The 109,528-nt window shown below is 37.7% G+C and overlaps 4 protein-coding genes and 2 non-coding genes across 15 annotated transcripts; 5 read left to right on the top strand and 1 right to left on the bottom strand.

Moving 5' to 3' along the window:
• Positions 1-4,850: 4,850 nt before the first annotated feature.
• On the top strand, positions 4,851-7,073 carry LOC115415255 (SH3 domain-binding glutamic acid-rich-like protein 3). The gene is made up of 3 exons (XM_030128768.1): positions 4,851-5,024; positions 5,301-5,468; positions 6,818-7,073. The coding sequence occupies exons 1-3, from the start codon at positions 4,980-4,982 to the stop codon at positions 6,878-6,880; spliced, it is 276 nt and encodes a 91-aa protein (XP_029984628.1). The 5' UTR covers positions 4,851-4,979; the 3' UTR covers positions 6,881-7,073.
• Positions 7,074-8,246: 1,173 nt separating this feature from the next.
• rps12 (ribosomal protein S12) lies at positions 8,247-11,783 on the top strand. The gene is made up of 6 exons (XM_030128968.1): positions 8,247-8,324; positions 8,449-8,495; positions 10,222-10,338; positions 10,526-10,628; positions 11,007-11,108; positions 11,695-11,783. Exons 2-6 carry the CDS (start codon positions 8,482-8,484, stop codon positions 11,755-11,757), a joined length of 399 nt encoding a protein of 132 aa, XP_029984828.1. The 5' UTR covers positions 8,247-8,324; positions 8,449-8,481; the 3' UTR covers positions 11,758-11,783.
• LOC115415682 (small nucleolar RNA SNORD100) lies at positions 10,381-10,463 on the top strand. The gene has a single exon (XR_003934858.1). It is a non-coding gene; the product is annotated as a small nucleolar RNA SNORD100 (small nucleolar RNA).
• Positions 10,760-10,843, top strand: LOC115415681 (small nucleolar RNA SNORD100). The gene has a single exon (XR_003934857.1). It is a non-coding gene; the product is annotated as a small nucleolar RNA SNORD100 (small nucleolar RNA).
• Positions 11,784-12,363: 580 nt separating the features above from the next.
• On the bottom strand, positions 12,364-71,594 carry eya4 (EYA transcriptional coactivator and phosphatase 4). 10 transcript variants are annotated; one of them, XM_030128967.1, is made up of 20 exons: positions 71,229-71,594; positions 67,411-67,471; positions 42,938-42,987; positions 39,675-39,796; positions 37,683-37,766; positions 37,017-37,094; positions 35,633-35,699; positions 35,332-35,474; positions 32,963-33,106; positions 32,756-32,838; positions 31,842-32,016; positions 30,532-30,668; positions 30,224-30,307; positions 23,988-24,077; positions 23,596-23,654; positions 22,297-22,457; positions 20,615-20,729; positions 18,281-18,402; positions 13,853-13,953; positions 12,364-12,978 (listed from the first exon to the last, which is right to left on the bottom strand). In XM_030128967.1, the coding sequence occupies exons 2-20, from the start codon at positions 67,441-67,443 to the stop codon at positions 12,898-12,900; spliced, it is 1,929 nt and encodes a 642-aa protein (XP_029984827.1). In that variant the 5' UTR covers positions 67,444-67,471; positions 71,229-71,594; the 3' UTR covers positions 12,364-12,897. The 10 variants fall into 10 exon arrangements, with proteins under 10 accessions (XP_029984827.1, XP_029984818.1, XP_029984819.1 ...); XM_030128958.1 differs by lacking the exon at positions 37,683-37,766 and having other exon boundaries at positions 32,750-32,838; XM_030128959.1 differs by lacking the exons at positions 13,853-13,953; positions 37,683-37,766 and adding an exon at positions 13,679-13,779 and having other exon boundaries at positions 32,750-32,838.
• Positions 71,595-90,853: 19,259 nt separating this feature from the next.
• LOC115414660 (zinc-binding protein A33-like) lies at positions 90,854-97,986 on the top strand. The gene is made up of 7 exons (XM_030127895.1): positions 90,854-90,946; positions 91,091-91,527; positions 91,684-91,779; positions 91,850-92,080; positions 93,158-93,180; positions 96,421-96,539; positions 96,661-97,986. Exons 2-7 carry the CDS (start codon positions 91,126-91,128, stop codon positions 97,164-97,166), a joined length of 1,377 nt encoding a protein of 458 aa, XP_029983755.1. The 5' UTR covers positions 90,854-90,946; positions 91,091-91,125; the 3' UTR covers positions 97,167-97,986.
• Positions 97,987-109,528: the final 11,542 nt, after the last annotated feature.

Raw genomic sequence — 109,528 nt, 5'->3', positions numbered from 1 at the left:
AAGACCAAAAAGGAGATTTATGGATGTGGTGAAGGAGGACATTCAGGTAGAAGATGCAGGGGAGGGGGTCAGATGGAAGTAGATGATGTGCTGTGGCGACCCCTAAGGGGAGCAGCCGAAACTGTATATATGTATATGTATAAAATCCTATAATTTGCTCATGCGAATGTTTTCTTGTGCTTATTGTCCTCCTTTACATTGGACTAATTCACTGAGACAGTTATCCTATGGTGATGTCCATCATAATACCAGGCTGCTCATTTTTTACTCCAGACCTTGTGCTCAAAAAGTGCAGACTGAGAACAGCAATGGTCAAGTAAGCCAAACAGTCAATGAAGAAAGGAATCAGCATTAGTGAGAACAAAACATTACAGTTATTGTTACTTCTGATCATTTAGCTACTTTCTGAATCACAAATACACTCACATTTTCACACAAAAAATGGACTAGAAAATAGACTGTAAGAAGGCCAGGATGGCTTAAGACAGGGGTGTCAAACTCATTTTAGTTCAGGGGCCACATTCAGCCCAATTGGATCTCAAGTGGGCCGGACCAGTAAAATGATAACTGTGAAAAAAGTAAAATTATATTATGATCAGGTTTACATCTACAAAGTTTCCTTAAAAATCTGGATAACATGAACAATTTCAGTTGTCTTAAGAAAAATAAGTGCAATTTTAACAATATTATGCCTCGGTTTATCAGTTTATCATTTACACATGTGCATTACAATCGCACAGAACATTTAGTAACAGGCAGAATGTTGGTAAAATTGCATTTATTTTTCTTAAGACATTTCCGTTTGTTCATATTTGTTCAGGTTATTCACATTTTTTGTGAAAGCATAGTTTGGTAATGTAAACATTGTCATGTAATTTTACTTTTCTCCACCAAAAAAATAAAGAGAAAATTTTGGGTTGTCATTATTTATAGGTAATTATGATAACATTTTACTGGTCTGACCCACTTGAAATCTAATTGGACTGTTTGTGTCTGTATGTGGAACCTGAATTAAAATGATTTTGACACCATTGATAGTTAATATCTTCAGTGTCATTTTTGCATTTCACAAAATCATCCCGTGGGCCGGATTGGACCCTTTGGCGGGCCGGATTTGGCCCCTGGGCCGCATGTTTGACACCTGTGGCTTAGACTAGGGCTGCATAATATTGGAAAAAACTGACATTGTGATTTTTTTAACCCTGCGATATATATTTTGGTATGAAAAAATATATGAATAAGATTTAATAGCTGAACGTAAATGATCAAACAAATTAGTTGTGTTTCCTCTCATTGTGGCGACAGGAGCAAGGCACTATCATCACAGAACACGTGTTTTAATATCATACTTCCTGTAGCTGAAATAATTCCAGATAACTGATGTTCCTTTTCTTTTTAGCACCATGTCTTCTTTTTCAGTGATTTCCTCTTGTTCGTTGCTCATTTTTCAATCTTGTTACCAGTGACTCACTCCATGTGCAGGGGTGTGGTCTGCTTTGGCAAACTGATTATATAAGAACACTTGTGATTGGTGGATCACTGTGCGCAGTGTGTGTCAGGTACTCAGGTTGAAATTAGATGAGAGCACATTGAGTTCATTTGCCTCCTACATTGCGGGACAATGTGATGTGACTATTGCGTACACATACATTGCGATGACGATGCTCAAATGATGTATTGTCCGGCTCTACTTAAGACTCTTCAATATAAAACAGAAGAAAGTGAACACCTTTGACCCTACACCACACAGGAAAATGCAAATGTCCCTGTTCAAAATGTATTATTTGGATTGTCATATTATTAGTTGTCAAAGGTATAACTTCTGCTTTTCTTCAGGTACCATGGTTAAGTTCAGTAGCAGGTTTGCAGGAGCGATACAGGAAGATACGGGAGACAGAGGAAACGGAGTACTTGATGACAGGTAGGCTAAAAAATAAAAAAGAGACGAGAAAAGACAAATAGTATACAGGCCAGGTCTAAAAAAAGAAAAGGCTCCAGAATAAGAAATATAGCAACATGTATATTTTTCTCCATAAATAAACTGGATCTTTCAGTTCTGGTAAGTGATACCCTAATTACTATTTTCAATTTCTCCTAAAATTGACAGTACTTTTTTTGATAAAAAGCAACAGACACTGATTAACGAGTGTAGACAGGAACACTATTCCATCCAAAACATCCATTCATTCATTCATTCTTGAAAATGAAAAAAATCTTCCTTTGATTTGAGACACCCTGTATGGATACTTTCATTATTATATATATATGAATTTATTTATTTATTATGATTGCCACCATCTCTTTTTTTATCCCCATCAGAAGCCGCAATACTCAAGTCATACAGCAACACAGAGTCAGTCATGACCTAGAGGACAAGGATGATGGTCTTGACTCTGATAACCCTGTTGAGAGTGTCCCTGAAGACTTAGCTGGGAAAGTGTGCTACGAGCTTGAGCCACTTGTCTTATCTTAATCCGAAAAGGACTCAAGGAAATTCCACTCTTCACCATCACAAGTAACTTAACAATACTTCTCTGGTGAAAGGGTTCCTGCTACTGACCAGCTCCGAATATACATTTTCAACACCTCCTTATACTAAAACAGTAAATCAGAAATGTTATGAAGTTATATTTGCCTGAACAGATGTTGTGTGGTTGAAAATATTCAGACAATCAGCTTTAAAGCAAAAGTGTAATTTGAAATAACGCGCTAATGTGAACTACATTTTGTTCTCAATTTTGCATTTGCAGGGGTTTTTCTCAAAGATCTTGTCAATCAGCATTTTCTGACATGTATGAGAATACTGATCTTGAATGGCAGATTTACTTTGCTATTTACATTTTCTTTGTAGTATGCAATAATTAGACATTTTTGTTATGAGTACTGACCAATAAATGTTTTTTTCTTACATCATTTGCAACTATTTTAACTGTTTTACATGTTTCTTCCTTTCAACATCTTCTGATAGCAAAACTAAAGTATATATGTGTTAATTTTACTGTTGCAGGTCTGGAGTTGGTCCCTGAGCACCTTCAGTGGCAGCTAAGTGCTAGTGCTAATTGCTAATGTTAAGGCTAGACATTATTTGTGTATTAGGATGGGTAAAATGCAGAGACCAAATTACACTATGGGGACAATAAAGTGAGTTTACCTTTAACCTTTTTGATTAGTTGTATTAGTCTGTTCTATTACAGGGGTGTCAAACTCACTTTAGTTCAGGGGCCACATACAGCACATATGATCTAATGTGGGCCATAACAGTAAAATAATAACATAATAACCTATAAATAAGATCAACTGTAAACTTTTCTCTACATTTTAGAGTGAAAAAAGTAAAATTATATTATGAATATATTTACATTTCCAAACTGTCCTTTAAAAAAATGTGACTGACATGAACAACCATGAACCATCTGAAAATTCTTAAGTAAAATAAGTGCAATTTTAACAATATTATGCCTCAGTTTATTATTTACACATGTGTATTACAACTTAAAGATGAGAGTGGATCAACAAAGACACAAAACATTTAGTAACAGACAGAATATTGCTAAAGTTGCATTTCTCTTAAGACATTTCAGGTTATTCACATTTTTTGTGAAAGGATAGTTTGGAAATTTACCCAGAAGACCCACTGTCCATATTTGTGGACAAGAGTTTCACAATTTTATACAAAAAAAAAAAAGAAAGAAAAGAAAACTGTCCACCACAAAGGACATTCCATAAAAATTTTAAAAACTGCATCTGAAAAAACTGTTGCATCATGTTTCCAATATAGGCACTTATTTAATAAAAAACAAAAAAGCTTGTACTTTGCTGACATGTCCTGGGTCTTAGGAGGTTAAACATTTTCATGTAATTTGACTTTTTTACACTAAAACAATGAGAAAAGTTTGGAGTTATTATTTGTATGTTACTATACTGTTGTTTTACTGGTCTGACCCACTTGAGAATGAACTGGGCTATATGTGATCCCTGAACTCATAATTTTGACACACTTCACAAATTCATCCCACGGGTCAGACTGGAACCTTTAGTGGGCCGGTGAATACTTTACCAGCATAAATATCCCATGATGCAGTGCAGTTGTGACGAGGAGATGAACAGTGGCACTGAGCAGAGGGCCTGAAAAGATACACTGAGCTGTATATTTGTACAAAAGTACTAAATATTGTGTCTGTAGTACATAGTGTGAGATTTCAGATGGACTCATATCATGAAATATAGGAGTGACTCTTCATTCTGCCCAAAGAGTCCGTTCGACAACTTGATTTCATCCTTCATTTCCTGCAGCTTGTCCAACTGCTCATTCCCCAGTTAATGATGCAAATGTCTATGTAACGCAGAGGACCCTTCAACTCTACTGTATCAGACTCTACAACACCTCAGTCTGATGACTACTTGTTTATTGATTCTGTTTTTTTTTTTTTTTTAGTTGATTAAAAAGTGGATCTGTATCTGTATTTTTATACAGTCAGGTCCAAGTATTTGGACAGTGACACACATGTCTCCACCAACACAGTTGAAATAAAACAGTCCACATGTGATTAAAGTGTGAACTTTCAGCTTTAATTCAAGGAGTTTAACAAAAAATATTGCAAGAATTAGAACCATTTGAATCAGAAGTATAAAACAAATACATATGGACATGACTGTATGTTCTGATGTGTAAAACAATTTAAAAATGATGTACTGTTCTCTTCATATAATTATACCCATTTACTTTAACTCTGATTACATACCTTGTATGTTGTGTGTGTGTGGTTTAACTGGAATGTTCCTGGTAGTCAGGTAAGAGGGTGTGTCCATGCAGGCAGGCAGGTAAACCATGTCCAAACCTGCTTACCTTGTCTGCTGTTGCAGCACAATCCACATACCTCTCTGTTGGAATATTGTCCGTTCCTTCACATTTGTCAACACTCCTCTCGCGCTTTCTGGGATAAGTCTGTCATTTAACTTCTTGTTTAGAAAAAGGAAACATGTCAGTCAAAGTGTTTTACACCAGTGTGAGCGGCTCAGTAGAGGTAAAGTGTGTTTTTTTATTTTTCATAATTTTTTTTACAGATAGATGTAATGCTAATAAACACTGACCAAACTATTAAACGTTCAATGAAATAGTTAGATTGACGTCACTCTGTAAACAGTATTTACTTTTGTTTCTGTACACAAACTGGAGTTGTTGATTGTAGACATTGTACTTGGTGTATTTGGAAGCAGTTGAACTTTCCATACATTACAAAAGCTTCACATACATTTTGTATTTTACTCCTGCTTAACTGGTGTCGTACTATCCTGTCTAGATGAAGAAGAGGCAGGAAAGAATCCTCAGTGTCCTGAGCAGCACAGGTGTCACATTTGACTTGATCGACATTTCCCAGGATTCTGCAAACAAAGAAAAAATGAGGAGAATAGCAGGAAATCCGACTGCTCTCGCCCCTCAGATAGCCAATGGAGACACCTACTGTGGGGTAAGTGTCACATAATAAACTGCAAAAATAACAGCAGAGTTTCTTGAAAATCATGTCAAAATGAGTGGAGTTATGATTGAGTGTTAATCATTTACACTCAAACTGGGGTTGTCACCGGCTAACAAAACGTTCAATAGTGTAGAGCGTAGACAGAGGGATTAAATAAATATTTAGAGTATGCTGTGTCAGCCACAGGTTTGCACACACACACGCACACACTGATATGCTTGCACACACCCTAATTCCTCCTCTGACTTAACACTAAATACTCATTTACTCCAACAGGAAGGCTACATGCTTATGTTCCATACCCTGAGCACATTTTCATTTTATGCCATAAAGAGACCAAAGGCATAGATGATCAGCTGGTCGGTCATCTTCAATTAAAATACGTTGACAAGTGTGGCATAAACAGACATTCATGGACCCAGCTGGAGGAGCTTCAACAATCAGCAGAAAAGTTCAACTTGTCTCCCATTTTTGGGAAAATATCTGCATCAAAATCTTACACTAGCTGGAATCTGATAAGTGAATGTATTCTAATGTGCAGAAAATGTTTTGAAGTAGACCTGGTAGCTCTGAGACAAACATTCCTTTTGATTAGAACCCACTATCTCTAGACTTCATAGAATTTCACATTTTGACCCAATACTTTATATATAAAACTGGCACTTTTGACTGGAAACTCAAACATTTACTCTGGAATAATTTTACTCATAGACCACTGCAGTTTTACACTTGAAATATGGACAACAATAGTTGAAAAGTATTTATATAATTACTTTGTAGAAAGAGAGAATGTTCAAGAGACAGAAATCTTGTATAAACTATGAACTTTACCAGCCTTTATCAGCCATGAATATGATTTACAGACTTCAACCAATGTTTTTTCTCCAAAGTCATCCTAGTAAATATTGGACCTTTTTTTCACCAACCACATATCACCTGAACATTCTGACATTATTTCTTAGACACAAATCAGCAGAAAATTGACATGTCTGTCTCAGTCTTCGTAACTTTGCCTCATCTTGATCTTGCCTCATTAATCCCATCTGGAGGAATTAAAAAGATGAAACTAAAATGAGTGATAATTCAGATAAAATAATAACTATCTGAACAAAAAAGTGATCTACATTTATTCTTCCACTCAGTGTTCACAACCCTTCTGACCACACCCACTTAGGAGACAGGAAGTGAACCAATTCATGTCTTTGAAGAAGTATACCATTATGTATTGAGGTTCTTTGCAATAACTCATTCTGTATATTCACAGCACCCATTTTCTATGTATATGTAGAAACTGTATCTCATTTCTCCCTTTTGTGTGTGTGTCTTTGCATGCCCTCCAGGACTTTGAGGCCTTTGAGAATGCGATTGAGAATGGAGAATTACAGAAATTTCTCAAACTCTAACAGAAACCAACTGTGGAAAAACAAATCTACATCACCAAGGATATACATTTTTATAAAGGAAATTGGTCATAATTTATGAAAACAGTTTGTTTGGTTTATATCTAATGTACTCATTTTGGAAGTGCACATCTGAAAAGCTTTATTTTAATAATTTCACATCAGAGCATATGTGTATGAGACATCACTACAAATGTGAAGATTATTTGTTATTAAAAAAATGTGCTCTGCCCTGTTTTCCCCAATGAGACAGAAATAAAAATTGTTGGAATAAAATAAACGAGCCTGTTGTGTTATTACAAAATTAATGTTGTTGATATAGTCCTGTTGAGTTTTAAACATTTCAGATTTTACTGATTTTCTTACAGTGTTTGGCTGTTTTATTCATTTAATTACCTGTATAACATGTAGCCTTCATATACTTAATACATTTTTTTTAATCTCTATTAAACACCAGTAGGTCTATAAGTGCTCTATTATTTTTTCTTTTTTTTTTTTTCTTTAGTCGTCATGTAAAATGTACATTAAAAGACGTTAAATTCAAAGGTCACAGTATTGCTTTCCCGAGAAAACAACATGAGAAAGATTGACAGGAAAAGAGCAGTTTTTTTTTTTTTTTTTTAATATTTATTGACAAAATATACAAAAATAACAGTATAACAGTGCCTTATAACAAACATGGCATTGTGAATGATAATCAGCAACAAATGGGAACAATTACATTTCAAGAAAGAGAGAAACAGGGAAAAAAGAAACAAAATCAGTCTGCAAGGGGAGGTTAGTTCATTGTTCATTTGAGTCCAGGGGAATGTCACATAAATAAGAGTGAAGTTTTACAGCATTGGGTCTTTTCATACATTTTAAGGATTTCATGTACAGTTTGAGTTCATTTTTGAAAACACAAAAGTTGGGTGGGCATTTTTGACATTTGCTTTTGTGAATACAGAATTTAGCAATACATAAAATCACATTAATACAGAGTTCTTTTTTGTTATTTACCGGAACACCAAATGTTATGTCATCTCTTGTAAAATAATACGTAGATGATGGAAATATTTCTTTTAACCAATTTTGTAATTCTGTCCAAAACACTTGCACCGTACGACAAAAGAAAAATAAATGGTCTGTTGTTCCAATATCGGTATTGCAGAATGTACAACAGTTATCCTGTACATTGAAACTAAGTCTAAGTAACTCTTTTGATGGGTAGATATCGTTCATTATTTTTGAAGTGTGTTTCTTTGGCTTTGGGAGCTATAGGAAAGGATAAATACATTGTTCTTAGCTTTGAAATTGTACTTTTGTCAAGAAAAGAGCAGTTATCACATGTGAAAATACAACAGGCAAAAAAGAGGACGTCACATGAAGCGCGTGGGTCCTACCACCATTAAAGCCACGTCGCGTCCTTATGACGTCCTCTTTACCCGCTGACCGAGAGGAGGAAAGGGTACGTTCCACTACCCACCGGCCTAATCTTGTAGATTAATCAAACATCTTTACTCCTAAGTGAAATATATTGAGCTATTTATGATGAATAATAACCCTCCATTCATATCTTTTGTGTATTGCAGAACTTTAAGTCCAGCATCCATCCCTAATCTACAATGGCCGAGGAAGGGTGAGCATCATGCTAGTTCACATAGTCTTAGCCGGGATAAATGCTCCGACGATAACTGACTTTTGTATAAATAAACGTAACTTTTAAATACGTTTAGCTCAGCAAAGACTGCAGTAGCTCATGATGTTTTATTCTTCGGGTTGTCATCCTGTTAGAACTCAAAAAAAAAAAAAAAAATATATATATATATATATATATTTTAGCAGTTGCAGCATCAGAGCTACTGTACACCAAACTAGTGAAGTAGTCTACCCACTATGTGCTCTAAACCTGACTGTTCAGGATTTGTTTTAGGAGTTTGAAATGAATTATTTAACTCAACTTCAGTGTTGTAAATTATTATATATTGTGTGTCATTCAATGGTCACTCTTCCATGAACGTGATTTAAGTTAAAGTTGATAATTGCTGTACGTTACGATATGTTTATTTTTTGATTAGGCCGCTTCTATTTTTTTTTTTTTTTTTTTTTTTTTTTTTTTTAAACCAGGAAAATCCTATTGAGGGTAAGATTCTCTTTTAACAGGAGTCCTGTTCAAGATAGGCAGCAGCAAACGGTTACAAAATTAGAGTTAAAACACAAGCGTAAGATATAACACAAAATTTACTGGCAGATTATGAAGAAAAAGTGCATGTGGTAAAGTTGGCCTCCAGAACTGTTAGGATTTAAAAGCGTTCAATGAAATTAACTTATTTTTCAGACTTTGTGCAACATATTCCTTGAATAAGGTGCAGAATGAACAAAAGTCCTTTGACCCAAATCAGTGCAGGCATATGGAATGGAAGCAAGAAGTGATCTTGTAAAAGCAAAGCTGAACTTGTCATAGTTGTTACTTGGACTGGCTTTGACCTTTTCATGCATACTGGTCACTACAGTGGACAGCTGTTCAAAGGTGTTTTCTTGTATATTCATGGATTTTATTGTTTTAGTTCCGTATCAACTGACACAGTGGACACTCGTGCATCATCTCATACACTGCAATTCATACCATTACTGTAACTTTTTGTTCTTGATAAACCTGACCTGCACTAACATGTTTGAGTGTAAATTAATTGCTAATTGTTATTAGACTGTAATTAACTGTTTTCTTAATCAAAAAGTTTTTTTTTTTTTTTGCGTATTATCTCCATGAAGTGAGTAATAACTAGCATTAGAGTATGTTAAAATGTGACAAAACATTTGTTTTGTTGTTAAGCTGAGATTAGCTGCATGAAAATTTTTTTATTTCATAGTTTTCACACACTATATTACTTTCTGATATTGTTTCTTTGCTTCAAAAATTAAATGCATGGTGTCCAGCTGAGTGGACATTTTTGTAACTCCATTAAAAAAATAGGTTCATTAAAATGATTTCAACCACATTGTTTTTTTCATGCCTAAAGATGAATAAAAACACTCGGGGGGGGGGGGGGGGGGGGGGGGGATCTTAACTAAGATTCTCATAAGTCATGGTTAATATGAAATGAAGCATAGATGCTTTTATAGTTTGTAGGTCTGCTGTCCTGGAGCATAAAACCCACGCTTATAAATCTAGAGCTTTCTGGCGTTGAAATGATGATTTTTATTCTTTTGTCGGATACCCCTTCACTCTACAATGAGTGAGATCCTTCTTCTGACATGCTGGAAGCCTACTGGAATTACATTAATAATGAATAGTAAAACAATACTCTGCTGACAATTTGAGTGAAACAAGTTTGGTTTTTCCCTCTTTCAACCACTTCCAATAGCATTGCTGCCGGAGGTGTGATGGATGTCAACACTGCCCTCCCTGAAGTGCTCAAGACCGCACTCATCCACGATGGCCTTGCCCGTGGTATCCGTGAGGCTGCCAAAGCCCTGGATAAGTATGTATAAAACTCACTTTGACTGATTGTGTCAAATGTAGTTGTATCACTGATGATAATTTGGCTCCCTCTACTGAAATCTGTGAGGAGATTGCCACTGTTACCCAATATTTGTCTGAGATATGCTATTACCATTTTTTAAAATGTGTAAAGCTTTATTATGGGCTAATTAACTGTTTTTCTGTAGACGTCAAGCCCATCTCTGTGTCCTTGCGGCCAACTGCGATGAGCCCATGTACGTCAAGCTGGTTGAAGCCCTCTGCGCCGAGCATCAAATCAACTTGATCAAGGTAAAGAGTGATGTTAAAGAAAATATCACCAGTTCAAGAGAGGTTAAGTCATGGAGCACTTGTACATCCTGTGCTGTTTAACATATTCCAGATGCATGTTCTGTGTTAAAGGTAACATGTAGATGTACTGCTGTATCACTGATGATAATTTGGCTCCCTCTACTGAATACTGTGAGGAGATTGCCACTGTTACCCAATTTTTTGTCTGAGATACAGCTAGAGTATCAACACTGCTACTGTTTATTATTCCATTACACCCCAGAACCAGAACCCTGTTTATGATGAGCATGACACTTTTTTTAATTGTACTTCTCTTCATTGGCTTCTAAGAACTGGTTTAAATGCTTATGGTTGGAACATTTTCCACTTTTTTTTCAGGTTGATGACAATAAGAAACTTGGTGAATGGGTTGGTCTATGCAAGATCGATCGTGAGGGCAAACCCCGCAAGGTGGTGGGCTGCAGTTGTGTCGTAGTCAAGGTAAATGCACGCTTGGACTAAAAACTTACCAGAGTGTTGTCATGTTTGCAGGAAAACTGTCTATGCCTGATAAGTTGTCATAGAAGTTTTGACAGGGAACAAACTTTGCCAGTCAAGTGCAGCTGCTGTGCCTTGTGCCATTAAGCTGTTGGTGAAAACCCCTGGCTAAATGACAGCCAGTGTACGAACCCTGTCGTCTGTCTGTGGCGTCTGGGGTCCCTAAGAATGGCAACATACAGAAGTGCCTAAACTTAGCTTTAGTAGTAATGAACATGAATGTTTTGGAATTTTAAAAGGAAAAAATTGCACAGTTCTCATGGCAGCCATAAACTATGTGGAAATGCTTGTATTGTATATCAGAACAGGATGCATGAAACCTGAATATGCATATTTAAAAATACAAGTTTGAGGTTAATTATTCATACAGAATGCCTTCATGTCAGAAGTGTTCCTTTCTGTTGCCACTAAACTTCAGTGCAGTTATCAGAGGTGACACTTCGGTCAAGTTTAATATTGACGGTTGTCTCATTCATTCAGCACTAAAGTAAAAAACCTGCTCCTCAACTTGATTGGTTTTCTCCTACAGGATTATGGCAAGGAGTCTCAAGCCAAGGACGTGATTGAGGAATACTTCAAAGCCAAAAAATGAGACGTGAATAAAATGTGGAAATGAAACTCTTTCTAGTGTTTTCATTAATAGGAGTGAATCAAATCAAAACCAAACATGGTGGTGCAGAGGTTGGCACAGTCGCCCCAGGGCAAGAAAGTCCTGGGTTTGAGTCCAACTCCAGCTGGACCTTTCTGTGTGGATTCCCTCCAGGTACTCCGGCTTCCTCCCACCATCCAAAGACATGCACCAATAGGTTAATTTAGGTCAGTCTGAATTGTCTCTAGGTGTTAATGTGACAGTGAGATCAACTGCACACACAGTAGCCAAACTTTAAAGCTGAGACTCAGACAAGTGAATGGATAGATGATTGAAAACTGAACGCCTAAATTAGAAACAAAACACACAGTCTGTTGGATAAGTTTTCTCCTTTATATCTACATACATAGACATTTCTGAATAAAAGAAGACATTCAAATACATTAAGGCACAACACATCATGACGCACATTCTCAACTTTCAAAAAAAAAATTACAAAAATCTGGAGAAAATAAAAGACCCCAAAAAAATTAAAACTCTTTCACTGACAAACACCCAATGCTGCCCTTAAGTTTATTGTAAATAATTTACAAGTTGTTTTTTTTTTTGCCTTACTGCATTATTGTGATTATCATATGACCAGGAAGAAAACACTTCAAAATAAAAGCAGCTGTTGTCCCCGTGCACATAAATGCTGCCTGTACAGAGGCTCTCAAATTAAAAGTTTAGAGGTGGTTCATCCCAAGTGAACCCCTGCAGTCCTGACTGTTATAACCCGGGAGCTCCCACCACAAACCACATTAGCTGGGAGTCGGCCAAAGAAGCATCCTTGCAGTTCAAAGTTGTTCCGCCTTGATAGGGTTCCAGTCTTCATCTGCGTGGATGGACAGTAGATCAGGCCTCTATTGCCAAGGGGTGGGTTGGGTAGTTCTCTCTTAACGCCACTGACTGTTCCATTATCTCCATTCACTTCTCCACTTGCATCTTAAGACCGTTCAGAGTTTGTAAATCCAGACGTTCCAAAAAAAAAATCACAAAACATTTGCAGTGTATTGTTTGTTCTTAAATAGTTATACAAAAGAAGGGGCTGCCTGGCTGACCATGTCCGTGGTATCATTGCATGAGTCCGTATTGCTATAATAGTTACAGGTACTCAAACTCCAGTGCTTGGTGTAATGCCAGCAGGTCAGAGTGACTGGATATCCTCCAGAAAGGCATGTTGTGCTGTGGAATGCACAAACACACATGCACATTAAAACCAGAGGTACAGTTGGAAACATGCACACCACCACCTTAAATCATGCCAGCTACACTACTGTGGCTTGTAGCTGCTTGCTCTGCAAAAGCACGGCAAACAAAATCCATGCATTCTTGATCCCAGCACCCAGCACTATGAATGAAACCCAAAGTGGAGAAGAGACAGGACATAAATATTCACATTAAAGAAAGTACATCACTTATTCCCAGGTTTGTTGTGGCATAGGTCTTCAGTAATGCAACGTGCTAACCATAGAGGACTTCACACTCATCGCTATTGACAACCAACATCACTGCTCTGAACAAATAATATTCAAAGTTTGATTCGTAGTCTGGACAGCCAATCATGTTATTGTCAAAAGCACCAATTTTTGAATAAAAATGCCCAATTTTTGTAATAGGCTGCTCAGTAAACAAATATGGCATATTTGACAATATGTGCAGCATTAGCCAAACCAAACCCAAATCTCAGATTTGCACTCAAAGTTGCATTCAAATGTCTTCTGTTAACACAGGAAGAAAAAAAAAACACGCAAATAGCAAGTAGAACAGAAAGAAGTAAATGACCAACACAAAACCTCTACAGCACAGAAAGGCAGGCTTCGTCCAATCAGAGCTCACACTGTTTGGAGTAGGCGGGGTCACGGTGAGGTTGCGGGTCCATTACCTTTTTGGCCGCCTGCTCCTCTTCCACACCGTCCCCAATTACAACATACACTACTTTCCTGCCAAACCTTTGCATTATGCGTTCAAAGCAACTCTCTTTTCCTGCAAAATAAATAAACAAGGGGAGGAAGGAGGGTCATGAGGTCAGAGGGGTCAAAGTTCAAGAGTTGTTTACCTGGCTGGCAGCATGCTCTTCATCCTTCCCATCGCCAATCACAACATATGTAATGTTAGTGCCAAAGCGGGAGACTATACGTTCAAAACAGCTCTCTTTGCCTGGAGACAAACAAACGGCTTTCACAGGTTTTTCATTTGTTGTTTAGATGGAAATCACACACACACACAAACACACGCGCCATTTTCCGCTAACAGAACGCTTACTTTTATTAATCCTGACAACCCAGTGGTGCATTCGGAAAAGCGCTTCAATTCAGACAAACATTACCAATCTGGTTACCATGACAACCTAAAGAGACGGAGTGCATGTGAGGTCAGAAGTCGCACCCCTGTATTCACCATTTGGTGTACGGCATCCAATCCTCAAACACCTAAGCGGTCGCAGTATGTTGTAAACTCATGAGGGGTTGTCATGGTTACCACATTGCTACATCACTTTACATCAACGCGCCGCAAGGGTTGAACTAGGTGTAACATAAGATCACAATCACACATGCTTGGCTTGACTTTTCTTTCCTGAGTGTTTTGGCTCTGGAATGTTGACTTGTTTGGTTTCCTCTGTTCAAACTGATGCAGGGTTGAATATAATTTAATGTTGGCCACAGTCTGCGGTGCGCTGTAACCTGCTGACGCTCACACTAATGCACTCCACTCAGAATGTGGGCGTCCGGCCTTGAATATCCCACAAGTGTCACTGTTGATCAAAACTACAGTATAGGGCGGATAATGTAGGGTGAGAGCGGATGTCATTTAGAACAACGTTGGAATTAAAGACAGCAGACTGGGTGTGAATTAAAAAAACTGAACCTGTCACTAATTGAACACAAACATAATAGAAACGGTCCATTTTAGGATTAGTACTGTCATACAGCAAATGTGCAAATTAATGGGTGTGAGTAGTGTACATAATTCTTTATGTCTTGCTTTTATTTGACTTATTCTAGTGCAGGGGTGTCAAACTCATTTTAGTTCAGGGGCCACATTAAGCCAAATTTGATCTGAAGTGGACCGGACCAGTGAAATAATAACATAATAATATATAAATAATGTCAACTCCAAACTTTCCTTTATATTTTAGTGCGAAAAATTTTAATTATGCGATGAAAATGTCTATATCTACCAACTATCCTTTATAACAATGTAAATACCATGAACTGAAATTTCTTAAGAAAACTAAGTGTAATTTTAACAATATTATGTTTCCGTTGATCATTTACACATGTAAATTACAACTTAGAGATCACAGTGGATCTACAAATACACAAAACATTTAATAACAGGCAGAATATTGATAAACTTACATTTCAGACATTTCAAAATGTTCAGATTTGTGCAGGTTATTTGTGTTTTTGTGAAATATTAGTTTGTTTTAGTGTAAATACAGTAAAATGACATGAAAATGTTTCCATTTACAAAGAGAAGAATATGGAGTTGTGAGTGTTTATAGGTTATTATGATAGTAGTTTACTGATCTGACCCACTTAAGATTAAATTGGTCTGTATGTGGAACGTGAACTAAAATGACTGTAATTTCAGTGGAATTTTTGCATTTCACAAATTCATCCCACGGGCCAGACCGGACCCTTTGGTGGTCTGGATTTAGCCCCTGGGCCACATGTTTGACACCTTTGTTGTAGTGTTTTCTATTTTTTCAATCTGTCTGTCTGTCTGTAGTCACGGAAACAATTATTCAACCATCGAAAGTCATTAAAAACATGTATCGTGTATCATGTGACTAAAACAAACAGAAAAGAAAACATGGAATGTCTAAAAGCACTGTTTTTGTCAGTACAATGCCATAGCTATTGATGTAAGAACTGAAGTGATTTTGGTTATTATCAAGAAAACATGGAAAATGGATAGATATCAGCTCTGAAATTAAACTTGTTATTTTTGTTGTTATCATTATATTTGTCCAAATAAATGTACCTTTAGTTTTACCAGGCATTAAAATGAACAAGAAATTGAAGAAAACAAGGGGTGGTCTAATAATTTTTTCCGCGACTGTATCTGTCTATCGAATTTGCAGGGTCATGCATTTGCTTTATTTGAAGTTGACAGTGCTCATGAATTAACAGAAATATAAACTGTAAATCAGTTAGAGATAGCCAACAGAGCTAAAGCAATCTAAATACAATCTTAAAAAGAAAGAACTCATTAATAATCCAAAACACCAATAAAACTGGGGGAAAAATGTGTCAAATTCCAATTTAATGTAACAGGCACCATTGCATACTATATATAACAGCTGTAGTCAAGGCCGCCTTAATGCACGGGCTAACCGGGGCTGTAGCCCAGGGGCCTACTGACTTAAAGGGCCTATCATTTTTACATACTCCATAAGCATAAAAACTAACATCGATTTGTAATTTGTCAGTTTTCCTGTCTATCTTTTTATACGTACTGTACGCACGTCTGAAGCTGCATATTGATCCCAATTGGTAAGCCCCAGCCCGTGCAGGTGGAGTTAACAGCCACAGAGGGGGAGAAGGAGGGGGAGACACAGATGAACCTTTCAGCAGTGACCCGGGTCGTTGGGGAAACAACTTTGACCAGCAACAGGTACGCGCATACTGGGTGAAAATGGGACCAGAGACCAGCCAAAATCCAGACACTGTGTGCATCAGAGCGTGTATACAAGCATCAGAGACGGGATTGTTCTAGAACTCATTTCAGCCGCAAACTAAATAACGGAGAGTGTGTTAGTAGAGAATGGCTGTTATTCACCATCAGCAGGCAGTGTGTTTTGTTTTGCATGCAAGATATTTGGTGAGAAAAATGAAAAGTCGGTATTTGCTAATGGGGGATATTCAGATTGGAAACATGCAGGTGATCGCACAGCAGAACACGAAACTGGTGACACCCACAGAAAGGCCATGATCACTTATATCAATCAAGCAGCTGGCCGTGGGACAGTGGACTCAGAACTAAAATAAACAGTTTGATGAGTGTGAATATTGGACACAGGTTCTACAGAGGGTTGTTGCTGTTGTGAAGTATTTAGCTGAGCATGGGCTAACTTTCAAGAGTGATAGCCACAGGTTTGGAGACACCAACAATGGAAATGATTTGGGCAGTATGGAACTGATCAGCCAGTTTGATCCTTTTTTAAAGGTTCATTTTGAAAAATATGGAAACGCTAGCAGAGGAACTCCATCCAACCTTTCTCTAAATGTGTGTGAGGAATTCATACAGCTGATGGCACAGAAGGTGCTGGATGAAAATATCAGTCGAGTGAAAGTTGCAAAGTATTTTGCTTTCAGTGTGGACCCCACACCAGATATTCCACATCTGGACCCGCTGACTTTCATTCTGTGCTATGTATCGCCAGAGGGCTGTATAGAAGAGCGCCTTGTAAAGTTCCTCCCCATTGAAAGCCATACAGGAGAAGCACTTTATCTCCATGTCACTGTCCATGGTGCTGTGTGTGTTTGTGTGTGTTTGTGTGAGCTGGGGGGGGGGGGGGGGGTTGAGTTTATGCCTATGTGCAGGTGCATGGGTTCTCAGGCTTTATAGTTTGATCTGTTGCTGCTGTTAAATAATTGTTTTTCCTGACAGTTGATGGTTGGTGACAATAATTTTTATCATGAAGTCAAACTTCCATCCATCTTGGTTACAATCTACTCGCTGTTGTAGATTACCAAGATATTATATTTTATAATGAGGCTTGGTAATTTTGAAGGATGGGACAGGGGGGCCTACAACACCTCCCTCAGCCCCGGGGCCTACCATTAGGTTAAGGTGGCCCTGGCTGTAGTATTACATAAATGAATAAAAATACAGTAAAGCAGCAGGAGGCAGGTACTGCTCTGTTCAATGCTCATATAACTGACTGTTTATGAGCAACTACTTCAGCTGATGAGTAAAACAATGGTAGGTGTTTATTTCTGGTAGTAAATTCCATTCTTTGCCATGACTGAAAACACACACGGCTAAAAGCTCTTTTTCTTATGCTTAACATAGTTGGATCAAATTTTTTCACCTCAAACGTTTGTGTTTCTATAGGATTTTATACGTATGGAAGCTGTTTGATGTTTACGTACATGTGATTCTTTGAGTGTACCTACTGTTTTAAATGAATTAAAGTTTATGGGGTTCTGCTGTAGTCATACACACACACACACTGTAAAAAATACACATACTGTGACTCAGACACTCCCAGCCAGAGAACCTGAACCCTTACCCATAATAAACCGGGAAACATGATATCACCAAGACATCGGGTCGACGTAAAAACATCATAGTAACATATAACCATCAAAATACATGTAACTTAACATGTGAAAAGTCAAGGTTGAGTAAATTGTAATGTAGTCTAATCAATGTAATCACTTCCATGCAACTAACAGGCATGATATTTCTATCACTATCAGATTATTATTGTGCAGTATTTATGGGATACTGTGCATATGTGTGTGTGCCTTACCTATTTTTGTTGCACTGTAAATGTTCTCGATGGGGAAAACAGATCCAAGACTATATAAGAGAACTTTAGCCAGCGCTGGTATGAGCTGTGTCGTGGTCACCAACACATTTACACAGTTACTCCTGCAGGACACGGACAGAGGAAGAATAAAGCATAGAGAATTAATGAGGATGAATGTTTGGATACGCAAATAGATGAACAGGATTAACCCACGAAGACCCAAACATCCACCAGTGACCAAGTGCATCTACTGATCTAAACTGTTTAATACATGTTGATCCACTAATCCTATCAATACATGTAAATAATTGGTGTCGTCTTGTCATGGTCATCAGATATGAGCCATCTGGACATTCAGAGGCTCTGTAGTGAACGTGGAAACACCGTCATCTTCTACAACATTGACTCACCAGTAAAAACAATGTAATTTGATAAATGACAGTGGATGACACTTGGTTTGTGTTCAGTTAATGATATATTTTACTGAAAAAAATACTTTTTCTCAAGATTTCAATTTGAAAACCCTCAAATGTAATCTCAGCATGATGATTCAAGTATATGATCAGTAAATTAAATACAGGAAAATACCTGATTTTCACTGAAAAAATGCAAAATTTAGAAGGTAATGTTATGATAAATGGTGATAAATTTCTTAAGAAAGGTAAAATAGAGAGGAAAATTCATTTGGGAACTACCACAAAAATAGTGCTGGGTCTTTATGGGTTAATGAAGAGCAGGGCAGTGGTGTGTGTGGGGGTGTGGGGTGTGGGGGGCACCACCACTTCAGTGCAGCGAACCATGTAAACCCTAAAAATATAACACTGTGCAGGCATGGCTTAATATTCTGATTACAATAGATTTTATGATTTTATGCAAGATTGATGATAAAGGTGCCAGCCAGTACATTTTAATAATACTGTTTAATGATAACAGTATTAGATTATCCCCTCATTGATGTGTAAATACAAATAAAATATAGTTTTACTTTTCAAATGGAAGTATATTTACTAGTATCAACCAAGGGGACTCCTATTTTTCTGGGACACTTCGCCTGGGGGTGGGGTTACATCCTATGTCACTGATGTGTTTGATGCGAATTCTTGTGTCGGCACGGTGTCATAATCTGGTTATACCCTAACCCTAACCCAACCCCTAACCCAAACATGTAGAACAGGGGTGTCAAACTCATTTTGGTTCAGGGGCCATATTTAGCCCAATTTGATCTAAATCGAGCCAGACCAGTAAAATAATGACTTAATAACCTATAAATAATGACAAATCCAAGTTTTTGTTTTACTACTAAAAAACCCCCAATTAAATTATGAAAATATTTACATTTTACAAAAAAGATGTGAATAACCTGAAAAAAACTGAAATTTAATTTGAAAAATTAGTGCAATTTTAACAATATTATGCCTCGACTTATTATCTATACATGTACATTACACACAATGTTACATAAACATTTGGTAACAGGCAGAAGATTGTTAAAATTTTGGAGTTTGGAACTAAAATTTGAACAATTTCTACAATATTACATCTGTTATTATTAACACAACTACAGTTAACAGTGGATCTATAAATGCACCAAACATTTAGTAACAGGCGGAATATTGTTCAAATTGCACATTTCAGGTTGTTCATCTTTGTTTTTATTTATGTATTTATTTGCATTTTATTGTGAAAATACTTCTGTAAATGTTAATATTTTCACAGTGTAATGTTATTTTTTTCACTTCAATTTTTTTCCACATAATTTTTCACAACGAAAATTTGTAGTTGCCATTATTTATGGGTTATTGTGTTGTTATTTTTACTATAGATCCCATTGGTCTGTATGTGGAACCTGAACCAAAAGGATTTTGACAGCCTGGACTTTTCAGGTTAATTTTTGCACTTTGATCCCACGGGCCACATTGGAACCTTTGGCGGGCCAGATTTGGCCCTCGGGCTGCATGTTTGACTCCTGTGATGTAGAATGTAACCCATCAGCTAAGAGGTCCGACACCTGGACCAAACCATATCATGTAAAAAGGAGGGGGAGATGACTGGGTGTAATTCTTTTATGCCATAAACAAAACTAATGCAAAGAACAAATATGATTAATCGTGTCTTGTGAAGCAAACATTCTTTTATGGGGATAGGACTAAAGTTCTCCTGTTTTCTGTCAGTCAAGGGCCCATAGAACTGTCATTACTTTTTAATAAAGAGTGAATCCGTTGCTAAATGCATCCTCATGTGCTGAATATCCATTTGCTTCCCTGCTAACGAGCATGAGACTAAACGTGCCACAGTTTTGGTGAATGAAATGATGGAGACGTGGTAAAGCGGCACCTGGAGCTGATGATGGACAGGGACTTGAGGGCGTGGGTGAGCCAGGAGTCGGTCAGAGCTTCAACCTCTGCTCTGAGCTGCAGCCAGGCATCTCTTTTAGCAGGACCCAGCAGACCTGAAAACACAGTGTCACATGACTCAACCATCATAACATCAGGCGTCACCGGTTTTGGGGCAAACGTTTCAATAGATGTCTGAGATCAGGGCTATGATGACGGCATTTGATTCAGTAATTCATGCTTAATACTTTAGTAGAATTTTGTTGAGACTTTTACTGTCCTTATATGTTTCTTCTGAATACTTTGACTGGGCTGTGCATTAAAGCAATAATGATGTTTTATACGTCTTATGTTCATTTTCAGTCCCACATGGCTACAGTTATTAAATTTTCTGTCTAGATAGTCATCAAAATGCATTGGTCTTCAAATAAAATGCAAAATGTTTTAGTGTTTAGTCGTTTTTTCCCCTCACATCACGCATTTTGTTTTTAATAGTCTATCTCTAGCAAATTATAAAAAAATATTCTGACCATAGTAGACTACAAATAACCATAGGATTCCTTCAAAATCACTCAAAAATCAGCATGTAACCCCTAAAAACCCAAATATCCACTGTCGACCAAAAGCATCTACTGATCTAAACTGTTGATCCACTAATCCTATCAATACATGTAAATAATTGGTGTAAAATGCATTTTGTCGTCTTTTCATGGTCATCAGATATGACCCATTTGGACATTCAGAGGCTCCGTAGTTACCGTGGAAACACCGTCATCTTCTACAACATTCATTCACCAGTAAAACCAAGGGAGTTGGCTCAATGACAGTGGATGGACACACTACCTGGGTTTATGTTCAGTTAATGATATAGTCCTTTAAAGTCACTTTTTCTTCATTTTTTTCTATTTTGATATAATAAACTGACTTTAATCTGAGCTTTTATTAACATCTACATGATCTGTGACTTAAACATAGGAAAATAGATCATTTTCACTGGAAAAAATGCAAAATTCAGAGCACAATATTATAATATATGGTGATGAATTTCTTAGGAAAGGTTAAATAGAGAGAAAAATTCATTTGGGAACTGACACAAAAGTCATATTGGGTCCTTATGGGTTAAACAAGAAAGAAATAATAATTCCTATAACATGTGTTCTTAATTTTTATTATCATGAAATAATTTCTGGCTCCATTATTCAGTTCTAATTTGCAGTCTACTGTAGATAGAAGCACTAAATAGGAGCCTCATATATACTTAAGTTGGATTTTTAAACACTAAAGATGTAGGAAATGAGTAAATACAAGTAGCATAGGTTAAGACAGTTCTCATGTTAGTCAAATCCATGTCTTTATAATGTTGACTTTTAACGGAAACACTTAAAATTTAGCATCAAGTATCATCTTTTATGTGAAAATAGCTTTTTTTTTTACATTCTTCAGACAGGCCACTAACAGAGCTTTGAGAGTAATGAGTACCTGTCGCTCCTGTCTACATAATGTGGAAAACTTCTTCTTCTGCAGCCTAAACTTTTCAGCCTGAACTCTTACTCTCAAAGGTTTAATGTCATTCAACACTAGAATATTTACTGCACCCACCCCTCCACCTGTCGAACCAGAACTAGAACGTCTCCCCACAGATCGCTGTGCATGATGACCCTCTAACTGATCCGATTGGCTTACCCCCCACATTGTTTTTGTATGTGCTATACAACTCTTTGACGCGTCGGTAGCGGAAGGCCAGTTTCCTCATCCAGTCGACACCGCCGCGGACACCCGTAGCCAGGCACAGGTTGGCGCTGGTTGCAGCTGCATGGAAGCCATCAGTTGCAAAACTGTAAGTACTGTCAATAATAATGATATGTTTTATTTGAAAAATCTGCTCTGGTAGAACAAAAGCATTCATGGTTTGTTACTCAGCTTTGTAAAATATATGTATATTAACACTGCTAAAATTCATAGTATGATATCAGGGTTTCTGCAGGTCATTAAAAATCATTAAATAGATTTTGTGAAAATTAAGGCCTTAAATGGCATTAAAAAGCATTAAATTTTATGTCCAGAGGCATTAAAAAATTAAATACACTTGATTGAAAAAAGCATTGTTATTCACGATATATTTTGATAATATCAACATTTAATAATTTTGATTGGAAGTATAAGTAAGTAAGTAAGTAAAGTAAGTAAATTTTATTTATAGAGCACTTTTCACAGACAGAGTCACAAAGTGCTTTATCTATTATAGTGTGTGACAGGCGGAACCCTTTAATTACCTCCGTCAAGGAGGTTATGTTTTCACCAGCGTTTGTCTGTCTGTCTGTCTGTCAGTGTGCAAGATAACTCAAAAAGTTACAAATTTGGAAACAAACAAACAAATTTGGATGAAAATTTCACTAAATGTTGATACTGGCACAAGGAACAAATGATTAAATTTTGGTGGGGATTGGGGTGGGGGCACTGATCTGCCTTGAGGGTGGTCTGTGCTCTATGAGTGCTTTTCTAGTAGGCTATTGTTTATGGCCGGTACACGAAGTCATCGACACCGGATGCTTGGAATGCAACGTGCTGTGAGTGTGCTCATGCTGTAGCAAAAGAGCAGAGGGAATATTAGCAAATGTCGGAAAAATGGGAAAATGCAAGTTTCAGCAGAAGTGATTGGAGGAGGAACTATTCAGAACCTGGTAAAAGCCTGTCAACGTAAACCATCACATATAAAACTGTATGTAAAACTGTATCTGCAGTTAGACATGGGCCTTAAATTTTGCTTAAAGTGACATTAAAAAGCATTAAATTCCATTTACTGATGCCTGCAGAAACCCTGGATATAACATACAGAATAATGAATAAATTAATAAACCATTAAGGAACAATCACACTTTAAGAACAAAATTACTTTAAAAATCAACCAATGCTATACAAGAAATACCATCACCATTCACATTCTACTAACATGTAAAAAATTATTAAATATCCAATGCTCACCTTAAGTCCTGGCCGTTGTCATCTGATGATACATCATCAATATGTACCTGATCACACTCCTGAGCATGAAGAGACGCACAGAAAACACATTAGCAGTGTACAGATATTGAAAAAATGCAAATATAATGATAAACATTACCAATAAGTGAGTATATTCAGAGTTATTGCATCTGTGAATTAATACGAATGAGCACTACATTCAGCAACTTACTGTGTTACACCAATATACACCACTAGGGGGCAGTAAAAGTATTTGATATACTCACCGTTTATCTATAATCATAATCATAATAATAATAATAATAATAATAATAATAATAATAATAATAATAATAATAATGATGTAGTCTAATATAAATGTGTGTGTGTTATGTCTGATATCTGGGTCTCACCTCCAGGTCATTAAAGAATAAGTGTGTGTCAGCCAAGTTGAAGATCATCTCCTCCATCCTCAGTCCAAGCGTTACTGCCATGGGGGGGTCCTTATTGAGAAAGAGGCAGACATCATCCTTACTATCATCATCATCATAACCATCATCATCACATCACCAAAATGAGAAATTATTGGCCCGTCTGCTCGCTCCCATCATCATTTCCTTCCTCATGTTTGAAAAACTATTTCAGGTTTACACACACACACACACACACACACTTGTAGATGTGGTGTGTGCCACTCATCAGAGCAGATGCTGACAGACAGGTTGCACTTGTTCTGTCCCATCAACATTCCTCATGCTTGGTGGGGGGTGTTGGTGGCGTTACGCGTGCGTGTCTTTACATGCGTGTACTGCGGAAAAGTAGGTACCCTCAAAGGACAGCACTTGGAGTGTATGTGGTATGTGAATGGTGTGTATGTGTGTGTGAATGTGTGTGTGTGTTTGGGAGAACGCAGCCTGCCCTGCCAGCCGGGGCTCAGCTGCAAAAACCATCATCTGTGATAGGTCAGCGAGGGTCGACAGCTTGCTGCGCGATTCGCTGACACCGTCAGACGACCAGAATAGAAAGAAACTAACAGGAAGGACCAGCGAGAGTGAAAGTGAGTGGGACACAGACAGAGAAAGAGAGAGAGTGTGTGTGTGTGTGTGTGTGTGAGAAAGTGCAACGAACAGAGAGTGGGTGCTTGAAGAATCTGAAAGAAACTAAACAGCTTCTGACTGTGACAGCAGCAATTTAAGCTGTGTTCCTTTAACCGCTTTATTGTCAGTCACAGTGACAAGAGGCACTTCAGTTTGTCGTTCAGGTAATAATTACGCTGGCTGCCGGCCAAAGGAGCATTACAGACATCTACAGTTGTCAAAACACTGAAAGCTGAAAGTGATCATTCCTTTTGAGCGGTTGAATCTGGCAGTGCTTTGGGCTCCAGAGAGGCTGAGGTAGATTTTTTTGGGGGGGGATTTTAGTGCCAGAAAAATTCAATCAATCACAGAGCATTGCAAATATTACTGGCAAGAGTAGCCTGAAACAATTCATCTCTCTGTCTCTGCTGTTGTCATTCTTCTTCTGGAAACTCAACACTTTGGGATGACGTGAACATTATTTCTGGTTAAAATAACTTTTAGTGAGGAAATAAGAGGTACGTGCAAATGCTTCTCTGTACAAATGCATAAATGGACCTTACCTGCATTGTGTAGAAATACATATACAGTCGCGGAAAAAATTATTAGACCATCAAAAGTCATCAAAAACAATGGTTATGCAATCAAGTACTAACTCCTGTGTGTATCATGTGACTAAAACAGACAGAAAAGAAAACATGGAATGCCTAAAAGCACTGTTTTTGGCAGTACAATACCATAGATATTGATGTAAGAAGTGAAGTGATTTTGGTTATCACAAAAACCATGGAAAATGGATAGATATCAGCTCTGAAATTAAACACTTATGACCTTTTTTTGTTGTTATCATTATATTTGTCCAAACAAATGTACCTTTAGTTGTACCAGGCATTAAAATGAACAAGAAATTGAAGAAAACAAGGGTGGTCAAATAAATTTTTCCGCGACTGTATTTTTGCTATTTCAGTCATTGCTCCCCTGTATGAGAATGTTTTTGTATTTTGTTTTTTTTTTTCTTTGCACATATAGAAGTTATATACATGATGTAAAATGCTGATAAGATAAGGCTGCCTGAAAAAAATGAAAAAAATAATTACAACGTAACATAATATTTCATCTGATAAACCTCTGTACCACTATATTTTATTATAATACCTTTTTATGCATTTTTTACTTTTTCATGCCATGTTCATGTTCATGTTCATGTTCATGTTCATGTTCATGCATGTTTGGATGCCAAACTTCATTTTGTTGTCCTAGTACTTGCACAATGACAATTAAATTTAATCTAAATCTGACTCAGATCCTACGCAAATATGATAATAATGATAAAAAGATGCTGATTTTAGAGCCGATATATCCACTGAGCATGTATGAGATGGGTACTTAAGTCTGCTGGTTGCTATGTCAACAGTGTAAACACTATTTTGGGCGAGGTGTGAACAGACACAGCTGCCACTATATGTCTTGAGGTCAGCTGTAAATGAGGTGAAAAAAAGCTCTTACACATATTAAAGGCAAACTGTCTGGCACATATCATTTTCCTGATGCTTTGTCAGTTATCCCGGATCCTTTTGACTGAGGATGTTTGTATTTTGTCACAAAACATGACATTTTATCTCTGAGAAATGAGCTGTGGAAACCATCTGTCACATTAATCACTTGTAAGTGCCGGGAAATGCAACTTTTCCTACACCGTGCCAAGGCATGACTTGTGATATCATCCGTTGGACGTCTGAGTTTCGGTATGGTAAATACAACACAAACCAAGCTGAATCAACCACAAACCCGCATGTGTTGGTTCTCCCTGTGTCATACCCGTGCATACACACACACACACACACACACACACACACACAGCGATTTACAACTCACCAGGGCCTTTCATACATCTATTAAAACTCAATTGCTCAACATTAAATTCCACCACTACGCAGAAACAAGGAAGTGCATCAGTGCCCACAAACCCCTATCTGTAAAATGCCCTGGCTCCTATGGTTCTGCGCGAGCCTGGCTGAAAATGTCATGCGTGTCCCGTGCCAGCCTTTGTTTCACTGCCAAACAAGATGTCAGAATGGAGTTTGAGGGCTGCAGCAGGATGCAGAGCCCATACAGGCAGGCTGGTGGCTAATCCACAGCCGCAGGAAACGACATCACCCAATAAAAATCTGGCCACATAGGATGATACCAGATACCAGAGCCAAGAACTATTAAAATAAAGGGAACTATAAACAGGGTTGCTGTTATACGAGAAGGCTAGACCACCAAATAAGTTCACAGTGAAGATTGAAATAAACATCAGTCCAAATGAGAAATTAGCATGTTCAGTGACAATTACATTCATGTAAATACTGACACTTATGAATGACTTTTAAATGAACTCTGAATATGTTGTATGTTCAAAGACTCATTTATTTTATTATGCATGTGATCCTCATTATAAATTGACCATAACACTCTGTTAGTACTTCAAGTAATGTTAAAAATATCCTGAAGGAAATGAAGAAATTGAGTGCTCATTGTGGGTTGGCTGTTACAAGAGTGCTGACGTTTGCATTTCAATGATAGATGCGCAAAAAGTAGGACTGTGAAGAAGTGACGGGGACACGTCTTCCTCATACATCCTCATCTCTAAAGCGGTTTTTCCCTCTGAAGTTCATAGAAATATTCTAGTCTTCCCTTTAGATCAGTGGTTCCCAACCTTTTTTGGCCCGTGACCCCATTTTAACATCACAAATTTCTGGTGACCCCAGACATTCAAAATGGAGAAATCGTTTTGCAAAAATTAATTTGTTTTTGATCATGAAAGAGTTTGCTATGCTATGTTACAAATAAATGTTCATTTTAGATGACATTTAGTCTATATAATGTATATTATGGACGGAGGCAGAAAAGCCAAGTGTAGATTACTGCACAAATTGAGTATTTTATTTTCCTTGGACAGGATATGTACAGTCAGTCCAGCTCGTATTTATAAGGCTGACAATTAATACTTAAAAAACAATAACTCAAACTATGAATTATGAAAGAGCTGCAGCATCTGAAACCGACCACAATGAACATTTGAAAGATAAACAGTACCACAGTGCTTCAGTTTCAGCTTCAGAGTTTGATATGTATTTTATGTATTGTGATCGTCTCTCTTAACTCTCCATATATTTATTATTATTATTATTTTTATTATTTTTTTTAAATTTATCAATCACTAGAAATTTCAGGCAACTCCATTTGAATTCCAGGCGACACCACATGGGGTCATGACCTCAAGCTTGAAAAACACTGCTTTATGGCATTAGTTGTCTATAATTCTGCTGTGGCCTAACAGATCTGCACAGATTGGTCTGTTGGTGTGGAAAAAACAACAGCAGCTTTACACATCATGACCCTTCCTGAAATAACTGCAATTTTTTTTTTATTTAATTTTTTCAGATTATTAAAGAAAAACAAAAAACTTAACCAGAAATAGAGTATTTGATGATTTAGGCAAAAATCATCAATCAGTCAATCAATGAAATTAGGAAGGTGACGACATACTTTTCAAATACAAAATACATTTTCAAAATACAACAAACTATTGCCATGATTTTATCTCCACACTATGTTGGAAAACTAATGAACATCAATCACACTCATCTCATGTTAACGGGGTCATATTTTGCTAAACCCACTTTTATTAGTCTTTCGTACATTTATTTGTGTATTTGGACCCTAATAGTTCATAAAGTTTGAATTTGAACCCTCCAGGTGCTGCACAGCTATCTTTATATTCATTTTGGCAAAAATTTAGTGGATTTCTACAACCTGTTTTAATTCCTTCTTAATTTGTTATGTTTTATAACTAGCTGGGTAACAACATTTGCACATAAAAGGTCAAGACTTCTGACACACATTCTTCCAAGTACGCCATAATTGTTTGTCAGCAGCAGCGGTTGTAGTCCATACTGAAAATATGGCCAAACTTCAAACTGATTACCTAAAATGTTCAATTGTTGGTTGTATTAATGAACACAAGTGGCTGAACGGGACAGAAAGCACAGCCAACTACCTGGAGGGGGTGGGGTCTTGTTCATTTAAAGGGCCAGTGCTCAAAATGACCTTTCTGGTGTCAGTACTCAAAAATATGGTTGAAGATGGACCTGTGGAGTTGAATTAATGAAGAATTCAGACCCAAGTATAGCATTTACAGTTTATGTAGAACCACAGGGAAATGTTTTAAAATGCATAATTCCATTTAAAAAAGCAAAGCATCATGCCTTTAAGTGCAGGATGCAAGGACAGTGCTTTTATAAAATGGTGTCAAAGGATACAGGGTGGGGAAGCAAAATTTACAATGAACATTTAGTTGTTTTTTCTCAGCAGGCACTACGTCAATTGTTTTGAAACCAAACACATATTGATGTCATAATCATACCTAACACTATTATCCATACCTTTTCAGAAACTTTTGCCCATATGAGTAATCAGGAAAGCAAACGTCAAAGAGTGTGTGATTTGCTGAATGCACTCGTCACACCAAAGGAGATTTCAAAAATAGTTGGAGTGTCCATAAAGACTGTTTATAATGTAAAGAAGAGAATGACTATGAGCAAAACTATTACGAGAAAGTCTGGAAGATACTATTAAAGAAGAATGGGAGAAGTTGTCACCCGAATATTTGAGGAAGACTTGCGCAAGTTTCAGGAAGCGTGTGAAGGCAGTTATTGAGAAAGAAGGAGGACACATAGAATAAAAACATTTTCTATTATGTAAATTTTCTTGTGGCAAATAAATTCTCATGACTTTCAATAAACTAATTGGTCATACACTGTCTTTCAATCCCTGCCTCAAAATATTGTAAATTTTGCTTCCCCACCCTGTATATTGTTTTGAAGAGGGTAGATGGGGTATTAAAATGACTAAATCCTGTGAAAAATATGTAAAAAGGTGTGTGTTGTGTAAAAACTTGCCATGTTCAGTGTGCAACCTCAGCTGGTTGCTCTTACTTCATATTGCGAGTGAGGACAAAGCAGTAACACACACATACGGTACAAGACTGGAGGAGACAGTCGCTCAATAACAAGATTATTCCAGCGGCATATATCCCCTGAGCAAGACTATCACTGAACTACAGTAGACTTAATTTAAACCACAAACAGTTTTATTGATAACCTGAACACACCCAAGGCCTGGCCAATGTCGGTCAATCTCATACTTTCTTCCATTTCATAAATTGTCGCGCAACAAGAAAAAAAACATCTAGAGCTGCAGCTTTTTAATGTTGGCTGAAATAAAATGCTGCAGGTACTGACCAACCATAAATGTTCAGCACTTTATGCCCTGACTCTAAAACTCCTTAAGCAGGGACTTTTTTGGGGTAAAATAAAGGCCAACACAGTCTAAGACTCCCTTGGGACAGTCAGTAACAAGATGGGGGTTGGACAAGCTGACAAGCCACCTTTGGCCAATTGTGGTCATGGTGAAAATAATTACAAATAAAACAGGAGCAAAGTGCATGTATGGATATGGTGGTATAGTGAAGGATGGTGCAGAAATATAACGATAATGGCAGATAGTGAAGGCAGTGATGATCTTACCTTGCCATATTTCTGTGCGTAGGAGCCCGTGAGGAGAGAATGGAAGACAATGATTGTCTCATCCAAATCCCACACAAACACCCTCTGCAGGGGAAAAAAGAGGATGAGATGAGATGAAATGAAAGATAGCACATTAATTTAGGTGGTTTCAGCGCATGAGGACAGCAGACATGACATGGGTGGTCTTACTATTCCGACCTCAACTCTGTTAGGGTTTTGAAAAACAATAAAGATCAAAAAGAATACCAAATGCCCAGAGAGATTTCAATGGAATAATCGTAGTCAGTGGGTGTATTTTGGTCTCTTACCTCCAGGTCACTATCAGGGGGAGGGGAGGGGTTGTTCTTGCGGCCCCTGCCCCTTGACTTAGACCCCCCACTCCGGCAGGCTCGGTCGTCCAGTTCTTTGATGGGCGTGGAGGGGCTCTGCATTGTGTCAAAATCCCCTGAGATTGTACACAAACATTGAAGTTTACAAATGATCAAATATCGGTTTCGGACAGAACAAGCACTGACAAACTTTTGGTATATTCAGTGCATTAAAGCAACAGTAATGATGTGGTTTGAGCCGATCCCACAGGTGTTCTGGAGCTGTGTCCACTTCAGGAAGAGTAATAACTCAGATTTTGTACAGTAATAAGCCATCTTGTCAGGGTTAATAACTCAAGGTAATTGGCATGACAGATCAACTTAAAGACTACCTAAACCCTAAAGAAAAGCACCACTGGTATCCTGAGTGATTCATGATAACATGAACGTGAAGATTTAAAGCTCAAGGAAGTGACGGGGCTTTGCAATAAATAAGAAAAGTTAGGTAATCTGATGCGTCTAGCACAGAAATATACAATATTCAGCATGAGCATACATCAGACTGCAAACTAAAGCACATTCTTGTCTGCACACATACATACACACTCCTATTGCCATATGCTCCCACTGCTGTGTGGTAACTAGAACCAGACTGTGAGCTTCGACTCTCATATTGTTATGTCTCAATCAGGGAGAGAGGGAAAGACCAAGAGAGGGGGTGGATAAAGACAGAAAGACACACAGCAAGTGAGCAAAAAAAAAAAAAAAAAAAAAGTAGAAAGCGAGTGCAACTGAAAGAGAGAAGGAAAAAAAAAGTGAGAAAGGCAGCGAGAGGGAAAGTGCCAGTGACAGGAAGAATGATAAGCTCCTTTAATCAGGGTTCTTGACTTGCAGCCAAGATAAACCAGGGAAAAAGCGAAACAGAAAACAGAATACCAAGTCATATTTTTGTGCAAATGGGCACATTTTAGGTTGTTCTCCTTTCTGTCTTTCTCGTCTCTATTGTGCAACATTTAACATAAGCTCACGCTAAAGAAGGAGCTAATGCAAACACATGCTGATACTCCAATTAGCAAGTACGATGCCAGGTAACTATGGCTACGGTGTAAAGTTACTTCCTGTACTTCATCATGGCTGAAAGAGGGTTTTGAACTCAGTTACCCAAACTCTGGTATTTTCTACTGGAAACAAGATTATGGAGCCACAATCAAGAAAAAAAAAAAAAAACGATGACATCTGCTTGTTCATTAGGACTGTGGTGAAGTGTTAGAGTGTTTTTAGTTTTTGTTTTTTTTATCTCGCAGACAAACCTGGGTGGAGTTCAGCAGCCTGTCCAGTCATGGCAGGAGTGGGATCTTGCAGTTGGTAGGCTGCCGTGGAACCTGTACCATCCACACTGTTGGAGGTCATATAAGGTCCGTAAGGGGAGGCGGAATAATACTGGGCATACTGGTTTTGGCCAAAAGGTGTATATGAGGGATAATCCTGCAGAGAGTGACAAAACATGCAGTGTGGATATGTGTCCATAAAGTGGAAAAGCAAGAAAAAAGCAGCTTTTGAAGACAGATTTTACAAGTGTTCCCCCTCATTTCTATAATCTTTTATTCCATCCGTTCTGTATTTTACATCTTCAAAACAATTAAAGCCTTGTGTTGCTGGTTTTTACTGACCCAGCGGAGATGGACACTTTTATGAGTCAGCTCTCTAAACCTGTCATTATGTCCATCTCTACAAGTCCTTATAAAGTAGAGTGTGCCGCATGAAAGCAGACATACACACATATATGCATATGTACACAAATACACAAACTTTCTTTCTCTAGAACCTTTTCTCTTTTTCTCTCTTGTTTGCTTTTGCCTTTTCACACACACATACATATTTCCCTTAATCCACCCACATGGGCCAAACCTTGACTTTCTTTTATAAACAGCCACATCTATCATAGCAGGACATTAAAATCCCCCTTTAAGCGTTTGACTACCACACTGTAATTCATCACATAGACAGAAATTTTCCAAACAAAACACCATTTCACAGAGACTAATTGTCTGTTTCTCTCTTACATGTGTCCCTGTTGTAAGGTCACAGCCTAATTACCTTTTATTTCTTCAAATGAGGCAAGTTATGTGGAAGCTGTGTAGCTCAGCAGCCACAGCAGTACAGGTTTTAACAGACTCGAGTCTGCATATACACACACACACACACACATTAAACACACCTGTACCTGCTGTGTGGCAGTGTAGTTGGCGGGGTTCGACACTGAGTTGTTGGTTGTGTAGAGGCCTGAGGAGGGAGTGAAACTGGAACCTGGACAAAAAAAGACAACAACAATTACACAGAGCGAACTTGGACTGGATTCTGAGGTGATGCGGGATGTGACAAATGAGGTGAGGACTCCTGCTGTGTTTGATGGCATGTATGGCACTCTGACCTGGCATCTGATAGGGTGAGTAGGCAGTCTGTCCGGGCTGAGGTGTGGTGAAGCCAGGGCTGTAGCTGAGGCCCGTCTGGAGAGGGGACTGACTCTGGGCCAGGCCACTCTCTGTCTTAATGCTTGGCAGCATCACACCGAGGTCTACAACCAAGCAGAGCCATCCGATATGATATGGTATAAGCAGTAACAACACATGAACAGTTCCCTAAAGTAAAAGTCCCTATAGTAGCGCTCACTGGAGAAATACAGTCACGGAAAAAATTATTAGACCATCAAAAGTCATCAAAACAATAATTATACAATCAAGTACTAACTCCTGTGTGTATCATGTGACTAAAACAGACAGAAAAGAAAACATGGAAGGCCTAAAAGCACTGCTTTTGTCAGTACAATACCATAGATATTGATGTAAGAACCGAAGTGATTTTGGTTATTATCAAGAAAACATGGAAAATGGATAGATATCAGCTCTGAAATTAAACTCCTATGAACTATCCAAACAAATGTACCTTCAGTTGTACCAGGCATTAAAATGAACAAGAAATTGAAGGAAAAACGAGTGGTCCAATACTTTTTTTCTGCAACTGTAATGCTTTAACTCTGGCTTTCATTTGCAAGGAAGACATAAAATACAGTAAGAAACAACTGTCAAAGCAAAATCCTAATTTTTGTCGAAACAGGTTAAGAAAATTACAGGGGTTTGCATACATTGGAGCTACAACACAGAATTGGTACTAAAATTACCGTCCCTTGAATCTGGTATCATTTAGTTTACAGTAACGTCAGCCTTCCACAGACCAAAATGGGGTATTTTCTCCAAAAAATAACAGAGTTGGTGGGGAATCCTACTATAATGGACATTCTGTGTCCAACGCGTGTCTGCATGTCCCGGTGTCCCGATGTTGCAACACGGGAGGGTGTATGGGTGGAATGCTGCTGTTGCACCATGGGAGGGCACTATCGTACAATGGGACCACAGGTACAATGCTGCTAGTACTTTTAATTCGTATCTATGACAAACACGCAAAACTGCGTAAGCAGAATACACCAGTTCATACAGAATCATATGACTGGAAGTTATGAAGTCAATAGAAACAAACTGTGTGACAAAGTCATAAAAACTAAAATCAGGGCTGCACAGTGCAGTGAATGCATCACGCTGTGGTTACTGCATGTAGCACTGAGATTTGTGTTTTCAGTTTAAGTGTGCTTGCTTGGTTATGGGGCCAATTCATGTACTATTAATGTTGAAATGTAGATTTTCTACTCAAACCTAAAAATTTAATCTAACTTAAAAATATAGAAATGTGTTTAAAAAAAAAAAAAAAATAAATAAAAAAATAGCAACCTTCATTTTAGATGCTGTAGGTGGTATTTTTCTTTGCTTAATGACACTGAATCCAAATTATTACTATACAACAGAAATGGCATGTGTGTTTTGCTCTGTTTCTGATGGGCATGGTCAGGCGGTTACGTAGAGTAAAAAAATTGTTCAGATGATAATGAGTCGGCCTACATTTACCTGGCTCATAAGGGTATTTCTAGTACTTTGAGGCCATGCAAAGACATTTGTCAATTTCAGCCATTTTTACCAAAATCTTTATGAAAAACATCTCGGTTACGTAGGGGAAAAATGACGACATCAAAAACTGGCTAATTTTTCAGCATAACAAAAGTTGCCGTTTTCACTTGAAGTTGCCAAAATTAACATTACCATAGTGTCAGGTATATTGTCGACTGAAACTCCCGCAATTTTGGTGAAAAAAAATCTAGGATCTAGCATTGGGGGATATTAATATGAAGGGAAGTCTGGTTACGTAGGGTAAATTGTCAAGTCCTCGAGGCTGGTAATCAAAATTATCTGTCAAACACAAGTGATTTAACATCATCTCAAAATCATCCTTGGAGTGAATAATTAGAAGTATAAATGATGTTTAAAACCTATAATCATTAAGGTTGAGATATAAACCGGTACTCTCTTGGGCAAGTAAAATATGAGACAAAAATGTAAATATGACATCAAATATAGTCTTTGAAAACAATGAAAATCAATTGGCTCTCATTTTTTTTTGGAGACATCATTTAGAAACAGGAAAGTTGGTTTTAGGACTCCCAAACAGTTATGTATCAACTACAAATGACAATATAAGTCTATCTTTAAGGTTTTTTTTTTCATCCAACATGTCCATAGTCCCAGACTGTGTCCTGATATTAGATCACCATAAATACAAATAATGATAATTATAATAAATAATTGCACAAACTTGTGATCAGTGGTGCAGCCCTAATGGAAATGACAGAGACTGTGGGTACCCTGGTCTGCATGAAGTAATAACCTACAGGTGTAAGTGAGTGCTTGTTCATACCATAGGTGGACAGTCCGTATGACTGTCCGGTCTGAGAGTAAGTGGTGTATACAGTTGACTGCTGCATGTTGTTGAACTGGGGTTGGCCAGCGTATGTCGGCATGGGAGGGGCTGCGGGTGTGGACAGAATGTGAGGATAAGGCCTGAAAAAAAGAGATGCATCAGATAATGATGGATAAATAACCTGGCTTAAGGGTCTGCTGTTGAAAGACATGGAGAAGTAAAAGTCAAACCTAAATGAACGTATGTTAGTATGTATGCTGATAAGAACTGTTAGAAAGCAGATTCTGATGCAACTTACTTAGATGGATACAGGGGCGGAGAGTACTGGTGGGCAGAACGAGGGCTGTACCCACTGCTGGTGATGACTGAAAAGAAAGCATGACAATCAAAACCAACAAGGCAACAGGTCAACGGACAGTGTCAACTCAGATCTTCTGTTTTCTTTTACATTTAACACAACCACTCCTGAAAAGTACAATTCAAGGCCTCTAGCCTGTCTGAGCTGGTGCGCTGTTCCAGTAAACATAATTTGAAGCATTTAGAATGGAGAGGCGCCAAGTTCTTGTAGCCCGTTAAACCCCTTACTGTGGGCCTCAGAGTAAAACACAATGTCTGTTTGTGGTCATTGAGATGTCAGAGAGCGAAACTGACAAACACCCCGCTGGTTTAAACCCTCACTGCGAGTTGCTTAATGGTTTTGTGTAAGTGTTTGTTTTGCACTGGGATGAAGCACGGCTCATGTTGAGTCATAAAAAAAAAGACAAGCATAAAAATGTGTCTCGGTCTCTCTCATCCCTCTGCCACCTTTTGATGATGCAATCCAACAACAGGCAATGCTTCGCAGGATTTAAGTTTTCAGCCTACTGCCGAGCTGGAGTGGATAAAGGTGTTTGTGTGCATTTGTGTGACTTTTGTGAGTGTGAGCATTTGAATCTATACTGACAGTCAATAGAAACTTTGAGGTAGAAATGTATGCATATTTCTACTTGTAGGGGGGCTGTAATTATTCATTGTGGATTTATTGATGACTTAGTGCTGGGGTAGTTGAGATAATGATGAGTTGTCATGTTGTCACGGTTCATTGCACATGGGTTGGTCTCTTTGCAAAAGTGGGCTAAATACACATTGAGCAATACTCAGTGGGTATCTGCACAATTTGAGGATTGGTTTTGAAGGTCTAAAAGGCCACTATTGTTAGTCCAGTGAACTGCATCATGCCACGTCTATCACGTGAACGTCTCCGGGCACTGGGTATGGTGGAGGCCAGTTTGAGCTACAGTGATATAGCCAGGCGTATGGACTGTTCCCAACCCACAATCAGAAACCTGGTTGAACGCCACAACACGATAGGCTCTGCTGACGATAAACCGCGTCCAGGGCGAGAGAGAGTGACAACTTCCGACCAGGACCGCTACTGTTGTGACTTTGTGTTTGGCAGGTGCCATTTTCCTTTGTTAAGTTTTTTGTTTTGAAATTATTCTTGAAACTTTAGATTTTTGTTTCTGTATGCCAATATCCTAAACAAATGACTCATATGAAAAAATTCCAGTTTAGGGTTTCAAAATAAAAATTATGTCAAAAAATATGGTGTCAAAGTTTTCATTGATTGTGAGTGTAGAATACAGATTCATTTCTATCTGAATGTTGAAAAGACTGTTTCTGTGAGCAGATGTGTGCAATACCTGAGCCTGCGTATGTGTCCAGTGCTGTATCACCTGTTGTAGTGACTGTATCACTGTTGTTCATGGGCTCTGTTTTCACTAAAAAAAGGGAAAGGATCAGTTTTAGGAGAGGGCAGTATTGAAGTACCATAACTCAAAATGATAAACCCCTCACTGGATAAAGAGCAGAAAACTACCATGCAGTTCCAGCTTGCCAACAAATGCCATGTGCAGGATTCCCCTTGTTGTTAATATAAAATTTCTCAGTATAAAACATTTTCATAATCAACTCAGAACCTTAAGGTTTTTGTTTTCCCCTTAATATTTTAATGTCAGTGTTTGGCTCAGAGGAGAAAATTGTGAAAAAAAAACCAAAACAAAAAACTAAACCATGCAAGATGATACTACAGTAAAAAATCCCCTGATATTTGTTGCCTGCAAAGTCATCAATTCCTTGACTGGCAGGAACTCTGCAAGTATATGATAACCCCATACACACTGTGATAAATTAACGATAAGATCCATGAGCAGACGTCACCGCACAGCAAACAAAAAATAAAGCACTGCAATTCCAACACAAACAACAGCAGATCTACGGCGAGCCTAAATGATAGAAAACCCAGCCCTTTTGCATTTTTTGGTAAGATGACTTTTAGCCTTGAATTCACACACATGCACCTTCTGTACCATAGTCCTTGGAGCCCGAGGCGGGGGGCGGGCTGCTGCAGCCCAACAGCCAATCAGCCGTGTTTAACACTGTCATGTTTTCACCTAAAGGGGTGGGAAGATGATGAGGAAATGACTCACTGAGATCCACACGCCAATGGTGTCTATAATTTTTGAAAATAGACATTTGTATGGTACTATTTGGAAAGGAGTACTTTATGTTTTGCATAACAATACTTACAAATTAACAATATATTACTTGTAAACTTGCATGCTTTTCGTGGATTTTTTTCACGTTATCACAGTTACATGATGTCAGTGTTCGAAAAAGGAGCACACATGTTAAACACGTTAATATCTTACATGCTGTTTTTCAGTTGTTTCTCACAGAACATGATTAAAACTCATCATCACAGACCATATGAGAAGTCAATTTAATTCCGGACAACTTTATTAATCTCCTTCGGGAGCAATACAATACTTCGGACAAGCCCTAATGAAGACAAATGAGTTGCCATGGAGATGGCCTGCGGGCCGGACCGCTGGCTGATGTCAGGTGAGGGGAATGTTGGGTATGTAGTTTGTTTTGGCTGCGAGTATGTAGTCCCCAGGTCTGTCTGCATAAGCCATTAACTATGAGCTCATCAAAAATGATTTAATGTGCTCTAATATGGTCTGAATGCACACGTCCACTCGGAGCATGGTTATTTCTGTGTATGTGTGTCACATCAAGTTGACAAAAATGCTACATCTCACTTTTTCCGTTACATTTCTATTAAAAGCGGTTTCCATTTAGGTTAAATCACCATTAGATCAAAGAATCACTCTTCACTAAAGCACTTACATCAAGTGCTATTACATCAAGCGGTCTTGTCAAAAACGATTGCAGAGGATGAAAAAAGAGCGCGGGGGAGGTCAAGGGTGAACGCAGAAAAAGTAGAAGGAAAGGGGAACACAGACGGACAGAGGGAAAGAAAGGGAGAAAAGGGGGGGTGGGGGGAGGAGAGACGGAGTAGACTTGCTGGTGTTGACATCTAAGAGAGCAGTGATGCTTTAATGCTCTTGTAGAGGAAATAGTTTCCAGTGGGATTTTGGGCTTGCACTCAAACATATACACTCAAAAACACACACACTTTGCCAGGAGGTTAGCGGAGTAGAGCAAAAGTGCTTCACCGTGTGTTTACACACATTCTCCAGCGGTTTATTCAAGCACTGATGCCAGCACGGGTGTGTATGCATACGTTTGCATGTGCGTGTCTCATTCTGTCTCTATAAATTCCACAACAAGCACTTATCACAGCAGGACAAAGGCCTTTGACTGAAGGTTTTTCAACAGGTTTGATTACATTACACTAATCAGACCACTTGGCCAAAGAGAATTACAGTAAGCACATCTGGCCTGGGCTGAGGGGCAGTCTGAAAAAGTGAGACCGCAGTATTTTTTAGAATGTATTGACATCTGTCTGATGATTGAACTGACAATGATGTTCTTTACAAATTAACAAAAATTTGATTTTGCCAAAACAAATGCCCTAAACCTTGAATAAACTCCAAATCATCTAATGTTGACTTCAGTTACTATCGTCCAACTCTGATGTATCACTTTCTTTAAAGCAAACTAAAAACATATTATTTTTCCCAAGGATTTTGTTAAGTTCAAAGTGTGTGGTTTGCTTATAATAGTATATTTTAGAGTGAATATTATTGTTGTTAATGAATTCAATTAGAATCATCTAGCTTCAGTCATAATGTAGGATTATGTCAAGGCACTTCACAAATTAAGATGATTACATTAAATTGCAATATAGAAAAGAAATAGAGAAAACTCTTATCTTAATCACTATTTTACTTATTTTAATTGTTTCATCTTATGCGTTCTTACAGGTTTTTGTTAGGATATGTATGTGCTGTGTATGTACTTTTACAGTCGGCACAAATAAACTTACTAAACTAAAGTGACCCATCCCACTATGACACAAGTGCCCTTTTCCTCCTGCCGTTCTGCCCTCTCACCTCCGGTTCCATTGGTGGTGATGGAGGGGCTGCCCAGGTTGTTCTTGTCCAGTTTGGAGCCCGTCGAATCTCCACCTCCCACGCGGTTATGAGGACTGGCTAGGTCCTGCATTTCCATAGACCTGCGCCGGGGTAGGAGAGGGACAGAGAATTAGACTGACTGAGAATCTTGAATGAATAGCTCAAATCAACAGCTATCCAAACGCTCGTACAGCTGGGAATCTCCCGCCTGTATATGTTACGTTAGGATCTTCCTGAATGCTCTCAGTGACACACACATGACATATAGACACACAGTTGTAAACTTCATGCTTCTCAGTACCCGTTAGCTTACATGAGCATGTGTTCAGAGGTGCTAGACATTGTCTGCGGGCCTGCTGGCTCTTTTATAGTGTGTGTATTTATGTATGTGTGTGTGTGTGTGTGTGTGTGTGTGTGTGTGTGTGTGTGTCTGGGCTCCAATACAAACCCACAGGCTGCCAGCATGCTTCAGTTTTACAATGTGTTCCACATGCATGACTGGGATGAACCAGCACACAAGGTGGTAATGGTGGAGGGGAGGGTGTGAGGAAAGAGAGGTGGAAGTAAATGACAAAATGAAGATGACTGAATAATATATAGTGTCTATGGTCTGAATAAATACTGGGGTAGATTTCAGTCCGTTACATATCATTAGTGGCTTTTCCATTGGACATCTGCACAAAACTTTACCGATATTTACAAAATGTCAAAAAAACAGAAGCACATAATGTCAGTTCTTCCATTAAATCCCAAATGCGATGTGTTTATTTACTGTTGCGAGATGACACAAAAAGTCATTCCATAAACATGGCGACAAATGTAAATATCATGTTGATTTACAGATATATTCATTATTATTATTATATTTTACCCCTCTATCCCATACAAAATTTAAATTTTTTTTGTCATGTTTCTTTTAAAACTTTGCTTGTTGTAATATCCATCAACATCCATTTTTTTTTTGTTCTTTTTTTTGTTCATGTGACTCTAGTTGCGGAAAAAAAGGTCTTTCCATTGCAGTTTTTTGCGATATACCAATTTCGCTACGCCCAAAAAAACCACCTCTTGCCAGCGCAAAATATTTTCATCAAAAAATGAGAGTTTTGGTGAAATTGCTGTTTTTCCATAAGGTAAATTTTTATGCGCAAGTTATATTCGCGCAATTTGAGGGTCAATAGAAAAGCTACTAGTGTTTGTTTATGTGGACCTGCTTTCTTTGTTATAATAGCAACAACAGTCACTTGAATGAACAGTTAACTCTCCCTTTATATCCACAATGGCACAAAAAATGTCATCATAACTATGCATAAGTTGTGCTGTGTCTTTATAGACTTTCTTGTTTTCTTATTTTACTTTTCTTTTTATTACATCCTCTATTTACAATTTACTAAAGTGACAACCACTACTGGCAAAGAATTCCTTGCATGCATTTACATACTTGACGAATAAAAATAAGTCTGATTCTGAACAAATCTTCCATTTAAGTCCATAATCCCCAATATGAGAAAACACTTAACATGAACAGCCCACATACAGACAGTATTTGTAATATTTTATAACTATATTGTCCTGTTATTGTGTGAGGTTGTGTTTTTGCACAACTGATGACCTCTCTGGGGATAAATAAAGTTATACTTACTTAAAACAGATCAACTTTGTGAGACTAAACTACCATTTCACTGCAGTTTTTGAATGATACAAACAGCCTCGCACAAGACATAATATGGAGGATTTTTCTCATAATTCATTCCTGAGAAGGTCAACAAAAAGTCAACGGTATTCAACATTTTTAGGGAAATGTGATGATTCATCTACAGGCAAAAAGACACAGTTTGGAGTTGCAGAGCAGCTGTGGAAACATTATAAACACTCTCTATAGGTGGACTATCGAAATAATGTGTTAATAATTGGGGTTTTTTTGTATATTAATATGAAAAGCAACACAATACACTCATCTCAAACCCACATTCTGTCACGTCCACTGGTGGAAGACATAGTTTAATGTTATGTCAGTGTGTGTTCAAGTGTGTATGCGAACTTTGACTCACGCTGCCCGCAGGTTGGTCACACTTGTGATCTTGTGTGAGACATCAAAGCGAGAACCGACAGAGATGGAGGGAGAATTAAACCAATGCGGGCTGCCGTTCTTCTACCCTGTGTATGTGTGTGTTTAGTAAAAGAGAGAGTGTACATCTGCGTCGTGGTCTGGAAACAGGCCACGTCAATGCTACGGGCAGATAGCATCACCACGCATGACTACAACCCACAGTCGGACTGACAGGTATAAACATATAGCTTTCACCGGATGAGTAAGGCACCGCCGAGGGGTGCAAAAAAAGAGAACGAGTCAAAGATAAACACTCTGCATCAACTCCCTCTGTCTAAACTTTTCTCTGTTTACAGCTAAACATTCAATTCTGCTCTCGTGTGCATTTTCAACACTGATCACTGTTCTAACATTAACAGCTTTGACGTAAACATATCAAACCAAGCTCTCACACAATAACGTGTATGCAACATAAGTTAAGAACTTTAACAGAATATGGGTTTTTTTTTGTTCACTTATTGCTCTCTGGTGTGTTTTAACAGTCTTCATCCATCCTTTTCTTTTGTCTCTCAACACCAGGAAATTATTTTGTCCTTTTTTTTCCCACTTTCATCTGTTTCGCTCCTCTCGGGAGGCGATGGCAAGAGCTGGTGTTTCATAAACTCTTTTCTGCTTTTCACATTATGTCTGGTCTGGTCTGGTCAGACAATGCTGCATCTTATATACTGTAGTAATGTACAGTTTATTTATACAACACGGACTCCATACTGATATTCAATCCTTGGATTCAGTTTAACAAGTAAGATTAATTGTGCTTTTTGCATGTACAGTATAGTCCCTGTGATTGTCCTTCAACTGGATCTGTAACTTTATTTCCCGCTTGCAGTGTGTGTGTGTGTGTGTGTGTGTATGTGTGTGTGTGTGTGTGTGTGTGTGTGTGTGTGTGTGTGTGTGAGGCATTGAAGAAAGTGTTGATGACCTCATCATAGCTTGCAACTGCAGTGAAACCTCACCTCTCTTCGCCATAACAAGAAAACTGGAACACAACACACATAACAAGACAGCTACACACACACACACACACACACACACACACACACACACACACACACACACACACACACACACACACACAGAGCTTAAACCCTCATGTTGTTTGTCATATTATATGTAAATAGACACAATGCAAGCATACCTGGTACCGGAAGGGTCTGGAACATGTGAATCACTGTGTGATTTCTTCACCTGCAGAGGAAAGAGGAAATGTTACCAATCCTATACACACACACACACATACTCCAAATACACCATGGACATTAGATGATATACACATACATGACAACCACTGTTTATGGTGTCATAAAACAGTCGCATAAACAACTGTTTACATTTGTATCATCGACTGTTGTGAATATCAACAAAATAAACTCCCAAACTGACACATCCAAGAAACGGGGAAAAAAAAAAAAAAAATTATATATATAGATGTATACATGAATCAATGCACTTGCGAATTGCTCAAAGATCACTTGTAACACTATACACTGAATAAATGCTAAGTGGTGTATTTTTAACATCTTTAGGTAAGTAAAAGGACAGAATACACAACTACATGTAAAAGTTCAGTATTCAAAATCTGACAGATTAAGTTTTATCACTAAAATGTGCCCAAGTATGAAATATTAAAGAATTCATTCACAGTAAAATGAACTCTGACTGGCTTTATGAAGTTTTTTGGATTAATATTAATTATTCTATATTTCTACACATATGAGTATATTGCATTTTATAGCTGTAGATCTTAAAGGTTGAGATCATCTGAACTACTTTATATACTGATAAATAGTTGAATCTAAAGCATTCTATCACAGACTGTAAAATCATATTATCAAAAAAACCCCCAAAAAACAGCTTTTCATGAACTCAGAAAAATAGACCTGTCTTCATGTATGTCAAAATGCTATTTTCAGTAAGACTAAAATAAATTAAAATTTTATTTAGTTTAAAAAGTTGAATTTTCTCAGACCATATAGGAATACTTAATACCTCATGTTATAACAAGTGTTCTAAATCAGCATATTTGGAGATATGTGGTTTTATGAGGGAGAGCGATTGTAACACACTGTAATATGAAAAGTGAAAACAGTTAATATTTGTTTTTATTTTATAATATTCCTTATTTAAACAGGTAAAATCCTCATTTAGATTAAAAATCTCTTCTCCAAGACAGATGTGCTAAAGAGAGCAGCATAGAAAATGTCACTAAAATAAATAAAAACAAGTTCAGTACTAGAGCAACAGGACTAAAACACACTCGACCTCTGACAGATGTTTTAACATTTCAGACTGAAATAACAGTGAATTGAAGCTCTGCGTCCGTAGCTGTAGCCACTGCTGTGAGAGAAGTGCTACCTTCGTCTAAGTGACAGATATTAACTTTCTCTTGTTCACCCTTGACCCTGCTCCATCCTGAGCTCCAGCCCCTTCCGCAGCCCTCAAAGAGTTGAAAGGTCACAGCGAGGTCATGTTAGGTCACAGGGCTCACTCTTCACCCTTAAACGGGTCACTGTAGACACTAAATAGATCCTCGACTTTTGGGGGCAACCGAGACATTTGGTTGTGCCAATCACTGTGCACTGGAACTTTTCCTTCATCGCCGATATACAAACAAGAACTGAACAACACACACACACTAGTACCTTAGCAGCTTTCCATCGCAGCATACACTCACACATAGGCTAGTTTTCTGTGTGGCTATGCAGCGCTAGACTGCAGACCAGCGGTTCTCTATTAAAATTCCTCTCTCTTATTTGGAACAGGAACTAATTAGAACAGTAAATGCAGGGCGGAGCAAGAGCCAATGTGTACCAGCTGCCCTATAATCACTGTGTCAACACACTGTCGAGGTGTAGGGCACGCGCAAGGTGCCAAACACACACTTGAACATGGAAATGCACATACAGACACACAAAATGGACACACACGCCGTCAAATTCTTGAAGGCTGAAAAAATTTAAGTCATTTGCACATTATCGCAATCACAGGGAAGTTACAGAGAAAGTGCTTGGACAAGCAGATACACAACTCCAGGTATCTGGAAACTAGGGCATTTCAGTGTGTGTGTGTGTGCGTGTGTGCATGTGTGCGTGTGTGTGTGCGTGTGTGTACATATAGAGGACTGGTTTGTGGTGTTATGGTTCTGATTAGAGGATCCCGCTGAGAGCCAATAAGAGGCAGCACTTAGATGTTTAAGGCCGGGTTCTGAGGTTAGCCGGTGCCCTCGTATGGATCACTTTACACACAGACACACACACACACACACACACACACACACACACACACACACACACACACACACACACTCAAGTACGCACACACAAGCCACTTTCATGTCACGTTTCATGCTTTACTGAAATTTAACAAGGCTGTCAGTCACGACATCAACAACACGGCCGTGAGAAACTGCAATCCACATGTAGCGCACACACACAGGACTACATACAAGCAGCCCATATGTGCGCTCACACACACACACACACACACACACGGAAACACACATACACACATGGAAACACACAACCCTGGCTGTTTCTGTCTCAACATGATCTGTGAAAACACAAGCACACGCACACTTTGATCCTGAAAAGCTTTTATCATCTAGCTTCATCCGAGCTCACACTCTCACAGTCGACGTCTGTCTGAGACCATCGTGTTTTTCACCTCCGTCTTTCTCATACACGTTTAATAAAATTACAAAAAAAAGAATTAAAAATTGATTCTGTCTGTTTACTGCTCAAATTATTCTGCAGCATAAAATGTCCAGAAAGCATCTTGTATTATTTACATTTGCAAGTCAAATGATTTTTATTAATTGACATAAATTAAAATTATCCTATCAAAATAAGTAGAAGTAAAAAAAAAAAAAGCTACAAATATTCAAGCACCAACATTACGATATTTAGCATCATCATCTCCTCGTGTCTTGCATTAAAACACCCTTGATTTCAACTCCAATAACAAAACTAAGGGCCTCTGAGCATGCTCTTTGGTGGCGGTGATGCCTAAAAGGCCCATTTGTGTCATCTGAGCCACTTAAATAGGTGACCTTTAACCTGGTTGGACGGATGACCGGTCTGGAACACAACCTGTCGGGCCCAGCAACCCCCTGAGGGATAAATACAGATACCCCAGGTAATTAGCACTAATAACAATCAGTTATTTACGGGAACTGCACTCTGCTATGTTTGTGCTGTGACTTGCTAATAATATTTATCATTTAATGGATGTAATGACAGACTGAGGCCTGAACTGACCCTTAAAGGCATGTGATAACACACAACAGGTACGAGACAGTGGGAAAAAAAAAAAAAAATCTGAATTTTGCTCCTTAATTTGTTTTTTTAAATCAAAATAAAACATACGAATCAGTAAGACAGGAATAAAAAAAGAATAGTGCTTATGTGTTTCTCGTAATAACCCAACCCATCTGCAACGGGACATCTGATACTATGCAGAGTTGCACACAAACACACAGGAGGACACACACAAATGGCCTGTGACGGCTTAAAAAAATAAAAATAAAAATCTGCTATATAATATTATCCATCCTAATGAAATGGAGAAGTGCCGTTCAGAAGACCCACGTTAAAATGTGTGTTAATTCACACATTTAAAGAGAACATTTTATTAATTATGATAAAAGAAGCTGTAATGTTCAACCTCATTTATTGTATATCGGAATATTGTTTCATTAAAAATTCTGAGCTTCACTAATAAAAACACAATAAATACAGCAATGCAATTAACCTTATTTTAATATTCTATTAATATGCTACTAAATATTAAATATTACGGCCACCAAGATTAAGAACTTACACATAATATCTGACTAAATGATGCTGTCGGTCCAAGTGAAAAAGCATCGGTTTGTGCATGAAACACACACTCTTTCAGCGCGATTAGGAATCCGTTCTTACCTTAGGTTGCAATCAGGTCACTTAGTAGTCCTATACTTCCACAAAGCATTACAGAGCTGTACGATCCACCAGCCTCCGTCCAGATAGAGGACACAGCACACGTATGACACTCGCTCGCTCTCCCTCTCGCTCGCTCTCTCTCTTTCTCTCTCTCTCTCTCCCTCACACGCTCCTTGTCTCCATCTACCTGCCTCTTACTTCAGACTCCAGGTGTCACGTTCTTCTTGTTCAAGCTCTACCGGAGAAAAATGCGCTCTGTCTTTCTCTTTTTCTTTGTGTCCCTCGCTTTCACTTTGAGCAGGCATGTAAGGGCTGGAAAAAAGAAAAGCAGTGCATTTAAAGCACACTTCCCTCTCCCCTCTTTTTTCCCTCTCTGCCTCTCAGGTCAATCCATGCACGGCTCCTGTCTTCCTCGACTCCGGTAATGGGGAACGTTTCACTCCTCCTGCTTCCCTCCTCCTCTGTCTCTGCCTCCTCCCCCCTCTTTTTTCTCTATCCTCCTCCTCCTCTCCCTGCTGTCACTCACTACAGACCCACTCAAGCCTACATTTAAGACTACAAAACTGAAATTTAGTAGCTATATTATATTTTGCATCAGTAACACGTAGATTCCACATTGTAACTCACTTGTTTATTTATACTGTATATTTTTTTTTACATATGCTGAATAGTTAAACAAGCCTGAGCCCCTAAAATTAAAAACAACCCTGTGTATGATTTTAGATTAAATCCTGGCATGATTACCTCCAAGAAGCTTAAACGGTAAATGGAGATGGCAACATGGTGCAGATGTGATGTCAATGTCTTGCTGTGCAGCAGAATATACAGGCCAAACCATAAACTTCACACCATGTGTTTGACCTCCCCTTTACACATACACACACTTCACCATCACACACACACACCTGAGCACACACATCCAATCTGTTAACTGGAACCACACGGGCTCCACACGTGTCCAATGTGAGGTGGAGTTGAGCTGGTGGGATGGGATGGGATGGGTGGGTAGGTGGGTGTAGTAAACGGACCTCAGCACACACACACACACACACACACACACACACACACACACACACACACACACACACACACACACACACACACACACACACCCAGGAAACACACACTTGTTCTCATGGCTGCCTCCGTCTGAAGATGGCACTCTCTCACTGTGGTTATTAAGGTGTTTATCAGGGAGGAAAACGCTAAAGTTGGTTCACCTGAGTTTCTCACTTTCCTTTAAGTAGAAAAATCTGAAAATTAGACCCAGTTGTGTAGTTGTAAAGCTATTGCTGCATACACTGGCGGAAATATGTTTTTGGACACCCCACGTATTTGTGATATATTGCATAAAGAATAACTTTTAAGTCATTGAATTCCTTTCTAAAAAACCACATGCCTCTGCACAAGGTTAAAACTCAATATTTCTGCAAAATAATGAAACACATCCATGATATAACACGTTGAAACTGTCAAGAATTTAGTTTTGTTATTTTTTCTTGTTAATAATAAACAAAAGAAATAATTTGCCTTTGTTTGTGTCTGTCTGATGCAGCCACACCTATTGATACAAAAAAAAAAGATTTTTCCACAAATATTTCATAATATTTGAAATAAAATTTCAAGGGTGTCCATTACTGTATTACAGGGGCAATGTAAAAACCTGAACCTACAGTCGTGGAAAAAATTATTAGGCCATCAAAATTCATCAAAAACAATGGTTATGCAATCAAGTACTAACTCCTGTGTGTATCATGTGACTAAAACAGACAGAAAAGAAAACATGGAATGCCTAAAAACACTGTTTTTGTCAGTACAGTGCCATAGATATTGATGTAAGAACTGAAGTGATTTTGGTTATTATCAAGAAAACCATGGAAAATGACTAGATATCAGCTCTGAAATTAAACTCTTATGAGCTATTTTTGTTGTTATCATTCTATTTATCCAAATAAATGTACCTTTAGTTGTACCAGGCATTAAAATTAACAAGACACTGAAGAAAATAAGGGTGGTCTAATAATTTTTTCCGCAACTGTATATGGAAAACCAATATTATTCCAGGTTCAAGCCACATGATATCGGCCTGACTGAACCATTCCAGCACACTTAAGATGTAGGATCGTGTCTAGACAAATATCCTTAAGATGTGATGGTCATTATTTTGTCTCTTATTTTGTGTCATAATGGACGAAAACCAACCATGGATGGGATGCCAAACAATGTTGTAACAGACAAACTAGCATGGTTTAATTGTGTTGTTTTTTGGCCTTACATGATGTGTTCCACCACTTCTGAGATGTTGAACAATAGGAGTGTGGAGTACTCTGGAGTGTACAGCTATAGGGAAGGGACCCGGAAATTCAGGTAGGAATGACAACCCAAGAGTGAGGATTTTTCCCTTTTTGTAGGTTTTATGGAATACAAGACAGCCAGTATCATACACACCTCTTCAGACAGTATTGTGTAGGTTTTTACAGTCAGTAAGTAACCACAGGAAAGAAAAAAAATGATGGTTGGTCTGGGTGAAATTGGTAGTGTGTCATGTCTATCAGCTATGGCACAGCCAGATTTATAACCTAATAATACTCACCTAATCATGTATCATCACCCGATCAAGTAACATCATGATGAAAAGTTTTTCCTTTCCACTATCACCTTGGGCTTGCCCCTGTATTTGTTAGGTTTCTTGTCTATATAATCTCTTAAAAGAGTGATATTTTGCTTTTTTAAATGGAATTATGCATTTTAAAACATTTCCCTGTGGTCTACATAAACTGTAAATGTTATGCTTGGGTCTGAATTCTTCATTAATTCAACTCCACAGGTCCATCTTCAACCCTATTTCGGAGTAATGACACCAGAAAGGTCGTTTTGAGCGCTGGCCCTTTAAATGCACATGAGCCACTTCACACCCCGCCCCCTCCAGGTTGTTGACTGTGCTGCTCTGTCCCATTCAACCAACAACTGAACATTTTAGGTAATCGGCTCGAAGTTTGGACATATTTTCAGTATGAACTACAACCGCTGCTGCCGATAAACAATTATGTCGTACTCTGAGAAATGTTCGTCGGAAGTCTTGACCTTATATGTGCAAATGTTGTGATGTAACTAGTTATAAAACACAACAAATTAAGAAGTAATCAAAACAGGTTGCAGAAATCCACTCGAATGAATATAAAGATAGCTTTGCAAAACCTGCAGGGTTCAAATTCAAACTTTTTGAACTATTAGGGTCCAAACACACAAATAAATGTACCGAAGACTAATAAAAGTTACACTAATTACACTACATAATTAAAAGTGAACTGAATTATTATAGTCTGAATCCACCATGGTGTCTTTGTAATATAGTTTATTAATATACAGTATACACTTCCTGCAAGCCTCTGAACTGTACTGGACTGATGAACACCATACTTCCAAAAGATCATCCCTCATTTGATGTTTTGATGATTTTGGTGGATAGTGCTGTATGATGTGTCCTCATATCAGCCCAGGTCATCCTATAGGTGTTCCACAGGGGTGAGATCTAGTGACCATGTGATTCACATCATTTCCAGTCAACCGTTCTGTGACTTCTTAAACCACATGGATGTGATTGATGTGCACTCCTATCACTTTTTTCCTGTCTATAAACTGAAAATTGATTTCCACGTAAGCAGGAAGGAATATTGTATTGGCCTTAAGGAAATATTTGTGTGTTTACATAGAGATTCTTATAAAGAAGAAAAAAGGTATCCCGCACACTGTCCAATCAACTTGCAAAAAACTTCAATATAAGATAATTATGTTTCAGTCCTCTGGATTTTTTTTAAGCAGAGATTTAAATGTTTTTTAATTTAATGTTTTTTAAATCTCTGCTTGAAAAAGGTCCAGAGGACTGAAACGTTGTGTTCTTATATTAAAAGTTTTTTGCTAGTTGACTGGACAGTGTGCGGGATACCTGTTTTCTTCTTCACTTGTACAGGGTGGGGAAGCAAAATTTACAATATTTTGAGGCAGGGATTGAAAGACAGTGTATGACCAATTAGTTTATTGAAAGTCATGAGAATTTATTTGCCACAAGAAAATTGACATCATAGAAAATGTTTTTATTCTATGTGTCCTCCTTCTTTCTCAATAACTGCCTTCACACGCTTCCTGAAACTTGCGCAAGTGTTCCTCAAATATTCAGGTGACAACTTCTCCCATTCTTCTTTAATAGTATCTTCCAGACTTTCTCATAATAGTTTTGCTCATAGTCATTCTCTTCTTTACATTATAAACAGTCTTTATGGACACTCCAACTATTTTTGAAATCTCCTTTGGTGTGACGAGTGCATTCAGCAAATCACACACTCTTTGACGTTTGCTTTCCTGATTACTCATATGGGCAAAAGTTTCTGAAAAGGTATGGATAATAGTGTTAGGTATGATTATGACATCAATATATGTTTGGTTTCAAAACAATTGACGTAGTGCCTGCTGAGAAAAAACAACTAAATGTTCATTTTAAATTTTGCTTCCCCACCCTGTACCTTATGCCCCTACGTACCTGTCCTCTGAAGACTTTAGGTGTGCACCAGCCTCCATACCTTGTTTACATAGATATTCTTCACATGAAAAGGGGGAGATGTGAATAGTCTTAATATGGTTAATTTTTGTGACAAAAATCATGTCAAAATGTAAGTTTAGATTACTACTGCATTTAAAAACAAATGAAACATGACTTAGTAGGGTCCGATCTGGCCCGCGGGATGATTTTTTGAAATGCAAAAATTACACTTAAGTTATTAACAATCAGAGGTGTTAAAATCTTTTTAGTTCACATTCCACATACAGACCAATATAATCTAAAGTGGATCAGACCAGTAAAATACTGTTATAATAACCAGTAAATAATAACAACTCCCAATTTTTATGTTTTGTTTTAGTGTAAAAAGTAAAATTCCTTAAAAATGTTTCCATTTACAAACTATCCTTTCACACAAAATGTGAATAACCTGAACAAATATGAACAACTTGAAATATCTTAAGTGCAATTTTAACAATATTATGTCTGTTACTAAATGTTTTGCGTATTTGTAGATGCGCTGTGGTTTGTAAGTTGTAATGTACATGTAGAAATGATAAACTGAGGCAGAATATTGTTAAAATTTCACTTATTTTTCTTAAGAAATTTCAGATTGTTTACATTTTTGAAGAAACTTTATAGATGTAAACACATTCATAATGTAATTTTACTTTTTTCACTCTTATGTTACTGGTAAGGCCCACTTGAGATCATATTGGGCTGAATGTGGCCTCTGAACTAAAATGAGTTTGACACCCCTGTTGTGGACTATCATATGTTCTGTATAGAATTGCGTCAGTGTTTTACACCAGGACTGTTTCTTTAGTAGAAAGAAATTCCACCAAAAACACTGAGGTCTGTCATAGTATTGCCTGTCAAAAGGAATTCATCAGTGAAATGAATACTATCTGCATGGGAGGAATCAGGAGAATAAAACAGGCCTTTTTATTGTCATTGTGGCACACTGACCCTCTAAAACAGGCTTCAGTTTCAATGGTACTGTTTATGTATGAAGCCACAGAGAACTGGGTGTGTGATGTATACAGACCCAGGGACCTATTTGGACCAGGGCCACTGTCTCCAACTGTGCACTCGCCACCTTTAGCTCAGTCACCATGGTGACAGCATGTGGCCTTATCCCACAGCATTTATCCTCCAACCCCAATAAACACCTTGATTGATAGACTGTCTGTGAGCACATATCTGCAGACATACACACAGATGTCTGTAGTGGTGCACACGCACACGCACATGCATGTGTGTATGCTGCACATCTGAGAGTGTATGTGGAGGACTAGCTGTCAGAACAGATTAGGGTGTTGCTGGAGCGCTTGACAACTCAAGCACTTTATTATTAGCCAAGCAGGACCCCAATGGGAGGGGGTCGTCCAAAAACATCCCTGATGAAATATTTTCACAGCAAGGAGAGAAGGGAGTATGGGAAGGCGTCCCAAAACACACCTGATGATGTCCAAAAAAAAAAAGGAAAAGACAGAAAAAACAAAACAGTAGCATGGCACGGGTACATCAGAGCAGAGCAGAGCAAGAAGTGGGCAGTATATTAGACGGCTAAGTGACACGGCTTTGGTTTTTGTTGACATTAAGAGTGTTTTAAGTGTGAGGAGATGGAGGTGCCTCGCTCCCTTTTAAGAGGTTCTTGAAAACATCTTTGTTCTTCAAGTGGAACAACAGTAGTTTATCTTTTTCTTGACAGACAGAGGACGAGCCTGCTCCTCTTAATTATTCATTTTGTCTTATATTTTGGTCTTTCATGAGATACTCATTTCCTGGACATTAGAGTTGCGCAATACAACCAAAATCCCTTATCTCAGTACAGGTCATTTTATAATCCAATTACCAATACATAACACATACGGCATATTTTCTCTAAATTCAGTAAACACTTTATAAATTCAATCACCTGACCTATGCTTTCAATTGTGTTTTCTTACACTGAATTTTTTTTATTCCTTTCTAAAAACCTTCATACAAATTTTTCAACTAAGGATTTAATAAAATATGAATAAAACAAGCAAAAAATAATTTTCAACAATAGTGGCTAAGAGCAGGCCTAAAATGTAAATAAAGTCAGAAATATCAAAACCAAATACAAGCTTTTAAAGGATTTTTAAACAAACACAAGACTAAAACCAAAAGTACAGTTTTCTAGTGAGTCAAACTTTTTTATATCCAAAATATGTTCATGTGACAAGAGTAGCTATGAGTCTCCTTTAGGTTTCAGCTCCTTGTTTTATCTTGGCTGATCACAGTTACCCCATTCTGTGTCATGTTCACTTTCCTTCAGGTTTGTTTGCATTGGTCTCATGCATGAAGAACACAAAGAATCATCTAAATGAAGAAAAATAGTGCTATAAAGAGTGGTTTTACATAGCACAACAAAGTAAAGGGAACATACAGACCTATCCCTCAGTTAATTATTAAGTTATAAGTTAATTTTTCTGTATGTGCTATTTTTATGTCACTTTGGATCTCTTTTTAAAAATGTGCTACTTTGATGAATACTCACTTTTATAGTAAAATAGTAATGAATAAATAATTATATGGAAAAATAGGGAGAAACACTAATAATGCTGATCTAAAATTTTTTTTGAAATTATCTGCTTTTGAGAGTGTTAAATCTTATATATTTTAACCCTTTCGTACATACTGGTCACTACAGTGGACAGCTACTCTACAGCAGCTCTCATGTATTTTCATGGGTTTTGTTGATTTCGGTGAATATCAGCCAACACAGCGGACACTTATGCACCATCCCATACACTGCAATTCATACCATTACTGTAACTTTTCTGTTCTTGATAAACCTGATCTGCAGTAACATGTTTGAGTGTAAATCAATAGCTAATTATTACTGGACTGTAATTAACATTTTTCTTAATGAATTTTTTTTTTTTCATATTATCTCCACAACGTGAGTGACAACTAGTATAAGAGTATGCTCAAATGTAAGAAAACATCAGATTAGCTGCATGAAAAATGCTTTTATTTCATAGTTTTCACACAGTATATCACTTTCTGATGTTGGGTTTTAAATATTTCTTTGCTTCAAAAATTTAATGCATGGTGTCCAGCTGAGGGGACATTTTTGTAACTCCATGAAAAATAGGTTCATAAAAAAATTTCAATGCATTGTTTTTTTTCATGCCTAAAGAGGGATAAAAACACTCATACCTTGACTAAGGTTCTAATAATTCATGCATGAAAGGGTTAATAAGATGAATTAGAAAACAAGTGTTGTTTAGCTGATTTTTTCAATGTATACGATTAAGTGTTGCTTTACTTACTGGTTCATGTTCATTTATACAACAGTATTATAAATCTTCCACTAGAAAGAACCGGTAAAGTGAATGTATTGTAATGTTCAGACAGTGTTTTAAAGTAAATCTGGTAGCTCTGAGACAAACACACCTTTTAAGTAAAACCAATTCTCTTATTAATTCCCAGAATTTCACATTTTGACCCAAACCTGTCTTGGAAACGACAGCCAACCAGCATTTTTGACTTAAATTTTCTTTATTAGTGACTTAAACTTGGTAAAGTTTCACTAGGCCCACTTTTATTCTGGAGGCATTTTACTTGTAGACTTGTAATAGTTAGTAAAAGCATTTTCATCGTCATTATTGCACAAACATACACAGTCATGCACTAAGACTGGCATCAGCACACACCTGTGCAACCTGATCATCCAACCAACCTTGTCTCTGACATCGGCTGGTGTGTGTCGACCACAAAAGACACTCACGAAGGATGTTACTCACCACTAACACACAACCTCCATCTCTAGCTATCCTCCACATTCTCTCATACACACACAGTGTCACCCGTTTACCTGTCCCCTGCTCAAAGCTCTCTACTCTCCCCATTTGTATGAGTGGTTATCGGCGTGGTAACTCTATCCCCTTCCTTTCATGTAAAATACATTGTACTGAGCCTCCTCCCTCCCTCCCCTCTCCCACCACTCCTCCTACCCCCACAGTTCCCCCAGCCTGGGGAGGTGTAAAACTATCCCTCTCTTTATACCTCCAAAAATGCCCCTTTTTCAGGTGTACGAGGAAGCCATGAAAGAGGGGAAAAAAAAGAGGTGAGGGAGTGAAAGGGAAGAACAGGGTGAATTTGTGGACCAGGGACGAGGTAGAGGAGGAGGAGGAGGAGGAGGAGGAGTTTGGATGAATAGGTAGACTCCAAAAACATCTCCCTCTCTCTCCTTCTCTCTCTGTGGCGTACCTCTCTTTACCTGCTCCGCTAGCGTCGCTCACCGTTTGAGGCTCACAGAAATGAAAGTACACGCACACACAGTCGTGCACAGGCAGGTTTCTACGCCTCAAGTATCACTTGTATTTGAACCTTTGTCTTGCCCAGAGAGAGAAAAAAAAAGACAAAAACAGAGCTAAAATTAGACCCTGAGCTCACATTGAGCCCCAAAGTCAATAGCAGATCTGAAAAATGAGAAAACATCCATCTTACAGCTTTGTAGCACGGATAAGTTATGTTTCCCAGATACCAAACAGGGTACCGTGAAAGTGAAAATCTCAACTAAATGTATAAGATCATCAGCTTAATGCATTAAAACACTTACTTTTGAGTCTTTTTGCAAATACATAACAATCAAACAATGCTGATGGAATTCTATGATAATTCTCTAAACCTACACAACAATGTTTCTTAAGTTCTGAACCACTAATCGAATCAATACATTGAAATAATTCAGATAAATATAATTTCTATGCTTTTTAATAGCATCAGATATGGCCCATTTGGACATTAAGAGACTCCATAGTGAATGTGTAAACACTTATCTCTGGCCAATAATAACATTTACCAGTAAAGGCTAGAGTACAGGCTTGTATTGAGGTTTAGTTAATGACGCATTTTGTTGAAAAACTCACTTTTACTTCAGTTTCATCCGTTTTGATAAAATAACCTTCAAATTTACATCTACAGGAATGGTAAATTAAATACAGGGAAACACCTCATTTCCACTAAAAAATCCAAAATACTGAGGAGAATATTAATATAAACACTGATAAATCCCTTACGAAAGATTAGACATATAGAGGAAGTTAAATAATAAGACATATGAGACACATGAGTGAGTGATGGGTTTCTGCTTGTTCTATACCTGCTTTTTTTTAGGTGCTTTTATTTTTATGTTTTATATAAAATTTTATATATGATGTAAAGATTGGTCAGCACTTTTAAATCTTGTTTTACTGGTTACAGTGACAATAAAGATATTCTATTCTATTAGCGAATGGACCCATGGGGAACCACGGGTTTCTAGATACAGTTCATTCCTTTACTTTCTTGGTAAATTCCACTGGCATTTTCAGTTGAATAACCTCTCAGCTGGCATGTCTTGTTTCTGCACATGAAATTTGACACCATAGCAACGTGGCCCTATTGTTTATCTGTTGCTAGGTAACCCACTTCAATGATGATTCTATGATTCTGGGCATAGCAACATGATTGTAAGCCTATTATATTCCAAAATTACTAATATCTCCCCAAATATTGGTCCTATCAACTTGCTGTTTTCACTAGTCTCTTCCTTGACCAAATATACAAAAGTATACCAAACTGCAGCAGTCAGCTCTTTCCGGATTTTGTGTGGTGCCCAAGACATACAGACAGTCCACTTCCTTTTTATAAAATAGAAATATAGATTCTATTCTATATAACGCAGGATTTGCTCCATTTGTAGTCTAAAGCGGTTGCTTAAGCTTCTTTTCATCAAATGCATGTTTACAGGAAGATGCACAGTGATAATGGTGGATATCATTTCTTACCAGCAGCATAAACAGCACCTTTAAAGAGGTCATATTTTGCTAAACTCACTTTTATTAGTCTTTGGTACATTTATTTGTGTATTTGGGTACCCTAAAAGTTCAAAAAGTTTGAATTTGAACCCTCCAGGTGCTGCAAAGCTATCTGTATATTAATTCCAGAGTGGATTTCTACAACATGTTGCAATTCCTTCTTAATTTGTTACATCTATAACTAGTTATGTCATGACATTTGCACATATAAGGTCCAGACTTTCGATGAACATTTCTCAGAGTACGACATAATTGTTTGTCAGCAGCAGCAGTAGTTGTAGTCCATACTGAAAATATGTCCACACTTCGAGTCGATTACCTAAAATGTTCAGTTAGTGGCCGAACGGAACAGAGCAGCACAGCCAACAACCTGGAGGGGGTGGGGCCTGAAGTGGCTCATTTGTATTTAAAGGGCCAGCGCTGAAAACGACCTTTCTGGTGTCATTACTCAGAAATAGGGTTGAAGATGGACCTGTGGAGTTGAATTAATGAAGAATTCAGACCCAAGCATAGCATTTACAGTTTATGTAGACCACAGGGAAATGTTTCAAAATATGTAATTCCATTTAAAAAAAAAAAAAAAGCAAAATACCATTCCTTTAAGTTGAGGAGAAGCCACAAGAATCAGAGTATTTATCTTTTAATGACAACTAGTAACCGTCTTTTTGCCGAGTTGTTGTGTGATATGAGTGAAACCTCCACAACATGAACTGAGTGGACATCTATTATGCAGTTTCAGGTGTTTGACCACATCTAAAAACACAATCATCAAGGATTTCTGTCCAGTGAAATTAATCAAAAAAGATGTACTTGGCGTTTAATTTTAGAAAGTCAAAGATTATTTTTATTTAATCAACGTGTAACAAACCATGCAAATCAAACCATGTTTAGGGAGGAAGCGCAGCAGAGGAGAACAGTGCGTAGGGTGGTTCTCCACCCTGTTGGCCGTCCCGGTGGTCTTCATAACTGTCTGTTAAATTGGCTCCTCATTGTCTCAGAGAGTGAGGGGATCACAGACATGATTTAATGCAGCTTTACTCATTGGAGACAAATGAAAAGTCACTGATGGATGTGTGTGTATGTGTGTGTGTGTGCCGGTTCTGCACTGTTAATTGTGAAGCGTTTGGCCTCGACTGCCCCTGCTCAGCTAATCTGATGAGAGTGATTAAAAAAACAACTGGGAGAAACCTAAACCAGTCCATGGCTGACCAGCCAAACACACACACACACACACACACACACACACACACACACACACACACACACACACACACACACACTGACACACTAGTATATGCACTCCAGCCATTACTCTACTGTATCACTGGAACACACCTCACGAGATACAATATGAAACATCTAATCAGCACACAAGTGAAAACAGAGAGGCACAGACGACTGCAGAGTGAACTGGACAGATTGTGGAGCTGAAATGAGGAGCATTAGTGAAGTTAATAGAAGACATTTAGCAACATTACTGGTCACTTCACTAGCAGACAAGCAAAGCAAACATCTCCTAGGTGCAACTTCTTAACCCATAAAGACCCAGTGTTACTGTTCTGGTAGTTCCCAAATGGATTTTTCTTTCTATTTAATCTTTCTTAAGTGATTTATCACCATTTATCATAATATTATCCCCTGCATTTTGCATTTTTCACTGTAAATTATCTATTTTCCTATATTTCATTTGGATGTTCAAGAAAATTCAGTAAATTCAAACGTTATTATATTAAAACTTTGTATCAAAAATGGAAGAAAAAGGTATTTCATTGAAGCACCAAAGTTAAGCTGAGAGTTATTGTCTCAAAAACAGAAAAAAACTGCAGAAAAAGCGACTTTTTCAGCAAATATATTAATAACTGAACATAAAACAAGCGCGTCCATCCACTGTCATTGATCCAACTCCATGGGTTTTACTGGTGAATCAATGTTGTAGAAGATGACGGTGTTTCCACGGTAACCACCGAGCCTCTGAACGTCCAAATGGGTCATATCTGATGACCATGAAAAGATGACAAACTGCATTTTACACCAATAATGTTCATGTAATGATATGATTAGTGGATCAATAGGTATTAAACATTTTAGATCAGTAGATGGTTTTGGTCACAAGTTCGAGTCTTTATGAGTTAAATCTTTCTGCAACCCCCCCCCTTCTGGTACTTTAAAGGCAAAATGATGAGAAATTTGGACAAAAAAAAAGAAAACATTGCATCACTAAATAATTGAAATGAAAAATCATTACAATACACAACTACCTGTTAAACGGTGCAAAGGAGTCAACAGTCACAGCTAAGTCACCAAAGTATTACGTGTGACACTCTATATGATACAGCATTACATATTAAGCATGTCCTCACTTGTCCTTACAGCTCAGTGCGTTTAAAAGAAATATATTAACACAGAACTTAAGAGGTAAATGCTGATACTGTGGGGTTTTTTTTGTTTTATTTATTTATTTAATTTTTTTTTTTTACATGCCATTGGTATCTGCAGGACTCAGCTCAGACTAGAGGCTTCTCTTCTAGAATTATTGACTTTGATGGGAAGTAAAAGCTCAAATAACAAATAATAACTGTTCCCATCTGGATTTTTTTTAATGATTTTTCTATAGTTTGACATTCAGTGATCCAGAGTTATTTATTTATGCACATATTTATTACTTGGATGGATTATTTCTGATCTCACCTGATTAACTGGCTGTTGTTATGTATTGGCCAACCTAAACTACATTTAGAAAGAACTTTGTGCAACCATTTCCCTTAAAAGATGAGCTTGAGGTGTCTACATTTACAGAAACTAAAGCTGCTAAAGGTAGAAAACCTGCAATCCAAGACAATTTTTATAGCACTTTGTAGTTTTATTCTTTAGATGAAACTTCATGGAGAGCAGAGTAAGTGAACAGTAAGAGTTCCTCTCTGCTGCTGTGTTGAACCTAAAGAAACACAACACCATCCTGCTGCACCCCACTCCCCCCTCCTCACCCCAAACCCAACCGCAGCTACCGCACCCCCCGCCCGGTCCCCATACCGCAGCCTTCCCCCTGAATCCACCAACCGACCCAGAGCACCTCCACATCCTACCATGAGGCAAAATCAATGAGATGTGTTTCAGTTTCTGCGTGTGCGTGCATGTGTGTGTGTGTGTGTGTGAGGAAAGAGCAAAAAAAAAAAAAAAAAAAAATGGAAATCAAAAAGTGCACATGTAAGTGTTATTCAGTGCAAGTGCCTCTGTGCGATGTCTATCTGCATTAGGGGTGTCTGTGAGACGCTGGTGGTCATAAATGGAGTGTATGTGGGTGTGTGTTTTGTGTGTCTAAGTGTGTGTCTGTGGCAGCAGCAGCAGCATCAATAATTAAAGCTAATCTCATTAGGCCACAGATCTTTTTCAGACGCTTTTAATTAAATGATGAATGGCCTCCCAGCTGCCTGTTAAATAATGCTGCTCATGACATCACAGTGTGTGTGAGAGGTACAACATAAGGTAGATATCTAAAAAAAAAAGGCACATAGCCTTAATGTGTGTGCAGATACACACTGTACTGATGCTAACACACACACACACACACACACACACACACACACACACCATCTGCTCTCAGATTCAATGTGCAGCTGATTACTAGACGTTCCTGCTGCCCTTCGCACCAGGGAGAGTGAACAGGAGTTGAATGTCTCCGAAGTCACAAGCTGTTCCATCATACCAGGGTTTGAAACACTTCATATCATCTTCCTAATAAAATCACTCAAAATACCATATGTCTGCAAAAAAAAAAAAAAGAAGACAGGCATATTGAGTGAGAGGAGGATGACTTACAAGTGTGGAAAAAGAAAACAGGGAAGGGCAGCCAGTCCACGGGGACAGTCAAGGGCTGCAGGGTGTGAAAGAGAGAAAGACAGAAGAAGACAAAGGAGGGAAAGACACAGAGAGCATAGGCCCAATTAGAAAATGAGAGCAACAGGTAAAGCAGAGGACAGGTAGGGGTGCCAAAGTGCCCCGGGGCTCTAGACAGCACGGACCTGGCCATGAGAACACCCATAATCCCTCCTGTTTCTCACCCCTCCGCCCCCTTCGCCTCGCTCCACTCTCCCTATCCCTCCCTCCATCATCCACCACCACCATCAACCCCCCCCCCCCCCCCCCCCCCCCTTCCCCGCTCTCGGGCTGGCTCTGTATCGGATTGCTGCTTTGACAATAGGCCCTGAATCATCACTCTGCCCAGAAAGAGACAGGGAGAGACGGAGAGGCGGGCAGGCCGTCGGAGAAGGAGGTGGGACAGACAGACAGGCAGACAGACGGGACGAGAGACAGAGAGAATCAAGGACAGAGTGACTATAATACTTTTAAGGAAGTGGGACATCTGGACATCAACGTGGGTTTATAAGTTTAAACATGATCCCAGTAGGTTGATGCGCTTACTTCCAACATTAATCATTTCAAAACTTTTCCTGACCTGACACGTGCTTTAAATTCACAGTTGTGTTGCTTATACAACATTGTTTCTTAGTAATCAAAGAGAATAATAACATATTTAAGTTTCACAGTAAGCGTGACAAACGTCAATGCCAAATTTTAATGTAATTCCAACACAAAACATTGCTGAAATGCCTTCAAGCTAGGGCTGGGTGATGTGTCCCAAAGATCATATGACAGTCGTTTGAGGTAGTGTCACAACTCAGCATCTGAATCAAAATTTTCTTGCTTCGTACAAAAAGTAGGTGAGTTACAACCAAAGTATTGCACGATTTTCCCATTTTTCTTGAGGCTTAAGTTGTGTAAGACTGATTTTTATTCTCATAATCTGACTAAAAAAATACCTTTTTGTGTAATTTTTGACCATATCACAGCAGGATATTGACAGTAACTTTTCCTTAACTGTACATTTATGACGCTACAATGTGTTCCATTATTTCATAGACTGTAGTACTAATTTGGAGACAGATTTATCATGAAACAGATGTTTAAGCCCCTTCGTCAATCACACTCAAATCCAACTGCACATTAGAGTTCACACCAGAGTGTCACATTTACTGCAATTTGTCTTAAGTCCTAATTTCATCAGCACCAGCAAAATAATACATCACATGTCCTGCAAATGACTGCAGAATAAAACCAGATTTTAGTCTAAACAGATGCTCAAGTATTCCTATTTACACAGATTTGACAGCCCAGCAGTGTTAATGCAAACAGCTCATAGTGCGGCACTCTCTGTAAAACACTGTAATACAATACCAGCATATTTACATGTTTATAGTGAAATGGAATGTATAAATATGTTCATTAATGTGTACTGTCCCACCTAAATAAAGATACATACATACGATGGCGTTTGCACAGTTTAAAAAGAACGGAAACCGGAAATAGAACCATACCTGATGGAAATTAAAATAAATTAGGACCGATCACAATCTAAGATCATGGGTTCTCCTAGTCCTACTTGAAGATGACAGGAAAAAAAAATATTTCAGAAATATGTATCATTTCATTCTCACTATGATAGGGGGTATCGGTTGACAGTAGAACATTGTTTTCTCATTCCAATGCACAAACCAAAACATGAAGACCACTAAAAGACAGAGGTAACACATCAGAGCCAAACTATGGTAACTTCAAATGATTTTTTAAATCTTTTTTTTTTTTATTGACTATAACAGTAGTACCAAGTGTAATCATCTAGCCCAATAATAAATCCATTCCATACCATCTATGGTCCGTAAATAGCCAATAAATAACAATAAGCGATACTAGAAATAAAAAGCAGCACAGGCCTTTAAGAATAAGGCCAAACAGAGACCCAGTTCAGAGCCCGTCTAGCCTCGGCGACCCCTCCGCTACCCCTCTGATTCTACACTCGGAGAGAAATCCAATCTCCCAGCAGAGCAGCAGAGGAAGTTCTCGCTGCAGGCAGGGCAGGCAGGTTCCTCCGTAACCAAAGCACAATTGTTGCAATTTCATTTCCTTCCCAGCAAAATGAGGAAATATGCTTCTTTTTTGTAACCAATGGCAGATGAGTGCTTGGCCAGGGCCAGAGTTCTATTTATGGATGTTGCTGAGGACAGAGAATAAAATGTTTGATTTGATTGATTTTACTGGAGACTTCTGCTCATGCAATTTGCAAAGAATCTGGAAGTGCTGAGCTGAAATCTATGATGACTGGTAATTTCTTGAAGACCAAACTTCTTTCAAAACATTTAAATGTGCAGAACAGAGACATGTACCATCTGGCAATAATGTCATTATTCTCGAAAAGTCCTTAAGTAATCAATAAAAGCGGGACTTCTGGCATGAAAAGTTGCATCCTGACATCGACTTCTATTAAACAAGTTTGGGCTCGGTGTGAGCGCCTCCTCTCAGATGACCTCAGTCGTCCCACTCCTCAGAAAAGTCTATGTGTATAACAGAGAAAGAAACACCTACACACATACTCTCACACAGCAGACACTCCAGCGCTCATATTGTGCGGTTTCCTGTCTGGTGCGTTATTCTACAAAGCCCACGCCGGTTTCTCTGGGCTTCTAGATGGATTCTCCAGTGTGTTTGGGGGGATTTGACTCTGTCAGACTGCGATTGGCTCGCAAACCGTCTGTAACCTACTGACCTCACACCTAGCTGGCTTTCCCTGGCCAGCCAGAAGCACTTTCAATTGTTGTATACACTTGAGCTATAAGCTGGCCAAACCAATGGAGGGACTAAAAGGGTTTTAGTGAAATACAGACGCTCTGATTGATCCATGCTTTTTAAACAAAAGCAAGCTACAAATGAGAGTGTTAATTCAGATTTCATTACAAAAAGCATCAGTTGCAGATGACACTTCTACCACTACCACCTTAAATCATCCACTTTTTCATGCTATACAGGGTGTATCAAAAAAAAAACTATACATTTTGAAAAATTACACCCCGTTCCACATTTGATAATTTTTGGAATTTTCGTTTATGGACGTCAGTAGGTAGGGGATTGGTGGATATTTGTTCAAATGTACAGACCCAGGTTTTCATGCATGAGTGAGCAGAGGCAAATTAAAGACAGGCCAAATTAGGGTTAGGGTTAACCCTAACTTGGCCTGTCCTCAGTGACATTTTCAGGCCTAAACAAGTTAAATTAACTTTGAAAGGCAGGAACAGCTACCATAGGTAGAGATGAAAATGACATGGTGGCCAAAGTGTTAATGCTGTAACCTGGCAATTTTGTGAAAACAAGATGGATGCCCATTATCCCCTCCCATGACCTTTGATTGGATTTAAATCCCATCGCTACTTCACGCAAACCAGTTTTAACTTGGATTGCACAATTTGCCCCTGCTCACTCATGCATGAAAACCTGGGTCCGTAAATTTGGACAAATGTCCACCAATCCCCTACCTACCAACGTCCGTAAAAGAAAATTCCAAAAATTATCAAATGCGGAACTGGGGGTAATTTTTTCGAAATGTATAGTTTTTTTCATACATCCTGTATATCACCCAATATATCTGCTTCCACTGCTCCTACATCCCCATCTCTGTTGCTTCATCATAAAATACTAACTTATCTTATTAACTGTGTATAATACGTTGCTATCCCAGAGGAGTCTAGACTGCAGCGACTACAAGTCTGACAGACAAACTCTCTCAGCAGCACTCAGCTGTCAACTAAACATAAATCTAACAAGAATCACTGTACACTAAGCTGAAATTGAAGTGCGCCTCGGTGCCACAACTAGGATGCCAGCCTACTAGAGGGATGCCAGGGGTAGCTGTTACACTCCACACTCCTATGATCTGTCCACATGCCTTGTCGCCGGGCAGATTTTAAAAATGACGGTCTATGACGCCAATGCAATCTTGGCAATCAGGGTTGGGCCATGCTCGTATTTAGCTACTGCTGCTGCATGTAAGTTTGTGTGAATGTGTCTGTATGGGGTTGTAGGGGTGAAAGAGGGGTGCAACCCGACTCCTTTCCTTTTCTAACTTGGTCCATGCTCGCTCTCTCTCTCTCTCCATCTTTCTGTCTCACACACACATAGAGTGGGACAGCTGCCATAATCGGGGCCTCTCCCAGCGCACCAGAGGAAAAGGCTACAGCTAAAAGACCCTTTTTTCATCCGTTTTTCATCTGTCTTACTTTTTCTTGTGCTGGCCATACATTAAAAATCTTGCACGGCTCCCTAGGGTCAACAAACAGCGCCGTCCCCCCCCCCCCCTTTTTTCTCTCTGCTTCCTCAACTAGTCTGGAGACTTCAATCAGGGCTCTGTCAGATCAAGATGCATTGAGCGACTGTGTGTTTGTTACTTAAAGGCTTGTGTTGGCCAGTCTATAAAAGTCAGAGCTGAAAACGCGAGTCCTCATCGCTGTTGTCTCTTGAACGTCATGTCACAGGACGTAACAGAAAGTTTCTGTTATCACCTATTTCCTCTAAAGCTAAACAAGCATGTGACAACAGGTGGAGCGAGACACTTAAACAAGCTAAAAGTAGTATTAGTGGGCTAACCACGCTTGGCCCGGCCTCAGGCTCCTTCTAGAGCTCCCAGAGGACCCCAGACGGCAAGCTGGCCCTCGGCAGGCAGTCGGCCAGAGAGGACGCCTGACCATAACCCAGATGACGCGCTGTGGAAGTGGTGGGAAAAGGGTGGGGTTGGAGGAAGTGAGGGACGAGGCTTTAAAGGGTATAAGGGGGTGTTGGGGATATCAGGTATCAGCAGACAACTCCCCGAAACTTTGTGTGTGAGGTCTGCACTGTTTTGTTAGTCACCTGAGACATGCTTATTTCAATGAAGTGGTGAAGAAAAAGAATTAGACACTTTCAGTTTAAATATTCAATGAGAAAAAAGGAGGAAAACATTGTGAGGAAATGAATTTCAATTAGAGGATCCGTTTAGAGATTGAAGCCTTTGTGTTCACGTAAAATGAAATAACAATTAGTGAGTTGTTCCTAGACTACGCAGGTCAAAAGATTATTAAAAAAAAGGAAAAAGAAATCAAATAAAAGCTAGAAAATCAGGCAAAACTCATACAGTAAAGAACAGCAGAAAAACACAGCTTCTGTAAACGATACTGTCATTGTAACAGATTATTCTTGGCTTTAGTGTGAGCATCTCTACAGAACATCATCCTTCCATACAGCAACTGAGACAATACAATGTAACACCAAAACACACTCCGTTTTAATATCGTTGTGACCAGTTTTATAAATTTGACTCAAATGGATCTAACAAAGGTAAAGTCTTCAGAAACCGCCAGGCTCAGCTCTGAGCTTATAGCACTGTGCTATGATTAAAATCTCTGTTCTTTCTCTGAGGTCTCATTTCCAACCTGAACAATTAATCAATGTCTTTAGGCTGCAGCTCAAATTCACATTATAAATGATACCACTGCTCTATTTAAAGCAGGTGAAGTAATTGTGGAATATGGACATCAATATTTGATATTTGGATGGCATGACGAATGTTCTGGTTTTTCTTTCTTTCTTTCATTCTATGTTTTTGTTGTGTGCATGTACTGTGCTGTACGTACGAGTGACAGTACTCCACTGGGGTCAGACCGTAATCTAACCCTGGGCAAGTCTGACAGAGCAACAAAAAAAGTAGGGAAAAACAACATACTTCATGCGCGCTGTCCCACTTCGCACTATTATTACTGTTGAGGCTGGCAGGTCAGAGCGAGAGAGAGAGAGAGAGAGAGAGAGAGAGAGAGAGAGAGAGAGAGAGAGAGAGAGAGAGAGAGAGAGAGAGAGAGAGGGAGAGAGAGAGAGAGAACCAAGCTTGATGGAGGAGGAGGAGGAGATGAAATTACACCTGTTCTGGTGGCTGACTAACGACTTTGAAATGCGAGTGGACCTCGTTCGCCGCCAAAATCATTTTCCCAACAATACGGCCTGATCTTTAAACAAGCAGAACTGGGACGCTGCGCTGATGTGACGCAGACGGCCTCCTATGCTGAGACACTAACAAACCCTCAGGCTCAATATGTGTTTGTATGTGTGGACGCGTGTGATTGGAATCTAAAAGACATGGGAAAGATAAAAAAAAAAAAAAAAAGAATATAAGAATTTAATTTAAGCTTATATGCATTTACGGGCCACAAAATCCACATACCACTGTGCACACTCACATTTCCTAAATTGATGTCAGCGTCTAATAAAGTCTCTGGTAGTGTGTGACTGCTACCATATGGTTACTGTACGCTCACTGAACCACATCTGCTGTGTGTTAGCACACACATCAACTCCTGTGCATCCATACCTCACACTTGTGTGGCCAATACAAGGTATACTCAACCCACCCACCCACCCACCCACATGCATACAGTAGCCTTTAACTCACCATCTGTTCGTTGAGGTCCTGTGAGGCCTCCATGGCTTCTTAGGTTGTGATCTGCCACTCACTAGAAGAGTAAAAGTGAGAAAATAAAATGAGCAACAGTGGATTTACAATGAACTAGTCAGCCTTTTTTTCATTGCGTATGGATCAGTTCATGGAAAATGATCACCTGTACACAGCAGGTTGGCATTTTTGTTACCGTTAATGAAAACCATCAGAGTGGAATAGCATTACAGACACTGGGTTGGGTATTTGATAGTCAAATATAATCGCATTTTGGATGAACCCGCTATATTCATCACTATTTTCTCCAGCTGATGCGCATCTGTTGGTTAGACCTTCCGTCAGTGTGTTTATGTGTGAGCAACAGGAGACTGAAGAAGGGAAGCAGCAGCGTTAACTTCACCATATCATCTTCAGCCGAGGGTGAAGTGGAGAGATAATTGCAGAAGTAAATATCAACAATGAAAATGGAGAAGTGTAAATGATAGGGCCGCTTGGCTGGCCCGGGACCACAGACACAGAAGCTGGCTTGCATACGAAGACAGTGAGTGACCCTGTTAATACTAGACAGGAGACAGGTTGGCGCGGTCCGATGTGAAGAGACCTAGGTGATTGTGTAAAATTTAAGAGAGATAAGATAAGATGTCAAGATCAGGATTTTGCTTGTATTAAAAAAAAAAAAAAAAAGCAGAAATTTCACTCTGCCCTTGTGGGGTTTTTTTGTGTTTTTTTGCCGCTGTCACGCAAGAAGTGACGCTGCAACAAAAGCCCAAGCTGAAAGAATAGAAAACAATGCCATCGTCTCAACAGAGCGGCACAAAACGGCTCCTCTCTGCTGTATTGTGTAAGGGCCATCAGAAAAAAAAGTTTGACAGCTAAACAATAGAGTTTGGTGCAAAAACACGCACTCACATGAAAACACAACAGTCCCTCCTGGTCTTTAGTTCCCAAGGAGGTTGTTAAGGAGTGTCAAAGAATCATTTCCACTGATTTCTTTCATAACAAAACACAAACCTCTCTTCCAATTTAGGTCATATTTTCTCCATCTGACCTTTCTGTTGTGTTTTACTGTAAGTGAATTTGTGCTGTTTGTTCAACTTTACCTGAACATCACAACTGAACAACCAGTTCATGAGTGTATGTAAATATAGTTTAGCAAAAAAGACGACTTACACTTTCCTAAATGTACGAATGCAGTGGTGTATTATCACATCAGAGGCTTAACAACCAGGAAATGTTAAAACACGAAACACACAAAGTATCTGTTGGTTTCAGTATGCATTCAGTGTGTGTGTATGTGTGTGTGTGTGTGCGCGCTGAGTTTTTCTGGCTCAATCCTTTAAACTAACTGGCATCCTTTTAATTTTTCATAGCGCTCAGCTCCTCCTCGCCTGAAACCGAAGACAATAATGCGTCTCTTAGGTGAATTGATTTGTGCCCATGCCTCACCCTCGCTCCCTCCCTCCCTTCCCTCCCTCTTTTTTTTTTTTTTTTCCCCTGTCAGCCTCTCTCACCTTTGTGGAGGACAGAATCAGGAGGACGGGCCCCTATCTACCTACATTTTACTCTCTCCTTCAAGTTTATGCACTTATAAACTGATATTATAAAGCATCTTCTAACATTAACTCAAATTTGCATTGCATTTTATCTAAAGTTAATGTTTTTTATCTTTGTTTTTGGTGCATATATGAATAATTAAATGACATACTTATAGTGAGACTTGCAAATAACGATGCATTTAAAAAAAAAAAAATATATATATATATATTCACGTTGTTTACTGTGGCCCATGTTTGAGCTGAGTCTTTAAACGCATCATATTTAGTTACTGCAGCTCTGCATGACTTGTCCACCTTTTTGCATCCCCACTCCACACCACAGCCTTGCATATATGGCCCTTAAACCATCCAGTAGGCCTAGTTACCTGACACTGCACAGGGAATCAATAATGCCTGCCATTTCCTTCGGCGTCCCAGAAGAGAGAATTATATTTCTCACTATGGCTATTGACAGCGGCATAAGAAACACATATGGGACAGCGGAGGATTAGAAAGCGGACTGCGCTGCTTCACTGCGGTAATTTCACGCTATAAAAGCCGAAGAGAGGAGAATGTTGAACAAACCGCAGACTGCTGGCTGGAGAGGCTGAAGTGAAAAGTCACATATTAAATTCGACTCAAACCATTGACTCGGCAATCGTTTACGCATAAATCGATTTTTACATGACACTTCTCAAAAAGACAGTTTGAGGATTATGTTTCCAATAGGCTTTTTTTTTTTTCTTTTTTGCTTCACATATGAAGTCTTCAACCATGACCTTAATTAAGAAATTGTTTTGCAAATTTAATACAATGTTATATTGATGAGTTAATGCAAGAAATGATGTGTAATAAATATAAGTTATCGGTGCTGGATTGGCCTGTTTGTTTGTTTATTTATTTAATTATTAAGATGTTCAGTTTTTGAGCAGGTGATACCATTTCTTTCATTGTGGGGAATTTATTTAAATGTTAAATTGTTTCAAAAATAAAATAATGCGTAAAGGATAAAAACGCGCAATACTTGTTCTACATTTTACATGTATATGCAATATTTTACAGACCAGCCTATGAAATAATTTGCTTTGGAACACCATAGAGACAAAAAAAAAAAAAAATATTTGTGCATCCATGTGTTCCTTTCAAATTCCAAAACCTCTGAAGAATAATTGTGATCCTGTCAATGTGTAGGCCTATTATTATTATTATTATTATTATTATTATTATTATTATTATTATTATTGTTATTATTATTATTATTTACATTTTCCAGAAAATCTCTCCAAACTAAATGCAGTCGGTCTTTTGCGGATTAATGCGTGTTGGTTAAGTATGAGTCCTTAATGTGAAATCTAATCTGTATGGATTACGGTGGAGCAGGCCTATCAGATTTTGAGTCGGCGCGTAACTTGCTATGTTGTTAGGGGCAGGCCAATAGCCAGGGGCCATTCAAGCCCTTAGAGTCCAGTCGTGGTATAAGATTCCCATTTCCTACATATCAAATATAAACACAAACTCCACGTGGTATGAGAGGAGAGATGGAGAGGTACCACGGACGCGCGGAAGGATGCGGCACACAGACACACAGATGCGGACTAAAAATTCCTCCGTGTGTCCTGTGATGACATCTCAAATAAAAAAAAAACAAAAAACAACAAATAAAAGCTGAGGAAACCATACTGACCTGCAACGATGATCTGCAACTCACCAGACAACAGATACAAACAAAATACAGTTGTATTGTCGTTACACTTTTACGCGTAAAATGCCACGAATTAATTGGAAAACATTTTTTACCTGATTAATTAATACCAACTGACTTTCTACTTAAGTCAATTTTTTGTACGTTTTGTTAAAAGATCAAAACTTCATCTGCAGGTTAAATTAGTTGAGATGCGGGGCATGCGTGGGGATGAGGGGACGAAATCACGTGTGAAATGAGGCCCACTGATGAGGAGTCCATCATATATCTGAGCCAATAAATAACACACTTTACAACAACACTTAACACCACAACCAATATATTTTAACAGTAAAATTTACTTTAATAATGTGTTAACTGAGGATAAAACACTTTAAGTTTTTTTTTTCTATACAGACACTTTTATTAATTATTACTTCATTAAATAAAGTGGGATGAATCTGAAGTAAATTAGTTAATAATTTAACATCTTTATGCACTTTGGCTGCATATTTAGCACAGTCAAATCAGACATACAACGAGCGTTTTTTTTTTTATTATAAGAAAAGAATAAGTTAAGGAATGTAAAGAAAATGTACCTGCGCTTGGAATATTTTCGTCCCTGTTAGAAAAAATGAGCTCCCAGATTTCCTTCAGCGCTTGAACTGGTTCATAATCTGACTGCGGTGGTGTGTGCAGCTCTCCCTGCTGTTTGCAGTCTGTCACTGACTGGATCCAAACACCTCAGCCACTGCTGGCCATTACCAGCAAGTCCAAAAAAACAACAACAAAACAAAAAAAAACAAGCCCGAACACTTCTTCACGGTCGAAGCGAACACATTTACAAAGTCAAATTCAAGTCCCGTGGTTCACTTCTGGTGACCGGTTCGCCCACTTCGGCGAGAAACACCATTATTTTCAGTCCGCGTCCAAGTTTGCGCACCAGGCTGTTCAGCTGCATTAGACCCAACTTCATCATTGAACTCCGAGGCAATGCGCATGCGTCCAGCTGCCATGCGGACACTATTGGGCAAGTGTCCAAAGGAGTAATGGGGTTCAGAGGGGAGGCGGGTGGGGGGGTGAGGGGGATACCAAAATGACATTCTTATTAATAGTTTGGCCCAAATGACGTGCACACAGTTTTATTTATCCCATCAAAGTAAAAACAACATGCACCCAGTGACCAGATGACTCTAACTATCTATTACAAGGTTGAAACTTTGAGTATCATTATTGTGAAAAAAAAAAAAAAAAAAAAAAAGTGGAATAAATGTATACCAGGGGTGTCAAACTCATTGTAGCTCAGGGGCCACATTAAGCCTAAATTGATCTCCAGTGGGCCGGACCTGTAAAACAATAATGTAAGGCTCAGAAGTTATAATAATTTATAAAATGTTTGGGAAGGAATGCTTCTCGGACCAAAAAAGAGTTTGTTCGAGGTGCTCTTTGGAAAAAGGGATTCAAAAAGTATTTATCACACTGGAAGAAAAATTCAAGGCACTCTCTTTCAACATTAACCCTTTCATACATACTGGTCACTACAGTGGACAGCTATTCTACAGCTGTTCTCTTGTATATTCATGGATTTTGTTGTTTTAGTTCCATATCAGCCAACAGAGTGGACACTTATGCATCATGTAACTTTGCCGTTTTTGATAAACCTGATCTGCAGTAACATGCTTGAGTATAAATCAATTGTTATTAGACTGTAATTATCATTTTTTCTTTAACAAAATGTTTTTTTTTTGTATATTATCTCCATGAAGTGAGTAATAACTAGTCTTAGAGTATGTTTAAATATGAGAAAACATCAGATTAGCAGCATTAAAAGTGTTTTTATTTCATAGTTTTCACAGTACATCAGTAAATACACGTTTCTTGGCTTCAAAAATTAAACACATCGTATCCATTTGAGTGGACATTTTTGCAACTCCATGAAAAATAGGTTCATAAAAAGCTGTCAATCACATTGTTTTTTTTTTTTTTTCTTCATGCCTAAAGAGGAATAAAAACAGGGGGGAAAAAATCATGATTAAGTTTCTCATAATTCATGCATGAAAGGGTTAAAATGCCTTTACTGTCATGACATGGTCATATCTAGACCTAAAAAACTTCAACGCGTTTCGGCTTCAAGCTTTCATCAGGAAGTCAAACAGGAGCCTAAAAAAACTGTAGGTTCCTATATAGTAGGGTCTAAGCTAGATCCTACTATATAGGAACCTACAGTTTTTTTAGGTCTAGATATGATCATGCCGTGACAATAAAGGCATTTTAATGTTGAAAGAGAGTGCCTTGGATTTTTCTTCCAGTGTGATAAATTATAATAATTTATATTGAAGGAATGTAAAGTTTAACAATGGAATAAATTACAGGGAATAAGTTAATTCAGGTATTTCTTAAAAAAAAAAAAAATATATATATATATATTGACAGTGTTTACACAAATAACTATTTACATTTATGTTGTAGAATAATTATTTACACATATACACATTTAATTATTTTCAGTTGTTGTATATAAGCAACTAAAATAACCTGTTGAATGTGCCTTTTCTAAATCACTTACATTTACCGATTTAGGTACTGTTAGTTCCTGATTGGTTAGTTCGGTCATGTGAGATGAGGTTTCAGGAAGTGTTGTTGTAGCTGTTAAAGTACATGAAAAGTAAAGCACTGTTGTAAGAAGAAATCCATCTCCATCCTGCAGTCTCATTTTATAAAGAATGAACTATTAACCACCAACGAACCCTCACGTTATAATAACATAATAACCTATAAATAATGATGACTCCAAATTTTTCTCTTTGTTTTAGTGCAAATAAAATTAAGTCATGAAAATATGTACTTTTACAAACTATCCAAACATAAATGATGTGAATAACCTGAAAAAAAAAAGAGATTTCTTGGGAAAAATAAGTGCAATTTTAACAATATTACACCTCAACTTACCATTTATACATGCATATTATGGACTGGATCTACAAAGGCATAAAATATTTAATAACAGGAAGAATAATGTTAAAATTTTTCTTTCAAAATTTCAGGTTTTTCACATTTTATTGTTTTTTTTTTTTGTTTTTTGTTTTTTTTTAAATTGTATGTTTATTTGGAATGAACAGAAAAGTATAGCGTGACATCACTTAATCAAAATTAAGAACAAGTGGCATTCCAGTTTTTTTGGTTTTAGACCAGAAAGAGTGACATCCAACATCCAGACATAAAAGTTCAGAAAAAAATAATCTCAGATCGTGGGTCAGGCCGTGTCAGTCCCTTACAGAATCCACTCTCCTCATAATAATATAATACAATAACATAAAGAAATGCACTGAGGCAGCACAGGTGGAGACAATTTTTCACTTAGAGCCCGTACTGGCTAAATGCCCAGAACAGACAGAGCCCATGGATGTTCACAGATTCACTTATAGAAGATTCTGGTACAATTTAAAATGAGGAGGAACAGTTAACACATAACTATACGTTTTACTGTTAAAGGATAGTTTGTAAATGTTAATATTTTCATAATTTAATGTAAGCTTTTACACTAAAACAAAGAGAAACATTTGGAGTTGTCATTATTTATAGGTGTAATGTAATATTATGTTTTTCACATTAAACTAAGAAAATTTGAAGTCATTATTTATAAGTTATTATGCTATTATCTTAGTTGAGATCATACTGTTCTGTATGTGGAACCCGAACTAAAACGAGTTCGACATCCTTGATTGTTAATATTTTAAGTGTAATTTTTGCAAATTCATCCCGCGGGCCGGACTGGAACCTTTGGTGGGCTGGTTTTGGCCCCCGGGCCTCATGTTTGACACCCCTGATGTATACCTTTCATGCAGTGTTTTGTGTTGAATTCATTGGAAAAATTGTGTAGTTTCAGAATATAACATAAAAAAAATGTGTATCACTTGTCCTTGTGTGACTTTTTGCATGTTTGCTGAAAAGTGGGCAAAAATTACCCTTTTTCAGTGACAAATAATTTGAAAACCCATATTAATCCTGTTGCTGCTTGCAAATTTTCATTGAACTTGCTGTCTTTGAACCTTAGAAGAAGAGCTTATGGTCTGGCCTTTTGAATTAGTATCAGTTTCAGTGATTTCAGTTCAAAGTCAATGACGTCAGATCAGCCAGTTCCTCAGAAGACGTCCTGGGATAATTTTGTTGGGATTTTTTTGGCTTCTAGGTAAGAATTTGACTTATAATTCTTCATGTAGAGTTGATATTATCATAAATCTGTATGTATTATACACCATTCTCTTTCTTTTTCTGTTGTGAATAAAGCATTACCCAACATTTAAGTATATTCTATTATTAGATAAGTCAAATCATAACTTTTACTAACCCTAACCCCATCAGTTTTTAGTTTGTGAAAAAAATACATACCATTGTAAAAAACAAACAAACTTGCATTCACTCAGATTTCAATATCCAGCCTCCTAAATTTAATCAATTATGCCCACCTACATGGGCTACAATTAGTTTATATTATTTAGGCATATTTACTTTCCTAAAGTGAGATCAAGTTTTTTTACGACCAAATTTTCATATTTGTTTTTGAAACTGCCCACCAATTTGTTAGATTTTGACTTGCTCTGTCAATGATGAAGCCAATTTAACCAAAGATTTTGCATAAATGATTTCAGATTCAGATTCCTGAGAAAATTTGACCCAAAACTGATATATTTTCAGTTCATAACCAAGAATTTGAATTTTTGCCCTTAATGTCACTAAAATGCAACTCAGACCTTGAACCTTGTCTTACCTATCTATCTATCTATCTATCTATCTATCTATCTATCTATCTATCTATCTATCTATCTATCTATCTATCTATCTATCTATCTATCTATCTATCTATCTATCTATCTATCTATCTATCTATCTATCTATCTATCTATCTATCTATCTACAAATAAACACGTCATAATTCGTTTATTACAATTAAAATGTTTATTGATATCGTATGAGATGTATGAAATATGCAGAAAATATAAACATACACACTCATATCAAAGCGGGCATGTTCACCAAAATATGAAACCCCACAGAGACTGGAGAAAACTAAATTAAAGCAAGAAAACATGTTGGATGTGTAAAGCAAAATAACAAACATAGCATGGCTGGAATAAATCTTGTGAGAGTACGGTCAGACAGAACTAGTCCGCACTGCGCCCAAAAAACGATGAGATATTTGGCCACGGAGTGTAGTTAATCTGAAAAATTGAATGTTTGTTATGACTTATGGATTCAGTGACTGTTAGATCCCGCTGGCCTCGGACCAGCCCGTTTTGACAGTGCTGTTATTTATTTGTGATGGTGAGGTCATCAGGCTCTCTGATCCTGCACACATTAACACACACACACACACAAGCGTGCACAAACACACAGTTGCATCTTACATTATTTCCCCTGTCTTCTCATTCCATCCACACAAATACAGTGTTTGTATATATAATTCTAAAGGCTTCTTGGTTTGTGTAGAGTGAAAAGAGCCAAATTTCCCTGGCATCGCACACACAAACACTAACAAAAGTTGTGTTTTTTTGTGGCGTGGACCATTGCCTGGTACATCAGCTGGCAGGCCAAGAAAGAAAGAGAAACTGCTGGCAAAACTAAAGTGAAAAATAAAGCGTGGAGAGAATAGGGATGCTGTTTGCTGAACTAAATATTTAGCTAGTTAGTTTCAATACCCTTGCACAGCAGTAGGCAACTCATGGGTCCATGTGGCTTTGTCAAAAAACATATGGAAATGAATAACACTTGTTTTTTAAGCATTTTGCTATTGTTGTTACAAGCATGAAGTCATTTTTATGTAAAGCGAGTGTAAAAATGTGGATTATGCATCAAATAAACACAAAAATAAAAGTTAAGCAGGAAAGCTAACTATGTTTTTTTTTATTTTTAGAGCATCCTATGAGCTTTATGCACAGCCTCACTACTTCCTGAACTTAAAGCAGCTCCTTTATTTCCTGTCTTTCATTATTGGACACACTGATTAACCCAGGTGTGTCTGACCACAGTCGTCACAACAAGAAGTAGCAGTGCATCCAATAATGAAAGACAGGAAATAAAGGAGCTGCCTTAAGTTCAGGAAGTAGAGGGGCTGTGCGAGACAGAGGGTATTCATCTACCTGTTCTAATGCAAAGAAAATCTTCAAATACCAGTTCATTTTTGCTCCATAACGCAGCAACAATAAGGACGATTTTTATTTAACGCATAAAGACCCAAAACATCTACTGATCTAAACCCTTTAATCCATGTTGATCCACTAATCCTGTTAATACATGTAAATAATTGGTGTAAAATGCAGTTTGTCATCTTTTCATAGTCATCAGATATGACCCATTTGGACGTTCAGAGGCTCCGTAGTTACCGTAGAAACACCGTCATCTTCTACAACATTGATTCACCAATAAAACCCATGGAGTTGGATCAATGACAGTGGATGGACACACTTGTTTTATGTTTAGCTATTAATATATTTGCTGAAAAAATTCATTTTTCTTCAGTTTTTGATACAAAGTTTTGATATAATAACCTTTGAATTTACTGAGTTTTCATGAACATCCAAATTAAATATTGGAAAAAACATAATTTGCAGTGAAAAATGCAGAGGATAATATTATAAATTAATGGTGATAAATCACTAAAGACAATGACAATGACAGTGGATGGAGACATGTGTTTTTATGTTCAGTAATTGATATATTTGCTGAAAAAGTCAAATTTTCTTCAGTTTCTGATATAATAACCCTTATCTTTAGTTTGAGCTTTGATGAACATCTACATAAGCAGTGAATTAAATATAGGCAGATACTTGATTTACACTGAAAAAACACAAAATAAAGAGGATAATATTACAATCAATAGTGATAAATCACTTAAGAAAGGTTAAATATAAAGAAAAATTCTTTTGGGAACTGCCACAAAAGTCACAGTGGGTCTTTATGGTTAATTATTCAAGACATATTCTCTCTGAGCTAATCCTATGTAGCTTCTCACAGAGTCTCCATTTTGATATTTTTATTGCAAGTAAAATTGGCTCCTTAACCCTTTATAGGACACTCATTGAAATACTCTGAAATTCCAAATTTCAACCATAGTGTGTTATTAGACATCGTCATCTACCTCCTCTTGTCATAAAACATCCAAGCAGCACTTGCTAAAAAGTAAACACATGCAATAAAACAACTGTTATAAGGTCATAAACCAACAAAAATCATTCATATTCACCATTTGCAGCTACAAAATTTCTATAAAATCTCTCTGGATCACTGTATAGTGGTATAAAAACCAACAGGTTTCTGGACCTCAGTAGTCACTTTTCCATTGGACATCTGTGCAAAACTTTACCGATATTCACTAAATGTCAAAAAAACAGAAGTGCGTAATGTCGGTTTTTTCCATTAAATCACAAATGTGATGATTTGTTTATTTATTATTGTGAGATGACACGAGAAGTCATTCCATAAACATAGAAACGAGCGTAAAAATGGTGTTGATTTACAGATATATTCATTATTATTATATATTACCCCTCTATATATTACCCCTCTAACTCGTACTAAATTAAAAAATGATTGGGTTTCCTGGTGTGTCCACACATACCGCGACATGTTTCTTCTTCTTCTTCACTTGTTATAACGTCCGTCAACATCCGTTTTTTTTTAATTCACCTGACTAGTTGCAAAAAAAGGTCTTTCCATTGCAGTTTTGCGTGATATACCATTAGCGCTACGCCCGAAAAAACCACCTCTTTCCAGTGCAAAAACTTTTAATTGAAAAATAAGACTTTTGGCGAAATTCTCATTTTTCCATTAGGCAAATTTTTATGCGCAAGCTATATTTGCGCAATTTGAGGGTCAATGGAAAAGCGACAACTGAGGCACGGGATTGGCCCTATATTTAATGTTTGCAGAAATGACCAAAAATAGTCACTTGCCTGATAAAGGGTTAAAGTTTGCAGACCCATGTCCCAGCATATTACTGATGTTAATATTTGCCATTTCAGACAGAAAGTGCAAATTGCGGCATTAATTTCATCTCAAGCCAGCAATGTTTTTTTAATATCCGTGTTCATTGAAGACTTATATAATTTGATCCTTCGTTGCGATGGGTGAAGGGTCACAAAAGGACAGGCTATAGCAGTGTATCACATATTTACAAATTGCATTGCACACTTTCCTGTTGGAGCCTGCGAAAGTAAAACCAAAGAGGGATGGGATACATGCCCTGGTCTGGCTCCGCTTTGTGCTTATGGCTTTTAAAAAGATATAAATTTATTCCATCAAATTGTGCAGGATAAGCACTGTGACTTTATGTGATGCCGTGCCTAAATCACATGATTTAGAATTACATGATGACTGAGCTGTGTGTGTATGTTTTGGCTCAGCATCTGGGGGCTCATATTCAAACACTTGGCATTGCCCGTGGACAGGCATCGGTATGGGAAACAGTGTCCCATCGCTGAAAGAGAGAGAATTATAATGGCTGTATTTACTGACATCGGCTTAGATTGTGACTCAGATTGAAAATTTGTCAAACTATTCGGGCTTTTTCTCTCTTTTGTGATCTCAATTAACCTCTTAATCTATCATTTGCAAAATTCCTCTTTGGTAAGCAGTTCTTTTCACTTCTCCCTTTCTCTGGGGAGTCCTATATGACATCCAGGAAAAGTCCGATCAGCAGTCGTTTCTTCACTCTTCAGTCATTCCTGTGTATTTCTTGGTGTAGTGTGGTGCAGCTCCAAGCCACCAAGTCACCACAAAATGCTGCCATTGTATGAGTCTACAAAACTGTACATAAACACAAACCTGGATTCTGCCATTAGAAACAGGACTCTGACTGGCACCAGCTTTTATATTTATTCCATAAAAGCACTCAGGTTAGAATTAGGAAATACATAAATATCAATAAATACACTAGGAGTCACACAGCATCTATGAAAACCTATGTAACCAGATGCTGTCAGTGCCTAAACCCAACCATTGAGAGGTTAGTAATTATAGCAATAATGCTGGGAAATAAATGAAATATATTTTCTGTGAACCTCTGACATTTATAGTCTTCAAAAAAGTTCAATGAGTGGTCAAAACAATGAAACACTGATATGCATGTATCTCAAAATGTTGATATGCAAACTATTTCTGGTCAGTAACACTGATATGATACCTATCTGTGGTTTGCAGTAGCAACATTACAAAGGTAACATTTTATTCTGGCAGATGGGTAAGAACATGATCCCCCTCTGGTTTCCAACCTCAATGGATTCTATTAAAAGTTGCATGTCAGATTTACTTTTTTTTTTTTTTTTTAATGTTACCTTATTGCATTTCCAAGCTAACAGTTACTAGTCTTGCACACTGTTGCAGCTGTAGAGGAGCAGAAAGGAGACGCCAAAGAACTTCAGAAAAAGTGAGGATTTTGACAGAAACCTGATTAAAAACCTCCACAGAGAAATCAGTGTCATGTGACTGGTTTCCTGGATGTAGGCAACCGAAGCTGTTATCATCTTAGTAATGGGGTTAGCTAATGTTTAATGTTTAACCCATAAAGACCCAAACAGCCACTGGTGACACAAACCATCTACTGACCTGAACTCTTTAGTACCTGTTAATCCACTAATCCTATCAATACATGGAAATAATTGGTGTAAAATACAGTTTGTCATCTTTTCATGGTCATCAGATATGACCCATTTGGACGTTCAGAGGCTCCGCAGTCACCGTAGAAACACTGTCATCTTCTACAGCATTGATTCATCAGTAAAACCCATAGAGCTGGATCAATGACAGTGGATGGACACACTCTTTTTTACATTCAGTGAGCTATATCTTCGCTGAAAAAGTCACTTTTTGTTTTTAATATAATTAACTTTAAATTTACTCTGAGTTTTCATGAGCATCTATATGATCTGTGAGTTGAATATAGGAAAATACAAGATTTACACCAAAAATGCCAAATAGAGAGGATAATATAAAAAAAAGGTGATAAATCAGTTATGAACGGTAGAAATTGAGAAAAAATCATTTGGGAACTGCCACAACAGTCGCACTGGGTCTTTATAGTTTAAAAGGATCCCCATTAGCTGCCACCAAGGTGACAAGATAATCTTCCTGGGGTCCACACAGAAGACAATACAAAACACAGAACATAACAGTACATGATATACCTGACAATCACAATTCACATTATTAACAATGCAGATCTAAATGCAATAACCATTATAAACATCATTAAAAACAAAAAACACCATCAGAAAAATATGGGATTATTTATTACATTCATAAATTGCATCCATCAAAGAAAATAACATACACTCCCCTCCATAAAGTACTTGTTCAGATATTTAAGCAGCACCTTCTCAGGTGATACTTGAAAAATGGTTTACCATTCAATTTACATATGTTCAGGGGGCAATTATTCCAATGACTGGTGGATAAATAACTGTCCTCTTTAAAGCATTTCATTTTGGATGTGGCAACATAATCTGGCCATCATCAGCTGACCTAGTAAAAGGAGAATGAACTTGACTGCATCTGACAATTTGTTTGTAAAGGAAAACAGTTCGAGTAGAAAAGATAGTGTTCCTGCACTGGAAAAAATCAAAATTTTACCAAGTGTATTTGTCTAATTTCTAGTCCAAATATCTCATCACACTTAAAAAAAGACATAATCACCTACAGAGTAACTTTTCAGTGAGATATAAGAACTTATTTTTAGACAATAGATCTGGAAAATCTTATTTCAAGAAATCTTACCAAAATAATTTTCACTTGTTCCATCGGTATATTTTTTTGCTTAATTCAAGCAAAAATATCTTGTATTAATTCTTTTTAAAACTTGTTTTAATAGGGGCATTTTTTTCCAGTGTGAAAAATGTAACTGTGTTGAACACAAATCTGTTCTCTACAGTTAACCATGAGAGTTGACGGTACATACTGACAGTGCTTGTATTTAGATAGATAGATAGATAGATAGATAGATAGATAGATAGATAGATAGATAGATAGATAGATAGATAGATAGATAGATAGATAGATAGATAGATAGATAGATAGATAGATACTTTATTGATCCTTTGCAGGAAATTGCTTTGTTACAACAGCAGCAGTACAAGAAGAAGAAAAACACTCTGACCCATCGCATGAACATCCCACAAACAGTCATCAATGGAACAAATAAATAATAAACAGAATAAAAGATATATATATCTATATATATATATATGTACAATACAAGTAATGTATATAATACAATAACCTGAAAACACCTAACACACCTAAGTATGCACAGCATACATTATGGGACAATGTAAGACTAACAACAAACAAATCAACCTCTGACGAAAACCTCATGTAAGACACACTTGCTTGAGTCTGTATGTTTAAATGCAGAGCTCTCACTTATAATAGTTTGTTTTATCCGGTTTGACTCCCTCAGTAAGAATCAGATCTAACTTTCTGCCCTCCCTCTCCCTCCCACTGAATACCCGGGCCTTAACCCCGCTGCTCCATGATTGACACATTCTGACCGAATAAATTAAAACCTCAAGCTGTGACAGAGCCCGAAATAGCAGGAAGCTGTCGCTGACCTGCAGTCTCTAGTGCCACATGTCAGCAAGCTTAAAAAACTTGGCAGAACATTCTGCACAAAGGAAGCATGTACAGGTGTTTGTGTGTTTCTGTGTGTGTATGTCAGTGTATACATACAGAATGAGTCAACAAGCACTGCTGCGTGTGGTGATTTAACTGCACCCACACAGTAAGAACATAAGCCTACAGGTGGTCCTAAATGGAAGGACCGATGCACAATTTCAGCTTGTTTAATTAAAGTGGAACCACTTTGGAATTTGAAGGCAGTGGCAGATGGATCTATTTTTTTGGCCAGCTGTTCTCCGGAGGGTGACTCTGGGGTGGGGGACTAAGCCTGAAGATGTTTAGCGGCATAGAACTGCAGGTCCCTTTGCCAAGTCACAGAGCTCCTGGTTCTTGCCAAGCAGGGGGTGGGTGAGAGAAAATGCCATTTAGCTGGCTGGTATTTATAGATATGTGAGGAACTTGTGCTTAGGCCGGGCCGAGGTGCTGACGACGTAAAACGAGAGGACGCTTCCAGACATCGAGTGTCAGGGCACACAGATAAAAATACCCGGTGAAAGATGGGCCTGGTCATTAGTGGCGCAGTCTGGCATGTGACATGGCAGCATTTCAGAGGTGATTTATGATTATTACTACAGCTAACCTATACCTCTCCCTTTTCCTGCCCCCACCCTTCATCCCAGATTGGTTGGCCAAATGGAATTGGGCATGGGGTTTATTTCAGGGACCAAGTGCCTGAGAAAAAAAGTCTGCTGGCATTTTAACTTTGGCAAAGTGCCACCAGGGTTTCAGATTTTACCACAATATTAAATAGAAAACAAAAGTGATATTGAATTAATCCTGGCTGGTAATTAATATGATGTTGCGGGGGCCAAATAGATGGCCTCTTCATGTTTCTGTTTGCAGGACAAAGATGCTCCTTCACTGCAAAGACATAAGTGTTGTTTTTTTATATCAACTTGTTAAAATTGTGCTAAATTACCAGACCTGTAGAATGATATCCTCCTGGAAGGATCAATAAATCACTCAGGCAGTTCTCAAAATCATTTTGATGGAGACACACACACAGGAGGGTGGGTCGGGGGGTTGTTGAGGTGGGACCGGGGGTAATGAGCTCATTGCAGGCTGCTGCCTTTCCTAATTGCTGGATCAAGCTGCCTCAGGGAGGAACAAAGGAAACATTTAACACATCGTAAATTCCTATAATGTCCTGCTGAGAAGCTGCTGCTCCAGTTACTTGCAACTTTTTTCGTTGACTCTGTTAGTGTCCGGTGACAAACAGAGACACACATAATACGTTAAAAACAGTTTAAGAAAAACCACAGTTGGGCTTTTTTTTTCATGTCGATATATTTTCTCATTATTATCCAGTGTTCATTGAAATCAGTTCTGTCTCTATATGATATAGAATATGTTTTGATATGTAAAAGTATATAATATACTTTTCTACAGATTACACAATACATTCTCCTAAATTTGCGTTTCATTTATTCATGTACATGCTGTTGGAATAAAGAGGGCAACTTGTTTTAAACATTTTGATTCACTTCAGCAGTGTCATTAGCAGCATGAACACATGTGGTACTGCTGCCTAAAGCAAAGTCAACTCTTAAGAGAGTAAACTATAAATATATGGAAACACAAAACTGTGCCATCTTTTGTCCAAATTTTTAGATTAGATTAGATGTTAGATTAGGTGAATAAAAATTAAAATAAATAAATAAATAAAAATCATTGTGTGCCATGTGTGGACAGATACATTACACTTTGTGCAAAGTCTTCTAGGCTCAGATTTACTCCAAATCAGGGGCTTATGGGAAATTTGTGAAGCCAGAGAGTAAATAATGAGGACTTAAGCAATATTACAAATGCACGATTGATTTTAAGAATACATCTGTGTGTTGAACACACTATAAAGCCATTTGAGGAACATCTCTACAGGGTGGGGAAGCAAAATTTACAATGAACATTTAGTTGTTTTTTCTCAGCAGGCACTACATCAATTGTTTTGAAACCAAACATATATTGATGTCATAATCATACCTAACACTATTATCCATACCTTTTCAGAAACTTTTGCCCATATGAGTAATCAGGAAAGCAAACGTCAAAGAGTGTGTGATTTGCTGAATGCACTCGTCACACCAAAGGAGATTTCAAAAATAGTTGGAGTGTCCATAAAGACTGTTTATAATGTAAAGAAGAGAATGACTATGAGCAAAACTATTACGAGAAAGTCTGGAAGATACTATTAAAGAAGAATGGGAGAAGTTGTCACCCGAATATTTGAGGAACACTTGCACAAGTTTCAGGAAGCGTGTAAAGGCAGTTATTGAGAAAGAAGGAGGACACATGGAATAAAAACATTTTCTATTATGTAAATTTTCTTGTGGCAAATAAATTCTCATGACTTTCAATAAACTAATTGGTCATACACTGTCTTTCAATCCCTGCCTCAAAATATTGTAAATTTTGCTTCCTCACCCTGTAAGTTTTGATATTGACTGTAAAAACAGAATAGAATAGAATAGAATAGAATAGAATAGAATATCCACATGGGTTTTTTCTTCATTTAACCTTTCCTAAATGGTTTATCTCATACCCATTATATTATTGTCTCCATGTTGCATTTTTTCCAGTGAAAATCAGGTATTTTCCTATATTTAATCCACTGATCATATAAATATTCCAAAAATCTCAGAGTCAACTGACAAAACTGGGGAAATAGTGACCTTTTCAGCAAAATATATCATTGAGTGAACATAAAAACAACCGCCTACAACCACTGTCATTAGTCAAACTATGTGGGTTTCATTGGTGGATCAATGATGCAGAAGATGATGCTGTTTCCACGTTCATTATGGAGCCTCTGAACATTCAAATGGGTCAAATCTGAAGACCGTAAAAGCTGAGGAACTACATTTTACCTGAATTATTTACAGGTATTGATAGGGTTAGTGGATCAACAGTTATTAAACATTTTGATGGTTTTGGAACTTTAAGGTTTAAATTATACCTGTATTTTAATGAATATTCTACATATATTGTCTCACTATAGACAATGTATGAATCAGTGAGTCATTGCAGTTAAACAAAAAAAGTTGTTCTTCTATGTTGTTATTCTATCTGAATACTTTAATTCCAGTTGAATTAAACTGAGCACTTAAAAGCTTCATGCACACCCTTAGAAACATGTATTGGAGCTATCAGTCATCAGGACCGGATTGGTGTTTTCTTTTCTGTACCTTAAACAGTGAACACAGAATACAGGTCCAGACTCACCCCTGCATGTTTCTGTTTTACTGACAGTAAACGCTGTGAGGACACATACAAGTACAACACATCATTCCAATGGTCTGGAGAGGAGGGCTACGCTGTCTCGCTGAATTCCTTCCCACTCTTTTGTCCCTCAAGGCAAATGACGGCGCAAAAGTCTCACTGATGGTGATCGAGTATGTGTGAGAGAAACTGATGGAAAAGATGGAAAGAAGGAAAGAAAGAGGGGTAGACCGTGTGACTTTGTCCAACTTCAAACATCCAACGAGGCTCTGTGTGTGATCCAATATGTGTGTTCTGCATAGACATGTACAGTATCAGTGAACACAACACATACTCCCTGTGTGCATTTTCAAGAAGGAGGTTTATCAGGCCAACCAAATTAGTTTACCATCAGCTGTGCTCTCGCTCTCGTTCGGCCCCAGCCTCTGTCCAGTATTTCTTCCAGCTCCTTCCATCTAATGGCGGCTCAGGGCGGTTTTACTGCAGCACCCATGGGAGGCTACCGTGGCCAGATCCAGAACACTTGGCTTTATGTGAACTGAATGTTTTATGGTTATGGGTATAATATTTAAGTATAGGAACAGTCTCACAAGAATCCACCCCCAGACCACTATCCCCAGCCTCAAATAATTGCACCAGCTCAGGAAAGGTAAGTAGTTCTGTATAAGAGATATTATCATGAAGTTATGTAACAGAACTCCACTTTCTGAACTGAACTTCTTTGAGTTTTTTTTTTTTTTTTTTTTTTCTGGGGGAAAATAATGCTGGAAGTGTAACAAATAGCTATAGTGTATTGTTCATGGCAGCAAATAATCCAAACCAAAGCCAAAAATATTCAAAAAGCAATATTTTTATAGGGTAGGTCAAAAGGTTAAAGGGATCCGTCATCTAAAATTAAGTATTCATTTAAAAAGTCACCTGCACTTAAATATAACCTCTGATTTCATCTCATTTGCTTAATTTTTTCTCTCTGTTGTTTTCATCTTCATTGATTTTTTTTGTTTTGTTTTGTTTTGTTTAACTACAAAGAAGAATATGGGTGGGTAGTTTAAACAGTATAGGACAGATTAATTTCCTCTTATTAGAGCTGAATGAGGGAAAGGAAAAAGAGAGAGCAGTAGAGGGGACAGTAACGACCATGTGCTGGCATGTTAAAACATTTAGCCTTTGATAGCTAATGCTGCTGTGGTCAAGGGGCAAATCACTTGTGATTTTCACTGCAGTGACACTGATGTATGTAGCTTATGTGTGAACTCAAATGTTCATGTGGTTCTGTTGGTTGTGTGGGTATGACAGAACAAGAGAGTTAAAGGGGACAATTTGTGATTTTCTGCTGGTGTCGATAAGATAAGATAAGATAAGATAAGATAAGATAAGATAAGATGAAGTTGAAGCAGTCATAAAATGGGATCTGATCCAAGTTAAAAGTACAGGTAAACACAATGTTCTTAACCAAATACCACAAAATCAATTAAATTCATTAATTATGATATTTATTGTCTTAACTGAACATAGCTATTAACCCATAAAGACCCAAACAGCCACTGGAAATTATATTCATCAAGTGATATAAAATGTATAATACCTGTTGAGCCACTAATCCTATCAATCCATGTGAATTATTAGTGTAAAATGCAGTTGGTCATCTTTTCATGGTCATCAGATATGACCCATTTGGACGTTCAGAGGCTCTGTAGTGAACGTGGAAATACTGTCATCTTCTACAGCATTGATTCACGAGTAAAACTCATGGAGTTGGATCAAATGACAGTGGATGGAGACACTTGGTTTATGTTCAGTTAATGATATATTTGTTGAGAAAAGTCACTATTTTCTACGTTTTCTCTGTTTTTGGTATAATAAGCCTCAACTTTTATCTGAGCTTTTATGAACATGATCAGTAAATTACATGTTGGAAAATACCTTTCACAAAAAACAAAACAAAACAAAAAAAAAAACACAAAATACAGAGAATAACATTATAATAAATTGCCAGGAATAAATGAAGAAAGGTTAAATATAGAGGAAAAATTTATTTAGAAACTGCCACAAAAGTAGCACTGGGTCTTTATGGGTTAAACATTTACAGTGCTGCTAGAAAAAGTAAATGAACCCTTAGCCTAATGACTCCATAAAGAGGTGAGCCGAGTAGAGTCAGAAGATAGTAAGGCTGAAGTCCAAACAACGAAATGAGATTTGAGCTGGGTGTGGAGTTAGTTTTCTTTTCACAAGAATCATCAGCTGATGTGAACCATGCATTCACAATTGTGTGTGAGGCATTTGTTTGTCTGTACATAGATGCAGATCAGATCACATTTTATGACCAATTCATGTAGGAAATTAGGAATGGGTTCACACAGTTTTTCTTGCACCTGAATGTAAAAGTAATCCAGGTGACACAACACCTATGAGCTGTTTTTTCACTAAGTTAACATAAACTTATTGCAAATGTGTTTATGCATGAAATGCTATATTTAATGCCAAACAAAAATGAATTATTTACTAAAAAGAGGCTTCACACCTTAACCCATAAAGACCTAATGGTAATTTTGTGGCAGTTCCCAAATGATTTTTTTTTCTCTAGATTTAACCTTTCTTAAATGATTTATCACCATTTATTACAATATTATCCTCTGTATTCTGCATTTTTTTCAGTGAAAATCATGTATTTTCCTATATTTAATTCACTGATACATATTCATTAAAGCACCAGAGTAAAGTTAAGGGCTATTGTCTCAAAAACAGAAAAAACTGCAGAAAAAGTGACTTTTTCAGTATAATCTCTCATTAACTGAACATAAACCCAGTGTGTGCATCCATGGTCATTGATCCAACTCCATGGGTTTTACTGGTGAATCAATGCTGTAGAAGACGACGGTGCTTCCATGTTTACTATAGAGCATCGGCGCATCTGTGTCAGTTCCCTAATGAATTTTTTTTATATATTTAACCTTTTTAAAAGTGATTTATCACCATTTATTGCAATGCTATTGTCAGTATTTTCACATTTTTCAGTTTAAATCAGGTATTTTCCTATATTTATTTCACTGATAATGTAGATGTTCATTAAAGCTCAGAGCAAATTCATAGGTTATTATATCAGAAACAGAAAACTGAAAAAAAGTGACTTTTTCAGCAAAGATATCATTAAATGAGCATAAAAACAAGTGTCTCCATCCATTGTCATTAACTAAACTCCATGGGTTTTACTGGTGAATCATTGTTGTAGAAGATGACGGTGTTTCCATTTTCACTACGGAGCCTCTGAACGTCCAAATGGGTCATAAAAGATGACAAACTGCATTTTACACCCATTACTTACATGTATTGATAGGATTAGTGGATCAACAGGTATTAAACATTTTACATCAGTAGATAATTGTGGTCACTGGTGGCTGTTTGGGTCTTTATGGGTTAATCTGTTTTGTTCACTAATATGCTGAATCAGATGCATATGGTGCATACTGATAAACTTCCTGGAGGCTAACCAACAAGTGGACATTTCCACAGTGTAGCTGAAGTAAAAACAACCTGTTTTTATATCTCTTAATACCAGTCAGACCCCATAAGAATCAAAGGATCATTTTACCTATTAGTTACAAGTGAATGCAAAGCAGACCCCATCTCCACATTGTATTAGCACCAGCTTGCAGTTGATGTGATTAGTTACATTATTCCTTGTCTTTTACTTTTGTATGTTTTGCAGCTGGCTCTAAAGTGGTCTTCATTTTGAGCTTATATATATATGATATATATATAATGAATGCGTTAACGCGGTAATAACACGTTAACTTGCCCACCCCTTATATATACACATATATATGTTACTCAGCTTTACAATGCATTTTATTTTATAAATAGCTGAACAAAAACTATGGTGGCCCAGAGTGGCAATAGCCCCCAAAAATAATCTACTATAAGAAAAAAAAGGAGATTGTGATTTATTTAAAAAGAAGTATCTGAAACATAAATGTACCCCTTAAATAAAAAATGCACTTCCATGAAAAAAATTATCTCCTAAAAAAAAAAAAAAAAAAGAATAAAAATTAATTTGTATAAAGAAAATATAAAAATAAAATAAAATAAAAAATTTCCTCCAAAAAATAGACTCCTACAAAAAAGTGTCTCAAAATAAAATTGAGCAACATCAAAAATTACGCATTTATATATTATACATATACCCCCTTAATTGAAAAGGAGGATGATTTTTTTTTTTTTTTGATGAGCCTTATTTAAAAAGTGAAAGGGTGTTGTTTTTCAGCTCGACTCGTAGCTTGAGGTCTTCAGGACAGCACCTGCTGATGGTTCCACGGACCTGTTTCAGCACACGCGGTGACAGGTCTTTTAAAGCTGTGGCACCACGTCTATGGAATGACCTGCCTCTACACCTACGGTCCATGGACTCTGTAGAGAGCTTTAAGAAACACCTCAAAACCCTCCTGTTCAAAAAGGCTTTTTAGTCTCCCACCTGACCCAGGACCACCACAGACTGATTACACTCTATGTATTCATCATAACGTACTCCATGTGTCATCCCCCCCCCCCCCCCCCCCCCCCCCCCCCCCCCGAGTCTCTCTATATCTCTATTGCTCTCTCTTTTCTCCTCCTTTACTCTCTCTCTCTTTAACCCCAACTGGTCAAGGCAGACAGCCATCCTTCAGGAGTCTGGGTCTGCTCGAGGTTTCTGCTGTTAAAGGGAAGTTTTTCCTCGCCACTGTCACCAATCACAAGTGTTTGCTCCTGAAGGATTCTGTTGGGTCTCTGTAAACTTAATTTGATTCTGATTTGAATTGATAAAGCACTTTGTGACTCTGTCTGTGAAGAGTGCTCTATAAATAAAATTTACTTTACTTACTTTTGAGGCATATGAAGATTCATATTTTCGAACACTCTTTTTTTTTTTTTTTTTTTTTTTATAAATGTATAGTTTTTGATGTTTGATGTTTTTGATGTACTTTTTTTTGCAGAAGTCTATTTTATTTGAGATTATTTTATTTTAAAAAAGAATGCAAGTTTATTTTATTTCTTTGTACAAATTTATTTTTTTTTTATTAAAAGTTGTTTTTTTTGGGGGGGGGGGATTTTTTTTTTTCATGCAAGTGTATTTTTATTTAAGGGGTACACTTATTTTTTTTACAGATACTTCTTTTTAAATAAATCACAATTTCTTTTTTTTTTTCTTGTAGTGGATAATTTTGGTGTTGTTGCACCTCTGGGCCACTGCAAAAAACACTGAAAAGCAAAAAAAAACCCAAAACAAACAAAAAAAAAAACAATCACATGACCAGGATTATGTATTTCCTCCTTGTCTGGGTTCAACTATGATGCTCCTCCCCTCCCTCAGAAGAAGCAGGAAGAAAATATTAGAAGTGGACATACGGAGCTACTTGTGTTAATGAACTTTTCCAGGCAATAAGGAGGACAGTTCAGCTGTGTAAGTAATGTGTGCTTTTACATAAATGTGTATATGAGACTACAGGGTACTAAAAAGCTAAAAGTGACTACAGTTTGAGCAAATATGAGTGAGCAAGTGAGTGTAGGTGAAAGTGAAAGTAAATGAAAGCTGTTTTTCACACAGGCTTTTGACAAACAGGAGCAGCAGAAAACAACAGAATGGCTTCAAATATATCACCAGAGATGGACTGTACCTGCCCTGTGTGCTGTGATATATTCAATGACCCTGTTGTCTTATCATGTGGCCACAGCTTCTGTAAGTTCTGTATTCAGGAGTGGTGGAAACAGAGTACAAATCAGACATGCCCAGTGTGCAAGAAGATACTTCCAAAGGCCCAACCTCCGTGTAACTGGGCTTTGAAGAAACTCTCCGACAGCATGAGACAAGAGAGGAATAAGAAAGCTGCTTCAGAATCAGAGGAGTTTTGCAGTGTGCACGGTGAGAAACTGAAGCTCTTCTGTCAGGACGATCAACAGCTCATCTGTGTGATTTGCCGGGATGCAAAACAACACAAGAATCATAACTGTGTTCCCATCAATGAAGCAGCAGAGGAGCATAGGGTGAGTTACAGTAAAGTGATGGACAAGGGTTTAAAAGTAAAAAAACAAAAACAAAGAAAAAACTAGAAATTAGAAGCTTAGAAATCATGCATTATTCTTTGAAAAGGATAGAAACATCCTAATTGATTTGTTTTTTATGTGCTCTGCCATTTGTAGACTAAAGTGAAGGTTTTGATAATGCACTTGAAAAGCCAACGTGAATCATTTCAGACAGAGGAAACCAAATGTTCTAAAATGGCCAACCACATCCAGGTAAGTCTCTCAACAGATGCAGACATACATTTTGTGTTGTTTCCTCATATCATAATTTGTTTCTCTTCAGCTGCAGTCCCAGCGGACAGAGAAGTCGATCAAAGAAGAGTTTCAGAAACTTTACAAGTTCCTGCGGGCAGAAGAGGTCGCAAGGATTGATGCAGTGAGAAAAGAGGCGAAGCTCAAGAGTGAGACCATGAGGATCAGAACTGTCAACCTAACATTAAAAATATCCTCACTCACAGACAGAATAGCAACTGCAGAGAAAAAGGTTAAAGCCGGAGACCTATCATTCATGCAGGTAATTTACCTGTATTGAATTATTGACTTGATCTTAATGGTGTTACAGATTTAGAGAGAAGTATGATGAGATAAGTGTGGAATATTAATATTGTGACATGGAAGTGACAAGTTTAGGCACTTAAGAAGTTTTGTTGACATTGTACAGACAAACCATTACAGAGTGTGATGAAACAAAGGAGCAACTTTAGCTCATGGTGCAAGAAAATGAAATCAATAGAATTAATAATTCCACAAGAAAACAACTAACAAAAAGGGTAAAATACACCATAACTCTGTTATCAAACAAGAACAACACTTATTTTAAACTTAGAACACTGTAAATACATAAAACTATCCCAAATTACTTTGTCCCAATGCATGCTGGGAAACTTCCCCCAGCTGCTTCTCCAACATGCCACAATATTTTTTTTTTTTTTTTACCATTTGTTCCTTTGTTTAGCATCAAAACTATTGGTTGAATTCATATCAAATTGGGTTTACAGATTGCCAGTGACTCAGAATTGATCTTATTACATTTTAGGAACAGTAGGTCAAAGTTAAAAATTTTAATGAATTTTTAAAATCTTTTTTTTCCTCCATTTACTTATAATGGGTGAAATTTTACATGTCTATTAAAACATCAATTTAGTTTCAATTTATTTCAAACTTGGCACAAATATAGAGGCAACATGCTGACATCACCACACACATAGACATGATGACATCACCCGGATCGATGCCAAAATAAGCTACAATACATGCAAGGGGCGGGGTTTGCTGTGCCTGGCACCACTTGTTGATTAGGTTTTCACTCGTATTGACATGAAAAATGACAACAGTGTGGAGTGAAGAATCCTCTTCTTCTTTTTTCCATTTTATAGTGGATGGGATCCTGAATTTTTGCACCAGTTATTATCCATGGAACAAAAATGCCCAAACTTTCACTTTTTTGCAGCAACTGTAGGGGAGGGGGCTCAGTGGGTTGCGGCTAAATGCTAGATACCACTTAATATTCTACACTTTAATATTGAACAGTTAAATGTATTTGTCATTGTTTTTTATGTTAATCTGTTCCTGTTTTTTGTGTTTTTAACAGAATGTCAAATCCGTAATGGAGGGGTAAGTGGTTTACCAGTATCTTACAAATGTTTTCAATTATTATCTAAAATTTCCAGAATGTAGTTATTTTTACATGTGTTTGGGGAGTGCATTCATGATCTGGGAGCTCAATTTAAATAAAAAAAGACCTGAAATTATGATCAAAGTGTTTAGGATTAAGAGCTTTGAAATTCTGCTACCGATGCCATTGTGTTGGATCGTAGTTCATACAGACAGTCTGAGGGATTTATATGACCACTAGAGGGAGTAAGAAGTAATTTCGATGGTTTCTCACGATGAGGGAAATTAACGCTACAGGGCCAAGTGTTAGAAAGTGACTAGATGGGATGAGAACTGCAAAGAGACAACTTTTAGAGTCAAATAAAGTGCCAAAGTGATAAAAGCTAGAAGCACTGTTGTTTTCACCACTGGACACAGCTTTAAATGAAAAGAATGGAGTTTGATGCTTAAAGGTGCAGTATGTAGGAATTATGTTCTAAGTAATTATAAAATGGCCTTGACTGTCACCAGACATGAAGGAATCATGTTCAGTTCAAATACTGATATCAGTGACAGTAGTAGTCCAGCCAGAATTTTTGCATTTGAAAAGCTCAGTGTCAGCCCTGAAATGATGTTTATGTTTTCATTGTATGTTTTGGCCTGAGGCTCCACCCATCACCTGTCTTCCAATCACCAAGTCAGTAGTGTTTGGGCATCCAGGTTGCCAGTTCCCACTGAGCTGCAGCTGGAACATTTCTGATCACAAATGTGTGATGTTAATAAACCTAAAAGGCCTCTTATTATTCCCAAATATGTCGTGACAAAGTGAGAAACAAAAAAGGACATATATAGGAGATACTTTTGAAACATGGAGACAGCTGAAAGCGGAGACAAATTTGAAGACCGACGCTGGCTAGTCTCACCACCCGGTGAGAGCCACTGAGAATCGGGGCTGCAGTCTCTTCACCCGGTCCCAGACCGTCGGTGTCCTCTCCCGGGGCCGGGCTGCGGTCTCTTCTCCTGGCCCTGGTGAAGAGTACAGTACGGTAGCGATCCATGCTGCTTGTACTTCGCGGAAATAAAAGTGAAACTTAAGGCTCATTTACCTTTTCCCTATCTCCTGAATCTTTGCAAACTTTCATTTGAGTGGACAGGATGTTTGTCCTGGCCTTTTATATATTATACTTATTCATAATAAGTCTGGTGATGATTTTTTTGTATGAAATTTATGGTGTGGTGGCAAGGATTAGTGGAAACGCTAGTAGTAGATGCTCATGCTGGATCTGGCAACCCCTAGTCTGGGGGGAGGCGGAGAGGATACCATGCTCTACAGTATTTTGAATGTGATTACAGTACCAGTTTTGGCCACAATCCTACATACGGCACTTTTAAATCACAGTGTTTTTTCTACACGGGTGAGTTATTCTTGAGTGAATATATGATGTTATTATCTTTGCTAAGTTCACCATGTTTTGAGCAACGGTTCAGACAAAACTATAACACTTTTGATCTTGTTTAGACGATTCCAAACTGATCTTCAGTGCAGCTACTGACAAGACAAAGTACACAGAAAACAGTTGTGATCTGTGGTTTTACCGTGGCTGTTTTCTGTTAAAACACATTGCTATGCTACCAGAGCTATAATGTAAACTATCAGCTGACCCAGCATGTGATGTTTCTAAAACATGGTGTTATTTTGAAAAAAATAAAGTATAAGAGCTTATGTTTGATGAACAAAACTTAGTGATTCCATAAAACAGATGTGTGTGAACAATGATCTTTATACTTTATTCAGTGAATGATACTGCTTGTGGATACACACTGGTGATTCATGGTTGATGGCATTTTTAGCTTACCGGCCGACAGGCTGTAACCTATTGTCATCATGTGGCGTCCGGCGTCGTCTGTCATCGTCTGTCATCCGTTACAAAAATTTCAATCGTCTTCTTCTCCAAAACTACAGTTGTGGTTCACTTCAAACTTGGTATGCAGCTTCTTTATGACGATGTCAACAAACGTTAGTGAAATTATTTCGATCCGGATCTGATTCTGGATTTGGTGCGACTTTGAAAAATTTCCCCATTATACCAGATAGGAAGTGGATTGATACTATAAATCAGTAAGTATCAATGATATCAAGTTGGAATTTGAAGTTTTACAGATCTGATTGGAATATGACCAAAACATGGGCTATTTCTGTAATATAATAAATACACAGAACTGGGTGATAATAAATGACATCTGGATACATTTCCCAAAGCTTTTAATTTGGCCGGTAAGCTACAGGGCCATTGGTCCTATTTTTGGTAGCTATAAGTGTGTTCTGGTGGCTCTGCTGTTGAGAGTTTGGAATATCAATAGTACATACGGTCGCAGAAAAATTTATTAGACCACCCTTGTTTTCTTCAATTTCTTGTTCATTTTAATGCCTGGTACAACTAAAGGTACATTTATTTGGACAAAAATAATAATAACAACAAAAATAGCTCATAAGAGTTTAATTTCAGAGCTGTTATCTAACCATTTTCCTTGTTTTCTTGATAATAACCAAAATCCCTTCAGTTCTTACATCAATATCTATGACATTGTACTGACAAAAACAGTGCTTTTAGGCATTCCATGTTTTCTTTTCTGTCTGTTTTAGTCACATGATACACACAGGAGTTAGTATTTGATTGCATAACCATTGTATTTGATGACTTTTGATGGTCTAATATCTTTTTCTGTGACTGTATAACCCCTTTAAGTAAATCTATGAGTTTAGATGTGACTTGTCAAATCTCAGAATATTGTAGATTAAATATCTGTGTATCATTATGTGATACCATAAGATCAGTAGCACAGAGTCCTTCATCTGTTGTGCATAGTTTAGTTTAGTTTATTTGTCAGGGACAGTGTGCATATACATTAATCTCAAAGAGAAGAGATGCTTTGCACCAGAGTTAGCTACAAGCTGCTTTCCATCTGCTGTCCTCGGGCAGGCGTGCACACAATATAGAACATTTATATTACATGCAATACAAAACTGACCTTAGCTCATAACTACAATAGTTAAAAACTTAGGTAAATTCTAATAGATTCATAGTGGGAGTATGAACAGCTCTGTGATTACATAAAATTTTGTTTCTTCTTTTCATTGTCTTTAACCTAATGCATCTAAACAGTTCTTTGCTAATGTTATGGGTGGCTCTAAACATGGTAATATTCTGAAGAATTCAAAAGCATTCATAGGTAATGTACTCATAGTTAATATCCTGTTAGATTGCAGTGCACAATGCAACTACCAGAGACTCCATCAGGTGCCCTGATCAATGAGGCCCATCACCTGGGAAACCTCCAGTTCACAGTGTGGTGGAAGATGAAGAACTTAATCCAGTACAGTAAGAAATCTATTATTGTTCCACCCAGACCTGCTGCTAATACACAGTATGGCAGCAAAGTTGTGCCTTTTACTGAAATGAATACTCCAATAAACTTTTCATAATTGTTCTTTGACTTAAGCTCCTGTGATTCTGGACCCCAACACTGCTGATTCACGGCTGACTATATCAGAACACCTGACTTCATCAACAGTGAATGACAAGGACCAGCCGCTTCCAGATAACCCTGAGAGAGTTCAGGATGAGGCAGTCTGTGGCTCTAAAGGCTTTAATTCTGGGAAACACAGCTGGGATGTAGAGGTTGGTGATTATTGGGAGGTTGGTGTGGCCCTTAAATCCAACAAATCTTATAGCAAAATCTGGAGCATTTACAAGGGTGTCTGCACTAACATTGTGCATGAACACACTCCAGAAGATTATGTGAAGTCTGTATGTGAAGAATCTTTGCCCACAAAGATGAGAGTACTCCTGGACTGTAACCAAAAAACACTGTCATTTTTTGATCTTGACAGGAAAATAACTGTACACACTATGAAATACACTGGCACAGAGCAGGTTTTTCCATATTTTTGTAAGAGTGTAAAAATTTTTCCTGATGATTTGTCATTGGTGAAAAAATCAACCTGAACTTGTTACAGTTTTACAGGAACAAAGAAAAGATGAGCCTGAGAAAAAGCTGTGTTTTCAGAAAATTCTGTTGAAGTTACCGTACTCATCATTATCTTTCTTTTATCATAGGCTGGAAATTTTCTGTTTTAAGTTTAAGATGTTTTTTTAAATACAGCATGTTAGTTTAGATGCAGTCACAATCAATACTTTAGCTTCCACTAACAATTTTATTTATGTTGACAAAAATACATGCTGTAATGCTATACCTATTGAACAGAATTTTAAAGCAGATCTGGGATGTTGGACTGTATAAGTTAAAATAATATATTTGTGATGATTTATGTACCCACAATCCATCCATGTAAGGTGAAAAAAATATATGTATATATTTTTACATTAACCCTTAAAGACATTGAACTACTTTGTGGGGATTTCCAAATACATTTTTCTCTACAATGTAACCTTTCTTGAGTAATGTATTACTGTTTATCATAACATTATCCTCTGCATCCTCACAGTAAATTCAAACTTAATAGCAAAACAGAGAAATTTGAAGAAAAAGTGACTTTTTCAGCAAATATACCATTGATTGAACATAAAAATGAATGTCTACAACCACTGTCATTTGTCAAAATACATGTGTTTGTGAATCAATGTAACAGAAGATGACAGTGTTTCCACATTCATGGAGCTTCTGAGCATCCAAATATGTCATATATGATAATGATGAAAAGCTGAGAAACTGCATTTTACATGAATTATTCCAATACATTGATAAGATTAAACCATAAAGACCCAGTGCTGCTTTTGTGGCAGTTACCAAATTAATTTTTCTCTATTTAACCTTCATTTCAGTGATGTATTATCATTTATTATAATATTATCCTCTGTATTTTGCACCGTAAAACATGTATTTCCTTATATTGAACTTCCTATACTTAATTTTGATGTTCATGAAAACTCACTAAATTCAAAGGTTATTACATCAACACAGAGAAAACTGAAGAAAAAGTGACTTTTTCAGTAAAATATATCATTAACTGAACATAAGCCAAACATCTCCATCCACTGTTGTTTATCAAACTCCATGGGTTTTACTGGTGAATTAATATTGTAGAAGATGATGGCGTTTCCACGGTAACTGTGGAGCCTCTAAACGTCCAAATGGGTTCTATCTGATGACCATGAAAAGATGATAAACTACACTTTACACCAGTTATTTACATGTATTGATAGGATCAACAGATCAACAGGTATTAAACAGTTTAGATCAGTAGATGGTTTTAGTTGATGGATGTTTGGGTCTTTATGAGTTAATGCAGTGGTTCCCAACCTTTTTTGGCTCAGCTAAAATGAATTTATTTTGATCATGGAATAGTTTGCTATGTTATGTTGCAAATAAATGTTAATTTTAGATGACATTTAGGCTATATAATGTATATAATGCACCTTTTTGGTGTCTGCGTCTCAGTTTCTCTTGGCTCTTGTCTTAGCGGGGCCAGGCAGGTGAAGAAATCTTTCCATTTTCTGTTTGGTCCGGTTTTCTGACTGCGACTGTGAACTTGAAGCGTAGTAACGCACACGGTCACATGATCGGGTCAATCAAGATATGCCCTCTCAGATATTATATCCCACATTTTATTTGAACTTGATTTTTATTAGGAAAAGTGTGTAGTGCTTTAATTATAATGAAATATATATTGAATCATCAAAAAATATTTCTTATTAGTAATTTTTCTTGTTTTTTTTTTTTTTATCAATTACTAGAAATTGCAGGTGACCCCATTTGAATTCCAGGTGACCCCAAGGATGAAGAACAATGTGTTAATGGTTCGGAAAGGATTAAACATTTTAGATAAGTAGATAGTTTTGGTTTCCAGGGTTAAATATGACCTCGTCTGTCATCTATTGTACTGAATGTTTATGTCTATGTGTGTAAAAGTTCTGCCAATGAACGTAATTGATGATTGGGAATAAACAATAAGCAGGTGAAAACAAATAATACTGCATGTCTCAGATCTGGTCTGAATGTCTTTTTTAGAAAATCTATAGGACTCCCATATTCCCCAGTATGGCTGATCTGTCTGTACACTGGTGAATGCATACTGTATATGAATCATTCTGAGGAGGTGTCTGTAATATAGTAGATTCTGGTAAACTTCCATCTCTTTCTCTGTCTGTTCGACGCTGACACACTCACACACGAGTCTGGATCTCCACAGTGATACTGAATCTCAGCGGTATTACAGCTGGAATGCCTGCTATGTTTTTTCAACTAATGAAAGAATGAAGGAAAACAAACAGAGGGGCCAAATTAAAAGAGAAAAAGAATTGAGGGAAGAAAACACACTGAGGGAGAAAGAGGAAATAGAAGGAGAAGAGGACATAGAGGCGTCTCTTATTCGATTTGTATTCCTCTGCATGTTTTACATGATGGCTGTTTCGGATTCCAGTTTTCTCTGGGCTAATGAGGCCTGGAAATCAGGAGTTGACTGACAGAACATCTGCTCACATTTGGTCTGGAGGGGATATTTTTCCCCACATTACCCAAGTTAAGTCTTACATTAAGAAAAAGAGTGTCAGAATGTTGGATTTTCCACTTAGGAGCTTTCTCATACATTTGGGCACGGTATCATATCTGAGATGTTTCTAAGGGTCTCAGAGAGGTTCTCTTTTAATAATAATAATAATAATAATAATAATAATAATAATAATAATAATAATAATGATAATAATAATAATAATAATAGACTTTATTTGTAACACGGTTTTCATTCAGGGAATCTCAGAGTGCTATAGCAGAAAATGACAGATTGAAAAAATATGATCATAACATCAACTATAATAAGCTTTGTTAAATAGATGCGTTCCTCTTTTGTGCTAATTTGACCCATGAGTCTTTTTTTTTTTTTTTTTTTTTACTTTTCTAGCCACAAATCATCATTCTTCTTGAATGAGCCATTGCTTTTGCTGAAATGAATGACAGCAAATCGGCATATCCATTTTTTTTTTCAACAAAATCCCCTCTGGGTGATCAATCATTCAATACTGACTGAAGAGCCCTGAGCCGAATACGTCAGATGTTATTTTACAGCTTGTCCCCTTTTTCCACTAATCGCAAGATATAAACACATTAATCTAAAGAATTTCAAAGAGTTGGGCGTTGTTTTTATAACTGTATGATTATTACTTTTGTCCTGTAACATTGTAAAAGGAATCAATCACATTTAACATCAGTGATTTTCATTCCGTGACCTTAAAAAAAACACAATAAAGCTGTTTGTGGGTTCATGTTTGTGTGTTTTTAGTGTTTAAGGACTTAGACCCAATCCCAATTCACCCCTTAGCCCTCCCCCTTACCCCTACCCCTTGACCCTTGACCCTTGCACTTGGCACTACCCCTTGAAATGGAGCTGCAAGGGTTAGGGGTTGAAACATTCTCCTATGAAATGGGACAACCCTTCCAGACCTGTTACGTCATCAGCAGTCATCGATGCTGCTATTAACAAATGCGACAACTTTCTTACCGAAAGTAGTCGCTTTTCCATTGATCATCTGTGCAAAACTTTACCGATATTTACTAAGTGTTGAAAAAACAGAAGTGCGTAATGTCGGTTTTTCCATTAAATCACAAATGTGATGATTTGTTTATTCATTATTGTGAGATGACACAAGAAGTCATTCCATAAACATGGTGACGAACGTAAATATGGTGCTGATTTACAGATATATTCATTTTTATTATTATATATTACACCTTTATCTCATACTAAATTAAACAAATGATTGGGTTTTCTGGTGTGTCTACACATACTGCGACATGTTTCTTCTTCTTCTTCACTTGTTGTAATGTCCGTCAACATCCGGTCTTTTAATTCACCTGACTCTAGTTGCGAAAAAAGGTCTTTCCATTGCAGTTTTGCATGATATACCATTAGCGCAACGGCCGAAAAACCACGTCTTTCCAGCGCAAAAACTTTTAATCGAAAAATGAGACTTAAGGCGAAATTTTCGTTTTTCCATTAGGTAAATTTTTATGTGCAAGTTATATTTGCGCAATTTGAGGGTCTTGATTTTTGAGGTTTTAGGTTTGAGGTTTTGAGGCAATTTGAGGGTCAGTGGAAAAGTGACTAGTGTTCACCATACTGTCAGTATCTGTAACCGTCTCTGTTGCATGAGCTTTGGTCATCTTTTTGTGGCTATCGACTATAAACCGCAGAAATGCGATATATAACACATTGAAACTGCATTAAACAGTCGATGAAATGATTAAGTTATTTACAAAGAAAATATGTACATTTGTGTGTTTCTTTCTTCACACTGCTGCACTTTTTGCCTGTGTTTACCTCCATCTTGCCAATGATTTGAACGGAATTATGGGAAATTTCTCATACCCCTCCGTTCATAGTGTGGTCCTGAAAAATCTCTGTTTCAAAGGCTATACACCCCTCCGCCTTAGCCCCTCCCCTCCAACTAATCGAGAATTGGGACAACACTACCCCTTCACGTGTAGGCACAAAACAGAGGGGTAGGGGTAAGGGGGAGGGCCTTAATCTGCTGCTCATGAATCATATCTGTGTGCTAAAGAAACAAAGACGAGCAAAGTGAATGAAACATAATAGAGATTAAAAAAAAAAAAAGACTTGCCGATGAGAGTGATTACATGTCTCTGAACCGGAGCCAAAACAGTGAGCAGAGATATCAAGTTGAGACAAAAAGACAGAACACAAGAGACAGACAGAGACAGTGGGAAAAGAGGTGTATACGCCAATGGCCTCAAGGTCCGAGACAGAAGACATAGTGACTGTCTCTGTCTGGTCTCGCACCTGGATGGTTTAGCTTGGCTTGGCTTCTGAGGAGATGAGTGTGTTAGTGTGTGAGAATGGTATTTGGATTTAGGTCAACAGCGCACAAATGAGCAGAACATGTGAACAAGCCAAATGATCAGATGTGTACACTGTGTAATGCAGAGACACCAGAACACATGCAGCGAAACACTCATGTTGATGCGGTCACTTTTCCATCTGCTCCTTGTTTTCAGGTCCCTTTCGGTCACTTTTTGCTCATGTTATTGTGGTCTGGATATCTTCACGAAACAGGACTCCAAATATATGATGCTGTCATTTCTCTCTCTCTCTCTTTCTCCTTCTCTCTCGACGGATTTATTGTTTTGTTTGGCATTTTATGTTTCTTTTGGAGGCAGGCAATCATTGAAGAATTTGAGCAGCACGTGTCCTCGGCAATCACAATTATGAAATCCCTACTGGTCTGGAGACACACTCGCATGCATGCACACACACCGGCCTGATTGCTACTCAGTCTGGTCTGCATAATGTTATAGATGCAGATTGAATGTGTCAGTCAGGACCTCACAGGAGGATGTAGGGAGAGATGATGATGGAGGAAAGACAGGAGGCGTTGAAGAAAGAAGGAAAATAAGAAAGGAGAGTGGCAGAATGGAATTCTTTTAAGAACCGAATAATGTAAACTACGATTTTAGCATGTAAAAAAAAAAACAGCTTTGACAGTTGTGTTCCAGGCCAAAATGTTTTACTACAGTTTAACACAGACACACACTGCATCACACACTTTCATCGGCCAGTCGTGATGGTCAAGTGCTGTGATAAAGTGCTGTCTGATGTTCTCTCACTCTCTAAGCCTCCTGAGAGTAGATCAATACTCACTCAGCATCAAGTTACCGCTAATGTCTTCATGTTTTTAACCAGGCGGTGTGTGTGTTGTTAGCAAGCCAGGTTGTGTGTGTGTATCTGCCCCCAGTGTGACCTAAGTTCTAATTATCATTAAATGTCAATGAAGGCGATTGGACGAGGCTGCAGATAATTCCCCAAGCCCTGACCCACAGTGCCTCCCTAGGACATCTATGAGAAACTGCAGCCTCAGTGACTAATGTGTAAATGCACAGATACAAAACTCTGTGGTGTGCAGTGTGTAATATGCATCATTTTGTGCAATATAGTGTATGTGTATATGCATGTATATGCATGTGTGTAGGTGTGTATGTATACAGGGTGGGGAAGCAAAATTTACAATGAACATTTAGTTGTTTTTTCTCAGCAGGCACTACGTCAATTGTTTTGAAACCAAACATATATTGATGTCATAATCATACCTAACACTATTATCCATACCTTTTCAGAAACTTTTGCCCATATGAGTAATCAGGAAAGTAAACGTCAAAGAGTGTGTGATTTGCTGAATGCACTCGTCACACCAAAGGAGATTTCAAAAATGGTTGGAGTGTCCATAAAGACTGTTTATAATGTAAAGAAGAGAATGACTATGAGCAAAACTATTACAAGAAAGTCTGGAAGATACTATTAAAGAAGAATGGGAGAAGTTGTCACCCGAATATTTGAGGAACACTTGTGCAAGTTTCAGGAAGCGTGTGAAGGCAGTTACTGAGAAAGAAGGAGGACACATAGAATAAAAACATTTTCTATGATGTAAATTTTCTTGTGGCAAATAAATTCTCATGACTTTCAATAAACTAATTGGTCATACACTGTCTTTCAATCCCTGCCTCAAAATATTGTAAATTTTGCTTCCCCGCCCTGTATATATATATATATATATATATATATATATATATATATATATATATATATATATATATATATATATATATATATATATATATATATATATATATATGTGAGCTCATTGTAGACTGACCGTCTCCTTGCAGTGTATTTATTTATTTATTTATTTCATTTTATTGTCTCCTGGGTTGGTTTTTATGCACTTTTATATATATACATATATATATTTATAGATGTACGTGGACTTTTTTTACAGAACTATATGTTTTTTCTAGTATCTTTTATCTGACTCCCTGAATGACCGCACAAAAGTGTATATGTATGCACAAATGGCGAATAAAATTTTTGAATCTTTGAATCTTGTCATTGTTTGGATTATATTTCACATGTTCGGTTTTGATGTGGAGTCAAAAACCATAGAGACCACATTAGCATTAGATATCTGCCTCATGCATCAAAACATAGACACAGATATGCTTTACAAATGTAGACATAGATAATACTTATTTACACTCTAAATGACTTTAAATTGTAATTAGTAGTGAACCACTGCTAGTGTAAAAAAAGCCCCTCCATATGCCTCCTTATCTTCGGACCACATAGACCATCTCATTCAATTAAACATGCACACATCCATCACACACATATTCTCTGAAATGTCTCATGCACACACACACACACACACACACACACACACCTACACACACCTACACACACGCACACACACACACACACACACACACACACACACACACACACACACACACACACACACACACACACACACACACACACTTACACATGCCACCCCCCCCCCAAGCTGACCATGACTTCTCCACCTCTGCTAAAGACACATCACGACAAAAATCTGGACTAGAATTTAGGATGACCATCTCACAGTGTGACTACTGCTATTGGTGCTATCTCTTCAATTACTTTCAGGAGTTAAGTATGAAATATGCACCAATCAATGTGCTGCGTGCATTTATGTATATTAAATAACTTATCACCTTAGGGCTGCCAACATTTTCCCCACAATGGAACAAAATATATATTACCTGTCCAGCACAGTGATGAGGGAAAACTGCTGACAGGGCAGGTACAACTGCAAACAATATATATTCCTCTGTCTGTTCATGTAGGTTTTAAATGTTTTATAGCATTTAAATACAAAAAGATCACAGCAAGAACCAGGCCCAGTGGGCGCTGGTCCTAGTGGACGGCAGGGGCATGGGGCAGCAGACGAAACTGTTCTAGCCCTCATGGAAAATAATGTAAAAGTAACATAAACCAGAAACCTTTAGTCTGATGTGCCACTGAGTAACTTATAGTAGAAAAGAACAGGTACCAATTTGGGGTCCAGTGGTAATAAAACACCCATGATGCTAAAAATACTATAACCTCCACCTTTCTTTGTATTGGCATCTCAAACTAACCAATTTTCCAGAGTCAGGACCGGGTCTTTGGGTTATTGTAATGTTATGGCCTTCAGATTAGCTGCAGTATTTTCAACTAAAGCACATGGAGAACATTCACTGATGATAGTTTTTTTTCTGCCCCTTGAAGACCTACAACTGTTTTTGTAAATGATTTTCACTATTTATTATTGTATCCTCTGCATTTTGTATTTTTCAGTGAAATCAGGTATTTTATATTTAATTCACTGATCGTCTAGATCATGGGTGTTGAACTCATTTTAGTTCAGGGGCTACATTCAGTCCAATAGGATCTCAACTGGGCCGGACAAGTGAAAAGATAACAGTGAAAAAGTAAAATTACATTATGAAAATGTTTACTACAATCTACAAAGTTTCCTCAAAAAGGTGAATAACATGAACAACCTGAAATTTCTCAGGACAAATAAGTGCAATTTTAACAATATTATGCCTCAGTTTATTATTAAAACAACTTACAGATCACAGTGGATCTACAAATACACAAGACATGTAGTAACAGGCAGAATGTTGTTTAAACTGCATTTACATCTCTTAAGATATTTCAGGTTGTTCATATGTCTTCAGGTTAATCATTTTTCTTGTCAAAAGATAGTTTGTAAATGTAAACATTTTTGTGTAATTGTACTTTTTTACACTAAAACAAAGACAAACATTTGGGGTTGTCATTATTTATAGGTTATTATGTTATTATTTTACTGGTTCAACCCATTTGAGATCAAACTGGTCTGAATGTGAAACCTGAACTAAAATAATTTTTACTTGATTGTTAATATCTTCAGTGTAATTTTTAGATATCACAAATTCATCCCACAGGCCGGATTGGACCCCTTGGTGGGCCGGCATTGGCCCGTGGGCCGTATGTTTAACACCTGTGAGCTATATGTTCATAAAAGCTCAGAGTAAATTCAAATTTTATTTATCAAAACATAGAAAACTGAAGAAAAATTGGCTTTTTCAGCAAAACATATCATTAAGTGAATGCTCAGTTGTAAATAGTGTATATAACTTCCTTGTTTGTTTATTTTGATTTTGCACTTCTTTTGCTCGTGTGCTTGTACTTTGCTGCTGTAAACCTAAACCTAAAATCTTATCTTAACTTATCTTGTCTTGTCTTGTCTTACCTTATCTTATCTTAAAACCAGTGGCATTTACCAAACACATGGGTTTTACTAGTGAGTCAATGATGCAGAAGATGACAGTGTTTCTGTGTTCAGTACGGTGCCTCTGAACATCCAAATGGGTCATATCTGACACCGCTGAAAAGCAAAGACACTGCATTTTACATGAATTATGTGAATGTATCGATCAGATTAGAGGTTCAAAAGTTATTAAACATGTTATATCAGTAGATTCTTTTGGTTGCCAGAGCCTGTTGAGAGAAGACTTTCAGATCAGGATGTGTGTAGTATGAAACATGTGATCATGTTTGCTCCACGGCGCTGTCACGTTCCTATTCTCACTCTGACACTGTGCAGCCTCTCACTATCATCATAGTTGATGTCAATTAAGTCTGTGAGGGTTTAGGCCTCAGGGAGGAGATTAGGGTTGGGCCTAAGATTGGGACGTGACGACTCTGTTTTTCTTAAACTGATATTTTTGTTCAAGTATTTCTTTGGTGAAATTTCTCCTAAATCACGTCCTGGACACTTTGTAATAAAACTAAAAAGAAAAGAAGAGTGAGAAAGGTTAATGGAGCAGGTGTAAGTACATGCCACGCCAAAACCAAGAATGTGATCTCAATGAAAAAATAGAAAATGCATTTCATCCTACCTCACCCCTCCTTTCTCTCACCTCCACCTCTCTTTATCCACTCCCTCATCTCTCCATCCCAATCAATCTCTCCCTACCCCTCACTAATGCACTCTTTCATGTGCTCTCCTATTTCTCCCTCTCTCTCCTCCTCTCTGCTGCCCTCTCTCCCTCACCCTGATGTCTCATGGCCCTTTTGTCAGCCTTCTACATTTTTGGGGGGTAATGTGACTCCCCCCTCCCCATTTTTCCCCAGGGTGGTCCGCTCCTCTCATTCAAACAACAAGCTCAGGCTGAATGGAGCTGGCGAGGACGGGGGAGACGGCGAGAGGGGGAGACGGAAGAAAAGGATGCAGAGAAAGTTAGATAATAGGTATGTAAATCACCCATTAAATCTTGTGCCTGTTCATTCATATGTGACTGGGACAGGTAGCGTATGCATGCCTAATGCATCACATCTGGGAAAGGGATCCTCACTGTGTGTGTGTGTGTGTGTGTGTGTGTGTGTGTGTGTGTGTGTGTAGTTATCCATGTACCTGTACCATCTGCTTGGTCACATTTAGCAGCTGCTGTTATGTTCACTTTAATTCAATACTGAAGAAAGCAGCCATTCCACTTAAAAATCACTTTGACTGATATTTATGTGTTTTACCAAATTTTGTATATTTGTTACTGCTTATTACAGCACAGTATATAAGACAAGTTTTTTTTTAATGTATTTTATATCGGCAACAAATACATGTGACCAAAGAAGTAACAGTGAAAGAGTAAATAACAGTTTCTTGTGGATTATACTCAGATACAGATTATTTATTTGTTGTTTTAATTAATATTTCAATAGATTATTCTCACCCTTTACGTATTTAAGTTTATTACACACTTTAAGTGTTTTCCTGTCCTAAATTCCCTTTCACACATACAGTAGTATTGGAAACTACTGACTCAGTGTGTGCTCTAGTGGGACGTTCAAGTGTTTCTGAAGTCCAGACGTCATGTTTTCATTCTTCTGTTTCTTCTTTTCTAATTTCTTTTCTCGCTCCTTTCGGTGTTTACATTTTCATGCCTTCGCTAATCTGTTCCTGTTTTCCTTGACACATCATTTTTTCTGTTCCTTTGCTCTGCTCCTCTTTCTGTTTTTCTCATCATCTTACTCTTTCATGCCCCCAAATTCTATTTCACTGGTTTTTCTGCCTCAGGCCCATCCTCTGTTGCTGTCATCCCTGAGCCATCGTTTTTCCTTGCCAGGGGATGTATGCATACACACACACACACACACACACACACACACGCTCACCTATACATACCAGTGCGATGCCCCAGACAGCCCTCTACAATGTGGATACCCCAAGGGAGCTTGGGTAACTTAGTCCCCTCTATCTGCCAACTGCTGTGTCACAAAGAGGCTCGCATTACACACACACACAGACAGACACACACACACACACACTCACATAATTAAACACACACAAGCATATACTCAGTATTTAGGCATGCAAATACACTCATTCATGTGATACACACACACAGACACACACTCTTTCAGTAGGTAGCCAAGTGTCTTTCACTGCAGGCTTTAAATTGAAGCTTATAACAAGGGAGGGGGGATTAAGAGAAGGGAAAAAACTGAAACTGAGCTAATGTCCTTACATACTCACAGGAAAGCTTTAAGGCACAAGTTTGTTGCTACACACCCGCTTACACAGCAAAAAACGCACACACATATTCAGCCTTCATCATCACACATGAACAAAGTTACAGTCATTTAGTCAAACTGGATTAAGTGACTTTTTCATCAAATAATGAAATAATGAAAAATGAGTATTTAAATGAAAATCATTTTATCCTCACTTGTCACCTCTCAGGAGTGCAAATGCGTTTCACTAAATGTGTATATGAGTGTGCTCGAGTTAGATGTTGTTGTTATTGGCTGTGGGACTGAAGTTCAGCTCCAATTTGGCTACGAAGACCAAACCTCAGAATTACACACACACACACACGCATGCACACACACACACGCACACGCACGCACACACGCACACACACACACACACACACACACACACAGTGGTTTGTTAAAGTGCTCGGAGGGAATGCTGTGGTCACACCTGGGAATGCTCTTTCAGCTAACCTGGCTAAAATTTTCTCTCTCTCCATCATTTCCTCTCTCCCGAGGTGGAAAGTAACAAATTGTGTTCACTTTGCTTGGGTTTATTCACCTTTTATGCAGGATTCAGATCTAGGAATAAGCATACAGAGTGGGATTTGTTATTTACAAACTGTGGCACGAAAATAATGACTGTAAAAATATTGTACAGAGCAATGCTAAAATGTCAAACTCTTTCTTCAGATCTGTTTATCTTGCGATCAGCTTAGTCCCTCTGGCTAGAATTGAAGGGAATAACCCTTTATTGGTAATACAATATGTTCTATTAAGCGTACTCAGTAATATCTCTAAACCCTCACTGAACGGATTACACAGTCCAGAGGCAATTCCAGCACAGGAGAGATTATAATGTAAAGTTACCACACACACACACACACACACACGCACACGCACACACACACACACACACACACACACACACACACACACACACACACACATACACACACA

This window comes from Sphaeramia orbicularis, chromosome 24 (genome assembly GCF_902148855.1).
Source record: "Sphaeramia orbicularis chromosome 24, fSphaOr1.1, whole genome shotgun sequence".
NCBI lineage: Eukaryota > Metazoa > Chordata > Actinopteri > Kurtiformes > Apogonidae > Sphaeramia > Sphaeramia orbicularis.
Note: the sequence above shows the minus strand (reverse complement) of the source record. Positions and strands in the feature narration are given on the sequence as shown.

Excerpts from the sequence above, each read along its gene's own strand:
- rps12 (XM_030128968.1), top strand. Across the intron at positions 10,339-10,525 it reads GCTGCCAAAGCCCTGGATAA|ACGTCAAGCCCATCTCTGTG; the intron begins GTATGTATAAAA and ends GTTTTTCTGTAG. Across the intron at positions 10,629-11,006 it reads ATCAAATCAACTTGATCAAG|GTTGATGACAATAAGAAACT; the intron begins GTAAAGAGTGAT and ends CTTTTTTTTCAG.
- LOC115415255 (XM_030128768.1), top strand. The coding sequence starts at position 4,980 with ATGTCAGTCAAAGTGTTTTACACCAGTGTGAGCGGCTCAGTAGAG. Across the intron at positions 5,025-5,300 it reads GTGTGAGCGGCTCAGTAGAG|ATGAAGAAGAGGCAGGAAAG; the intron begins GTAAAGTGTGTT and ends TATCCTGTCTAG. Across the intron at positions 5,469-6,817 it reads ATGGAGACACCTACTGTGGG|GACTTTGAGGCCTTTGAGAA; the intron begins GTAAGTGTCACA and ends CATGCCCTCCAG.
- eya4 (XM_030128967.1), bottom strand. The coding sequence starts at position 67,443 with ATGGAGGCCTCACAGGACCTCAACGAACAGATG. Across the intron at positions 42,988-67,410 it reads AGGACCTCAACGAACAGATG|GTGAAGAAATCACACAGTGA; the intron begins GTGAGTTAAAGG and ends TTTCCTCTGCAG. Across the intron at positions 13,954-18,280 it reads TTACAGTGCAACAAAAATAG|GCAAAGAGAGCTGTTTTGAA; the intron begins GTAAGGCACACA and ends GTTTGTCTCCAG.
- LOC115414660 (XM_030127895.1), top strand. The coding sequence starts at position 91,126 with ATGGCTTCAAATATATCACCAGAGATGGACTGTACCTGCCCTGTGTGC. Across the intron at positions 91,528-91,683 it reads AAGCAGCAGAGGAGCATAGG|ACTAAAGTGAAGGTTTTGAT; the intron begins GTGAGTTACAGT and ends TGCCATTTGTAG. Across the intron at positions 92,081-93,157 it reads GAGACCTATCATTCATGCAG|AATGTCAAATCCGTAATGGA; the intron begins GTAATTTACCTG and ends TGTTTTTAACAG.